At 38.9% G+C, this 144,179-nt stretch overlaps 2 protein-coding genes across 5 annotated transcripts; one reads left to right on the top strand and one right to left on the bottom strand.

The window, feature by feature from the left end:
• The first annotated feature begins 37,545 nt into the window (after positions 1-37,545).
• Positions 37,546-64,949, top strand: PLEKHG7 (pleckstrin homology and RhoGEF domain containing G7). The gene is made up of 16 exons (XM_056482053.1): positions 37,546-38,217; positions 39,388-39,410; positions 43,993-44,117; positions 45,063-45,103; positions 46,941-47,036; positions 47,679-47,816; positions 49,764-49,859; positions 52,026-52,121; positions 53,397-53,510; positions 54,911-55,085; positions 56,461-56,576; positions 57,348-57,441; positions 57,910-57,989; positions 59,259-59,418; positions 63,235-63,332; positions 64,842-64,949. Exons 1-16 carry the CDS (start codon positions 37,546-37,548, stop codon positions 64,947-64,949), a joined length of 2,232 nt encoding a protein of 743 aa, XP_056338028.1.
• A 666-nt stretch (positions 64,950-65,615) lies between these two features.
• On the bottom strand, positions 65,616-133,334 carry EEA1 (early endosome antigen 1). Of its 4 annotated transcripts, XM_056511245.1 has the most exons (30): positions 133,181-133,334; positions 125,791-125,883; positions 123,154-123,276; positions 112,770-112,897; positions 108,954-109,008; positions 108,762-108,827; positions 107,887-107,926; positions 106,972-107,079; positions 106,764-106,885; positions 105,149-105,304; positions 102,657-102,773; positions 98,542-98,880; positions 95,033-95,182; positions 93,883-94,002; positions 93,451-93,654; positions 92,473-92,673; positions 92,155-92,268; positions 90,784-90,939; positions 88,893-89,032; positions 88,024-88,354; positions 86,459-86,560; positions 85,186-85,380; positions 83,789-83,971; positions 78,496-78,681; positions 77,934-78,065; positions 76,016-76,201; positions 75,459-75,697; positions 73,903-74,023; positions 73,454-73,552; positions 65,616-72,399 (listed from the first exon to the last, which is right to left on the bottom strand). In XM_056511245.1, the coding sequence occupies exons 1-30, from the start codon at positions 133,202-133,204 to the stop codon at positions 72,277-72,279; spliced, it is 4,353 nt and encodes a 1,450-aa protein (XP_056367220.1). In that variant the 5' UTR covers positions 133,205-133,334; the 3' UTR covers positions 65,616-72,276. The 4 variants fall into 4 exon arrangements, with proteins under 4 accessions (XP_056367220.1, XP_056367230.1, XP_056367240.1 ...); XM_056511255.1 differs by lacking the exon at positions 108,762-108,827; XM_056511265.1 differs by lacking the exon at positions 123,154-123,276.
• Between the last annotated feature and the right edge of the window lie 10,845 nt (positions 133,335-144,179).

The following is a 144,179-nucleotide window of genomic DNA, read 5'->3' as shown; positions in this document are numbered from 1 at the left end:
TTCCTTGCATGGGCTGGTGCTTGTATCCCCATGAAACTGTATTACAACAGTCATAACTGCTCCACTTTACATAAAGCTGTTTAGTGAACATGAAGTTCTAGAATGAGATGTGGTTTGGGTTTGTGGTGGGCTTTTTACAATTTTTTTGTGATCCATCTTTTGTTTAATAATGATGTAGGCTAGAGAATAGTGATTACCTCTAAACAAACAAAATGCTGGTTGAAGACACTGAAGCCCACAGGACCAGCAGCTTAAAAATACATTCCCTCCAACACCTATGTGAATCTTATTAAATTGTATTTTTCCCATTCCTCTACCAAAATAAAATAAAATAAAATAAAAATAAAAATCAAGTATTGTCATACTGCACTAATTCTGTTAGCTGAAAGAAACCACTGTATGTTGGGTGCCTGGTCTGAAAGATGCCTAACAGATTAATTGGTGACACCTATTACACATAATGAAAGTTTAACTCTTGCCTTGCTTTGCCATGTGTTTCTACCAACTAATCACAAAGTTGAAATTTACTTCTTTTGTTATTATCTTTTATTTTCCAGATAAGAGTATGACTTTTTCAGTCTAAATCTGATCCTCTCTAACCTAAGGACCTATATTAAGACGGAATGATGCAGAATATGGATAATTGTAGCTTCTCTTCACATTCTTCAGCTCATCACAAGTTGCCAAAAAGATGAGCCTTGTTTGGATTTCAGAAACCCAGCAAACTAGTTGCCAGATATTTATGATCTATATGGATACAAATCTTTATGAAATACAGTCTCAGATTGGAAGTTACGCCTTTCATGGTTGATTTACAGTGCATAGTTAATGCCTAATTATTTCTTTGTACCTTTTGCCAGGGTATGAATAATTCATGATCCTTTTTTAACAAAACAAAGAACAGGTTGATTCATGATCTTGATCCACAGCCAGAATTTAAAAAAGCACATGGATGTTGGAACAGTTCAGGATTTGGAAAGATGAGAGGAAGACCAGGCTTCACATTCTATCTAGATTATCCACTTTAGCAACCAGAGGTTGTATGGTAAGGACTGTGCTGAGTAAGGGATGGAAAGAATATAGAATTTATTACTTGCAAAAGGCTGCTGAAACCTGGCCATTTAGTCATTCCATCAGCCTCAGGCCATGGACTATCTTCAGGGTGCCATTGCTGGGGTGTTGACTGTGGACTCATTTTAGTCGGTGAGTCAGAAAGCTGACTGAGCAAAGGAGAGACAAGGTCTACAAGATAAATTTATTGCTCACATTGCACCCTCTACTGTCTAACTCCTGGAACAGCTCTGGGCCAAGTCTGGCTCCTTGTTGGTCTGTGTTACAGCAGACAGAGGACTATTTCAAGGGAAGAATGGCAAAGTAAAGGAAAAGACCACATAGGTAACAAGTAAATCTGCATGAGATCAGAAATGAATGACTATATTTTTCGTCAAATGGCTGACTGATGAATTGTTAAGGCCAAACCTTTAATCCTGATTGCACTACTAGTCTGAGTTCTATGGGAGATCCTCTTTAATGAGGTCAGAGGGACATTGTCAGTACAATGTGAGCCACAGGATTAGGAAGTGTATCTGCCTTCCTAGACCACTGGATATAATTGAGGTTCAGATGCTAAAAATCCATCAAGGTGTCTAAGCAGGTCTGTGGAGTACAAGGGCCTTTGTTAGACATCTCATCTCACTGACAATCACAGGCAGAACACATCAAGCTGCCAGATTAGGAGGATGGGAAAAAGCACTGGAATAGGCTGGACAGTGGGCAGTTTTTTATCTTAGGTTACACCCCAATCAGGAGCACCTTTCATTAGAGTATATCATTGCCCCACACTGCTTCATTAATCATCTTGTTCCACCACTGTATGCAAGAGAACACAGCATTCACCATTAAAAGCTCAGCCTGTTACTAAATTCCTACCCAAAATGAGTTACTGATGAAACAGGAACCAGAAGAGCTCCCACTTGCTCAGAGCTAGCTTACCTGGTAGATCCCAAATAGGGATCTAGAGAGTGATAGAATTTGGATCCTGGCCTCAAACATGCTATGCAACACAGAGAGAAATCCATCTCTAAAGAGTGAGTCTGCCCACCCTCACTGAGAAGTGTAGAACATGGCTCATCCATTCTGGCATATATCACTCTTCACTGTCTACAGAGGGAACCTAGATAGGGTTTGAAGTAGATGTTTAACTTGCCAGTTCACCTGTGAAGAATTCATCCTACCCAGAAAGCCCTACCCTGCAAGGCTCACAATCCAAAGGGACATGTTAGCACAAGCATGTCATAAGAAGAAAAGGCACCAGATAAAAAATGGAAGAAAATATCTGTATACTTACAGTTGATAGGGAGAAAAACAGGTAAAATATGGATATTCAGTCCATGGTAATCACTCATTATCACAAGAGAAAGAGTCATTTCAATCTTTACTTCTATTAAAATAATTAGAATTTTCCCAAAGGTTCTTCTGATCTCACTTTAGTTAGTGTAAATATGGCACTATTCTATACATGCCCATAGAGACAAACAGGTATTTACTAGTGTGGGAGAACATGGCTTCAAGTTCAGTCTCAGGACAGCATTACAGAGGACTCAGCACTTCCAGGGCAGTCTTTAGGAGATTATCAGAAGACAGTGGGTGGCAGCCCACACATGTTTGTGGCTGTGCCTTCAGATTCAGCTGTTCACAAGGTGGGGTTTAAAACAGGAGCTGATGCAGGCTTTCTTTCACTGCAGCCAGACTTTCAGAAGTGTATCTCAGGAGACCTGTTAGTTTTGCATCATGCTCTGCTGTTGCTCAGGGATACTGTGGTCATAGGAATCAGCAAAGCAAAAATTTCCTTCGGTTGCACTGTGAGGGAGGAGGCACAAAATTCCCTTAAATACCAGGTCTTCAATAAAGGTTGCAACAATGGTGCCTGTTACCCTATAAGAGGCAGTTTATCCCACTTTCTTCTTAAACCTCCAGTGTGATGTGCTTCCCTTTCAAGCATTTACAGCAAAAGAGGGGAAAGCATTATAACAGCTAAGCAAGGAGTCATACTTCAGGATGGCTGCCAGCTGAGGTTTTCAAAGCAAAGATTTGTCTCTCAAGAGACTTAGCAAAAGCCAGAGGCTTTAAAAAGCAGTCTGCACAAAGCACTGGACAGCATGGAGCAGAAGACAACTCTGCAGGATTTGGACTTGACAAGCAACCTTTTCCCTCCTAGACTTCTGTTATTTTAGGACAGTAATCTGCTGCTCTCAGACTGCTGTCCTTGGCAAAGCCTGAAGCTCAACCAACACATGGATATCCTCATTTATAACTGAAACACAGGGTTGGAAACTCAGAGCCTAGATTAAGAAGAGCTCACCACAAAAAACCTCCTCTCCCCTCATTATCATCTTTTCTTCATAGCATTTGACATCAGCCTCAGCCTTTCTTGATTGTTTGTTAGCACTGAATATGTTAAAGATAAGAGAGAGCTCTCAGCCAGCTGATGCTTGGAAAAAGGTTAAACTTTGAATTAGAAAGAGCTATGCACAGTTCTTATCTTGTAACAGCTCCTAAAGGTGGCTACAAATGGATCTTCTTTAGGTGTTTCATGCCAGTAGATAGGTAGTGAAAATTAGCCTTTTACAGGAAAATCATGGCCTGCAACTGTTGGAGGAATTAAATACAAGTGTGTTAATTAATTAATTAATTACAAGTAATCAGTTCACTTGGTTACTATGTTTAATGCAAACTAGCATTGAATAAAAAGGGAAGCATTGTCCCCATATGTATGGTAACTTTTAGAAGTTGCTTCATGATAGGCACAAAATCAATTGTGCCAGCTGTTCCACAAGGAATGGATTTGATACAAGGCATGGGGAATCTGCACATATTGCAATGATATCTCCTGTCTGAGCTTGTGCAGATTATATTTTCCAGGAGTCTAATACCCACTACCCAAATCCCACAGGATCAAAAAGGATTTGTACATAGCTCGAATCCATAAGGAAACAAAGATATTTGGGGCTGGTTTCAGGAACACATTTTCCATACAAGGCACAGCAGACCCAGGTGCCAAGATACAGGACAGACAATACCAAAAACCAGAGCTTAAACCCTGGCCATGTTACTGCATGCAAAGGACATGCTGGTTTGAGAAAGGTTGGGGATATAACTGTGTTAGGAAGGGTTCTGTATCAGGACATCAAGCTGTTGTTTTTTTTTTTTGTGAAAATTCAACAATATAAGTAAGCAAAAAAAAAGCACAAAAATGACAAAGCAAAAAAATAAACTATTTTCCTCAAGCTACATCTAGTAAATCAGAACAGATCCCAGAAACAAAATGAGTGTTGTTTCAGTAGAGCAGAGTGACAGGGCCAACAGCAGATGCACTTCTTGGCACTGAGTCCTGCAAATTTTGTAAGCAGCAGGGATGAACCTGTTCCACCAAAGATTAAGTCTACACAAAAGCATCACATTCAGCATTGGGAAAGAGGCTCCTCTATTGTACTCACAAGCAGCACCAAAGATAGAGCACCCTGGAGACAAAATGTGAGGCTACTTAGGAACACACTTGCCAACCTGAAAAGAGGCAGCACAATGGTAACTAGTGAAGAAACAGCTGGGCATGGTGGCACCAGGCTGTGTCTTTCAGCCCATGCTATCGACACTTGTTCATGCAGCCTGCTTGTCCCTTCCCATTTGGTCTCAGAGACATGAATAGGGTCCAGTGTCAAAGGAGGCAGGTTAGGGGCTTGGGTTTGTTTTCCTTTGACACTCAACAATATTGGCAAGGCTATAGCTATGATAAGACTGGCCATGTGCAAATTTATATGACAGTTGTGACTTATTGTTGACATTAAAAAAAATGCCAGGAAGACTCGAGGAGGTTCTGGAAAAATACAGGCCATTATAAAAACAGCTTGTACCAAACATGCTCCCAGCACATCACAATCAGGCCAAATTCAACAGCAGAAACTGTGACTGCTGGCCAGTTCTAATGTATGCATCCATAACATGGGTAGTGGACAATCCCATTCAATATTTTAACTTCTGGAAAAGCATCTATTCCATTACCCACTTCAATCTCCTTCTCAGTTTTTATGCAAGAAGCTCACTTCTGCAACTCTATTGAAAAAAACAAATCAGCTGTAAAAAGCTCCATTGTATGAATTATGTGCAGGTTTCAAGTAAAAGAAAACTGAATATTTTTGTGAAAAATGTATGTGCCTCTGCTCCAAGTTATTTGATAAAAAAATGCTCATAATTTTTCTTTGTTATTTGAATTCCCCTCAAAAACAATAAAGAAAGTCATTTTAAAGAAAAGCCATTACAACAGCCAGTGGCTTTTTAAAAAACTTGTATTCTCTTGGTGTATAAAGTTTTCCAAAGCCACATACTACTTAATGACCACAGAAAATTATAAGCTTTTTAAAATGCTTCCTTGGACCTTTTCCTAGAAAGAAATCAGGCACTGCTGCAAGTGATCTGATGATCATAATTCATTAGAGCAGAGGCTGGTTGCTGGAGACATGAGTAGCTGGATATCTGGATTTTTGTTTCCCAAAGCTGAATAAATGGTCACATCAGCACTCTTGGATCAGCATCCTCAAACAGCAAATTCATGAGGTGGAATTTCTGACCAGCAGTGATTTTGGGTCATCATTTCAGATGCAGTGTATTCAAGAGCCACCAAAGATTTAACCCCACTTAAAAATTCCTGATCATCCTGAAGATATATCTATGCCTAAACTTCAGATACTTTTCTTGTCTAGTCTAAAAGAAATTTTTTTCAGTGCCTGTTCAGGGTAGTATTAGCAACTAGTTCTATTAAAATGAAGGTCAGCTAATGTTTCCAATATGGTCATTTTTCAGTGGTTTCAAGTCAACTTTCATACACAGACATAAATGCCTTTAAAACTTTTTTCTTTTTGCAGTAAGCCCATGAAGTCATTGCTAGAAAGAGGGAACAAAGTATTTTTTTATAATAAGAATAGAAAAGAAAATTGAGCGAAGCTCTAAATTATGAGTTTTTTAATGAAAACTTCAAATAAAAGAAAAGTTTCTTATAACATTTCTTCTGAATATAATGAAACTTGGTCAATAGTTTCAGAAATAAGATTTCACATATATATTTTTTCTCTTTAAACATCAAAAATACCTATGACAAGTAGACAGGGTAGCCTATAACCTCTGTATCCTCACATACTGTGTAAGTTTCCTAACTATCCAAGCTGACTACAAAATTTGAGGGCTGTAAGAACCACAGCCCCTTCCAGCTCACTTTTTCCTGAATCAGGATGCAGTCTAGCCCCTGATTTCTGAGTGCCAAGCCCTGACCAGCTAGAGCCCATCCCTGGTGGTGCTGTGAGAAGTGCTGGGAGCTGTGCCTTTGGCAGGGCATGTGCAGGACCTCTGTGAGCTGCTGGCTTGCACAAGAGCAAGTGGCTCATGGACCTGGTCCAGCCTGAAGCAGCAGGCCCTGGCTCTCACATCTGCTCATTTTATTTCTGCTGTACTCTGCAGACAGACCTGAGCAGTGCTACACACCCACAAGTCTGCTGAAATCTCAGTGGTTGGGAGACAGTGTGTAAATGAGCTGGATCTTAGCTCATGGTCACTTGCCTGCCTTGTATGAGATGTCAGCACTCTGCAGCCCAATGGACACACTGCAACACCTCACTGCAGGGTCAGCTTTTCCTGCCCACTCCTTGTTCCAAGTGTTTTCTGAAAGTTTAAATAGCCTGAACAGCTGATCAATAGATGGCCACTTCACACAGCTGCCAAACAGGCTGCTCAGAGTTGCATCCACAGCTTCATGCTACCTGTGTGCTATCAATATGTATTTGCCCCAGGTAGTCTAAAAATTGTCCCATCTCCCAGCCCAGTGCCTGACAGGAGCCCAGCTCATGGACAATGCAATCCAAATCTCATTCATCTAAGGTATATTCACTGAACTAACTGCAGCAAGGTTGGTTAAAGGCACTTTCTTTGTGTCTCAGTGTCTGCAGCACACACCAGAGAGCAGAAAAGGAGCCAGTTCATTCCCAAATGCATTGACATGTCATCCTCATTCCAGAAAAACTCCCAGAGTCCTGTGGATGAGCTATCTACAGACTTAAATAAATAAAAACACTTCAAGAAATTTATTCTGTTGGCCTTTTATGGCAAAATGCAAGAATTATTGTTTTGCTAGTTTATAATATACTTTTAGGTTAGATTAATTTCTAAGCACACATAGTGCTGGTGCAAGACTAAGAGTAGGATATTAGACACACAAGATTAGCTACTCCCACCCTCAGACATTTTTATTTAGTCTCAGCAGCCCTCCCATACATCCTCCCCCACCCAGGGTGTCATAGGTTTCACCTTTACCTTTCACTTCTCTGACAGATACTAATCAGACTCCAGAACACACATTAAAGGGAGTGTATTTTTAGTTTGCAATAAAGATTTCAACTTGGATATTTTCATTATGTTGAGACAGAAATCTTTCAGCCTAACTCACCGACCAAAAGCTTCCTGTATTAAAGGCTCTCTGAGCTAATCTTGCTATAGGTGAAATACACCCATGTATCAGGAGATGCACAGGGATTTAAGAGGGAATAGGAAGAGATTGTATTTTATTGTTTCTTTACAAAAATTGGTTTCATTCATACCTCTCTAATGCTGTTATTTCAAAGAACATTCTTTTCAGTGTCACATTCATTTGAGGTGACTTCATTTGAAGTGAATCTAATTGGAAAATTTTCTCACAGTTATTACTTTAAATTTTCTACTTCCTCTTGAAGTATTGGCTATTTCTTTCATTTACTAAGATTGTTTCACACTGATAAATATCAGGGAAGTTCATCAGGAAAAAGAAACACCTTACTATCTTAAGGCAAAGATGGAAATATTTTACCTCTTAATATCTTACAACAAATCAGAAAAATTGTAAAATTTTACTTAGTGTTATAAGTATTTCAGTCACACTTAAGGAAATAGTATATAAAGTTTCATCAAGTAAAAATATTATCATTCATCCTCTTAATATTTTGTTTTTCTTGTTGAGGTTAGCAAACATGCATTAATACCAGCACTTGCTACTAATCAGCCTGTTTTCACTCAGTGATCTATATCCAATATTAAAAGTTATGTATTTTCAGGCAAAGTGCTCAAAGCATTCCATAAAAGCAATAAAACTCTTTGTCCTTGTTTTGCACACAGTGCTGCAGTGGTGATCTGATGAGGCAAAATCATTCCATGAAGCTGTTATAGAGTTAAGAGCAAACCCACATCTCCCTAATCTCTTTTCCCTCTCCCAGCATCGTGTAACAGGAGGAACAAAGATGATGTGCAAAGCTTCACTAAACAAACCCAAGATCACCTCACCCACATTCTATGCATAACAGATCTTGTCTGACCAAGAATGACAAAATCAAAATGAGTTAGCTTTATTGAAGAGGAGAAAAGATGCCTCTGAACATCACAGTGCTGAGGTTTCATACAGTTGCATTTTCAAGGGCTGATCTTGGAGGTTGTTGCCCAAGGCTGATTAGAATTGGAGGCCTTGAAAATTATAGCATTCTCTAATTATAGAAAGGATAACACTTCTATTTTATGAAAAAATTAATGGATAATTGTTCAGTGACAAAGGGAAGAAAAATAAAGTGCTGTGATTATTTAAAGAGGTTTATGAAAATATATTACATATTTAAAAGCATCTTTAAGTGCAAATAAGGCTTCCTAAATTGTCACTCTTTCCTGCACTTTTCACTCTAGGGAAATGTATGGCCTTGGGCAGAGGGCTGGCCATGCTGGTGGTGGGCTTATCTCTGCCCAGAGGGAGGCAGGTGATGGGAAGTGATAAACTGATGTCTTTTGGAAAGGCTCAATGCCTATGGGGGTATCCTAAGATCTAAGCCAGGCAGGCATGAACAAGAGGTGTGCCTGCAATTGTAGTTCTGAGTACCAGCAGAATTTTCTTTCTCCTACATTTCTGTAATGTTAAGTGGCTCTCCCTTGAGGAGGTGACCAGCACAAGATGCCCAATGCCCTGGGGACATGAGGCAGCCATTCCTGAGAGCTGCTGGCCCTTGCAGCAAATGAAGCACTGTGCTTCAGGAGGCTGGGTCATGGCAGCAGGGAATCTGCTCATCACAAACACACCACCATACACTTGGCCTTAGTGCTCCTCCACCAGCCAGCACCTCCCTGGGTTGCCTTCTTTTTCACAACCTGACATCAACTGAGGGCTCAGCTGTCTACCTGCACTCACAGGCTGCCATCAAAGCTGTAATCCTGCTGTCATTCAGAGCAGCTGAGCATTAGTCCCCAGGTATTCTTTTTTCTAGACACAATTAATTGATTTTGCTGGTACCCACTGCCAAAAGCACGCTTTGAAACCCCAGCAGCCCTTACGGGACAGAGACTGGATCAAGATCTGAGGCTGACAGAGAGGTGGAGAGGAGCCAGCTACCAGGAGCTTAAGCAGCACAGCTCCCAAGGGACAATAGCATCAGAAAGGCAGAGCTCTGCTGAGCCACTCTTAGCTGTGGGGCTGGGACCCAGCTGCTCTCTTAACAGCTCACTCTGCTAAACCAGACCTCAGCAACCCTAGCACAGCCCTCCCACCTCCCCCTTGTGCTTCAGAAATGCAGAATTGCTGAAAGCTTGTTTCCTTAAGTCTTTTCCTCTGGCAGGATATCAGCGAATTGGCATCTCATCTAGACATTTACACCCTGAGTGGGCAGTGATAAGGAAAGAGAGAGCCAAGATGTTGCCATTAAGGAACAATTTTTCCATGTAACACACATAGACCAGGAAGGTTCTGTGACAGTGAGTATTATCAGAACTGATCTCTAATCATCCTTCCCTAGAAAATCCTTTCCAGCTATATCTGAACTTGCAGAGATATGAGACTTTGGGCCCAACCTCCCCTTATTAAAACCATTTGTTGAAAAAATGTACATGCAAGGAATATCTACCAACACCTTAGGATGGAAAATATAGAAATATAACCAACTAGTTTACATTTTTTCAGATTGAGTTAATGGAAAAAGTTATCACTTGACTGTTTACATTCATCAGGATAAATGCTGACAGGTTTTATATAGGCTATAATATCCATCTGGAAGATGTTTGGATATTTCCAAATTTCAGGAACAGTCATTTTATTTGCAAGACAAAGGAAAAGGCTAAGGTTTGAACTGACTGCCCCATTCCACATGGAAAATAATTTTCTTAAAAATGCCACAACCATGTTAAGCTGCTATGTAGAAAAGATTCATATGCTAGCATTAGACTTAGTTCTCAAGAGGGATTTTTAAAAGTAGCCTTGAACCTATGGTTTGATATGCTTTATTTAAAAGAATTTCTTTAAAAGATCCATTCAGGTACTAAATTCCTTCAGGCATCTGAAATGCTGATCATGATTTGACTGCTTGGGAAAAGGCACTTGTTTGGAGGCAAATCTGATGTCTGACTCTTGTGAAATGAGGGCATTAAGATAATCTTGCACAGGATAAACTACAAGGCATTTTTAAAACAAACAGCTGGTTCCTCCCAACCTGGGCAGGAGGCAGTCAGAATTTCCTTTGTCTTCAGAAGAATTTAAACTAAGTCTATTGTTTAGGGAAGGACTGTGAGCTACCAAATGCCTCAGCAATATTGCATCTTGTCTGTGCTACACCATCTGTCTTTGCAAAGCTACTGCAATATCAGATGCCTTCCTGTTTGGCATTTCATGTTTTATGTATGCTGTGATATCTTTTCATAGTACCAACTTAAATATTTCAAGACTCTCTACAGGTTGAGAGAAAAATTTTCCTTCTCCCTCCCCTTCCCATCAACAGATAATGTTATTTTCACTGGAATTCAGTAATTCTAGTGGGGGGTGGGGGATTCCTGTAGTCCATTTGTAGGGCTTTCTCTTCATAGTGTATATAGGATGTAACTTTACATTTCAGACAGAACAATGGACATTATTAATTTCTGACAGTGCCTTGCTGGCTGACAGGTGGCAGGACAGACATTATCCTGCATGAGGCATCTCCCATGCAACTCATGGGGTGCTGGAGAAATGGGAAGGAATAAATATTTTCATGGGAAAAATAGATCCTTGTAAATCAACAAAAAAGAACAGAGCTTTGAAGGGACATAAAACTACACAAGTGTGACAAAGCTAGAGTACCTAGAAAAAGTCCCCAAAATGTTCCAGTTCACTGGATTTTACTGACTTAAAAATACAGGGACTGGAATTCTAAATGTATCCATCATGAAATACAGTCCTAGGTACAGCTTGCCTCTACCAAAGCCCAGACTACACATCTAGGTCAACAGAAACATGTTCTGAGTGAGAGGGAAAATCACTTTCATGTTTAAATACCTAAGAGCCAGGTTACAGGACAAGCTAGTGCCTTCATTTCCAAATTAAACTGGCATTCCTGAGTAGTTTCTCTATTTGCTCATCAAGACAGTCCTAAAAACTTCTATTAGAGTGAAGAGGTGCCTTGACTAGAAGGAGACTGCCCCCCACAGATAAGCATCATCCAAATACCCTCTTTGAGAGGGTTTCTCTGAATATGCAGAAACCTTGGAAACATCAGGGTTAGTGATAGATTCTCCCTTATACTTGCTACCAAGGACTTCATCAAGTTTCTGAAACACCTCCCTCAGGAAAATAAAAAGAGACTGAATACTTTCTCTTTGGCTTTTCATCCTTATGTATTATACAGGTGGCTGACAGGCTTGGCAAGAGGAATGATGTTAGGGCCTGATGGACACAGAATGACAAACCTAAGAAACCACAGAACAAGATAAATCAATGTCATCTCAATATGACATCAAATTCAATGTTTAACATGCAGTAAAAATCAGACTCCTCAGAAATTTGTGGGACTACTTAGAGTGATGCATTAAGTAACTTGCTGACAAATCATATATTTCATTTTTTATTACCTGGCATAACCATTTTAAATGAATAAAATTGCCTGTCTTGGTGAAGGTAGAATATAAGTCATTGACTTCAGTGATTGTTACAGTATTTAACCCAATACTGAGACCAACAGAAAAAAATATTTTAAGCAAATAAAACGAAAATGTATATTTTTATAGCTTGCAATTGAACACTTTAACACCATTTGTTTTACTCTTAGTATTAGCCTGGCATTCCAGAGGCAAATATTAGGGTTTGGGTTTTTTTTTTTTTTCATTTCTTAAGGCAGTAATCCAATTCCAAATAAGATGTCATTACCTACACCAAAGGGATGTAGATTATTACACATGAGCACTCAGTGTAAGTATGGCTTGTCCAGCAGGATTTTTTTTTTTTTTATTTGAGAAGTTATAGAGGCCATGGCACTGCAATCAGATACAGGTCCTCTTTCTTTTGTAGGTTTGCCTTCACATTCACCTTTTGAACATAAAACAGGCTATTTTTCTCCCATGGAGAGGAAAGGTGGGTGTTCTGCACACTTTCCCAATAATAGGGAGCTGCTCTGTATGAGCAATTAAACCAAAAATAAATAAAGCCTATTTCTATCTGGGAGCACAGTCAAGTCAAACACCAAACACATAGTCAAAACAATGGTCTTTTTCTGGCATAACTCCAGAAAAATTACAAAAGAAAGGATAGTCTGTTTTGAAATATGTGGAACAAAGTAGAAAATAAAAGCCTCTTGAATTCACATAATAGATATTTATTTTGATCTAAACTTTTTTCAATCTCAACTCAAAAGTCAAGTTTTGTTGAAAATGGAGTGATGGCACAAGGGAGTTACAAAGGAGCAGCTGAGAGGTGTCACTCACATTGTTCAGGAAAAAAAAAAAATCAATCCAGTTATCAGGAATAACCAGGGTGGAAAAAATAAATATGATCATCTGAAATCACTCAAGCTTCCATATTTGTCATTCATTATAAAGCTTAGAAAACTTTTTTCTACTACTGCACAGTAACCAATATAAAACCTAGAAACTTAGAAAAAATAGGAAAATAGGAAAAACTGATTTTTCTAACAAAGAAAGTGTGCAAAAACACTTATTCATTCATTTAAATCCAAGAATCACGAAATTCAGGAAAAATGGGTTCCTGTATATCTATCTGAAAAGCAGCTTCAGAATTTGTCCTACACTGCTGATTGAACTCCTCTCCCAGTAAATCTCCCAAGATTTATGTGGATGCCAGCTGCTCATGAACAGCCAAGTGGCCAGCCATGGCTGGCTTTATATGCTCTCTTTGGTTCCTTCTCCATCAAGGTGGAAACAGGAAGGAAATTCTGGGACACAGCAAAGGCTGTGGGCACTATACAGCTCAACACATGCCAAGTTAGAGTTTAACAGTGTTACCCCAATACACAGGTTGAGTTTTTCTCTTTTTTTTTTTTTTTTTTTTTAATTTGAGTTATCTTTAAGGATAATTACAGGTCTTTGTAAGAAGAATTTAACTTCTGAGATGGCCAAGGTAATTCCTAGCCTGAAGAATTCACCACTGACAGCCTCTCAGGTCACCAACATTTCAGTGTTAATGTTATAAAGGTCTCTGTTGAGATATCACACACAACACAATGTTAATGTCCAAATGTTGACTGACATATGAGTGATCTGTGACTGAGTTTCAGTCACATTAGTAACACCACCCAATTTTATTTGAATTCTGACAAAGTTTGAAAAACACTGTCACTCTGGAATATTACTATCTGCTAATACTGCAATGTACTGTAATGAAATAAAAAAGTTCCTGGTTGTCAATTTTAATAGTTGCCCTAATAGACACTGGAAAGGTGAGGACTGAAATTTATTACAAATAAATAACTTTTATGCAAATTCCTGAGACATTTGAAAATACTTTATAACTCTTTTTGTGATCATGTGTGCCTGAAAACCTAAAAAATGATACTTGTATTTAAGTATATTTTAAAAAGCCCAAACAGATACCAGGGTGAGAAGCTGAAAAGCTATAATAATTTTGGAAATAGAACTGTATATTCAGTTTAGATTTCTAAATACTCAACTGTTTGCTCCCTTATTTAAGCTTCCCCTGATCAATTTGTCTTTCCTCCAGTTACCAATATCACCATATTTTTCACATCCTTGCAAACTTCTTCAGCAGCATTGCATGAGCACATAAATAGGACTCAAGAGGATCTGAATAATTAACAGATACAAATTATATTGAGAGAGCTACCTTGCTTGTAGAGGGGGCACTGGCACTGTGCTTGGCCACTGCCCACCTCACCCTGCATTGTAAGTCACATTTTTCCCCCACAAGCTCAGTTGTTTCCTCTGGAAGTTTTCTGAATATGCTGAGGATTTGAAGTAAAATCTCTATCAGCCAAAAATTAACTACCAGCTGCCTCAAGTGCCCAAGACTTACACATTGACCTGGTCTCATTTTAACTGTTTTAGCTTCTGTATAAAATCATATTCTCTGCTCTTTTAGACTGTAAACTACTCAAAGCAAGGAATTTCTCTTGGTGAAAATAGAATGGGGTATAAGATAAGGGCTTTGGTTTCAATCAGAATGTCTCAGGATTAAAGCCACAAGGGCTGTGTGAGTTTCAGTCACCAACTACATGAGCTCACACTTGATCATGAAGCTTGTGTAAGTGTGCATAAAGACATTTGTCTGTGGACAGACACAGATTTGTCAACAAACATATAATGCATATTTTTATATGCAATATGTACAGAATTAAAAAAATTACTTAGATTTAGACATCTAAATCTATACTTATCATCTCTGACTCCCTTCATGAGCAAAGAGGAGAAACAAGAAATACTCCAGAGCACAACCCCATCCAGCAGCATGACACTGTGGAGTGATTTTGGTAAAACCATTTTTCAAAAACTGAGGCAGTCTGGAGAGAGAAAAGTCAGACTGCAATGAATCATGTACAATTGTAACAAAAACTGAAACAGCCCCAAGACCTTCAGGATGGTGTTACACCTTTACTGAATCTTCTCAATTTCAAAATTCATCACAGGAGACTGTCACTAACACTATATGAGGCTGTTAGTTCAGTATTCCCTTAAGAGGTAATAATTTTCCACATGCTGGAGATATTAATGTAAAAAAAATACCTTCTACATAAAAAAGTCCTGTGTGCATTTGGCTTCAGAGAGTAAAAGGAGTCAGATAATCAGTTCTTGTCTTAGGTTCCTTATCAGTATCTATGGCTCATTAATGGAGCTTTCCTTAGCTGCAACAAGGGATGTTTCTAAGAAGTCTTGAACTAGAGGTTTTCACTACAAGGAGTTCAGAGCTTGGTGAAGTATCTTCAGATGTAAAGGAGCTCTGAGGAAATTCAATTTGCAAGTGAGGATGGGGAAGAGGATGGGAGGGAGATAAGAGACAGAATAACTTTGTGGATTAGGGAAAGGTTGTTTTAGCTAATATGACTGCCAATACTGTTCCACTTGCTAACATTCCCTGTAATGAAAAGAACCCTGGCACTTTTCCTTAAAATCTACAGCCAAGCAAAGTTCACACCAGCAAGACTTATACATACAAAAAATGTAAATTTTATTTCCTGGAACAAGTAAGAATGTGACCATTCCCTTTAAAGTGCTTTCTTTGGTTATTAATTCCTTTCAAACCAATATAAACTACCCTGAAGAACAGAAAGTGCTCTTGCTCTGAAGGATCTAGATGCAATGGTTTACAATATTATCAGTCTCCAGCTCTCTGCTCGAGATAAACGGTGAGACAAAAAGCAGGGCCAGGTTTGCACCAGTTCACAGCACAGCAGTTTTGTGGCAATGAATTAAGACACCAGCTCATGAAAAAAAAAGACAGGACCAAGGCTGGAACAGGAGAGGCAACACCCAAAGCACTGCACTGTTTGTGTGTGAGCACAGGCTCCTGGCTCAGCAGCAGGTACACACTGCAGCATCCCAGCTTGTCTGTGTGGTTCTGCTTCAGACCTGCCATGTGTCCTGGATGCACTGCTGGCCTGGATGCTCTCAGACATCCCTCTGCTCCTTGGAACTGAGTGTGCACACAGGGAAGTGTCTCCTATGGCCACCTAGGAAAGAGATCTGCAAGTGCCTCAAAGAGCAGGAATAGCCTTGAATCAGGGGAAAACTTCCACATCCTGGTGGGTCAGCCTCATGGTGTAGCTCTCTTTTTTCTGGAAGCAGAGATTATGGAACACAGGTGCCACAGACAGCAAGAAGCGGTAATTTATATGATCAGAAAAAATGGTGTAGGCTGAGACATTCTGCATCAAAATGCAACCACGTTGCAAACACAGAGAGCTTTTTGAATCCTCAGGGCTAATAGTGAAATGTCCATCACCTTGCTATAGGAAATGATCCAAAGTAGATCAGATTTGACAGACACAGAGCTTCGAAACCCACTACAAACTGAATTCCAGACTGTAAATTCTGCTTGAAAATCCTTACCATCTAAAATTAAGGATTAGGGTGAAAAGGAGTTATTTAGCTGCTTCCATCTTTCTGGACAGAATGAAGAGGCAATGACCACCTGGAGCCCAGGGCCTCAAGGACAGGTTGCAATGTCAGTAATGCTGTAGAGGGCTGAGGTGGAGCAAAATCCACAGCCTGCTCACTGCTGAGAATAACAGGGGCAGTGTTACAGATCAGCTGGATTTTTGGTCAGGTCAGAGTCCTAAGAAAGTTACAGCAAGGGCATAAATTAAATAAATACTTATAATATTTATAAATAATACCAAAGGTGAAGGGAGCAAAGTGAAAAGCAGAGACTATATATTCCAATATACAGGAACCTAAGTTTGAGACAGAAGACTGTTCAGCCCTGGTGATCATACATTTCATCATCAACCAAAATGTCAAGTACTTTAGTCAGAAAGACATAATATTTCCTTTGGGAAAGCAATTCTAAATGAGTTTTGAATTATCTCATGACAACCAGAATCAACAGAGAAATTTAGGACTCTAATCCTTTCTAGATTCTTTCACCATGCATCCCTTCTTGAAATGAATTTTAGTATTGATACAGCTGGTTACTGCTTTACAAGTATCTCATTACAGCTTTGGCATCTGGAACCACAACACCTAATACAGAGACCAGTTCATTCCTTGATTTTGCCCTTCCTATTCTCCTCACATGCCCCCAAATCAATGAGTAGGATTTTCCAAGTTAGTTTATAAAATATACCCAACAAACTTTGAAATGTTTTCTCATCCAGCTGTTCTGTGTTCGTGGCAATTAGTTTCTAAGCATTGGGCAATGCTGTTATAAAATACTGAACCCAATGATTAATGTTGAAGAAACCACTGTCAAGAATGTGGGTGTTTCCTGACTCAAGAAAACCTTCCACAGAGCCCAGTAAATCTTAGTTAACAGATTTCTAGTACAAGTAAGAAAACCAAGTACTTCCCATTTGCTGTTACTGTGAGTGAAGCTAAGGTAGCAGTGTTCTGGTTCACTCACTGGGAAGGTAAAGAAAGCAGCAAGCAAAATTTGAATCCTCTTTCTTCCACTCCCATTCTTCCCCTCAAGCCAGTTTCTTCAGCACAGGTAAGCATGAGGGCAGAGTAAAACAGGCACAGGTATGTTTGCTGTGGCTGAAGTTGCAAAAGGGCTTGGAAATGCACTTTGCTAGGCTGCTATGGGCCCCTTGCCAGTGAGTCAAGGCTGAGAGCAGGAGGGTATGGAATGTTCACTGCCCTGAGGTTCAGCTAGCCCCTACAAAGGACTGCTGTATCCAGAGACACTTCCACAGCTGCCTTCACTCACACAGAGGAGCCTGCCTGAGCTGGCATCACAGTGCTTTGACTCCATACTGCTCTCACACAGATGTAGTTCCATCCTGGGCTCCTTATTCTAAGCTACATCTCTAAAAGAAGCAATAGGGAACCTCATCTCAAAAGGACAGGGAAGAAAAGGAAATGTTACTGAAATCTGAGTTCAATACACTTGTGACATCTATCACTCAGTTTATACTGCCAGTTTCAGTATATAATGGCATAGATTCCACATTCATGAAAAGAGTAAGAAAACCAGCCTGTTTTTCTAGGTAGAATTAGCCTTGAGCTTAAATTGCACAATAGAAGAATTTGAAACTAAGGCTATGGTTGTGAAGCAAAAAATAGATATGCTGGAGAAGTTTGCAAAACCTCACATCACCAGATTCACCCACCTCTAATTTAAACCTTCTCCCTTGCTCCAAGAGGGAAAAATTATGTGTCCTAGAAGTGCCTTCCCTCTCACTGCTTGGTAAGTGGATTGCCTTCCTGCCTCAGGCAGTTTTTGGATCACATCCACAGTCAAACAAAGATGCAGTCTGGCACTCGAGCTAGGCCATTTGTATTCTTCAAGTGGTCTAAAGATTTTCTCATCTGGAGTTTTTCCATTCTGCTCTGTAACATCTGAAGATATCTTTTCTTTCCCTCCCCAGCATATGTCACACTGGAATCAAGATGCCAATGTAACAAAGATATTTTGACCGATGTTACATAAATGCCAACATGGGGAATTTCTAGTTTAGCTGCACCAGACAGATCATGATGGGCAGATTGATTTCACTGAATTTAACAGATGAAGTCAGGAACAAAATCCTCTCCCTTCATGGTAAGGACAGAGCTTCCTTTAACTAAAAATATCACTTTCAATTCCTTAAACAATTCCAGGCTTAGACAAAAACTCATTAAATTAACCAAAGTCACTCCTACACTGGAAACGTAATACATGAACTTTAAAAAATAAACTAACTGAAAGGTTCTCTCAGGGAAAGAAAACATCCTAATTTTTCTGGTTACAAGACCAGCTATATTTATTTAAAATTTTTAATTAAACACACTTACTGAATACATTCAATATGGTTTAATTTTCCTGTTCTATTCAAGGCTTAGTACAACTTATACACTCTGCTCATAACAATTTCTGCAAACGTTACCACAAGAGAATTAATGCCACAAATAAAACTACAATTTGTAGTTCTTATCCATAGTTTTCAATTCAGATGAAAGATATTTTGTGAAAATGAACAAAGATAGGAAGAAAGCAGGAAATTATGAGAGAAGGCAAATGAAAAAGGTTCAGCATGCTCTTCACAATAGGATCCTGCAGCTGTGGCAGTAAGGAGGGACAGAGGAACCAAGGTTTGAGGACAGGAAGGCCTGTAAAAAACCTCAAAGCAGCAGGTTTGGATTTTCATGTCCAATGTTCCACAACTTTAGGAGCATGTCTGTAAATATGCTAAGAGAAAGCCTTCTTATAGTTTATTATGAACATCCTTTCTTGTTACTGCCTGTCAGTCCCAAAGCAGCAGTTGGGTCATTTTATGTTATTTTATGGTTTTGTTTCTGAAACTTCATCCATTTCTGCTTTCAGCTTTACTGAGCCTACTTCTGTCACCTTCACCTTGACATGCATGCTTTCACTGCCATCAGCTCCAAATAATGCACAGACAGAAATCGAGACCCCCACCAGGTGAGGCAGGAGGAAATGCAGCTCCTGCAGCCCCCATCAGAGATCCTGCAAGAGCTGAGCCTGCTCCTGGCCAGTATGCAGTGGTGACTCTCAGCTGGTGATTAACACCTGCCTCAGCCTCTGATCTGCAATGCAGCCCCTGCAGTGCTGTCCAGGAGGATCCAGATGCACATGTGGGATCTCCAGGTGTTATTGCATGCACAGAGCTGGGTGTGCATCCTGCTCTTTCCCTGGCCGCAGCCCAAAAAGGAGGAATCTGTCTCCAGGGTGGAGCTGAGCTCCTGGGAGAGTGCTGGAAGCAGACTTCCCAGAGAAGCAAGGTGCTCCAGACATTATTCCTTCAGCCAGCCAGGCAGAGCAGCAAGAATGATCTTGCCTCACCCATGAGGCATAATCCAAGAACACTGGAGTCCCATGGGCAGAGAGACAGCCAGCAATGTGCATGGCCACCATCAGTAGCTGGGTACTAGTCACCTGGCAGTGGAAAAACACTGAAAGGCTTAGCAGTGAAAAGATGTGAAAACTGGAAGTGAGTGAGGTAAATGTGCTTTTGCTGCTAATGGAGCAGCAGGGGATCTCCACTGAGGTGTTTTTTACCTCTGCTTTGCCTCTGATGAAATCACAGCTGGGGAAGCAATATTCTCACTGATTCATGAGCTGCAGACACTGTAGAAATGCATATTTACTCTTGTCACTCAAGTATTTATTAAGTTAATAAGTTTTTGAAGAAGGCAATATAATAACAATGAGAGTTTACCTTTCTGAGTTTACCTCTCTTCCTTTTAATTTCCAGCAAAGCAGTGCCTTTTCTGTTTATCTCCATTCCAGCTCCAAGCACTCTCCTTAGTGTAAAAGAAAAATTTCCTTACTAAGCCTGCAGGAACCCAGGAAGGTCTGCACAAGTATTTGTAATGGACTCTGATTTTGGATATCAGTAAGTTGGGTGCTGATCAGTATAAGCTCATTTGCCCAAACTCAAATGATGCCAGAGCAGTCTGGACTGCTGAAAAGTATATGAGGAAGGAACAAAGTAACATTTTCTGTTCACTTTTGGAAAATGTGATCTTCAAGTTTTTATTTTATTTATCCAGAGACGGGGGCTTATGTATAGTTAAAACCTAAATTCAATGATTTCACTTAGATACATTAGATTTCCTATGCATACTGAACTAATGTTATAAAATGTTCTTGATCTTTTTATAAGTTTACTTTCTTTCATTTGGTCTTTGATTTGGACAAGAATTTATTCCATTGCTGAACTAAAAATCTGCTTCTTAGGAGCTGTAATTCCCAATTCAATAATATAATATATAATACCCAATAATATAATATAATACCCAATTTCAATTCACAGTCCATACAATTTTTCTCTTTTTTCAGTGTTTCCTGCTACTGTGCTGCACAATCTGTAATCCAATTTAAAGTCTTCTTTTCTCATGAATGTAGTGGGTTTCAAACTACTGTTTCAATACATCCCTCTATCACTAGAATGCATTGCTGGGTTTGTCCTATTTTCATTTTCTCATTCTACCAGTAAAATAACTGATAATTTATAATGAACACATGTTCAAATTACATAATTAATAATAATTATTAATTAATTACCAGCGTTATCTGGATATTTGTTACAGCTCAAAGAATTATTCAAATACACCACTAAAAACGGGAAAAGAAGGAAAAAGTGCCATCAAAATCAAAAAAGAGGATGTAAATTTCATTTATAGATGCAGTTGTCTGTTCCAATACTTACCTCCATTATTGTTTTTCAAGATAAAACAATGAAATACTACAGTTAAGGGGAAGATTACCAGTATTTCAGGATTTACCTTGAAATCTGATGCTTAAAAATGCTGCATAGAGCTCTGGAAATGTAGGTAGTAACAGGAGCAGAGGACTGGATAGTGTTCTACATTCCCTCCTGTGAGGGTATTGTATGGACTCATGCAAGGAGTGGGAGATAGTCATTGCCCATTGTCACCATATTTATAAACCTCCCCAAACAGTCCAGGGTTTGTGAGGGACTACAGGTGAACATGGCAAGTCAGATCCTGAGGTCATAAACATATAGTTTAAGATCACAGCCATGACTTTTACTTTATTAACACATTTCTTAGATCTGCTTAAGAGTGCTAATTGTGAGATTTATGAGGGCTGTTTGATTACAGCCTCTGGACCCTGCCATGCTGAGCTTGATTTTATCAAGCAGAAAATCAATCAGGTACATTAAGGAAATCAGATGACAGAAAATGGTTTCTGACTAATACTGTTATTTCCCATTTGTGAGAGTTTTCCTGGAAAAAAGATAAGCTGTGAGGGAATTTTCAGTAGTCTGGGATACATAAAGGCACTATAAACTTCAAGCAGCCTTTCCCAAATTTTCTGAAAGAGTGCCCACCCTCTCCCAGATTTCTGGTTCTTCCTTTTCTGACTCAGATGCCTTCCTGTGAACCTCCTTTTGTCCCTGTGCTCTCCCTGTGCTCCTCCTGTGCTGGCAGAAGCTCAGTTCCCTCAGGTCAGGAAAGGAAGAACAGTCTGTCATTACTGGATGCAAGCATAAGCATTCATTTCCTCACCCAGCAAAGTACCACACTGCTGCCAGCTAACTCTACATCTCCCAGTATTTTGTGATCTCCTCTCAACCTTTCCTTGGCTTCCTTCAAATATTTTCATGACTCCTTAACAATTGCAAGCAGAGCTGGAAAAAGGCAGCTGTGATGTGAGTGTGAGAAGAAAGGTGCAGAGATAAAATTGTGAAGGATGTTTGTGCCTTGGCAGCAGAGACCAAGTTCAAGGGCACAGGTGGCAGCACAAGAGAGAGCTCACAGGTGCCAGCAGCTCCCCACGAGGAGTATCCGGGCACACACAGCTCTGCCAGGCAGTGCCACAGCCTGAGTCTTGGAACTCCAAGAAATAGAGACACTCTCTGCAGAGAGAGACTGCACTTCTACAGAGCAATCAGGAGGTCTAGAGCAAGTTGGTAAAAAGATCAGATCCATCAAGATACTAACACTTGGGAAAATGCATTAAAACAGCTCCTCAGTACACTGGAAAATTGAACATCTGATTCAATTATTCTGTTTCCTTCTTCGGTCTTCTGCCTCTTAGACAATACTTACCATGGGATCTCATTACCAATAACTAAAATACAATATTAAATATATATATATACATAAATAAATACATACAATATTAAAAATATATTGCCTTTCTCATGTGGTAACACTTCTACAAGGTTGTATTAACATACTATGGCCAGGCAGTTTTCACAAGACCTATTAAACAGGTCAGTCTATGAGCTGAAAACAAGCTATTTATTTTAGGTTTTCTGTTTGCACTGCTTGCCTTTTCACCTCATTATATGGCTGTGTTTCTGACCCTGGTTTGGAGTTTTATAGGGAACAGCATGGGCTCAAAGGCAAATAAAACAATGACTGCTTTGGTACACTCCCATGTAAAGAGCTCTTTTGTTAGGAGGCAGCTACTAAAACTTGACAATCTTTATCAAATGAAAGTAAGCATCTGGAAGCATAGGAAAATGTATAAGCTAAGGAAAAGTGACTCTTGTGCCCAATGTTTTTCCTAACTCACAAATTTTTACTAGAGAAAAAGAAGGAAGGGGCAGTCTCAGTCAACTTGAACAGGCTTTTGAACAGATGTGTTTCATAAACTGAAAGAAATGGTGCAACATTTTCCTAGTGTTGGACCAAGGGCTCTGATCCAACAGACACAGGGCTTTTTCCATTCAGCAGGTAGGGAGGGAGGGAGTGCTTATTATGCATGCAATCTTTTTACCATGAAAAATATGTACTCTGAATTAGAAGGTAAGAGAGAACTTTCAGAGTATCTTTGAAGAGACATACCTGAAGTTTGACTTGACAAGACACTTCATGGACACTGTATGGACCTGAAGCTTTGGACATAGCAAAGATAGTCTTTTAAATCAGCTTTTTTTCTGCTTATTTTCTCTGCTTTGCAACTGAAGTACTTTCTTCTTACAGGGGTGCTGTGACATCACTCCTGCTTCTGACATGTTCTTGAATTTTGAACCTAGTCAGAGTACCTGGTTGCTGGATCCATGTTTTGGTTTTGGTTGCTGTTTTTAATGCTGGGAGGACTGTTACAGGAAAAATAACTCTCTAGGAGAGTTTTCATCTGGTGAAAGAAGATTTCCAAAACTATGTATTAAGAGAAGAGAGAACTTCCCCAAAAGTCAGCAACTGCAGTAATAGGTCACACCTTGTACAAGTGTTGTACTTCAAGGTTTTAGATTGAGCCATTAGAAATTGCAGCTTTTAATGATGATTGTGCTGTAATGTGAAGAATGCTTTGTAATCCTTGAGAGGAAAAGCAATATAATGTCATTTCATATATTTTTCATCCTTTAATCATCACCCTATTTACACAAGTCTCCACTTATCAGATGAAGACAGTCTGGTTGCCTCACTGAAGGGCACAGAGCAGTGAGAAGGTCACAGCTACTGACCACTGGGTACTTGTGATGTACTTCCTATGGCACATATTTGCTGCCACTGATCAGCTTTTGTTCTTCACCAGAGATTCTGTATTTGAGGAGGCATCCTCTACAGAAGAATATTTGGCAGCATGAAGCACTGCTCATTTTTCTTTGCATGATGAATAAAAACGTGTGTGTGATATGAGCGAGAAGAGATATGCCAATACATAGACTAAAATTAAAAGTGTAATCATAAATTTGGTTTCTGTAAGTTCATCCTCTTTTGTGAAATTGATGTAAAGTGCCAGAGCCAAAATCATTATTTACTTTTTGTTTATTTTGAATTCTTACAGATAGCCTAGAAAAGGGACCTTTGCCCCTGAAGCTTCACCCCAGTGAGCTGACTGCCAGATCACTGCAGCTTTTGTGTCAAAACAGCTGACCCAGAGGAAGTCAAAGTGCTGATACTTTTAATAGCAAAACATTCCCCTGGGGAGGAGACAGGGCACACCTGTGATTATTCTGTGGCCATGACACAGGACACTGCACAAACACAAGGATTTTGAATGGTGAGTTTCACATAACCACAACTACTGAATTCCACATCTATCAGGAGCAAGAGGTCTTTAGCAATCAGGAGCTCTAAAGTGGTGCAGAACAGCAACAGTCAGGAAAGGTTATTCAGGCCACTGTAGATCACAGCACAGAAATATCTTTAAGTTACTGGAAAAATTGTAATGTTGTAGATGCTTCCTGGCCTGAAGTCTCAAAGAAACTGTTAGGAAGGCAGTATTGCATTTAATAGATATTTCTTTAGTAAATCTCACAATTCTAAAAGTCTGAATCAGTTTGTTGATGCTGCCATTGCTGCAAATTAGAGATGCCTAAAGAAAATTCAGTCAGATTCTGAGATTGTACTTAATCCTTTCAATCAGATCATCCTTGAGAACAATGTTATTTAACAGAAGAAAGTTGTTCAGTAGAAAGTGCTATTATTAAATTATATGTGGATACATCCCTCATATGCTGTTAGTACAAGGTTCTCTTTAGGTACTGACCTCACAAGCATTTTAATCTCATCCTCCAAGCATTAACCAGTTTTTGCAAATACAGTCCAATGCTTCTGTGCTGGAGTTGACACACACAAGTATATTCCAGCTGCTATTAGATCACAACAAGTTCTGGTGTGAGGATTCACACACCCAAATAAAAACCACAAAATCAGAATTAAATGTATTCTTAACTGCTCTGTACTTTAGATATTGTTAAGATGTTGAATCCAAAAGAGGATTACAAAAAGAGCCTGGTCTTAAGAAAAAGTCTTCTTTCACAGAGACTGGTAAGCAAAATACATTGAAATTCTTCAAAGGAGAAATTAGGGGCAATCCTGCCATCATGCATGAGTGACCCTATGGGGAAGAGATTTCCAATAGTCAGTCCTTTGTGCCTGCAGCTGCAGAGCAAGATCCAATGCCTGGAAGGTAACCTAGAGAATGGCTGTCCCTCCCTCTTGCTGCCACAGCACCCCATGTGCAATGTGTTTGCAAGAGTACCATACCCAGAGTACCAGAGGGTGGGGATAGATTTGGGAGCAGAAACTCCTTTTCCTACTCTGTCAATCCAGGTGTATGAGCTAGAGACTACAACAGTTACATTTTCTAAAACTTGGTGGGTCTCCTCTGTGGATCTGGAACCCACAGTTTACTGCTCACACCACCAGTATAAGGTCAAGGGAATATTGCTTGTTACAGATGCAGAAGACCCCATTTCTGCATAGTGAAAGATGTAGTTAGGCAACTGGGGATCTCATACCCCTGAAATCACATTGTTACTCCTTTGTAACTTGCACTTTAAATCTGGCATACATACACTTCTTGGTTTTTTCCTTAATGTATCAAATATGATAAATAAGTATTTTTAACTCAATGTCTAGTAGTACTATTCCCTAGGGAATGCTTTTGACATTCCTTCTAGCCATGAAAGAGGTGAACTTTTGAACCAGGACGCCAAATTATTCAGAGAATTGTCAACAAAATACTCATTCATGTTGCCTGATGAAGCCCATGACAGGCAAGTTTTGTTGCAATGACCCATTATGAGTAATCACAAGGACTCATATGGTGTTTCTGTGGTCTCTCTAGTGCCAATAATAACTGCAAAATTCCATGTGCTACCGGTACTCTCAATAATATAAAAAGACCTTTGAAGCTTTAGGAAACTTAAAACCTCTGCTTTGGCCAGCTTTTTAGTGTCTTTTTTTAATCACTGTAAACGAGCCACACTTGAATGTAGAGTTTTGGAACACCAGTGGCAGGGGAGACAAGGACCCATGTGCTTTGTTCTCCAGTATGGATGTACAATCCACGTGTACCTGGAAAATTACCAGTTTGAGTGGGTGTGGTTTTTTAGGATGCCTTAATCCTTTCCCTCTGTCTTCTTGGTTTGTTTAAAACCACAACTTTCAACTTATGGGTATGACCTTTATGTAAAGCCAACAAAAACTCTCTAACAACACTGCATTACAAAAGAGCAAACTTCATGGCTTCTGCCTAGTAAAAAAAGAGAACCAAAAATTGTATGGGACCACTAGCACATAGAAAATAAATCTGTGGCAGTCAATAATTTCTGGGGAAGGACAAAAATATGGAAAAATTCCTGAACAAGCAATGAGCTGCTTAATGAAGTAGATCATAGACTGATTTGTTTGGTAGAACAGAAATTTTAGCCCCAGATATTTGAGCATCTCATATAAAATGTAGGTCCCCATATAAAATATTAGTTGTGATCTCTGTCCAGTCTAGTATTAATTATTCTCCCTGCCACAAATAAATTGTTCTTCTCATACACCTGTTTTTCTACCAAAGAATCAAAAGCAGGAAAAGCTGAGGAAATATAATCTTGTTAGCCTGGCCCCAAACCAAATTTCTTCTGCCCTCTGTGTCATGCCAACTTTTCGTGCAACTCTTGATCATTACATGAAATCGAATGCAAAGTTTCACTTACTTTGTCTCAGACAAACCACATATCAAAGAGCTGGGCATACCTGAATCTCCACTTTTGTGTATAGCAATTGCTGATTTCTAGAGCTGTTGGTGCCAGTCCAGGGGCCAAACAAGGGATAGAGAGGATGGAAGTGCCACCATTTCACATTCCACACTTGTGAATCTCTGAGAATCTGTTCTGTGGTTCTGAACTCAATATTTGCTAGACAATACTACCAACACACCTGTACAAGAATAATTTAGGAATAAAAACAAAGATTTCACAGGATAACATACAATCTAACCTTCAAATAGTTTGTTTTTAAAATCAAGGAAACAGGAGTCTAATTCCCATAATTTAGGCCCAGAGTTAAGGTGATTCTCAATGACAAGTCACAAATGGCACTCAATGCTGCTCTAAGATTTTTCTGCCATGAAATCAGAAAGAATTTATTTAATTTCCTTTGCTGCTCACAACATACTTAGGATAAAGACCACAGAGAAAATTAGTCCAGCCTTCAGGGATGAGTAATGAGTTTATGAACAACTGATGATATAAGAGGAGCATGCAGCTCATATTAAGTTAAATTTTTACAATTCACTTATAAAGTCTTTTTGTAATCCTGGATTGATTAAATACCAGTACCTGCACTGCTCCAAAATCTGTGTCTTTCTCCACTTGCTGGGCTATATTTGGCTACTATTCTTGACCCACTGTAAAAAGAAAAACTAATCACAATCTCTTCAATTTTAATTTAGGATACACTTAAAAATTTTGTTCTTTTCTCTGCATAAAGGCTTGGAGAAACTCTGCCTAAAGCTTGAATTTGTAACACCTGGATCCTTTTTGTAATACAGAATTATAAATCAGAGCAGTAACTATTTCCCAAAAAGCACCATCATCAACTATTCAGCTGCTTGTTGTCCAAAATTCTGCCTTCTGAAAGAGAAGTCTTGCCTCTGTGCACAAGAAGTGAATGTCAGTAAATATAACAGGCATACTCTAGTGCAGACTTTGTACCACGTAAGCTATTTAATTGGATACTCAGAAAAGAAAGAGGTATAATTTGTATATAGTCCCAGAAATTGCTAGTATTTAAGACACAAAGCTTTTCAGACTGGTTTGCCTTAAAGCTGCACAGCAAATCTGGATGACAGATGCTCGAGTCCTAACCCAGCTGAAACCATTGGTTGGTGCATCAGTTTTAATAGGATGGGGAAAAGAGCTGGAAATCACTTGTTGGGTGAAAAAGATGGGACTGCATGTATTAATTAGAAGCAGAAGGTGAAAAACACTTCACTGACAGAATGCCCTTGTTTATGCAGACAACCTTACTTGCTTTCAAATTCCTCAAAGTGTCTTTAGCCCTGAAGTTATTCTGCTTCTCAGCAGAGACCATGCTGTTCCTCGTGTGCATGCAAAGCATGGCTCATGCCAGAGAGCTGTCCAGTGTGTGGAGAAGCCCAAAGGCAGAAACCTGGCTGCTGTCTATGGGATCATGGCCAGCAAGCCTACAAACAGCACAGCAAGTCCATTCAGTCTGCCCCAGCATCCTATCCACGTCCCCTGCACAAAAAGCCTTCAAGGAAAGGTCACTGCTCTGTGCTGTCCACACCCACAAACAGATGTAGAAAAGGAAAGCTAATAGAGCAGCTGGCCATGATAAACTCTCAAGAGAGATTTTGTAACCCACAACTAGCCAGGATAATCCCAGCCACGTAGTTTGCCTCCCATGAAAACTGTTTGACCTCAGATTTCTTTCTTGGAACATCCTACTGAATTTTTTTTTTCCCATGTCCCTCCCTTGGGCATTCAGTGTAATAGCTCTGTTTACTAGAGTTTCAGCCATTCCAATGTAATTTGAGGATGTCAAATGCACTGTTATTTCAGACTTACCAACTTAAATCAATGGCATGGTTGGTGGCACATGATTAAAATAACAATAATATAAAAATTTCAAAAGAATGTTACCAGATACTAAAACTCTCTTAGAAAGACCTCACGAGTAGCCAGAGATTTTCAGAGAAGATTCCTTTACAGTGGAGTCTCTGTTTTGTGTTTAGAGGAGTCACATTTTGAGCAGTATCAGATTTGTTGGAATTCCATCCAAGGAAACCACAGGTACATATTGAAGCAGAAGCCCCTATTCTCTGCAAATAATTATTACTTAGCAGAAAAGTATTGCAGCATTTTTTTATCTTTAGTCCTAAAAGATGACACCCAACTATCAGCGCAGCACATAATAATAACAATATTTCAACACTTTTTTGATTTTTTTATCATGCAGAATCATGAAAACTCACACAAAATATTTACCTAAGTGTCTTGGACAATATCTGAATCCTAAGAAGACTCCCAGAAGGGTTTCTGTGACCCTCAATTTTATTATTATCTCAAGCAGTCATATATAGCCCAAGAAGATGATAAGTTTTACAGCATATCATTTTATTACACCAAACCCTGTGGTCATGCATAAATCACACATTGAGAATAGTCCAAACACCACTTTAAAGGTGCTTTGTAGGGGCTATTCTTCATTATGAAAGCCATTAGCATAAAATCAAGACTGTATAGTTGGGAATTTTCTTCCTGAAACTACATTATTTTGTGTAGTCTCAAAGTCCATAATTCATCTCCAGACGGCAAGAATTCAAGGGCAAAACTGTAAAGAGTAAGCAGGAGAAGAAATAGGTCTACATTGCTACTTAACAGCATTTATGTTAGTATTTATGATAGTATTTATTATTTTATAAAATCAGAAATACAGTAGATTTTTGATAGATACTAAAAGATGCATATTCCAAGTTGTGTGTGAGTGATTCACGTGCACAGGAGTTCACAGTATCAACAGTGGGATTGGCTTTCAGAAGCTGCAAGTGAATCATTCTGATGGAAAACAAAATACTGTGATCTCTGCCAGCCAGTTCTTGGAAAATAAACCACACGTGCAGAACTTGTGAAACCAGGAGGCAGAGTTTCCATTCAATCAGCTTGTCTGTAACATCTCTAATTTCTGTTTTGTTCTCAACAATTATGCCAGCGTGTACAGAGGCTACAGACAAACCAAGTGGCTGCTGGAAGGTTGGGGTCAGAACTCCATTTCAGGCAAACAGCTAGTCAAAAACATCATGCACAAATGCTTCACAGTATTCTGAGAAGCTGGGGACAGTATGGACCTAAAACACCACATCTAGTCCCTCAAGCATGAATTTTAATCCTATTAGCAAATCCAGTATCCCAGCCATGCTTTGAATCTGCTTGGGGCCTGCTGGAATATGAGTGCCAATAATAAAAGAAACAGCAGCTACATTTGCAACTTGCTGGTCTGCACTCAGGATTGTCAGCATATGACCTATACCCAACCAAAGCAAGGAAAGAGCCTCTCCTAATATTGCCAGTGGGATACTCTGGCACATTGCTCTTTATTTCTCCCTCTTGCTTCATTTTGAAAAGGAGTTTATTGCTGTAGCTACTACTGAATGCAATGACACCAGAGTGTTTTCCAGACAACCAAGAACTAAGGTAGAAAGCTTTGTCCCTTCCAACATGTAGAGTCTCAAACAATATTGGGCTATTTTTAAATTACAACTTGAAAAACAGGCAATAGCAGCCTTTATTTAATGTGCAAATTCTAAGAAAACAATAACATCAGAGGGGAAAAAAGACAGCAATATAGCATTTTGTGAAACTGCCCACAGTATGATAAAATATAGCTTACTATAATTCAATTGGGATCTTATCTGGTGCATTTGCTTTATCTGTGCACCTTTTAAATTGTTGTTATTACAACCCCTTTTGCTTTCAATGTTCATTCATCAGGAGGGCTTTTGTTATCTGAAGGCTAAGTAAACAGGAGGGAAAACAAGAAACCCAAGCTATTGTATGTCACTGGACAATGTCTTACTGCCACCTTGTGTTGAGCAAAAAGCACCAATAGCTCATATCTTACAGCTATTTAAACAATAACAAAAAAAACCACAAAACACTGTACAGAAAATAAGCAAGGACAAAAACTTTCAGGAAGTTGTGTGTGAATACGTGAATACATATGAAATATTTTACAAATTGTTTGAGAGAGGAAAATTATTTTTTTCATTTCAAATTTTTCCTTGCCAGCAAGCAGCAAATTTTACAGTTACACCATGAAAAATGGGATTGCATGACAAGCCAGAGAGACTTTTTATCCTACTCTTGGGCTGCTAATCAAACACTGCAAATGCCTTTCACACACATTCAAGAGACAAAATAGTCCTACAGTGCTGTAGCTTCTTAGAGTTTGGAATAAATCCACCTACTGCAGAGAACTTACCCACCCACTGAATAAATCATATACAATGCCAGGACTGGTCCTTGCACTTGAACAATGTACAAAATCAATGTTTAAAGAAAATCTGTCCTCTGGTAGTTCCACAGACATTAACTTTCCCTGTGAAGCAATCACTGAGCAGCAGGATACACATAATATACATAAGAGATGGCAAACTCTTCTGCAGCAAACATTTGACCTTGCAGAATGATGTTAAAAGAAAGTAGTTAATTAGTTATATATTAGAGATGCTACTGTTACAAAATTTTGCTTTCTATTCATCATTACTAGATCATGTTGCTCCTAACATGATGGCTCACTGAACAACATTCTTTATGTTTTAAACCTGTAGCTTTGAATTTTCAGCCTCTGATTTGCAGATCTCTCAAAGTCCTATAGTCCTGAACTATTTCCAAGGTGCCCACAAAACCAGATTTCTTAAAGAGCACATTTTTAAGAAAGCATATCTCTTTTGTAATTAATTGTATATGCAAAGTTTTCAGTAGGATTTGTTTTTCCATGGGACAAAATTTAAAAGTCCATAAGCTGAAGGAGGTAGGAAAGCACTGAATTAAGGCTCAGACTTAACTCAAAACTTTGGGTACCACTAAAATACCAAAATTTTTTTAGGACACCACATACTTTTACCTTCAGACCTGCTGAAATAAGTAAAATGTTACTATCAACCTAACTGCTTAGTATGGTGCCACACAAGTTATAAACTTCTTGAGGATTTTCAAGGTTGCCATACTACCATGGCCATGGATTTCTTCAATATAGTACATAACATGACAAGTCTTCAGTAAATTAGGAAGTATTCTGGAGTCTGGTGAGAAGTGGTTCCACCAATTCCATCATCATCAAACAGTTCATATGAGGATTACAAAAGAGCTCTATAGCTTTTTCCATAGTTTGGAAAAGCTCAAGTTGTTTTAACTTGCCAGTGAAAAAGGAAACACAAGAGAAAACATATGGTCACAGAGCATCCCATTGTGCCAATGTAGATTCACCCATCTATCATGGACAATGGCTGCTCAGCTGCCAGTATTTAACAATAAACAAACATCAACAAACAAATGTTTGACAATATATTTAACTACTATTGGGGCAGCAGTTTCTTGTCTTACATAACACTGAGAAAAACTTGTTCAGGAAGGGCAGTCAGTATTTCAAGAACAGGGGCTGTGCAAGTACATCATTCGTGAAATGAGTCCTGCATCTGGGACAAAAGATGAAAGGGAGCTAAAGAGCCAGCAGGATGCAAAATGACAGCTGTTCAAACCCCATTTCTGACTGCTGTGGTCAAGGTTTGATATCTCTGGGGAACAAGCAGGCAATCATAGAAGGGTGGGACACAGAAAAACAGAAAAGATCAGCATATTATTATTTCTATTGTGATCAGACTGTTCCTGTCCTATAACAGCTAATTACTGACTGCCAGACTTTACCCTGTTTACCCAGTCCAAACATCTGGTTATCCAGACCCTGTGTTTCTCTCTAAAGCTTTAATGAGTTTTAACATATTTGAAAGAGCATTTCCCTCTGGCTTACCAAGATAAACCAAGGTATAAACACTACCCTTGGGCCTGGTACATCCTCTGCTGAGCAGTGTGCCAAATTCCCCTATCCTCCTAGGCAACTTACTTGCCCCCAGACCTCCTAACACCTGATATGCTTAAAAAAGTATCTGGTGAAATAAATGTCCTTTGTCTAGTGAGAGGGAGCACTCTCTATTCTGTCCAGGAGGAATAAAGCTGCTGGAGAGATCTTACCACCAAATATTGTGGGGAGGATTTGCAGCAATGCAGGATGGTACCTCTGGCTCTGGTACTCCTCTGCATGCTGCCTCCACCCATGACAGAGCAAATCTCTCACCAGCACCCTCCCATCTGTGAATGCTCCCAGCCCTTGACTGTATTTTTATACTGCTTGCATCAGCCAGACCTCCACAATTCTCCATAGTGAGAGTAACTATGACCCACTCTCTCTAAATCTGTCTCTCTGACTGGAAGAAGTTGGAAATACAGCTGGAAAACCAAGCAATTGAGATCAAAATCAGTCTTCTAGGAAAATGTAGAGTCCTATGTGGCAGTGGGAAAGGATGACAAGAAGGGAGGTAGGGCACGCTGACCCAACTCCAAATTCCTATGATTACTCCCAAATATGCTTTACAAGTTCCCTATTGAACCAAAAACTTGTCTTCACATGAAACATTGATTATTTTCTCATCCAACTTTTTATCCTGAGCACACAGAATATCTCACAGGCAGGCAAACTCTTTAATCTAGCACTTTGTACTGTCAGCAGCTGGAAGGCAAGAAGAATTGGCCAATGAAAGTTTTCATCCAAATTTTAGTAAGGTCCTCCTACACTGCTTCAGAAAATTTCATTCAGCTGTTTATTCCTATTCCCCTTACAGAGTTCTTTGTGGCTCTGGAGATGATGGAGATGTGGCTTTTCTTTTACCAGAGTTCTCTTAGTCATCATTTGAATGCATTCTTTTATCCACTTGAGAACCACAGATTTGTCACTGGCTACAGACACATTGGTGAGAAATACTGAGCACACACACAGGTTTATGTCTGTGTGAGGTTATTATATATTATATCCTGTTTGGGGGACCTCAGGCATCCATGTAATCAGATAATGCACAGGAAAAAGCAGCAGCACAATGACACAGCCAGGCTGAACTGTGGCATTTCCTGGTGTTTAGTTGTTAATGTCAGCCTTTGTATTTGATTTCCCTTGGATTTGTTGTTTGTTTGTGATTTTCTGTTGAGGATAACCTCTCAAAAGCCTAATCCCTTCTACTTTGAAGCTGTGCTGCTTAAACAATAATTACACAGACCCCATGAAAAGTTGTTGGTGTTTGACTCTACATTAGTCCAATTCTATCAGGTTATTCTACTTCCCTGTAACCAAGCTGCCTTTAAAGTTATATATAAGTGAATTGTGAATAGCACCTTTCATTACTCCCTGGACTGGCACGTTTTTTCAATTATATCCTATGTAGTTTGTAATTGGTTTTGAGTTCAAGGAATTTGGTTTATACTATGCAAGTATAGACTATTTCTTTCAAAATAGCTTTTCATTTTTTAAAAATTACGTGCTTTCCAAATGCTCATGGTTTAATCAATTAAAATCGGTTTGCAAAAAATATGGTGCCCTGCAGTCCAGAGAGGGCTTTTTCTATATCAGTTCCAATCTTTAGCTTTTTCTTGAAAATGAGGCACCTTTTCCAGTGAAGATTTTAGTGGGCTTTAATGTATCCAGTATCATTAGCTGAGCAAATGTTCCTAAATTCTTTCAAAGCAATAGTTTTTCCATTGAAAACTTCATAGCATTTTAGAAAGATTTTCTATTAGTAGCAATTGATGGGGAGTGGTTTTGGCTCTGTTTTGTGTTTCTTCTATAGATGATATTTTTGGGAAATATCTCTTGGGAAAGGGTATGGCTTTGCTTGCTGCCTATCTGAGCCCTTTCCCCTGAGAGCACACTTCTCCTTGGAGATCCTCACCTCCTCAGTGTGTCCTGAGGAAAGGACAGCTTTGAACACTGTAACATCTGCAGACATTTGCATATTAAGAAGTCAAAACGAAACAAAAACCAAAGAATAATAACAAAAAAGATACCACACACACAACATCCCCCCCCCCCAAAAAAAAAAAAAAAAAAAAAAAAAGAAAGAGAGAGAAAAAATTCTTGCATTCCTAAAAGGGCTTCTTAAAGCAAATACATTTGTACTATCAACTATTAGAAAGGGTGAGCACATATCTTATTCCTAGAAATCAAACTGGACAAATACTAATAAAATGATGTAACACTGCCATGGTTTTGCAATAAAGTCTTTGAGTTTGTTTTCTCACTTCTTTCTCTCAGAATAATCCTCCCTCAATTCACAGTCACATCCAATGCTATGCAAAATCAAAGGCACACCAGTTTAGGGCTATCTTGACTTGGTTTGTGGATGAGTTTTGATAAAAAATCCTTTACAGAAAATGAAAGCATTGTACTGCAAACATTGCCTGCATTTTCAAGCAAGCATTTTTAAGTTCACTAAACCCTCTGGAAATGTGCCTTAATTACACAACAGAGTTGAATATTTTTAGATGTCAGTGCTTCCTCACAAGTTATCAAATAAACCATCTTTTCCCAGGTTTCACTTTCAATTAATCTAACCAAAGAATGCTTTAATCAATTCTAGTATTTTCCAATCAGTTCTACAACAAAACAAAACAATGAATTCTCAAATATTCTAGTACTGTGTTCAAAATTACTGAACTAGTTAGCATACTTGTTAAAATTAAAAACTAGTCATAAATAACATAAGCAAGGGATATACCACTATTATACTTCCATGAAAGATAAACAGTGCAAAGTTAGATCCAGCTGAATGAATTGAGACAAGAGGGGAGAAAAAAAATATTGGAGGAGTGGAAGCATTTAATCTGCTCTTGAAAATTATTATACACTTGAATGAGATCTGTATTCCCAAATTTTCTCAGTGTGAAAAGTCCAGAAATATACAAGACATTAAATTTAATCCAATGTATGGATCATGTTACCTTTTATTTAGGGGCATTAATCCTGAAGCCACTTCCACCTGACCTGAAAAACAAATCCCCTAGAAACAAATCTACAAGAAAAATCTTGTTCCCTATGCCAGCATTCAGTAAGGAGGTTTTAAGAGAAAAAATGCCATTGTTAAGACTGGCATCAGTTAATCGAGGATTTGTTGAAAATTTGATTTAAAAGGATGTGACATATTCAATCGGCTATGTTGGTAAGTTTGATCATATAATGTTTCTGCATGTGTGTGATAGATTTCTGCACTTTTTTTAACAGTGTATTTTCTGTACAAATATTTTGCTGCTGAGAGATTCTACTCGTGAAAGTAACATAGAAATACCCAAAAAGAAATATGTAAATTTTTCACTTCTTTTAAAAAAAACCTTGCTAAACTGAAAAGCAAAATATGGTCCTATTTTTAATATAAGACTTCCACAAAAAAAAAAGTCTTTAAACTTTTCTACTTCTAGAACAGATCACTATTCACATAAATATCTGGCAACTGCATGCCAAGTTGCTAAATTCTGCCAGGAGAAGAGAAGATTACAAAAAAAATTAAAATAATTTTAAAAAAGATAAAAAACAATGAGAATGCCTGGCCAAAGAGCAATCAGTAAGACATGATTTCACATCAAAAAATAAAAGTCTTGAAATATTAAAGAATAATAACAACAAGTCTCAGAGCAATGGTATGCAATAGCTTCATTCAAAAGTAGTAATTTCTCTTTATCATTCTGCAATATATTAAATGAGATTTTTAACAAGCATATGTGTTAATTAGTTCTTGCTCATTAAAGAGAAATTAATAGATGCTAATATATTTGTGGCTATTCACTGCAGTTGTGAAATAAGCCATTTCTATCATAAAAAGATCTTTTAGCTCTGTAAGAATCTGCATGATCATCTTCTGATGGTTTTGGGAAAAGCAGTACTTTGAAATGGCAAACTTGATAAATTAACTATTCTAATCACTTTGTAAATCAATCTGATGGAACTATATAATTAGTTTTTTAAAAAGATATTAAATGCATGATATTCAATAATTCAAGAAAGAAGTCCATATAGATTTGAACAAACAATTCTAATAAATGAGAGTTCCCTAAATAAGCTAGCAATCATGAACAGATTTAAGATTCCTCTTAGCAAAGAAGCTAAAGAGGTTGGATTCAGAACCTTCATTATTACTTGAAATGTCAGTCTAGTTTTAGAGAATATGTTAAAACAAAGCTTCATGAATTAAAGACCATATGACTATTTACTGATTAATCAACAGATAAATTAATTTCTTCATTATTTGATTACAACACGTACGTAACGTTTTAGGCTGAAAAGAAAGCAAGAGTGATGAGACATACCTTACCTAAGTGTTAAACTTGTATTTGCATAAGAATTCAGCAAGAAATTAGTATTTGTACACAAAGAATTTTGCAACAAGTCCTGAAAGCAAGCAGCTTCACTTTTATCCCACGTACAGCAGTGCTACAATCTCATTTATTGATGGGGGAGTGGCAACAGGAAATCAGGTGGCTGCAGTACCAGATGAGCAGAGATTCTAAACAGTTACTCCTTACCATGTAATTAGCTCTGCTGACTGATGCTGATACTGCTGGCACACTCAAAGTTAGCAGCTGTTTAAACAGCTTGCCAGAATTGATCCTGGACCGTGCATTTAAGCAGGATTCAACGCAAAGGTAATTTTTTCTTTACTAGTGCACATACCTACCTTGTTTTGTTTGGATGTTTTTTCCATTTGCATGTTTCTCCACTTAAAAATTCATATGACAAGTTTGTGAGAACTCTTTCTGATCATGCTTCCTAGGTATGCATAGATATAAATCCTCATGCTGCAAATTAAGAATGCAACAACCAAGCTCTGATTATTCTCCAGATCTGGTCAAAGAAACCAGCGTGGAACCTCTAGACAGGGAAGCTGACCTCCCTAAGGAAAATGTTGAAGATGCCTTCAGTTCCTCTGAAATGCAGACAGTGCCAGTGTGCATGGACACCCCGGTGCCTCCAGGGGACTGCATCCTCGGAGGAGGTTACACAGAGCCGCTGCTGAGGCTCCCTGCAGAGGAGTGCGCTGGGATCCACCACGCGCCTTTGCTCTTCGACCGCCGTGCCCGCGCCAGAATTGCCACTTCCCCAACGTTAAGGCGTCTGAGGATGGCCTCTGCCTCACAAGCACTGCCACTTCCAGGCTGCTCTGCCACAGCCCAGCTGGGGAATCGAAAGGAATACGCTGGCTCTCTCCACCACATTTGTAAGAGTCCACCTCGCTGCGTTACGGTCTCTTCATTGTCGCTGCCTTCTTGTGTCCATGCAAAATTACTGGAGTCCAAAGCCAAGTCTGAGAGAACTACAGCAGTTCCAGAGTCTGACCCACCCAGGTCGAAGCTTCCAAGCCAAGAGGACCCTCTCAGCAATGGCAGTCCCAAGGAGCCACCCAGAAACTCCTGGAGAGCCAACTCTGCTACTCTTCCCACGAGACTCCCCCGCCCCAGCCCTACACTTTGGGCAGGTGTCCAGGTAAGAGGAACAGGAGGATGCAACCTCTTTTTCAGCCTTTCATGTTCAGTGTTGGTCCCTCATGGGCCAGTGCACAAGTAAAACCCCAGTTCTTAAACTGAACTGCAAGTTGGGCCATGATCCTTTAATACAGCAGACTGGCTTATACACTTAACAGGAAAGGACACTTTTCTTTCCAGATCAGCAAGAGGCAGAGCTCCAGCCTTGTCCCTTGGTGACCAGGTTAGCTTAGTCCACTCCTGTACAAGGCCACTCTGTCCACTCACCCTGGTGAGCCAGTACAACTGTTGGTGGGATATGGAAGAACAAGACTAAGTAATTAATCCTGTTCAGGACTGGGTTTTAGAAGGCTATTTTCTTTCAACCTACTCTTTAACCCTTCAGCAGGATTATTCCTTAGACAGGGAAGTTTTCTATTCTGTTTTACTGAATGACATTACTAACCCTAATAAAAACAAGAATTTAGTTGGTCAAGTCAAACTTAAGGTCTGCTACTACCAAAGGAAGAGGTACCATTCCCTTTATTTATTTCCACTTATTCTGCCACTCACTGGAACCCCTCTCTTTTTATGTCCAGCTCCATAAACAAAGAAACAATTGTGTAATCTCTTCTGAAAAAAAAAAATTAAAAAAATAAAAAAATAAGAGAGAAACCCTGGTGTCAGCAAGAGTAATAAACAAGGAAGGAGCAAATCCTGCATCTTTCACGGGCAGGAAACTACAATTCAGCTCTCCACAAGGACAAAAGGAGAGGCTTTTTGTAGAAGCCAGGTTTGCTACCAGATCTGCTCTCAAAGACCTTCCACTGTTCAGAGGCAGTGAAATTCACACACTTGCTTGACTCTGTCCTTATGCAAACCACCTGCACACATTTTCTAAGGGTGGATGGTGTCAAGTAGGTGTAGAGCTCTTCACTAACTGGTTAGCTTTACACTACAAACCAAAAGATATTTTTCTGCTCCCCCCAGCCCCTTCAAATATAGAAAACATTCTGGATATCAAATGAGTTCTCCTTGTTCCTCCACAGTGAAATTAGTTAGCCTATGCCCAAGCCTATTACACTGTTATTAGTAAATTTCCCTTTACAAATTAGTTCTTTTTTCACAAAAAAAATCAGATTTCTTGCTTGCTTTCTGACCAAGTAACTAAGAATATCTCACTTGCTTTCAGGAGAGTGGACTGCCCATGCAAAGGTATGCACATATTTATTTTATCTGATTCTAACAGAATATCTGACTCTCCTACATTTTTAATAAACTTCTTTCACTCTAAGACAAATCTGAACACTGAGTCATGTATATATAACTCAACCTTAATTTGTAGATTTGCTATGTGAAATGCCTGTCACCAGCTCACTAAACTTTTTAATGAGATTTTTGCTCAAAAGTAGCCCTCTCCCTAGCATGTTTAGCTACATTTCACACAATACTTCATCCAGATCATCAGGGAGCTTTGCACTAGGGACTCACTGCCAAAAGGTCTGGTTGTTTAGCTTAGCAGTGTCAAATTTCAGCTTCAAGAATGTGAAATATCTCAATCTTGAGTGGCATTCTTCAAAAGTTTGTGGAAGGGAAAAGGGAGCAAAGGAGTCAGCAGAATAGCTCAATATTGTTCTTATACATGAGCAAAGATCTAGGACTGCTACTGGAGAGGGGTTTGTTAATTCTACAAACTAAGATGGGTACATAGAATACATGGATTTTATAAGTTAGTGCAGACAAGATAGAGTGCTGCACACCATAGACCTGTGCAGTGAATTGTGTCAAGGTCTTCAAAACAATTACCAGAAAGCAAAAGTTCCATTAGAATTTTTTTGACCAAGATATGTTTCTTTCTTTAAGATGCTAAAATGTTTACAGAAGGGTAGGAAAGTTTTATTTTCTCCCCACACAACAAGGAAGCAGGAGATAGTACCTCCATTAGCAGCCACCCCTCTCCCACTGATGGAGTAGTGCTCCCTGTACTGCAGGGTCCCCTCAAGGATGTTTGGGACTGGGTGGCTTGGAGCAGACTGGTATAGTTTAGGATGTGTGTCCTTACACAATGCAGTTTCCTAGACAAGAGAGATTCAAGAGATGTGTGAATGCATTTGAAATTACATGTTCACTGTAGAAGAGGCCTCCTAGATGTTCTTAACTGTTGCAATTTCCAACCCACTCTTTTAGCATTTTAAATTTACAGTGGAGATAGAGAGAGAAGGGGAGGGAAAGATCTTTTCATCTGGATGTGAAAACAAGAGATTTGTGGGAAGAGTCTGCTCTGATCCAAGTCATAATTAGAATACATAAAATAAACATATCTCACTGTCAGCATGAAGGTTTGCATGATGTGTAACAAACTTCAGGGGAGAAACTGAAGATACTGAACACAGATGGTTTAACAGGACAGCACTGAATATTTAGTGTACACACCTTCTCTTGGTGCTGCTTGCCCATGGTGGCTTCAAGAGGGAAGTAACTATATGCCAGCTAGGGTATTGGCCTTGGACTTCTATCCAGACACCACTTAAAATCAAGAAACCACAACCCAAGGAAACAAACCAAGATTTTTCCATAGGCACCAGCAGAAAAGATTGTCAAAAGGTGGTTGGGAGGATGTATTATAAATTCTATCTAGATAAATATTAGAATGTGTAAAAAAATATTTTAAAATGCACCAGTCTCTGCTTTAAACATTTTTTGTCAAATTTCATTTGGTCCAAGGTCTGGGTTAAGTCTGCATTCAGCTCCTCCTTCATTAAGATCATTAGCCTAACTCCTTAACAGCTAATCCCTTCTTATCACAACCAGCAAAAACTGCTGGCATATCAGATTTTTCTCTCCATCTTGAAGAACTTTAGGACAGTTTTCAACCCTTCTCCAAGACTTACTTACATAATGTCCTGGGTAAAATTATACCTCTGTCCTTCAGTTTTAATGAACATCTCTTCTCCCTGTTCCCAAGCTGTACTTTCAAAAATTTCAATAGCGCACTCATACTCATTTTAAACAGCCTTCTCCCACACAGTCCTCAGACAAGAATCCCAGCACATCCCTGTCAGCATGGCAACTTGCTGAACTGATGCTGCTTATCAAGAACTATCCAAAATAAATAAACAACAAGGGCAAGAGGGGCAGCACAGACAGAGGTGTATATGGTGGAGAGAAGGCAGAAGATGCTAAATCAACCCTGGCAAAGAAAACATTGATAAAATTATATATCTTTGATAAAAGTAATATATCTGCTATTTAAGTAAGGTGATCTATATAGATATCTGTTCCCTGGGATAGTTAGTTAGGTTAAGATTAGGGCTATATGAAGATACTTTCTGTGCCTTAGAAATAACTATATGCACAGGATATTTATTTTGCCAGACCATGACCCACTTGGATGTTTTTAGTCATTTTCCATAACTTTGCCATGTAAATCTATGACATTATCATGTTTAAAAAACAAGTGGATTTTAAGAACAAATTATTACAGATTATATCTTCTCAGATGCCTGAGTTTGTCCCCAAAGCACAAGCCCTTCTTTCCTTCCATCACTGCAGTCCACTGCCCCCAGTAAGTGAAACAAATAAAAAACAAAGGAAAAGGCAAAGCTACAGAGTCTGAAGGCATGAGAAGATGTTGAAATATTGCAGACTTAAAACCTAGTAAATTTTACTACATAGCACTTCAGTAATTTAACTTCTCCAGAAGAAAAACAACAAGCAACTGATGTATCTAGAATGTCTACAGGCATCAGACCAGGACCCACAGAAACCTGTGCTTCCATCTCTGAAGCATGAGTATATAATTTAGACATGGAAGCCATTAACCAGCCCAGGCTCATCAGAATGCAAAGGTATATTGTACCCAAGTGGTCTTGCCATGCCCCCACATTTCACAGGCTTGTGCACCTATGTGAGGAGATTGTTTAGCCATGTGCATGCCTGATGATCAAGGCCTTTTGATCTGGGTAAATAATGTCATTTAACTCAGTTACAGTGACTCTGTGCTTCCATTATTAGTCTTCATAAGCCACTAGCCTGCAGCTTCAAATATATTGTGAAAATAGTAGTAGGCTAGATGCTTTAAAAATCAATAATATACTGGCAAAATTTCACTGTGAAGCCAACCTGAAATAAACCTCCTGAATTTCCTAGTACAGAATAACACCTTTGAGGATTATCCTGGTACTATATTGCAGTACCTGACTTGTATAATAGCCCAGCTGTCCAAGAGATTGCACCATGGAATCACTAGAGGTTTCAGTGGCATCTTAATACAATCATTACCAACACTGAAAATTTGCATTGGGTAGCACTCAGTGCACATCTCAGGAAGGTACTCCTGAGAGGAACACTCCTCTCCCTTGCACTGGTATGGGCTTGCAGACAGCCAAGAAACAGACCCCCCCACCCAATAAACCACATACTGAGAGTTCCATTTCATGAGAAACCACAGAGTTTCATTGTAAACCCTAAAGCCAAATAAATAAATCCTATGTTCTCCATTCAATAGGACAGAAAAATTTTCAAAGAACTCCTATAGTGCAAATTTTAACCTCCTCAAGATGTAGTTTTTAAGCCCTGATATGTCCATGGTTCAAGTGCTCAAGTCCCTCCTGGCAGCCTACAGACCTCTCTTATTAGGAGCAGCTTCCATCTAGACCATCCAATAGTTTAGCTAAGGCAACTGCAAGCAGTGTCACTGCCAGGTCATAAAAAAGGCAAAGGCAATCTCCATGCCTTACTCCACGTATCAAATCCCAGCTCTTTACCTCAGAGCTCATCTGGAAGTTGATAAGATGTCAAGTAATTTTTCATGAACTTAAAGGAAAAAAATATACCTGCCAGGTTTCATATTCACATATTCATAGCAAGATAACTGCTTAGACAAAAAGAGATCTCAGTAAGAATCATGCTTAACTGATCAAAATCACCATGCACAATGAGTGTTGGCTGAAAAACAGAATTTTTATATATGTACATGTACTTTGTGCCTTCTCCCTCAGCTATGAATTACTGACCCTTTGAGCCCTACTGCAGCAATTGACTTATTAGCAAAATAGAAAAAGGTTTTTTAAATGCACCAACAGTTTCTGTGTGAATGCAAGCAGCCTCTGGCACAAACATGCTGGTGGATACCAAATGCCTGTGTCACTTCTCCTAATGGATCTAGATCCTGGACAATGTTCCCCATTAGGAACAACAATAGTTGGAAAGAGACATTTGTTTTCGATCAGTAGGGCCACTGAGTCATATTACAATCAAAATATTTGAAATAACAGAAAAAAATGCCAAAAGTTAGAAAGAAAACAGACAAACTAGCCAAAAGGTTAAACAATTTTTAAAAACCCAACATTTTAACTGTTTCACTAGCTGTCTTTTCTTGAAATCAGCTGAGTTACAGGAAGGTTAAAAGTAACAAGACACACGTCAGCGAAAAACAGTATTTAATTGATTCTTTAAACTCCACTGCCAAAACATAGATTCTAAAATCCCCACTCACTTTTTGTCTAACCTCAGAAGAAACCAGGAATTTTCAGTATTTAGATGCGTAATTACTTATTATCTGAGGCAAGCCACGACCATAGGAACCTTGATCTCAGCAATAAGGCGGAGTTGGAAAGACAATCAGGTACTTGCTGTCAATCACTGAAATTCTCTGCTCGCTGTTCTTTCAAGACACGATGTCATAGCCCTGTGATTTGGATTTCCAGCTGGCTCCCCCTGTGTGAGCAAGGAGCCCTTCAGCAGCTGCAGTGATCCCAGGCAGGCAGGTGATGGGGTGTGTTGTTGGGTCTCGCAGATCCGCCCAGCGCAGGCGAAGCTCCCTGGTGGTGAGTCTGCCGGGACTCGAGGTGTTCCCTGGAGACCTGCTGGTGTCAGACAGTGCCATGGACTACCTGCCCTGCTCCTTCCTGCTCACTGCAGGTCAGACACTGGGGGCTCTGCTCCCTGAGCCCAGCAGAAGCTGGGCTGGAACATGGATGTGGCCTGGGAGGGAGGGAGGATGTGCACAACGAGAGCGTGAGGTGCTGTAGCCCCTCTGGGGACCCTGCTACCCTACCAAAGTGACTGCATGGCCAATTTTAAAACTACTATTTCCCCCCACTATTGTGGAATACAGTATAGTGTGTGGTGTGATTTGGCCAGAGGCCAAAAAGCTTCTCAAGAAGCAAGTCAGCCAAGGTCACAACCAGAATTTTCATGACAGCAAATAAGCCAGCCATTCCCAGAATGGCCAAGATATTCAAAATCCAGAAACACAAAATTTTGACTATGATTCCCTGTCACACACCTGAAGATGGGTGCCACATAAAGAAAGCCCTTTCAGATTTCTTGTTGAACACAGTCATTCCTCCCAAGTCATCAGTGCATTCCTAAATCTAGATCCCCAGCTTTCCCTGTGCCTCACCAAGGACCCCAAATTACAGTCTGCCTCACTGTGTGATGACACATCTGAGGTTTAGGGCTCATAGGATTGTTTATTCACTGGAGATTTAAATACCTGCATAATTCCAAGTTATCATAATGAAAAGACATAGATTAATTCTTGCTTTAAAACATCGTAAAAAATTGGCTTGAGGTGTGATGGTTTTCCCAGGTAAAAAATTGGCAACTACATAGTGATCAGCTGCAACAAATAGGAGTGTTTAGCATCATCCAAGATCCCACCACAGACTGCCATAATTCTTGCTGGGAGGAATCCAACAAGCTAAATGGGTTTTAAGTCTGGTGCACAAACTGCCTAAACTAAAGTATTAAATATGAGCCAAATAGAGTATATATAGTCTATCAAGCTAAATATGTAAATAATATAAATAGCTGTTTTCTTTTTTATCTGTTTCCTTACTGATAATTTGTTTTACCCATTAGAGTCCAAAAAATCAAGGTGGCCATTTGCCAAAAGAGGAGTTGTGAGTATTTTTACCATTTTATTTTTCCTTGCACTGACCTTGCCTTTTCCCACAACTAACCCGGGTAAAGAAAGCTTCTTTACTTTCTTGTCCTTGGAGAAAGGCAGCCAGCAGGTGAGCTGAACTCAGAGGTCTCAGCCCTCCCTGGGACTGCTTGCACATTCATCTGCAATGGAGACTGGGTGGCCCCAGTGCAGCCACTGCAGGGGATGCACATGGAAGCACAGCCAGTGACCCTGCTCCCCATCCCTGTGGTGGTGGGAGCAGTGTCCTTGGCACCAGGAGGGCAGGGTGGGATGGGCAGGGGGAGCAGCCCAGTGCATCTCCCCAGGGTAAGGTAGCAAAGGTGGCATGGTCACTTTGACCATGGTGCATCCTGTATTTTCTGTGTGCCATGGGGATTGCAGAGTGTGATGAACTCCCCCTCACATGGAAGGGATGTTTAGCTTTTATACTTTTATAGCTTTTCCTATAGGAGTAGTGTTCCAGGACACTTTCTTAGGCCTTTCCTGTCCTCATGGGTGCCCCCACATTCACCAGTGAAAGCACAACTTAGTGAAATTCCTTGTCTAACACAATTCCTTGTCTTTCCCATTTATGAAAACTTTCACTTACTAACATACCTGAATTTCCTTTCTGTGTACTGTTCAGCATTACAAAAATTATTTACAAGTGTCTTGATAACTTTTTATCCCTAAGCATGTAATTAAGAACAGTCCCTTCCCTGTATTTTTTGCATTTTATCAAAGAATAGTTTGTGCATACAGAACAAATGCATGTACTCAGGCTGATATGTACAAGAATTCCCTCTTTATTTGATAGCAGTTTCATAGCATTTGAAGGAGCATGATCTAAAACTGAGAATTTTTAAATTCAGCAAAATATTTTACATCTGCAATAAAAAGCATTTGATATTTAGACAAAAGTGATTTCTAAGACTATTAAATGCCATAAAATTTAATTCATGAAGATTCATTTGCTGGTACACTAGTTCATTATGCATATATATTAACTGTATTATTTTTTCTGCTTCATTTCAATCTATTTTTCAAAAATAGGAGCTGAACTTAAACCCTAAGTTTCAAATATGATAATCAAACACATATTTCAAAATTGGCTTGAGTTCAGTGCCTAAAGTTCAGACAATAGAAATCCGTGAAGTGGAAATATATTGTTCCAGAGAACAGATAAAACTTAATCAAACACCTTATAAGTCTGTGCCCACAGCACCAAATTAGAGTTCATAAATAATGTTTAAATTTTTTACAAGGCCTGAATAAACAAAGCCAAAACAAAAGCAACTGTTTTTATTTCATGGTCCCTCACACAAACTCCTGCTGCTCTTTCAGCTCTCTGAAAGCTCATTTTACAGACACTACTCTGCCAATCACCAAGGGAGCTTCTTACATACGTAGCTCAAAAAATTAAAAATAAATAAATAAATAAATCTCTATAACTATGTCAGGATTTAAACTATTAACCTGTTGTCCCTTATCTCTGACAGTGCTAAGGGAAGCAAAACATTTCATTTGTTCTGCTTTCCAAGGGTAGCCCATTGCCTGTTGCCATGCCAGTGATTTTCCCTGTCAGAGACCAGTATATTACATAAATAAGATCTTACACATCCAAACCTGAGGCATTTACACACCCCACCCACAGCTACAAAGAAAGCTGCCATCACTGCCTTGTCTCCATGTAGAAGAGCCCAGACAAAAATAAATAACTCATTTAAGGGCAAACTCCTTACAGATTAGGGCAAGGTTACAGAGCTGGGTAAACTTCTTAACAGACATTAAAATTCTGCATGAATCAGGGATGTTTTTTTGTTATTCAACAGGGTAAAGACAAACAGAAGCAAGCATCTGATCTGGAAAATTGTCTTTCAACTGTTAAGGTCATAGACTGCTACACAGATGAATTTTTCTGCTTTAAGGTATCAAAATACTCAGTATACTGTATCAAGGATACTTAAGGATGGAAGGAGGAGTTTTGTGTTCTTTATAAGCTAACATTTTTCAGTTCATGAATCAGGATATGAGACCCTTCTGTTAAATTAATGCATAAGTATATGGTATATTTTTGTCATTTGAAATGGAGGGGAAAGTGGGAAACTGAGGATTGCTGAGGGCTCCTGCCAGTGCCTAACTTATATATGGACATCTGACTTTGGAGCAGGTCCATGAGGTGGTAGTGGCCAGCTCAGGACTAAACAAAACAATTTCCAAGTTACTATAAAGACCCAGTCCTTTGGTATCTTGATTTTATCATCCTCCCAAGAGCAGCACAACAGATCAAATTCCTTAGCATTAGCAAGCTGCCCACGAATTTCTGATATAGCATACCTAAGCATAGACTATCATTTGTGTTGCTTTCAAATTCAGTGTTTGCATTGTAAGTATTGTAGAGAAGAACAGCAGGTTTTAAAATATTTTAAAGGAACTGTTAAGCTTTCAGAAGAAAAATCACTAATACTGGTAGATGAGATTTACACAGTAAATAGGACATGGATTCTTTTCATAAGGTCTGAAGCAGCTGATGCTACAACTGATGGTTTTCTTTCTCCTTTGATCAACAGAGTAAATCTTGGCATGAATTTATAAACGAGCAGAAAGGTGTCAACAGTGGGTTAGAAGTGGAAAAAGAAGCAGCAGTGTGGGAACTTTTCACAAGTGAATGCACTTACTTTCTGGATCATTTGCTGGTTCTTAAGAAGGTAACATCATATTTCACTTCACAAAAATAATGAAACATTTTTTCTGCTGTGATGAACACAAAACCACCTAAACCTCTCATTAGAGGTCTGTGGGGGAATGACTTAAGCATCTGTTTTTTCCTCCCATCTTGTCTGCTCATCTTTTTCCACAGCTCCCTTTTCTGGCTTTATGATGGTATCTCTTCTTCTAAACATCACTTTGAGTGATGCAATCTAGTGCTTTGCAATTACCATCTGACTGCAGAGCCTTCCAGTATATTTCCATTATTCCTCTCACAAACACTGCACTGCAGCCATGTTCCAACCAGCTATTTCTGTTCTGGACTATTCCAATTGCTCATGTTGCTAGTGTGTAGCATTCTATTTTGCATTAACTTCATACAGAGCTGTGATTAGATTATCCTGACTGGAGCATGAAAGCCTCAGAATTCAGAAGACCTGTAGTTTTAATGTTACATGACAAGTATACTAAAAAAATTCCTCTCCCAAAAATTTTATATTTTCTCCAATACAGTGAGTTTTAAGAGCTTGAAATGTGGACAGGAATATTACACACTGTTACAAGAAAAGCTGTGCTATTTATATTCACCACACATCAAAAGTTAATGCATCCATTTAGAAGGATGGAAGCTTCCATACACATTTTCTTATCATTTTTCTCTTACTTGGCACAGACAACTTCTGATTTTTTATTAAGTCAATGAAAAGAGATTTTGGAAATATTTTACATATTGCTGTAAATATGTAGAATGAAAGAACTACTGCAAAGTAAAGGAAATAAATAGAGGAATGGGCTGAATTCCTCCTCAGTGGGGCAGATCAGGAAGGGAGAGAAAACAGGATAACAGGATCAGCTATTGGTTCAAGGCAGGAGAAGAGCATCCTTCTTCCTATACACTTTGTTTAGAAATCTGAGAAGTTTAAAGAGTGGTGAATACTGGGAAGAATGATGATATCAGCAGGTATGCAGGCTCCTTGTGGGTCTGATGTAGGAATCCCAGACAAGCCTTACCCAGCCCTGCACGATGATTCAGCCCCTGCCAGCTCCCCAAACCCTCCTGCTAAAGAAAGAACCCATTGCATTCAGTAACCAGTTTTAAAGATACCTGATTACTCCCAAGTATAGAAATATTCCACTGATTTTTATCAATCTCCACAGGGAGATTTAAGACCACCATAAATCCCCTTTAAGCTCTAAGGACAATCTGGACATGGTAACTAAAAAATTACATAAGGCTAAGCAAACACTCTCACTAGCTACTCAGTCTTGGCACTTGGGTGACAGGTTTTTTCGTGATGCTTTATACACATAAGCAAAAAAATCTTCTCACTAACCTATAAATTTTAAGCCTTTTTTAGATTTAGGTCAGATTCAGTACAGCTCAGTCAGCTTAAAAAAAATATAAAATCTTAAGCAGCCAATAAATACACACACAGTTTTCCCTCAACACAGGTTAATAAAACAATTCAAAGAGATGAAAAACCTCCACAGGACCACTACCTATCTTAATCCCAGAATATCTTTTTTTTCCTCAGAGTAACTCTAAACAATTTAGATAGCAGCAGATGCATGGGGTAGGAAGGAAAGCATTTGGAAAGGTCATGGAAATCTGTAACTGTGGCTCTGATGTTACTAAGTCCTTCACACAAGGATCTGCAGGGGGCTCCTTCACCCTTCTTCTGCCCAAGGCAGAGCAGAGACACAGCTGCCTCCATGGTAACCACAGAGAAACCCCAGAGACATCACTCATACCCTCTTCTGCACAAAAACCAATATTTAACCTCCAGGCAGATCAGGAGACTTTTCTCACAATGCCATCCTCTGCCCTCCCTAAGCCAAATAATCCTTTCATATGAATTTCAGTAAAAAAATGTTATTTTCAGGGGGGCAAAAAATATTGAATTGACACAAACAGCAAATAACATTTATTTGTTTTGATTTTAAAGATATTTATGAACACTCTAAAATACCTCCAGAATAATGAATTCCTCTTGGATGTGGATTTGTGGAGACTTTTTGCAAACTTAGAGGAGTTAAACAAGGTGAGTAGAAAAAGAGAAGTGTTACTCAGATCAGAAATCAATCAGCCCAGTAAAAGAAGACAACAAACCAAAAGCTTTTATTTAGTTTCCATGCCCACATTTGGAACTTAGTTCAAATAATCTCCCTTTTCTTCCTGTCTCTGTGGTATATCAGTGAGAGTCTAATACCACCAGTGCAAATCATTCTCTTGTATTTCCAGTCAAAGATACATGGCATTTTAAACATGGGGAAGAGCTCATTTAGCAGTTGTTTCTGAAGTAAGCACAAGTTTCAGACTAATTCTCATAAGCAGTGACCTTTTAAAAGGGATAAAGAGAAGCTACTGTCCAATCCTTACACCAAAACAGCAAGCATGGCAAAATAACCACATCACAAGTCCCCTTTTGCAAACAGATGGGCACAGACACTTCACTACCTATTCTGCCACTCCAAAAGAGCAAGTTAGAACAAAATGCTGTCCCCCTCTCTCCAGCACGTGTGTCAGGATCTCTCCCACAGAGACTGCATGCTCTCTGTTCACCTGCTACTTACTCTGCACTGTCCAGGAGGAGGGATCCCACAAGCCTTGGCTGTGATGTGCTCCAGCTCTTTGCTGCTTTTGGCCAGCTCCTGGGAAACCATTTCCAGCTCCTAAAAGTTAAAAACCCCGAAATCAAAAATAGCCTTCACATTACTTTAGAAGCAAAACAATTTTTCTTTGCTTGGGGGCCCTTTCACAGGACACCTTACCCTTCATTGCAAAGTGAATTCTTGAAAGAACTCTGCAGCTGCCTTAATTGAATAACTACTCACAATCACATCACATTCCCTAAAGCAGCTGCTGAGTCCCATTTATTTCCCTTACTGTAATTCCCTTGCCTTAATACTGAATCTCTCCCTTTTTAGCCAAAATAGGAAAACTGGGAAAGTCTTCAAAGTAGAGACAATTAGCCAGAACTCATGAGCAAGGCACTGCTGCTCAGTCAGAGACCTCACACCTGCTGAGCTGCTGAATGACCAACCAGTAGTTTGGAAATACAAGGAAAAAAATTGTTTAGCTGACAAAGGTTTCACCTTTGTGGACTAGGACTGTACATGCAGGCAACTATTAGATTTCAGCAGATGTGTGGTTATTGATTCCCTTGTTCAAAGAAGGGAGTGGGATATATTGCTGTGTTTCACTTAGCTTTGAGCTTGGTCATGTCTTGAGAGAATTATCTTTAAAAAATACCTTGCTTTACTTTCCAATTTTGTTGTCCTTATTGATGAGGATGATAAATGATTGTTTGTTATGCATAATTTAAATACTGATTAAATGTTGAAGAAAGAAGCTGCTCTCAATGCCTTTGGTGCCTTTTTTCATACATTTTACAGTATCCATATCTTCTTGACAGCAGGCTGAATGCATGAAAAAATGCATGCTATAAAACTGTAAAGGTCAAAATTAAAGAATGGGCATTATCCTATAAGCATCCTTACCCAAATAAATACACCAAACAAAGCAGTCTGCAGCTAATACAGTCTCTAGCAGTATCACAGTGGATTGATGTGCCCTTCTGGCCTAACATTTGGCCAACAACTTAGCTCAGCCATGGATCTGTGTGAAAATAGTGTGTTCAGGATGAAAGTGTGGGTTTATGATCAGGCTTGCAGCCCCATCTGACTGATAAGACAGCCACTTTGGAATCCAATATAAACATGAAAAGTCAACTCATGGGGAATGTGAGGTTTATATAGATACTTCCTTCACCTTCAGTTTGTACAATTTGTACAAAACAAACCATGGAAGAAGGTGTCTTCCTCAAATGACCACAAAGGCTTCCTTAACTGTCAGATACCTTCCTTAACAGCAGATACCATTCACCCATTGTCATTTTTAATGTCAATCCATGTTAAATACAGCTGCTACCCCAGGACAAGTTTAATAGACTAACTAATCTTGTTTCAAAGCTTTTGTCATCAGGCATTATCACAACATAAGTGGGTATTTGTATAGATTTGTCTTAGCTTCTGACTAATTAAAGCATTCTGAGCATAATTCTGAAGAAATTCTGGCAATGTTAGAGATAAGTATAGGAACCCACTACACTTGAAGCCTTTAGAGGGGCCAGGGAGGGGAAAAAAAGTTGCTTTAATCTTAGCTTTGGATCACTGATGTTAATTTATCCTTTTTTTCCCTTACTTAGATAAGTCTCCATTTTCTGAAAACATTTTTTGAAACTGTGAAGAAGCATATCAGCAAGTCAGACTCTCCTATGGATTTCAGCTCTGTACTCAGAATGGTAACACAATTACAAGTATTCTTGCTTTTAATACAAGCAGCAGACCATTTATCATGGCATACAGGTGCTCCAGAGCAATCAGCTCAGTCAAGTCCATGCCATCTGCCATGGGCAGTCTGGCCTCAGCCTCAGGTTGCTCCTATCAGAAGGATTTTATTCATTGGCATGTTTGAAGCAGTCATAGAAAGGTGCCCTGTATGTGAAAAGATTTTTCCCTTCCTGGGGAACAGCAGCCCAGATTCTGAGGACACTTTTCCACTGGCAGAGGAAAGCTTCCCACTCTGTGGAAGATGTTTTCCTGAGACCAGACCCCAGCCCCATCACTGCCTCCTTCCACTCCTTCACACTGATCCTCCTTTACTGCATGGACCAGATCCATTAATGTTTATAATTGCTTAATTAAGAGCTCATTGGGACTGGGATTACACTTTGGTCTGTGTTTGTTAAGCAAGAGAGAGACACAGCCAGAGCTGTCCTGCCACTGCCAAGCCCTGCCTGCCCTGCAACCCTTTTGGTCAGACTGTGTGCTAAACAAGGCTGTCTGAACAGCAGTCTACAGCAGCTCTAATTCCTGCTCAGCCCCCCACAATGCTTGCAAAGTTGGAAATATTAATGAAGACAGAAAATCAGTTGATTGACTGGAACCTTCCCTAGTAGTAGAGGCCATTGGAAAACTTCTGGGAAATACTAAAAACCCTGCCTCAGCATTAATACTTTTAACAGAGAAATTATGGCTAGAGCTTGGTTTCTTGCCCCTGTGACCTCTGACTTCAGGTGTTCTTATTGATAATGTTTGTGTGAACAGACAAAATCCCAGACAAAGCAGTATTTTACCATGCATGGCATTCAACACCTCCAACATAAATGAGGCTCTCCTGTTATCCTGTTATTTCTAAGAGCATACTCAGATATAAAATGCCAAGCTACATGAAGTCATTAAAGCTGTTTCAGAAATAGTGGGTTTCATCTTCAACTTCCATATGAATTTCACATAGTTTATTTCTAATGAGAACAAAGTCTAAGAATGTGTCACACCTCTGCAGGGCTGTTAAAACTATATTCCCATGCATTACTGGAGCATTGTTGTGGTATTTTTACTACTTTACAGTTTTATTGCTGCTTAAACTGCCCTTTAACTTTTTAAATTCCCTCTTTCCCCATTTTCCTAGGTACAAGGAAATCTCAGATAAAATGCACATTACAAACCCAAAACTCCTGTTTCTCCCTTTGTCATGATTTTTTCTTTCTTGATAAATTTCCAAATCTTTCCTGCAGTTTTTCCAGGGTGACCTCTGCCAGACACACCAGATTTATTGCCTTAATTATACCTCTGCTGTCTTCTACTTGGAAAAACTGAGACAGAGAGAAGATTTCGGCATCTATCTGAAGGTAAAGTGATGGTTTTGTTGTTGTTATTGCTGTTCTTGTTGCTGCTGCTGCTGTTGTCTTCAACATGACAGGATTTCAACAGCAAACTAGGAATGTTCATTAGAAGCAAAGCTGTGTAGATGGCATTTCATAGGGATTTTTTTTACTGCAGAGCCTATTACCAATTGGAAGTCACCCTTCTGAGTGTGTGTTCACCTGCATGTGTGAAAGTTCTTACTTGTAATTTAGAATAGATAAGAGGGGGAGAGCTGGGCTGTGTTTTTGCAGGCAGAAAATGCAAAGTATTAGCCTCTTTCATACATTTTGCACATAATTCCTTGACTCAGTGACCTCCATCTTGACAAAGTGAAATGGTTACAGGGAAAAAAGATACAAAAAATCGATTTCAAATGTTTTATTTTGGCATCAAAACAATACCAGTAGGGGAGAATTCACCTCTCTCTAAGGCTGGAAAGAGCTTTCAGATAACTCTTTATCAAGTTGCATCACTACAGAGGTTCTGTCCTTGCTGACACTGCATCTGCCTGAAGCAACTCCATCTAGTGATGGGGATCTCAGGCTCTGCTCTTTTCTGACATCATTATCAGACCAGTGTGTCCTGTAAATACTTCAGATTAATCTTCAGCATTACAGGCTTGGAAAGAAAAGCCTGAAGTTGTGGGCTTTTTTCACAGGCAGCCCAAAACTAGAAAAACACCTTTTTGTGACAGGCAAGTCCTGCAGGTTGAGCCTTGGAGTTTCACCTTGCTTGCTCCCTGATGAGGATTTCATACATTCACACCTAGGAAAAATGTTCCCCAGTGGCAAGTAGCAGTAACCCCAAAATATAGGGTGGTTTTCAAACCTAACTCAAGCTAATTTTCTCAGGTCTTCCTGAGAAAATTCAAACAGCAGCTAGATAAGAGCCCTTGATGTGATAGCATGGCCACAGCACCTGGAATGGTAAGCAGCAATGCAGAAAGTGCATCTGGAGGGACAATGCAATTTCCCCCATAGAGAGGTGTTCTTGGCAAAATGGGATAGTCTTAATTTTGCTCCTAGTAGCTGTTGAGCATTGGGCACCGTTTGTTTTGTATATTCTGGGGTTTTCCCCCTTCTGTTTCTCTTCTGTTAAACCTCCTTTATCTCAAACTACAAACTTTAACTTTTTATTTCCCATTTCTCTTCCCCATCCCACAGGAGGGAGTGTGAAGAGTGAATGAGTGGCTGTGTGGTTTAGATACTTGCTGGGTTAAACTACGACAAGACCCTTTATACTGCCCTTGCTCTCACTGAGTGAGAAACTCATCTTTCATTACTGCTTGTCTTGTTACAATCAGCTGACAATGCAGAAAGCTGTTTGCTACCTCCTAGCCAGAAGGAACCTGAAGCCTAAGGCAGATTTTCTTTGTCTTCAGCAGTGGTGTGAACAAAATGAACAGTGCAAGAGGTTGCATCTGCCAGAGCTGCTGGTTGCTCCTCTGCATCGATTGACACGGTATCCCCTCCTCCTCAACAACATCTGGAAGAGGAGCACAGATGAAACAGAGAAATGTTCTATCCAGTCACTTAAAGAGAAGGTGGAAAAGTCTATAAGTAAGTAACAAAGGCTAAAAGTCAAGTATGCAATTACAAATTGGAAGGTTACATGGCTTTTTTGTGCATGTCCTTTGAAGTGTGAATTGGTCAAGTGTCTTCACAGAAAAGGAACAAGGGTGTGTGTACCTTTCTACAATCCTGACCCTCATGCTGTAGGGAATGACTTGGGCCATCTTGTGCTGCCAAAGCCTCTCTGAGCAATGTCACAGGACTCCCAAATCAGTGAGTCACTTGTATTTTCTCAGAATCATCTGCAGTGACAAGCAAACAATTAAAAGCAGATCTCAAATTGGAACATATCAAGAAAAATCTCAAACAAAGAAGTCTTTCAGTTGGATTTATGTCTAAGGAGGAATTTTTAAGGCTGATACTTAATAGGATAAATTTGCACTCACAAGGGGAGTATTATGTCTGTGACCTTTCACTAATGAGAGGGTCCTACTATGTAAAGTTGTCTCAGCTACAGATTTTCTCTAGCTAGTGTGGAAAATAAGTGGCTGGTCCAGACATTATTTTTTTTCCCTGCATTTTGTTTCAAATATATAATATTTATATATTTAACATATATAAGGACAGCAGTTTAAGGTGTAGCCCAAAAGACCATGGGATGCCTGGAGAGTATTACTGGCATAATAAATAAATCCTTCCAAACATTAGACACCTCTGGATCAAGGAAACTAAAGATAGAAGAGTGACCCCTCTTTACTCACAGGCACCTGACAAAGATCTGCCTTCATTTTTTTTGATCAGTGAACCAGTAACATAAAGAGCAGTTGTAGTCCAAGCATTTCCCTTCTCGTGGGGAGGCGTGTGTGTGAAACCATTATCTGCAACATCACTCCAGCCAAAGACTTGAAATTTAAGTTGCAGGTCCATTAAAGCTTTTCCCATAAAGGCCTTGAATCAGCAAAGACACAGTCCCAATTTTTCACATTTTGAGGGACCCCCTTCTCAGTCACTTCTGGCAACACTCCCTCTGAAATTATTTCTCATTAATTTCAACAGTCTTTTTATCAGGCTACATAAAAAGAAAATTATTTTTATCACACTATACTAGACAGTTTAGAATGATAGGACTTTTTTTGAAGACATTTTTAAGATTTATGTGATTTCCTGTTCCCCAGACAGATTAGTAAACACAACCTTTTCATTTAGCAGTGAGTTTAAGCATCTTTGAATGCATGAATTGAAATTCTGTCCCTGCTGATCTAAGTAGAGTTTAGGCATTTTTTTCAATGAGATCAAGATTTCATCTGGGGCCTCACATGTGAGGTACTTCAGCTTTCACTGGAGAAAATCAGCATTCAGCATCTTCTAGAAACAGGATTGCTTTTGCCAGCCCTGGCAGTAACTGGTGTTTCACACATTTCAGGGGATCTGGAAGGTAAAGTCAAGTGGCTGGACAACTTTCAGAAGTTCAGGCAGCTGCAAGAGGTTATAATTTGGCCTCAGGTCTGGGATCGTGACAAAAGGTTCTTTGTCCCAGAGGTAAGCAGATTTTAAAGACCTTTTTATTTTTTATCCTAGAGGAGGGTTTAGTTTCCTATCTGTCTTCATAGAGTGGTCTAAAGCTGGCTGGTGGTCTGTATTCCAGTTTGTGGGGATAACTGTGCTCTAACAGAAGCAGCTGTAGCCTGGGCACTGCAAGTGCTGTAGCTGAACACACACAGTGCCTTGGATGGCAGCATGGGTTGCTCCCAGTTCAACCAAGAGAGGGCAATGATGCAGTCCAGGAGGACTTTACCATATTGGCTTTTAGGGGACAGAATAAAATGGGATAGATATAGGTATTACCAACATTCAATAAAGTAGAAATTATTTGCCTCTTTCACTTCTCAAGCTGAGCCAATGAACTTTCCATTTTCACTTAAATTGCATTACAAAAAAATTACACAGCATACCTGGGTGTGCACATTTCTGCTGTAGCTACCCCATTACCCACACAGACTTTAACCAGCCCTATGGTAACACCATCAAGTGGGTCTCATTTCAAGGATTATGTCTGTTCACATACAGGGCTGCAAACACTACTAAACTCAATTTGAAAAAATAAAACACAACATTTCAAAAGCATAAACAGATTTAAGCAATAGCACTGCTAAAGAAACACAGGCATGCTCAGTTATCAGCTGTGTGATGCACTTAGCCTGAGGTAAGAACACACATATGCTCATCTTGTTTAGCTGCTGGTAGCCCCCAGTTCATCATCCATTATGCATGATTCCCCATTCTCTCTCTCTCTCTCTCTTTTGGGTCAAGTGTTTGAAGCAAAACTTAAGAGAAAACAGCAGTGAAAACATTTTGTCTTCAGTGAACAGACTTCTCCTTCATGAAGGAAGGCTGATGCTGGCAGGTAACATCCCTGAATCTCCTGGTGTCCAGAGGTAGCTTAACAGAATTACACATTGTTATGGCAGGTCCAGAATGAACCTCTGCAACAGCATTTGGGCAGGTGCAGGAAAGAAAAGTAACTGTAGAATTTATCAGAGAGAGACTGAGATACAGCCAAGCTGCCAATAGGATGAGTAGTCTGTATGATTGTTTATTGTCCTTTTCCCTGGCAAGCAAATGGTTGTTTAATCAGACTGAGGTAGCTGCTACAAGGTACAAATTTAGCAGCCAAAATGACTGAGACATATGATTTAGTGCATTTGAGAATGCAGACTGGAGGATGAAGGGTTGTGAACTATACTGGAAACAAGACTTCTTTGTTAAAAGCATTCTGTAAGGTGCAGTGATTCATAGATGTACCTCATCTTAGAAGAGGCAATACCTTAAAATAATCACAGCATAGAGCTGATTTTTTTGTTTTCCTTCTCAGAAAGCACAAGACTCCTTGACGTCTACCTCTTTCTATTTGATGATTTCCTACTAATTACCAAAATTAAACGTAACAAAAAGGTAATGATGTCTAGAGATATACACGGTTGCAGTTGTCATATTTCTTACCTTTTGGATGGATTTTGAATGTACTTTGGGAGATTGATCTAATGATAAAAATACAAGATGACTAATCAGCATGAAGAACAGCTGATACTTCCTTATGCAACGAGCAATAACACTGATTCAAAAGCCTGCTTCTAGGCTCAGTATGATACAAGAACACAGGCAGAATTTACATTACAAGACCTTAATATCTTACTGATGTCATTCTGATGGGCTGGATTCCTAAAGCTCAGGAAAGTTTCAGGAATGTAAAACTTTTTCTAATGGTCCCTGCTATCTGAGAATTTTTTTTATCCCAGAGATATCAGAACTGTTGGAAAGAAGAAAAAAATTAAAAGGAAAATAAACAGGGAAAGGCTACATTGATGGAAGATTGGCTAAACTGCTTGTTGTCCTCTCTTTGCCTTTGATTTCCCCAAGTTTAAAATTGAGATATAAGGACCCCTTTAAAGAAAATGTTTCTTCATGAATGATTCTATAGAGTTCTCTAGATGATAAGTATCTGTATTTAGACACCAACAGAAGAACTGGATGACCTGAAATTCCTAAAGCTTCAGTGTAGGAGTGCATTTAGCTAATTAAGTTTATGAAACTGATGTAAAGTGAGTCTAAATGAACCTGTGATAAATCTCCTAGGTTATTGTTTTTTTCAAGAAGCAGGTGCTCTGCTTTAGAGAGAAATGAGATAGAGAAAGCATGCAGAGAGAGGTTTTAGATTAGCAGCACCATCCCTTAGCAACAGGGCTGGTGAAGGGAGCAGAAATTCAAGGGACCTGGTACCATTAAGACAAATTTCTTTGAGTGTTGTCCCATGTACATGTGTTGGTGAATCTTCTGTGAAGGCCTGCAACTCATCTGGAGCTCCAGGAATTCTGTCTTGTGCACATACATAAGGGGAGAAAACTGAGAAAACTGACCCCCAAGGAATGGAGAAACAAAACTGCTATTAAAATAAGAAGGGAAAGTGGGAAAATACTTTTGGAATGTCTATGACTGTCTTCTGCTCGTGGACTTGTATTATGTTTCTTTTGTAGCTTTTTAATGTAAAGTGTGACCTTGCAGGAGAGCTCCAGGTACCAGTCAGTCTTTTGAAGATTCCTCAGGCAAATAAGCCGTCTGTGTATCTCTGATAAGAGAAAGCACATAATTTAGAGTTGTTTAGTGCCTATACTCCATGAGCAGATGACAGACAACCTACTAACCAGCTCCATTTTCTCTTCCCAGAAATATGGAGGCTCAGACACCAGCTTAATCCCTATCTGTCCTTCCCTCACTCCTGAGCTGCAGTCCTTCATAAGAGAGGGGGGATTTTGCACAGTCCTAGACCAGCCCATCCCACTTGACAGACTCATACTGAAAAATGTTGAGCCCATCCAAGTTACAGGTATGTGCCTGCATGCTCTTGAACACCTTCATATACACCATGTCAATGCAGTGTGTGTGTGGTAGCATAAGGACAAGCTGCTGTTTGCCCACAAACCACACCCAGATGCCTGGGGTGCAAACACTGGTGCCTCTGCACTGCCTGGCTTCACAGCCCTGCTCCTGCTGTGAGGCATGAGCTGCTCACAGCCTCAGACTCCACAGCCCACAGCCCCTGCTGCCAGCAGTGACTCACACACACACCAGGGACTGTCACATATTACCCACTCACCCCAAAGGAGGTACCAAGATTCCAACGACTTCTTTCTTACAAGCCAAGTACTCCCTTGCCCTAACTATCCCAATATGCTCTATCAAGCATCTTTCCCAAGAACATTTTCAGTTCTGTACTAGTTATGCAGCATTTTTTCAGCTGTACCATACATCGTTCTCCTGGGTGTCCTCCCACATAGAGAGCAGCCATTCTCAGGGAGGCTGGAGAGGAGATTTACCTCCTGCTACTGCTCCTACTCACATCTCCACCAGTTCCTGAGAGGATGAAAATCACCCAGCATACATCAGTTCTTCCTTGTTCTCAGACGTCCAAATGCATCACTGGGGAATACGCCTCCTATCCCTGCTGCTGTGCAGGGAGGGCTGCCTGCCACAGAGAGCCTTACCCTGCCAAAACAAGGTCCCTGAAGTCACCAAATCAGATTTTTGGGTGGGGATCAGGCATGAAACCTCAGGCCTGCCCTTGATCTGAGGCACAGACGCTGCAGGGTCTCACACATCTCACCTTGGTGGTGAATGGTGCCACATCCAGCTGCTGGCCAGTCACTGGCAATGTTCCCTAAGGCTCAGTATTGCTGCTGGTCCTGTTTAGCACCTTTATAAAAGACCTGGGTGAGGCAATTGAGGTATCCCTTAGTTCACAGATGGCATTCATTTGGGGGGAGTGTTGATCCACTGGGAGATAGGAAGGCTCTGCAGAAGGATCTAGACAGGCTGCATCAATGGGCTGAGGCCAGCTGCATGAGATCCAATAGGGTGAAATGCTGTGTACTGCACTTCAGTCACAACACCACCCTGCAGCATTATGAGCTTGGGGAAGAGTGGCTGAAAGCAGCTCAGAGGAAAAGGACCTGGAAGTGCTGGTTGGCAGCCAGCTGAACACAAACCAGCATGTGCCCAGGTGGCCAAGCAGCCCAATGGCATGTATGAGCAATAATGAGGCCAGCAGGACTAGGGAAGAGATCTGTACTTGCCACTGGTGAGGCCAAGTACAGAGTGTCCAGTTCTGGGCCACTCACTACAACAAGGACATTGAGAATCCAGAGTGTGTCCAGAGAAGAGCAATGAATCTAGGGAAGGGATTCAAGAGTAATTCTGAAAGGAGTGGCTGAGGAATCTGGGGGTGTTTAGCCTGGGGAAAAGAGGTGCCCCCTGAAAAGAGGCAGTAGCCAGGTGGGGGATGGCCTCTATTCCCAGGCAACCAGAGATGGGACAAAAGGAAATGGCCTTAACCTGCACCAGGAGAGGTTCAGGTTGGACACCAGAATTCTTTCACAGAAAGGATGGTTAAGGATTGGTACAGGCTACCCAGGGAAGTGGTGTAGTCAGTACCCCTGGAAGTGTTCAATAAATGACTGGAGGTGGCACTTAATGCTGTGGTCTAGCTGACACGGTGCAGCTCAGTCAAAGGTTGGATTTTGGAAGCCTTTTCCAGTCTTAATGATTCATTGATTCAGTCAAACACTGCCAAGATTACAGGAGCCTCCTACATCAAAGAGAATGAAAAGAAATCTAAATCTCTGAGCTCCAGGGTCATCCTAATCCTAAAGACCAAGAGGAAAAGCTTAGGGAGCTACAGTGCTTTGTAAGAAAGCAATAGATATGGAAAATAAACCTAGAGTCTGTAAAACTTAAGATAACTTTGAAATACATTCAACCCATTCAGCATCAATGCTGAGAGGATACAAAGGTAGGCAATAAAAGGCAAATTACTAAAGATGAGATAAGGGGATGAACACAAAATAATAATAGCCTTTTTAAAAAACATTTAATAAAACCAGTAATTCCCCTCTACCAAACCAGCAAAATGGAGCAAATGTATCTCTTGCCTGCAGGGTGGAGGGGAGGGCAGTCCCACATCCTGCATAAGCTCAGGCTGAATGCAAGGCCAACTGTTCCCGGGTGCTGGAGAAGGCAGTGCAGCCACCCTTCAGTTTGCACCTAATAGATTTACCATAAAAACCATAATGGAGATGGAAATAATATTTTTGGATTTTTTTTTTTCCCAAGGCAGAATTTCCCGTAGTGATTCCTAACCAGGGTCTGTGATCCAGCTGCAATCATCAGAATAAAAACACCTTCTTTCTGCATTCCAGCCTAGGCTCTGTCCACTGGTTATGACCCTTCCCTGCACCCTCAGCCTCATTGCTTGACCTCTCTCCCACGTGTTCTTACCAGCTTTATTACAGCTGTAGCCATGGCAGTCTCTCTTACCCACTTGTAGTCTTACAGCAGCACCTTGGAAGTCCTATTCTAATGCAGGACCCCTTGGGGTGAGGTACAATAAAAACTGAGAAAAATTACCCTAGGGAGACTGCAGTTCAGATTCCCACCATTCTGTGCAAAACAACAAGCAAACATTCCAATGTCAACAGAAAAATGTCCCTTTGCAGGAGGAAAAAAAATATTTAATATTGCCTGGAATGTGTGACCTTGGGGAATGTTGCCCATATATCTGCAGTGTCAAAGAGACTTATTACTGGAGGCACTAAAAGATTAGTTAGCATGTTCTCAGAAAGTTCATGTGATCCATCACATTAATCAAAAATGAAATCCTGATTTTTGATCTAGCAAGCACTTTTGCATCCATTTGTTTGCTGAGGGTTGACATCACTTTGAAAATAAACAAAGCTCAATGCAAGTACTAGAAAAAAAAATATATGTTGCAATATCCAAAAAACACCCTTTTGGTAGCAGGCAGGAGGCTGATAATTATGTAGGATAACTCCTGTCCAAAGCCTTCTATGCATTAGTGAAGGTATAGAAGATAAAATGGTGTGTTCATAACACCAGGAATTACCCTAAAAGCAGAACTATCTGCAAACACCATGACTTTGTACAAGAGATGTAACTTTACATGTCAATATAATAGCAGGAATCCAGATCTGTAGGTTGTAAGCAGCAACATACCTTCTGATTAGAAAATCACTAGGTCATTTCAGCTCCTCTTTTCTCCAGATGTGTCACACTGGTATCACTTTGTCCCCTTGCAGAGAAACGCCCTACATGATGCTCACAGTCATCTTCAAGACAAGCCTGGCAGGAAACAGAGGCAGCATGCCTGGCTGCCAGCAGCTAACCAGGGCACCCCAGGAGCACCAGCTCAGGTGCATGCCCAGGGAGATGCAAAGCCAGCACTAGCCTGAGTGCAGCCACTTCCACATGTGCCAGCCATCATATAGACTTAGTGAAATAAAACTAAAATTGGACCTCTCTTTTTAATTTTTGCTATTTTTTTCTCTAACTTCAGTTATGATTTAGGCCACTTTGAAGGGAAATATTTCTTAATGATCCTCAGGTAGACTCAAAAGCACCTTAGCTGCACCATGATAAAACAATTAAAAATGAAACAAATGCAAATGTTTTGAAATAAGAAAGCTTCCTACACAATAAAATTAACTCACCCTATGAGGGTGCAATTGCCCTTTCAGAAATCAGAAAAGATGCTTACAGATATAATTTCTTCAGTCATAATCAATGTGATATAAAGTTGGACTGACAGTTGTATGAGGTGCATTTATATCACTTCTTTACATGTTTCCAGTCTTCAGCCTGAGGAACGCTTTTCTAATTCAGCATGAGAACAGGTATGGGCAGTGCATAGCAGTCTTCTTGCTACAAGCTCAGACAGAGACTGCCAAGGTAGGTAACATCTTTTTCTTCTTCTCTAATTACACAACTATGCTTTCCCTAAAGGAGGGTGGCAGCATAAAAGTGGTCATGCTGTGATAAGAATCTCTTACAGTTGTGACACTTGACCAAAACTAAAAGAAAACAAAATAACACCCCAGTGCTCTGGTTCACATATTTGTTATACAATTTTTGCTGCTGAACATGTTCCAGTTTTCTATCAGGGTTGATAGCAGGTCATAGACTTGTTGAAAAACATTATCAATTCTGATTGCTAAAAAAAAAAAAAAAAAAAAAAAAAAGATCCATTTCTTGTGTCACAGAAGATGGTCATCCCCTCCAGAGAAGTCAACACCAAAACAACCCCCCCTACATGGAGTAGTACTCAGATCAGAAAACTGTTTCATGCTCATCTATTCACAACATGCATTTTGCAATTTCAGTCTGAACAGATGGTGTGATTAATTCCACTGTTATACAAATTTACCCCTCATTTTCACACCATGTCACATTTCTAGTAACAGCACTGTGTATAACATCTGAAAGTGTGTCAAGCACTTTGCAGTATTTTGCTTTCTCATGTAAATTGAATTTCCCTCCCTAAAATCTAATGAACAGAAACTTGACCACCACTAATACTAATTCTTGCAAGTAAATGGTGGCAGACTTTTTCTAAGAGAAGCAGTGAGTGAATTTTTTCAATTTTCAAGTTACTGGCTGGTATTTGGAATAGCTATCCACCCAAGAAGTCATTACTTTCTCCTTTTACTGAAATATGACCTTCCCCTTCCAAAACTGCCTTCATACCAGGGCTACCATCTTCTCAATGTCATAGAATCATAGAATAGTTTGGGTTGAAAGGGCCCTTTAAAGGTTTTAGTCCAAAGGATAAATCCTTTTAGGGTTAATCCAATGTCTAATTGTAGAAATTCAGAGACAACTTCTGTGACCAGACCATCTGGACTAGCAAAGGGAAGGAAGTTACATATTCGAAATTATCTCTCCATCACCCCATGTCCTCATATCTGGAAGACAGCAAATATACACCTGAATGCTGAATGCTGTCAGCATGATAACAGAAACTGAAATTCAGTTGGCAGCACAGAGCAAATCTTGGAGGGGAACAGAACTTGTGAGGCTGATAGGACTGGAGCTGTCCTAATCAGAAAAATTAGAAACCCAAACTGCAGGGACAGCATTAATCTAATGAATAAACATTGCACAGAAAGGGGTGAAATAGCCTGAAACAAACTTCACCATTACAAGCAGAGCATTAAAATCCTACCTGCCAACCAAAAATGGAAATATTCACTGGAAATGCCTGACCCCAGACACAAATTTCCAGCAGCCAGAACAACTGGGAGGGTCTCAGTTGTGGGATAATTCATGTTTCCTTCAGCAATTATGAGCACAAGCTTGAAGAGATGCTAAACAAAACTAAAGGCTCTGGATGTTCATGCACCTAACTTACCGGAAATTTTTTAAGTTGTCTTGGTTTACAAATATTTTTTCTTGTTACAGAAAGCATGGATGTCACAGATAGAAACAGCAATCTCTAATTACACCACACAACATGAAACCAAGAAAAGCACTGCTTTCTGCTTCCCTGTTGAATCCTCTGAAATTTGATAATGTCAGCACTGCCCTGACAGAGCCAGACTATTGTGGTGATAATATAGTTATTTCTTTCAGAATGCCTTAGGTCTCTTGAATTTCTGGCTTGACAGAAGAATGGTGCATAGACCACACCATGTGGGAATAAACTGGAGGAGGGGAATGAACCATGCAACAAATATATTGCTCCTAGACACTCTGTTTCTCCTAGGGAAGGCTCTTGTCACCCAGGGAAGTTTTAATACTGCTTGTCTTTTCCTAGAAAGTATGACAGGGAAAAAAACCCCTGTGTTGGTAAGGACAACTCATCCACCAGAGAAGTTTAGAAGGGTTATTGCATGATTCAAAGTATATTAATAAATTTCATTAAATTAGAATTGTATAGCCATAGCTCCTGATATTTGTGTGTCTCTACCCACTTACCTGTAATATCACAAGATGTTTTTTGCATTAATACTGAGCATGTGTATATATGTATATGCATGTATGCACTTACCTGTCCTCAGGAATGTGAAAGCCTTTGTTGCAGCTCCCTGCAACTCTTAAGAAAATGGAACATTTAGCTTGTTCTTACATGTGTGACTTCCCTACAGTTCATTTGTAAAACTATATATCTACCATTTCAAAGTAGCTTTGCTGTCTGAAATGGGGCGAGGTAGTTTTGAATGACATAACCTGGTCTATTAGAAAGGTCTAATTTTTTTATTATTATTAATAATAACCATTCCTTTAACAGATTAGAAAACAAAAATGACATTTCAGCAACAATTCATCATAATTTATACAGAACTCATTGATGCATGGTGTCACCTTCCCATTCAAATCCACAGCCACCTTCCAGATCACAGAGTTTAAGAATTACAGTGGACACTGGACTAAATTCTTTCACAATGTAAGGCACAACTACATGATCACAAGTAGTAAACACAAACACTGAAAATAGAACTTAAGAGACTAAAACTTCAATCAAGAAGAAATAAAAACAAAACAGACTCATGCAAAAAATCTATCTACACCTACCAAGATGGTATGATCCAGTTTAGAAATACAGTACTCTGTAAGTAAAACTGCAACATAAGTCTTTTATAATACATTACTTCTAAATACCAAGTAAAAACTTATATTTTCTTCCATTTATATTTTATACAATTATACAGAAATTAAGCTGTATGAACAATATTCACATCTGCAATAATAAACTGATCATTAAAAGTCAGAAAAGAGGCAAATGAGACCATGTAATTTGTGGCACACATCCATTACAGAACACCATTCATCAAGTTCACATCTCGAGCACTGAAGAAAAAAACCACGACCAAATGAATGGTATATTTGGTGACTGAGACTATCTGAAACCAAACAACAAAGCTCCATACAAAATTGGTTTTACCCAGCAGACCATAATTATGAAAGCTTGTGGTTATAATTTATTTCCTGGCCAGCAGCTAGTGTTTGCAAGGTTGACACTACAGAAGTTAAAAGAATTTATAATAACTTGAAACTGTTGGATATTTTCAAATACACATAAAAAAAATACTTAACTCTTTTCCTTTTTGGTGATAAACTTTTGCAATTTTGGCATTCACTATAATTTTTACATAACAGTGAGAAAACCTTATTAGACTTACCTAATCTTTGAATTTCACATTGAGAGGTAGCTTAAATTAAATCTTATGTAATGGCATCAAACGGGGGAGCGGGGGGTGTGACTTTATTTTTGTGACTTTTTTTCTTTTCTTACAAAAGTGAGTACTTCTATACAAGCAGCATTTTGGACATAATACTATAAAAAGTTGTGGTGTTTGCTAACCTAGTGAGACATCCTTTCAAACATCCCTTTTGTGCCAGGAATCAAACTCCAGCGTGACACAATGGAGGACTTTGCCATAAAGCCAACAGCAGTAGCCTGGACCTGCCAGCACTGACCTGTTGATATATAACAATGAACATCCTTTCCCAGCTCTCCTTACAAAAAAAAAAAAAAAGCAGGAAATACAGACAAATTTGGGTTTAGTGTTAAGTTTCAGTCACAGAGAGAGAGAAAATATGCTTTCCAGGTTCCTGCTTTCATTCAACATTGATCCAAAGGGGTAGTAGGGCTTCATCAATCTCTAAATTCTCTATCCACTGCAGAGTGAGTGGTAGTATGTGGAGAGCTACAGACAATAGGCAGAATTTATACATTACCTAGTACTTACACTCTTCATTACTGTGAACTTAAGTGGTATCTAATATTCTCTCTAAAGACACAAACTTTTTTATTCAGTGTCCCTTTAAAAAGAAACAGAAGAAATACATCAGAAACCACATTTCTGTGGCAGGACTTACATGCAATTATAGCTGGTTTTAAAAAGTACATCAATTAGTGCTTTTGGAGATGCTGTGTTTGGACAACAATTTTAAACTTATTCTAAAAGGGATGCTGAGGTAAAGACTTCAAAACTAAAGAAATGGACAACTGGTAAGATCCTTGCAAATACATAAAATTATTTTTTTCCTCATTTTATAATCATAAAATTAAGTTCTACAAAGACATGTGTGTGATGAACATGGTTTTGTTATACATGCTCTCAGATGGCAATTGTGTTTTTTGGTCAAAGGAACTGTGAGTGCAATTCTCCTTAGGGCCAAATGTATACAGTGAAAAATCCAGCTGATTATAAATCTGCTGTCCAATGACTACAGCTAACACATGCAATGCACATGATGCCATTTCACTTACTCTGGATTCTCTTAGACAGCAAAAAGTGCACAGTGCAAATGACAGTGTTGTTTCGTAGTTCTCTGAGAATAGGAGAGCAGAAGGGGTGGTAACTGGAAGAGTAATTTATCAGTTTCAACATGCTCAAATCATTAAATCATTCTTCTTGGCATAGTTTAGATTCTATTTGAACTTCAGCTCCAGCATTTTCCTGTCCATCACTGAGTACTGGCCATAACTTTTTTAAGTTTTGCAAGCATTTGCTCCCACTCCATGGTTAACTGACACTTAACAATCCAGAAAAGCAGCTGAGTTTTCCAGGTACCTTTATGAATGTAATTTCTCTTACATCTAGCATGAGAAGCTCAATTGTTCTGGCTCATGTAATACAAACATAGAGAGGTTACTTCATGCTTCTGCTCCCAAATCCCTTCTTTCTTCATTAATAAGAATGCTTTTCCAGTGAGGATTCACAAACAATCCTAATGGTCCCAAAGCCAACAAAAGTAGTTACTCATCGTTCTTGTGTGCTTTGTGCTCCACACTCCATGGCAACTTGGTTACTTGACACCTTCCAAAAACAGAGGCAAGAACCCACATTTCCACCTCATTTCATTTGGACTCTTGTGCCAGACAGTGAAGCCAGCTGAAAAAATGAGATCCTACTAAACCTCTTGCCTCTGTTGGAAGCTGAAGCAGAAAATTCCTTTTGTCTCTTCATCTCCAGACAGCAACTTTTCCTACTGTGACTCATTACTTTTATCCTCTTCATTCAACTTTTGCAGAAGGGGGAAGATTACATTAGGGAGTACATGGGGAGAAGAAATAAACAACAGTGAAGGAGAGCCAGCTAAGATCGACAGCCTGCAATGCTACCTGTCTCCAGTATGATGTACTGCTCACATGAGGCCAGAGTGGAACAGCTGGATTTGGCATTTATGGGGCAAAAATGCAAGGGACTGTGGGTCTTTGATTGGGAAGAGAGGTGTTGTCTCCAGGAAGTTAAAAGAACCTCTCCCCACCCTTAGTAAGACTGTCCTTTACACATTTACAAAAGCTTCCACAGTCTCTGCCCATGAAGCAGCTGGTCTCTCACATTCTGCTCTCACAGCAACTCTGAATGCAGATAGAGTATCCTGCAGATGGGACAGTTTCAAGAACAAAGCCCACACTTCACTGTACCATTCCTGATGCCATAGTAATATCTAGTACCCAAAGGCTGCCTGAGGATCTCACAAACCTACTGGTTTGAGTGCTGGTTTTGTCATTATTTTCACCTCTTCCACTATAATGGCTGCTCCTCAGTGAATCAGAGCAATCTGCCTATTGCTAGGGGCTGTGAAAACTCATCACTGTACATCCTCCAGTTCCAAGACTCAGTCTCTTCTGCCATTTAACTAGTTTTCCCCTCTGTTCCTGTGTCTGCAGTCTGAAAAATCATTGAATTAAACTGTTTTGCCTGGAATCATTCATTTTACTGTGGTAAAAGCCACCAGGTTTTTCACTTGGTTTTCCTGCTAGATTTTAAGGCAGTGGAACAAAAAGCCCACATTCCTACTGAAACATGCTGATCAAAACAGTCAGACTCTGCAAGCATATTTGTAAATACACAGCATTGCACCTTCCAGTTTCCCTTATTATGGCATATCTTCTTGAGCTTGAATACAGCTTCCAACCTGGCAGTGAAGCCAATTATTTATAGTCAGTATACCATCAACTTGTCCACAAATACAGACCAGAACTAAGAATTACAAGTACAAAAGAAGGAGCCTAAGACTCAGCAATGGAGTCATAAATTCACTCCAGTGGAAAGCTGTAGAAATCATGACCTATTGCTGCAGAATCAAAGCTCAAGCATGAAAGTTTCTACCACACTGTTCATCAAGATTTTAACAATCCTTCTTTCTATAAATGCTTTCTTCAAAAAGCATTTCCATTCCCTTCAAAAAGCTGGTTATATAAACGGGCCAGCAAAAAGCAACTTTCAAAAATCAAGCTGGTTTTACCCCTGAAGCTGAAGAGCTGCACACCAAGGTGTGATGTGCAGTCAACTGCTGAGAAAGGTGACTCTGTTTGTCTTTACACAATGGCATCCCAAAAGGCTGAATTAAGAACAACCCTTCCAGAGCTTCTACCACTCCAGAAGTCTCTCCTGAGCTTTCACACATTCCCAATCAAAAGCAAAACACCTAAACACAATTAAATCCTCTAACCACTTTCCTAGCTCCCCTGAAAGATCTCCATCAAATTCCCAATCAAAAGCAAAACACCTAAACACAACTGAATCCTCTAACCACTTTCCCAGCTCCCCTGAAAGATCTCCATCTTTCCCTGTCTCGTGTTTTGATCTTCGGCAGCTGTGGGAAGTTTCTCCCTTCTCTCTAAAAATCCCTCCTTTTCCATGTGACTGTCCTTCACCCTAAGAACTGCACAAGGCTCTTGTGTGTTACACAAAAGGGCAGAATGCATCTAGGCTGGAGCATGACTGTCCCATCTCTACCTTTCCCACATTTCTAAATTCAGACAGACTCTAAAAAAATTTTTCTGGTTTCTCTCAGTAAATAAATAAATAGAAAAAAAAAATTCCCAGAGGCAGAGATTCTGTTCATATCTTCTATTCAAAAGATTCTTGTGCCAAACAGTTACACTGATGAGGAGAAAACAGGAGTCCAGAGGCTCTGTTCATATGGAATTGCTGTAGCACGTTTTTTTTTGACCAAGCAACTCCCAAGCTCAAACCAGAAAAACAGGTCAGTGTTTTGTATGAACCACAGTTGTAACCCAAACCCTTTTACAGTGATAAGAACAAGTTACATAAGTTGGCTTTTGGGAAATAAGAACTGAATTTTAAGAAAACTCCTTGACAGTGCAAATGCAGAACTTGCTGGGTAAGTTAAAGGGTAAATGAAACATAGATCACTTCTTCTGGAGTAGAGGGATGAAGTTTCTTCACTTGACAGTCAATCAAGACAAAACTTTTTTTATAAAGGAGACACTTCTTCATTCACATATAAAGCTGCAACTAGATAAAAGCAAACAAATCTTCCTAATGATGATTAAGCTACCGTCATTGTGACAGAATTTGATTCCTTGCCTCAGGAAAGAAGTAGAGGAGTTCAGGACAAAACCTTTTTCCCTCAACAGCTGGCAAAATTTGGTAAGATACTGAAGCACTTGAGGGGTGGACAATTTATTAGGGTATTTAAGACAAAAAATTCCTAAATATTGGAAGGCACAACCCCTGCTTAGAAGAAATAATCTTAATGGTTTTGAAATACCAGATACAAAGGAAAGAAAAGTTAGAGACAGGTAAGCCTAAATGAAGACATTCAAACAAAACCACAAGAAAAAAGAAGTCTGGAGCCTACATGAACTCTACAAGAAACTTCTGTTCCCAGTACAGAAAACATGAATAAATATTTCTAGTCATATATATTGGCCTCTTAGTTGGAGCTGTTTGGCTTATAACAAAGCCAGTTTTCCATTCAGAGCAGACTAAATCACATAATTAACATAACACTTCAGAGCCCCTGGTAATGGGGGTCAGATGGAGTAATGGAAAAGTGAGGTTTGTTAGGTGTAGCAGGAGTTCAGTTTCTTCCCCCAAAAGAGTGGGGAATGGATAGAAGGCCAGAAAAAACTAAAGTTGTCTCAAAAAATAGTTTTTCTTAGTTGGATACCTGGCTTGGAAGGTCTGGATGTCCCTTAGAACTGCAGTGATCTCTCAGTGCTTTCAGAGTATGGGCAGGGACAGAGATGTACTACAGGCTTCTACCAGCATTGTTGGTTTGCTTTTTAAAACCCACATGTAAGGATTTCTTGAATATTAAAATGTGTCAACCAAATTTGTAAAAGTGAATGAAATATTATAATATATCACATAATATTGCTACAATGCCAGATAAATTTTGTCTCATCATTCACACATACTCTCTCACAGAGACAGATGCACTCACACACCAGCTCTGCAATGTAGTATGTAGAAAGATGTTCTAGCACCCAAGTGCTGTATTGGATAAGGATTTGGGTGATGATATTTCTGATTTACAAGTGGGCAAATAAAACTGAGTTGAAGTTGAATCCAGCCATTACCCTCACTGTGGAGTTCAAACTTTAGAGAGAAAAATGCAAGAACCAGAGAGATAGGAAAAAACCAAAATCACAGGCGGTTAAAAGACCATCAGATATGCAATCAAATGCAACAATTAGTTGTTTTTACAGCAACATTTGATACATAAAATCCTCACAAGTTTTAGCATCTTCCTTTTTCTTTGAAGGAAACAAGAATAAACTTCAATATCACATAAATGCTGTTTCTCTTGAACAAAAAAATAAAAGATAAAAAAATACATTGTTACTCCTCTGTTTAAACTTTATTTACAAATAACTGGATATTTCTAATCTAGACATAGAAGCTCTTTCCATGATTAATGTCAGTAAGCTATGGATGATCTGAGCCCATGTCTCACAAAAAATACAATAGTTTCGCTTGGTATCAATAAACATTTTAAAATATACTAGATTTTTGCCAAGTGTTACAATCATTGTCCAAACTGAATAGTAGTCTGAGTGCAGAATGAAGTGCATCAACAGAAATAGTAAATTTTAGTGTAACATTTCTTTGTCACTCACGATAGCCAGTTATCCTTGCAAGTCATTAAAGCAAGTATCACAGACTCGGACAGGCTTCTTGGAAGAAGGAGTTAAGGCATTCTTTGCTGAGCATTCAGCACAAAAGATATTTCCACACTGTCTACAGTGATGCTGCAAAAGAGAAGAAACATACATACTGAACATCAGTGGCAGAGCAGTGATCACTAATAGAGATCACTATCATGTCAACTCACAGCCAAATCAACTCTCATGTTTCAAAAATTAGTCTTAATTTTTAATTGGCAATTACATAGCATAGAGAAGGTAATTTGAGTAAATCCCTTCTAAAGTGTATATGAGTAAAAGATTCAGAAGTGCTTCACTGAGTCAAGAGAATATACCAGTTTCAGAAAATAGATGGTTAAGTTCATCCTCCTCTTGAATTTGTTCCCTTGGACTTTTTCCGATCACATGAAATACATTCTTCTTATATGTAATTACCTGCTTTCACATTGAGAAGCATCCTTGAATCAAAGGATCCAGCAGCCTTTCTTCAAAGACTACCCAAAGAACATCACCAGAACAGTGCAGGCCAGGGGGAATCACCTAAGACTATATCAGGAAGCTCTGCAAAAATGAACCTCACAAATATCCCTCATCTACTTCATTCCTAAGTCACTTGTTGGAGGGGTGCTCATCTCTGGATGAAGGGCAGACCCTACCAATTGATGCTACCATCTTAGCTGACCACAGCAGTTTTCCAAGCAAGGTCTCACTACAGACCTAAAACACATCCAGTTGTTTCTTCTGTTCCATGTTTACAAATGCACAGTCACAAAGCACCAGGTCATAGTGGTGCCTCATATTTTCACACATACCTGATCTCAACCAATTTACATTCCTTTTATATCCATAAATCTATTTCAGATTGGTTATAAATACATTTTCTGTAAATATGGTTACAACAGTGTAATTTTGCCTGCTCGATTAGGGGATTGAAGCATTTTAATACTGTTTATAAACTGGTGCTGTTAAAATGGAAAAAGAATAATGAATAAACTCCACAGCCCTTATTTTTAATAAGTTAAGGCACTTCAAACAATAACTGTCTGAGATGTCTTGAGAATCACAGCACTATTCAGGTCATTTTCTGAAGTCTGTATCCCATCTAAGAGTTTGAAAACAATAAAAACAGAAAATCCCCATAGACAGAGTAGATACCTACCCTTCTTACTGTCACCGAAAAGCCTTTTCCACAGGCCATACAATTCTGTACCTCATTGTCTTCTGCCCACTTCCTGTTGAGAGCTTGTGTGTGTTTGATCTATACAGAAGACATAAAAAAAAAGCATCAGGCTTTTCAGAAAATGCATGTCTAATTGCTTCTAACATTCTCTATTTCCACAGCATGTACTACCCATTGCAAAATAAAAGCACCGATTTTGCCATGATACATAGGGCTTATGTTTGTTCAGAGGGAAAACCTTCCAAGCTTCAAAACTATAAGCAGATTTAATAACACACAGACAGAAGTATGGCCCTCACACACCACAAATATAACAGCTTAATTCACTTTAGAAAGGCAACCCACCATCAATCTGACACAAATTTGAAATTCTCCTAAGGTCCCAAACAGAGAATCAACAGGTTTAATAGCTTCAAATCAAATTATACCTGCAATGACTGGTTTTCTCGGCCAAGTTCCTGCATTGCAGCAGTTGTATTGTCCAGCTTTTTCTTCATTTCTACAAGTTTGGCTTGAAGCTTTTCAATTTCTCCCTCACTTTTTATACACCTGAGGTAAAATAATAAACAGTCAGCTCAAAGCATTTAAGAAAATGTACACTGTGTCCTTTGGGCCGGTTGTCAGACTGAGAAGTTACCCACATAAAATCTAGCCAAAAAAATCTTTGCTCTGAAAAGTTCTTGGATGCCTTAACTAGGAAAACATTCTGCTGTAACAATCAGTTAAAGATTATACTGGCATTGCTCCTAGGTATCTGCAGCTTATCAATACCTGTAAGTTTACCCCAAAACAGGGACAGTGCTGAATAGAGTCCCTCAACAGCAAGCCCTGATAAACAGCCCTGTGCAACAGGACACACTTGCAAACCAGTTGCTGCAGATCAGGTCAGACAGAAAGGAAACCTTTTTCTTCTATCAAGGCCACCTCCCATCAGCTGAAATTCAGTCAGCTGCTCAAAGGCAAATTTCAAAGGGTTTTTTTCTGCCAAGCTAACTGGATATAATCAACACAGTACAGCAAGGGATTGCCAAAGAAAGAGGATCTCGCTTGAATTGATCCCATCCTTTTCCAAGATCTACTGCTCAAAAGTCAAATCACCAAGCCTGAGAGTACCAACAAAATTTTTCCCCTCTGCCTTGACCAAACACTTCAGGAAATAAGGACAAAGAAAGCTTCCTGTCTTACAGATGTTTCTTCTGCCCTGGAAATCACTGCATTCAGGTAGTTCCTGCTGCCTTGCAAGGACTCCTACTGCCTGAAGGAAAAGCATTATGCTTACCTAAGACTTAAATATATCATAGAGACAACAGCAGGACTGGAAAAAATAAGACTGCGGGTTTTCAGGAGGAATAAAATGCCTCCTTTGTGAACTTTAGTCTATCTAATCCAATTACACACTCAGTCTCCTAACACAGAGTAGTGGGCACACCTAGGAGTTCCCATGCAAATTCTATGTTACTTAAGGGGTCTCTTCCAGGCTTCTGGATGACTAGGGCATGTACTTGAACTGAATGAAGGCATGGGAGCCTCAGAGTGATGGAGGACAGTTAGCTCATGTAAGAAACGTTCTCTCTGCCAGGCCTCACAAGTTGACACAACAGAGGAGAAGCCACAGCCTATATATCTGAAATCTCAGAGAATTTAAATCTGAATCAGTGGATTTAGAAGGCTCTTACAGATAGACATTAGTCTTTGAGAGCAAGCACAGAGCTGTGGATTGGTGATAAGTAAAGATCCTGATAAGCCTGCCTTATTTTCTACAGAATGATCACAATTGGTTCCCAAACCCTCTTGCTGTGCAGATGTGCAGGGATGACAGAAGGCTGCACTCTTGAAACTTCACCCACAGCCCAGGCACTAAGAACAAATGCAAACTTAAATAAAGCATGAATATGGAGTTCCAAATCAACTCAAATAAATTTTCATTCTCAAGTTCACTTATTTTCTCAAACTACACTTCCACATCATCATCACCACAGCTTACCTTTCCAACAATGCTCTCCTTTCATCCTGATTATTCTGGACTGTTGCTTCCAAGACAGCATTGTCCCCACGTAAATCATCTGTCTGTTTCTCCAGCTCACTCACTCGTCTTTGACTGCTTTGCCACTCTTTTTTCATGGTAGCCAGGTTTTCATTCAGGGCTGTGACCTGCATGGTGAGCTTGGTCTCCTTTTCCTCATGTTTCCGTTTTTCTTCTTCTTTGTCTTTTTTCTCTGTGTGCTATAAAAACAATGGAAAAATAAAAAACAATGGAAAAATAAAAAACAAGCTTTCAAGCATTCTTTCCCTATTCCCTAAATTTAACAGAGGCAAAGAATTTTACTGTAATAGAATCACTACTTTTAATCAACATACTCTACACTAGACAAGCCTGTAACCCCTCTGAATTACATTAAATGCCTCAAAGATTTTTGATCTTGTCATTTAAAAACTCATGTAAAGTGAAACTAAAGTCAACCCATTGCTTCTTTTCTGTCCCTGGAAGAATACAAAGGCATGTTCACAAAACAGCAATCTCATTCTCTCTAACATACTAACCAGTCTGGCTTCAATTTCAGCACATTCTTTCTTCAGCTCCTCTTCTCTCTTTTTCAACTGATCTTTGACAGCTTGATGTTTTTGTTTCTCCTGTTCCAGAGTTGAATTAGCATTATCTACTTTGCCCTGCAGTTCTAATTTCTGTTGAATCAATAGCTGATTTGCATCCTTGAGATTTGTCACCTCCTGTTAGGATACAGGGTTCAAAGTTAAAATAGCAACACTGAAAGAGTAAATGGATTTAAATTTAAAAAATACTGTAATCCTTTCCTAGGAGAGGACAGCAATAATTTTTAGCTTTATCACTAGAGCAAAGTATCTGTAATTTTCATGATCAAAGTTTTTAAACTTATATTATAACCAACATTCAATTTTAAACATAGTTTTAATGCATGTTTCTGCTAAAGTAGAGAGGAAGATCTGTTGAAATGTTTTCTACCATTCCTTGAAAAGATGCATCATTGTCATTTTCTACGTACTGTTCTAAAATCTACTTCACATTGTTCTCTGGTTGCAATAATGAGGTTAAAAACTTTGTAATGACAATGTAGAACTGCTGATAGAAGAAACTTGGTTTCTATTAGTCTTCAAAGTATAAAAACTTACTCTGTTTTAAGCAAGTGGGATGATATAAATAATGGCTTTACTTGTTCTTTTTTAACTGAACTCAAGTAGAATAGTTAGTTTAATTTCTAGAAATCATCTTCCTTAAAATTACATAGCCAAGCACATAGGTACTAACAGACAAATAGGGATGGACCATATTCCATCAAATAAATCAAAATTCACAATACAAATTAAAACCCAACCAAGGACAGTGAAAAGAACATATATACACATCCATTCCTTGCTAGGAGATGGGAAACAGAATTTAAGTCTTTAGCAGACTTTCAGTCTGATTGGCTGTAGGGAGATGAAGAAATTATTATTAAGCTGATAATGGTGCACACACCTTTTACATCTTTATAAATTTTATTCTTTAGAGTACAGATTTTAGGAACAACAAGAATTAGAATACTTTTCCCCAAGCACAGAGTGCTTGAGAGAAAAAAAGTAAAGACTTATACCTAAAAATTACAGACCATTTGCCAAATAATGGAGAACAAAAGAACATCTGAAGATCATAAGTTATCATGTTATTTTCTTTTTATTAGTGTATAGGAAATTGTACCTGTATTTATACTTGTGCAGCAATTTAAACCAAGTGTGCTTAACAGATGCAAATATAACTGTTAATAGTACATTATGGAAAATACAAACTGCAGCCTTTTAGGAATGTTAGTTTTTATAGAGACCAAAAAACAGAATATGTAGACTGAAGACAAGAAACAGTTTTACTGAAGACTTAAATTATTTCATTAAAGCCTCCCAATTTTTACCCTTTAGAGAGCTCAACTGATTGTTATGATTTTGAAGACAGTTTGTCGTTTATGAGGCTCCTGACATTTGCCTTTTATGAGGCTTCCCCAACAGTGACTTTTTAAGACATTTTAAGAAACAACACTATGGGAGTTTCAACTCTACCATGCATCCTTGAGAAGTCCCAGATGTGCTTAGAATATCTGGAAAATTTCACCATTGTGACTTTTTTGGACAGCTTTTCATTTCAGAATAGTCAAGCAGGGGTATGAAGAGTGAAGTTAGAGCAGAACTGAAGAAAAGCCAGGACATACAACCCACCCTGAAGCTAAAACTAGTTATGCAGCCCACCTGGCTCTCAAGGATCATCACCAACCAAGACATCATTGCTGAGGAAGCTCAATAAGATCTGGGCTTTGGTTCCCTTACCTAATAATACTAATATTTACAGTAACCATCTTTGCAAAGCCATTCCAGATAACATCTACTGAGTAGGCACATATTTCTCATCAGATAAGCAAACACAAAAAGAAAAAAAAATTAGTTTGTCTTACTGTACCTTCTCAAATTCTTGCTTGCAGGCTCTAAGATCTTCACCCAGCTTGGCACTTTCCTTTTCAAGTCTACTCCTTATTTCCTGGAGTTCTGCTGTTTTACATTTTTCATTGGCCAAATATTTTTCTTTCAAAATCTTGAAGAGAAATAGAAGTGCTAGAAAAGATACCTCTTCCAAGTTCACAAAATAAAAAACCCAACCAATCAAAAAACATCCAGGGCCCAAAAACTACTTGGTGGCTTTTTAGTTATGGGGAAACAACTGCCATATATCTATCCACAGTTTGTAATGCAACTAGCAGCATAATTGCAGTTTTAGATTTAAAACTAATAATATTTTCCCACCTATCTAGCCACAAACCTGTTGAGAACAAATTAACAGCATACTCTGAACCAAACTCACTACAAGTGTCTCTTTTTTAAGTCTTTTCAGCAGAGGTTCAGTAAAACTGTCACTGTTACGCACTACAACAGTGTAATGACATAATAGAAAATAATAAAGGGTGCCTGCATGGGGTGGATGTGAAATCTCCTGTTTGGAGATTTCAAAAGGCAGAGGCATTTACCCTGTCATTCTGAAGATCTTGTAGCATTTTGGTCTTCTCACCCAGCTGCTGTTCTTTCTTTGATGCATCCTGCTCCAGTGTAGACTTAGCTTTCTTCAGTTCCTGAATCTGTTGATTATTGCTAGCAATTCGATTCCTGCTGGAAACTAATTCTTCTTGAGCAAGAGCAAGTTTTTCTTCTGTGGACTAATTACAAAAAGAGTTCTGCAAGTTATCTGTCAGTATAAAAGTTTCAGACACTAAAAACCCACTTAAACATTTTCCAAGTAGCAAAATTGCTACCTAGAATGCAACATTTAGCTTCAAATGTTGACAGAGCACAATTAAATAAACTTCTCGTTTACAAGGTTACCCTAAGTAAAAAGAAACTATGCCAGCCTCATTTCCAGGAACAAAACATTACTGTATCTATTCCAGCTTACATCCTCACACAGACAAAGGGTGAAAACATGCAGAAGGGCAGTGAACAAAAGATTACCAAGAAAAAGAATACACTTGAATTTGCTCTCACAAATTAATCTTATCATCTAGGCAAAACTATTCTATAACTCTAGACAGCTGTTACTTAAGTAGCAGTAAAGTTATACTTTGAAGATTTCAAAAATCATTAAATGCTATTTTTTATCAATGACTTAATAAAGTTAGTGCTAGGACAGCTGTAAATTTTTTTAAAATTCTGAAGTGAAATGTATAAGATAAAAAGCTAATATCAGGATAAAATGCTTCACAGTTTCTGCTACATTAGCATTGTAAACATTAAGTTTAAACTTTCATTCAAAATCCACAGATGATACTTTATTTGCTTCTAATTCTCACCACTAGCTAGAAAAAGAACTTTGATTTATCTCTCTGAAACAATTCACAAAATCCCAAGAAACAATCTAAAACTTGCACCCAAAGCCAAAGCTCATTCTGTTGGCTCACAGCAAAGTCAAACTTTGGAGGTCTTTTTGAGTTAATATTCTAAAGGTTTTTTAAACCTTCTAGCCTAGAAAAAGACTAGCTCCACTTGAAACCAACAAGGAAAAAACCAAACAAACTCATCCTCCACTTCTCCAAAATACTGGTATTTTATGGAAATTTTTGATGCTATGATGCAAAGGGTGAGCTGAGATTTATTATTAGTAATGACTTTACAGCCTTCAGTGCAGCAGTAAGAATTTAAATTCTTTTAAGACAAACTCAATTCTTTTTGAAGTTCTTGCTTAAATATTAATCAAACCTCTTGTTGAAGGTTAGTGGTTTTAAAAGAAACTATAAGCAGAATTTTCACTTCATTCAATTATGCATATGCTTTAGTCACTCCCATGTTGATTTAAAAACTAATTCATTTCTGATTCCTCATGAACCTCCTTTGTAATATGTAAAGTATTTTGCTTGTAGAGTCAGACTTAATTTGAAACAGCAGTGATGGAACGCTGCTGATTCAACAGCAGTTTCAACAATCCCCATGGCTCTTAAAAAGGCTCACACTAGCTTTTAAAATTAATTTTCAGACAAATTACTTTACTTGCTTTCTGAGATACTAGAGTTTACTACTTAATACTTTGAAAGGTGTTGACTCAGAATTTTTTGTTAAAAAAAATAGGAGACACTTTTGTAGTTTGATCTTTCAATAGGATGGGTATTTCAGAAACCAAAATTATCTCCCTCTGTTCCACTGTGTGCAGTAGAATACCAAATTTTCCTAACACTGAGGAACAATAGGAAGCCTAGCATCATCATATAACATCTTCACAGGAAAACCCAACAGTCTCTGAAGTTTGAGAAAGAAACATGGTAAAGCCACAGCTTATATTCAAATTTGTTTCCAGTAGAGGAAATGTGGTTACATCAAATTTGGTAGCACCAGATGATGAAATTTGATGAAGTGGATAGTGACACCCACACACAGTGGATACTTTTCTCTCAACCCACACCTCAAAGTGCCCGCACTGTACAGGTTCTCTCACTGTGTCTGTACCAAGGCTGACACAAGGAAAACGGACAGAAAAAAAGAGGTCAGTCAGTACTTACTTGTGTAAATAAGAGAATGCTAGGTTGACTGGTACAGAGTTTAAATAAATAAAAATATTGAAAAATTACAGGTTTTTTTTTACTACAGCTTGGGCTGTGCCAGTGCAAGTCATAGCAGCAGCATCACAACTGGTCCTAGCAGTGGTAGGACCTAGCTTCATTCTACCTACATGAAGTGCACAAGCAAGCACTTGAGTCTGTGTGCTCCCTGATCCCAGTCCACAAGGATCAACATTAAATTATTCACAGATGCTAACCTGATCTCTCTTAACTCCCTAAGAAAAAGAGTTTGACTGACTGTATGCAACTTAGGCTCCTGACTTACTGAGGTCTGGCAAGTATGACTTTTGTTCCAAAACATTTACTGAATATATGCTGACAGCAATGCCAACATTGGAGACAAAGAAACATTCTTTTGAAAACACGGAAGAAAGCAGGACTGACTACAAAAAGCACAAATGCCAAAACTCAAGAATACTTGGCAGAGTTCAGGAGATCAGATTCACAGAAAGTATTCTCACACTAAGTCAAAATCAAGGCAAAAATAACAGTTTGTACATTTTATTAACCCTTCTATATAAAAAATGCCTTTTTCACACACAAAAAGAAGTGTGAATATACACACACACAGAGACAGATATATGAGTATGTATATACAAAAATTATTTAGTGATATTCTTTTTTAATTATATATATCCCTTTTTTATAAAAAATCACAGCTTTAACAAGCATTCAAGTCCTATCCTATCTCTTTTTCCAGTCACAAAGACAAAAACGCGTATAAAAGTATAAGAGTCAGAGACATTTTTAAACCCAAGTAAATTTGCAACAAATAGTATCCATAAAATTATAACTACATTCCCACTTTTTTTTTCTTTTTTTTTTTTTTTACGACACTTCTCCAGTTTCCTCTGCAGGACTCGGGTTGCAGTGGCCACAGCTGCAGGGTGCCCTGCTGCGGAGCCGGGGCCGATGGCACTGCGGGAGCAGCGCCCTGCCCGGCAGCCCTGGCTCCGCAGCGCCGCATCCCCAGCGCTGCATGCGCAGCTGCCGCGCTGCCCGAAGCGCTGGCTCCCTTTCCAGGCTCACTCCGCCTCCCAGCAGAGCTGAGCCATGGCTCCCAGCAGCGATGTTCCCGAGAGATGCCAGCAGATGGTGCTCTGCGCACGGCCCGACTCTGCCGTGCCCTCCCAGGATCAGCCCATCCCAGGCACCACCCAGCAGCCTTCCGCGATCCATCCCCATCCTGGAACCTCGGCCCGCCAGCAGCACGGTGCCACACCACCTGAGGATGTGTTCGAGTTTTCCCTTTGAAATCTAGCACGGCTAGCATGTCACGATAGGGTCTGGCCATGCCTGTTCTGGGCAACGCTGGGTTCCTGACACTGCTGACTCAACACAGCTCTGCGGGGAGTTCGTATCTCTGCTAAAAATCCTGCACTGAAACACAGCCAAGCTGACTCTACATACAGACAAGTTTTAAAAACTTCTACCACTGCCTGCTAAAAAGATTAAGGCCAATCTAAAGCTCAGCCTGCCCATCAGCTTTGGTTCCAAACTTCAGTCAAAACACACAGCTCTGGCTCAAATGAGCTACTTTTAAAAAGTAACTTGCCCAAGGCAAAACATCATGCAGACAACTGATTTTGAATAGACTGTGATATTCTATTACAAAGTTCTTCTGCCTTCAGTGGCAGTTTGATATTCATCTCTGAAGACTAGCTCTGAGGCTATCTGAACGTGTTTTTTTTTCTTTTCTGGTATTCTAAGACAAGTTATCACTGCTTTAGTTTAATGTACTAAGGTAGCACAGCCGTGATTAAAGTTAAGCCTTTTCCCTATTCCAGAAAAAAAATAAAAAATAAAAAATAAAAAAGTGGCATTAATCAGACCTCACTAATCCTAATTAATATGTTTTTTACAAAATTTTTAAATCAAGCAAACAGCCTCCAAATTGGTACACCACTTCAGTACTTAGGACCCCAATTTCTTCAGGCTCTCTAGGCTCAACAGAAACTTATATCATAAATCAAGTTACCTGACTGCTCACCTTAAAAATCTTGTTACCCCATTGCCATCACCTTATTACCTTTGTGCATAGAGCTCTCCCTCTCTCTTGCTACCATCCCCATCAGGTCTAAACACATGTGAGACACTTACTGTCCTAGTTCATACTTGCCAGAACTAGAGGTCATCAAACTGCTTTAATAACAATACTTACAGCTATTTTGCAACAAGTGATACTTCAATGAAAACTATACCAAAAAAAAACAAAACCCCAATTTAATGAACACATCCAATGTTTCTACAGGCCACTCCATTACCAAATGGTGATTTAAATGCATTGCAGGAAATAAACTCACAGATGTATATGTGCAATAGTAACAAACTGAAAGAAAGAATATGCTTAAACCACCACTGCTTGTTAATCATGTGGAAGCTCTCCACAATTTAAGGTAGCAATTCAACCATGGTGCACTGAAAGTAAAGCTTCAGTAACCTGCAGGGAAACATGGCAGGTAATTTAACACTACAGAGGAGTAGGTCTAATAAAACTGCAGTGGCCTATATGTAAAGGAGGTGTTCGTCTGTTTCTTAAAATAACCTGAACCCAGAATTCAATCTCAGTGGCACAGTATGTCCTGGAACTAACTGAAGTATTGGCTTAGTACTGTCACAAAATGACCAAAAAACACCTTTGCTAACTGGCTCAACTTCCAGCAACATCTCTTTGAAGGCACTACACACTAATACAAAATCAGATAACTTCAGTTTAGGAATAGCAAAAACTTCAAGGACTAAATTCTGGCACTTGTATTTCAGGTAAGCCTACTGTTTCTATTTATTTGACATCTCTCAACATCTACCATCAGCCAGGAATATCCTAATTAAATCATCTGGAAGATGATTAAGTTACTCACATGCTGGCAGACCTTGCCCTAATTAGCTATGCTATTTAAATTAGTTGAAAGCTACAGTATGTAACAAGAAAAAGCAACATTAAAAAATAATTATTTAATGAATATAAAACCAAATCACCTTTTACTTTGCTGCTGCAGAAATGCAAGGGTATTTCAGGTAATCTGGCAAATATATTTGCTTTTAAATTAGTTTCAGAATATCTTTTGTCTTGGGGGAAGGGATTAAACAGCACTAAATTCTATATATACCAGAAGAAATCTTTTTCACTTGTACAGTTCTAGCATTGTTTCTTGGTCTTCAAAATGAATATTAACATCTACTAAGTCACATACAACATTAAAATGACTGCAAGTACCTTAAGGTCTTGCCTGGTTGCCAGCAGCTCAGACTCTTTCCCATAAAGATCCAGCTGCAGCTTCTCCATGTTTTCTTTATGTTTATCATGGGCCTTCTGTAAGTCTGTTAGCTTGCCTTTCTCTGCTTTAAGCTCCTGAGCTGACAAAATAGACTGTTGTTGTAGTTTATTCTCCAGCTCTGCCTGAAACACAAGCATAGGAAGTTTTAGTTGAAGTTACAGACAGTAAAGTTAGCTTAAGCATTTCAATAAAATGCATTTCTACTGCAAGAAAAGAATTTTGTTCTTCTTATGGAATAACAGTTCAGTAACTTGATATATGTGATTTTATGGTAACATTTTATAATTTAACACAAAATTCAATTAATGACAAAAGACTAAGTGAAACACATCATAACCACACATTAAAAACTGGAATAATGTTTCCAAGTATGCTGGTTTTGGCTGAGGTAGAATTTTCTTCATAGTAATTAGTACGGGGGCTATGTTTTGGATTTGTGGTGGGAACAGTGTTGATGTTACAGGGATGCTTTAGCTGCTGCTCAGCAGCACTCACACAGAGCCAAGGCCTTTCCTGCTTCTCACACCACCCCACCAGCAAGAAATCTGGAGGTGCAAAAGATTTTGGAGAGGGCACAGCCAGGACAGCTGATCCCACTGACCAAAGGGATATTCCATACCATATGACATCATCATATGGAGCTGGCAGAAGAAGAAAGGGGAGGGAGTTTGGAGTGATGGTGTTTGTCTTCCCAAGTCACTGAGCAGCTCTTTGGTGCTGAGTTGACGGCTGGGTTAAACCACAACACCAAGACCTAATGTTTCCACAGGCTGTCTAAAGCACAAATATGAACATGTAGCATTGGCAGCCAAAGCTGGAGCCACATTTAACAGTGCATGGCACACAGCACGACATTCCCTAATTTTGTAAGACATTTGAACTCTTTCCATTATGGTTTTTGAGTTTCATACTGTCACTCAGATAAATTCTTTTGGTATAATATGAGAAGACTTGGTTTAAAACTGCCATGGACATTTTAAAACACTTCAGAGTTTGTCTAATAATACTTTCACAAAATTCTACTGCTTTACAAGAAAATGGCAGCTCTTACTTTGCTCTTGAAGCAAAAAACACACATTCAATCCAGCTTATTTTATCCCTTTATTAAAATTCAATTCCTATAGAATTCCTATTTCAGCACTGGTTCTTTTCATTATTGCTGTTGATGTTGTTTCTACAGCATCTGAAGATCTCACTTCCATATCCTGACCTTATCATTTCCAACAAGACTACAGCAAACAGAGTTCATCCCAAAGTTATTGACATAAAAGCTTCAGTATTTATCAGAGAAATTTACATTCATTTTCTTATAAGGAGTAAGAAAGGACAGTCTTACCTTTTCTAAAAGGGCAGTTTTTAATTCAGCTTGCAGTGTCTCACTGTGCTTTTTCTTCTGTTCAAAAGATTCCTTTAACTCTGTCAGCTTTCCCTGGAGATGTTGCTCACTTTTTTCTTTTTCCTTCAGAAGACCCTGGATTTCCAATACTTGTGCTCTTGCTGCATCAAGGTCTATAGACAACTGCTTAGAAATCTATATTCAAAAATAATAAGTAACTATATATAATTTAAATTCAAATCACTATTTGTACATGCTATTCACATAACCAGACCATCCCACAGTGCCACTGCTGTTTCAGAGCTATATGGTTGAACACTGGTAAGCAGACTTTAAGAACTACCATAATACATTAAAATAATCTCTTATTCCAATTTTACTACCCAGAGATCAGCAGCAGTCTTTTTTATCCATTCTAAATTAAGATCAGGCAACTTTTCTCACACCAGCAGTGATACAGACTCTCCTGCTGCCAACTGCAGCATACACCAAGCCCATCCTCCTTCACTTTCCACTGAGCACCACAGTACTTCAGCTGAACGAGTGAGGAGCCAGGGAAGTAGCAGCAACAGTCCCAGAGCAATTACCATCACACCTGCACACCCCCAAACCTCTTTCAGACAGAAAGTGCCCATCACAGTCTATCAAACTATGTCCACTGATCAAAACTCTTCTGATTCCTTTAGGGAACAGAAGATGCCTTGGGTAAAGAAATTCATGAAAGCAGACATGTCCTTCAGGCTGCCAGCTGCACTGCATGGTCTGAATGCTCATCCTTGAAAAAGAAGTACATTTGGTCCTTATGTAGTCACAAGCAAGTGACTTGTACAAGTTTAAAAAAGCAAAGCAATCCTTGAAGGATATCTGAAAATGTCCTGTCAACTACACTGAGAACACACTGAATAAGCCTCAGAATAAAATAGATCTAAGGGTATGAAATAACAACTTTTATTGTATGGAAATACAAAAGAAAAGGGGGACACAGTAATACCAAGTAACCGTTTCACTAATGAAAAAATCTGAAGGGCTAAAATCCTCTGCTACACTATGTGGAGCACAGAAAATTATGACTAAAACCTATATTTTTAAAGCTTCACATCACCCTCTAGGAAAGTTTTAGTATCACCTCATTTCAACCCCAAAGATAGTTTACAATTTGAGAATTGAAACATCTTTATCTCTCATCAGTCCCAGAAAGTGAGACTGAAAATCAATCTTTTAAACATTTATTATTATTGGTTTTTAGATTTTTGAAATTAAGCAGACAACTCACCCCCTCCTTTTTCTCCAGTGAGTTTTTCAATTCATTCCTCTCTTTAGCTACAGACTCTGTTTGTATCTGAAGCTGGTGTTTTAATTCTTGGCAAGACTTTTCCTAAAAAACATAAGACACCATTTATGTTAGCTTCTAAGACCATGTACAGAGTATTTTTGCACAAGTTACAAATCCTTAAAAAATACCACTTTGATTTGCAATGAAAAAATCTTACCTTCTCAACTGCAGACATTTTCAGCTCAAAACTCCTCAAAACTTTAAGTGGCAAATCTAAGCCACACTTTAGATGCCCTGTGCAAATAAACTCAGCCAGGTGCCAGAGTTTTTTCTGACTAGGGATAGTCTCGCTGTTTGAAGCTGTGGTTGGGACCCCTTCTCCTCCTTAATGAAGTAGTAGGCTCAATGGTCTCTGCAGGATCTAAAATTCCCTTGTCTTCTAAAACTCACAAGCAAGTATATTTGCAGACTTCCATGCATATGCAACCATATGTTAAGCCCAAATACTACACATTTAAGACAGTGGAGAGCCTCCAAAAGGCTACAGCACCAGAAGCAGACTACTGGTTCTGGACTACTATCTTTAAGTCTAAACTGGGGAGAAAATCCTTCAAGCTTTTAGGAGAAACAAATCTTTAAACAGCAGTAACTAAGAAAAGCAAACAAAAGAGCTTTTCTACACCAGGTGAATGAGTAAGAGAAAATGTTCTTTTTAACTAGAAGCAGATTTTTTTCAGATCAGAATAAAAGCAGCTCTGAATGGGTTCTGGAAAATGGTGACATGTAAGATGAGAAGAGTATGAGAGACACCCCTTGCCACATCTGAGACAAGGGTGTCAGAACAACTGTATTCATATAGTGCCTATTCGTATCACCAAGGCAGAAGAGGTAAGAAAAAGGTGTATTTTAACCCTAGTAACAGTTTACTTTCTTTACCATAATAGATTGCTCTGGTGGTCAAGCACTTGTTATACTGTCACTTGTAAGACCTTTCTGAAATTCAAATAGTTCTAGTACTCCAATAATACTTTAAGCTAGGCATTCACCAAATGACAGATGATGTTCCTCCCTCTACCTGCAGTATACAGATTTCCAGTATGTCCAGAGAAGTGCACAGGAAGTTCTATACACAGAGACTTTGGAAAAGAAATTAAAATGGCCTCAGAAAAATAACTTCTTCAATGAAACAGCATCTTAGCAAAGGTTCTAAAACTTAGTATTGTTACAACACGGTTGATTTATTTTTTAAAAGGGGGACATTTGCCATCATTTCACCACTTTGTCATCTCTATTTAGTTTCTTCACTAAGGCATGGTTAAAGGCATGCAGGAAGAAGAAAGGATCCTGTTATGTGATATGACTGATGTTTACTACTGTAAATATCCAGGCAAAAATGTAAGGTGGGAAACATGTATGAACTACTAAAATCACAGTTTGGTTTTCCTTACAGTACTAAATTTTTACGCATTGTCATCATATGTACACTGTTTTCAAAAAGAAAGCAAAGTCATTTTATCAGAATGCATATACACCAAACTTAATGCCTAATTAAAGAATCTACTAACCATTTCTGCAATAACTGCTTTTCCTTTTTTAATTTCTTTTTCTAATTCCTCCTTTCTTTTTTTGAAGGATTCAGAGCTTTTTGAGAGCTTATCTTTGGTATCTGTAAGGTCCTTTAATAGAGTGTCCTTCTCTAATTTCACTTGTTGCAGCTCTGATGTGGCTGCTTGCATTTTACAATCAAGTTCCTTGAGCTGTTTACTTGTATCTTGATTTGATTTCTCAAGGTTTTGTTTGAGACTGGCCTTTTCTGCCTCCTGCTTTGAAATTTGTTGGTTTGCTTGGTCAAGGGCCTCAGATTTCTTCTGCAAATCCAACTGAGCATTAGACATCCTGCAAATACAAAATGATAAAACATACTTTTTAAAATTTCTTTTTCACAGGTTCTTTTTCATCCTTAAATGTCTCTATTCATGGGCATTACACTTCTCCAGTTAAGATGAAACAGCAGCTTCAGAAACTAGGTTTAAGATGGTCCCTTCTTCCTTAACCATAATGAAGAGAAACTACCCCTTTGCTGCTTATGCATAAATTGAGATTTGTATCTGAAAATGGTTACAGAGCTATGGATATTTAAAGATGGACCTCACTACATCAAACTGTTCAGATATTTAGCTGACAACAAGCACAGTGAATAAAATGAAGAAGTGTAGTGAATCACAGCAGTCAGTGATTCCTGTGAGAAAACATGGCACGAAGGAGTGAAAGATAACAGGTGGGATACAACACAATTCTTGTAGCAGAGGCGACACAACACTTATTTATGACTTTATGAAATCACAGGAGAGAAGCAGAAAATTTCAGCTCTAGTCCAAACTGCCCCAGTGTTATGTCTGACTTTGAAAAGTACTGTAACACAGGAAATGCATACGCTTCTCTTGCTGCTTCAAGTTGTTTACTCAGTTCTGCTGTCCGGAGGTCTAATTCTTGAGACTGATGCCGCTGCTGCTGTAACTCCTGAAGAGCTTGATCTTTACTTGCTCTAGCATCAAGAATGTCACCTTCAAGTTTCTGAGAGAGAAAAATAAAAAGAACCATCAGAACACAACCAACAAAATAAAAATAGCAATAAAAAGCAAAGTCATCTAGTCTATGAGTAGCATTAACTGTAGAAAGCAGTCACAACTCTCACACATCATCTACCTGGTTCCATTACTTTGTGATTTATCTTCCACTGTTTAGTTCCTGCTAATCACTTGCTCCTCCAGAACTGAACTATTTTGGTAAAACATTCTGAAAGCATCTTTAAATTAAAGGCCAAGAAGGCTTTTTACTGCAAAGTAATAGATAAAAAGCTTTACAGCAAAAGCAAAGACACAAACTACAGTGGTGAAAAACTTCTGTGTTTGCCTGGAAGAGGATTTTCTTCTGTTTCTTTTTCCAAAGCTACTGTTTCTCTCACATGGAGTATAAAGAACACAGGAGCCTTCAGCAAATGGGCACTGTTTACACTTTTCAACATACTGGCTGTTTTACAGGCACTTCTGCTTTCACACAGAGACCATAAAACAAAGCAGCCAAGTCTCTCCAAAAAATTTCCTGAGGGCTTTTTGTTTTCTAATTTTTTTAAATGCCACACATTCAACTGGAATAACCTCAAATAATGATGATGATGCCAAGATTTTACATAGAATTGCATTCCTGTTGACAGCATCAACAACCCAGCTCAGTTTCACACTTCAGCTACCAGGAACCTCATAAAATCATACACAAGTAGGCTCTGTATTTCTCCCAAGCATTTGTGTCTATTGGCTACTTGCGAAACTCCAGCAAAAGAATGAAAACTAAACACACAAATCAAAGTAGGCAAGGAAAATACCCAGTGTCCAAAATATGAGATGGAAGAACAGAATAATGATGCTGATAATGAAATGCATGACAGCTTTAATTTTTAATAGCATTGGATTTAAAATTTCATACACAGAAAACAATCTTTGTTTTCTTCTATAGAATACAAAAGCCAGGAAAAACTCTTAACTGAGTCTGGAGCATAAAGACTACTAATCTCCCTTAGAACAGTCAACACTGCAAAACCAGTTCTGCATTGCTTCCATAATCCCTGTATCTTATGCTTTTGTGTGTCATGAATTCTGACTACTAAGTATTTTTAAAAATAGTGAACAAAGGTCAAAGCCCAAATTTTAAAGCTTTCAAGCATTAGAACTAAGCCATGTCCTTAACTGAAAATATCAGCATATCAAAAGACCAAAAAGGTCTGAAAACCTCCTGCCAGCATCATGTGGACTTTAAAATAAAATCTGATTTCAGAACTGGAATGCAACACTCCAGACCAAGTTAAGAGATGAAATAGTGATAAATGAATCTTTCTAAAAAGCCTAGTGAAAGGCTTCAGAAACAAATTAAACCAGACAGGTGGTGTTAAGCAGGTCTAGCCAACATAACACATATTCCCTGCTACTATTTGTAAAGTGCTTAAGCTCAAACTTGAAAACTCTGATTTTGGGACATATTCATGTTCCCTCACATAATTATTTCCAGGTAGCAGAAAGATTGGAGAAGCACACACAGGAAAACCACAGTATAGTGGCAGTGTCATAGGCCTTTCTTCTTAATGTGATATACTGGTATGGAAGAAGATAACAGGATTAAATGGTTAATCAGGAAACATTAGTGAGAAAGAAAACCCACAAAAGTGATACTGATATAATGCTTCCCCCCTAATTTGAGCACAGCTTTTACCACATGCTGCCTAACAGCAGAGATCAGTTTCTGTAAGTACAGGTACTGTGTTCAATACAAACCTTAAGCTGTGCCTCTAGTTCTTCAGTTTTCTGCTCTAAAGAAAGGCATTTTTCTTTGTACTCTTTAAGACTGGCTTCCAGCTGAGTACAGTATTCCTGCTTGTCATTCAGCTTAGCTGTAACCTGATCCAACTGAGTGCTGACCTTATTTAACTCCTGGGTAAAAGAAAAATACAAAGGTTGTTACTTTTTAAATAATTTCAAAAATTATTAATGTTATACATGCTTCAAATGATCTAATGTGTTCAAATTAAAAAGGAAAATAATGTTTATTTTTTATTCTGAGGGGCAGGAAGTTTAAATGGAAACACAAACTCATGCTCAAATTTCCTCTGTTTCACTGAAAAAACATATTTTAAAGCCTCAATATTCTCTCAAACCTTACAGGCTCTGGGCTAAATGTTAACAAAGATGTTTCAAGTTGTAAATGAAAGGGGAACTGTAGGTAATAAAGGCACTAGATCCTCAAATTTCTACAGCAGTAACTAGAAAATAACATTAAAAAACCTAGGTAGAATTTTTGATGTCTTTGTCATGAAATCAATCATCAAAGAGGAAAGCCAATAACGTGGAAATGCTCAGTTCTCCACATACCAGAGATGATTTCAAAACATTTTGTTCAACACAAAACAAATAAATTCTGCAAGAGACATGAACACATCCATTTAGTGACCACTATGATGGCAGCTACATCAAAGTTCACTGCCCTCCAACCAAGCTGATGTATTTAGTTATTAATTAATTATTTAATGGCTGCAAAAAATCATCTCCTGTTTAGAGCAAATAATTACATTCCCATTGTACAAAATGGTTCCATATTAACATCAGCTGGATGTTTCCATGAAGACCACAGCAACACTGATTTTAACTATGCAAATATTTGATTCAGCAGACGGTAAAATGCTTTCACTAGGATTAAAAGACATTAAAAACCATGTAATTTTATCACCAGCCTTTTGAGTTTTTATGCCAGCTGGCACACAGAGAATTATTTACCAGCATACCATACGATATTTATCTGAATCAGCAATAACAGTTAAGAGTCTTTGCTTCTACTGAGTGTGTTCTACAATCTTTTCTACATAGCATAGACACAAGAATTGAATAACACTTCCAGAATACCTAAGGAAAGCTTAGATTCTGAACAATAACCCTACAGCAAGGAGTGGATTCCAAAGTAAATTCCTTGCACTGAAAAATACATCTGCTCCAAAGCAGCAAAAATAAATGTGTGCACACTACATGGTTAAAATATCCTAAACGATCATTTCCCAATGCTTATGCACATGTTTATTGGGTTTGAAAACAGACACTTATTAGACTTTTAAGCAGTTTTTACGTAACATAGGAACTTTATGTGTTGCTTAATACCTGTTGTTTATCTTGCAGTGCATTCTGGGCAGTGTCCAGATGGTTCTGTAGATCTGCTCTCTGAGCTGCTTTTGATGCTTCTGCTGAAAGTAGCAATTCAGTCTTTGCTTTTACCTGAAAGACAAATTGTATTTCACTAAAACATCTGTTTTACCACAGCTCATTCTAATTTTTTTATAGCTATCAGTAAGTTTAATAGTAAAATCAGCAGTATTCATGTGTTAGTGTATGTATCTTCTTGTAGAAAAATGCACCTTTTCCCAAATGGGGAATCACAACCAGAATTTTTAATCACCATAAAATACAGAGATCCATTACCTGCACATCAAGTTGTGACACTTTCTCTTTACTTTCATTTAACTGACTGGTTAGTTCAGTGATGTTTGTTTCCAGGGAAAGCACACGATCTTGAGCAGCTCTTAGGTGAGCCTTTTGTTCCTGCACTTGTTCATGTAAATTCTCCTGGGCTTGTTTATGACTTTCTGATTGATTCTTCAGCTTCTCTGTCAGCTGAGTTACCTGCAGTGGAAAAAAAAAAAAAAAAAAAAAAAAAGAGAATGTGAGAAGGCTGGAACAGATGTCCAAGGAAATAAAAATTTTATTTTAGTGTGTCTTATTATGTCTCTGAAGACTCAATGCTATCACATTTCTTTTCCTGAGCTATTACATTAAAGCTACATTGTACACAACACCAGACTTTAAATAGGTTACCAGCTAAAATAGAAGCAAAAGTGAATTGTCAATTTGGCCTTAATGTAACAGAAACAAAATAGTAAGGAGACAACAGTTGCAGGCTAAACTGAATTTTGGTGCTGAAAGCAGGAATCACACCTCTTTTGAAAATGAGTGAAACAAATATCTATATATTATATTTATTTTTATATAGTTATAACTATATAACTATATAACTATATAAATTTATATATATTTATATAGTTATATTTTTATATATAAACTATATATAAATATAGTTATATTTATATATAACTATATAAAATAGTTTTTTAAAAGTATACACATATACAAATAGATATATAATATAACTATTTGTAAGTACATATTACTAGCAGATGTACAAATTAAATATTTAGGAATTCTTTTCCCTATGCTGACAGCCTTGAAGTCACAGAAACACAAGTCATGTGAAATTTACAGTGAGATCTTTAAAGTAAGTTTTAAAGAAATAGAACAGTAAAGAAAATATTAGCTTCATATCTGATGAGATAGAAAAAAAAAAAAGGAAACAAGATTCAATAATGAGAATGAATGGAAAGAAACAGATCCCAAAGTTCTTACCTGTATTTGTAATGCATGGTTTTTCTCTTGTAGCTGGTTAAGAACCGCAGTTTCTCCTTCACCAGCTTGAATTTTTGCATATAAGTCCTCTCTTTCCTTTTCTAACAGAGAGATGTTGTCCTTACTTTTTTGAAGCAAAGCCTCAAGATTTTGAATTTTTTGGTCCTTATCTCCAATTTGTCGTAGTACTTGCTCCAGATCATTCTAGACAAGAACATAATAGCGTTTAATTATAAGGACATTAAAAGTTGAGCCTAATGCATAACATATTGGATAAATTTATCAAACACCTTCTGTATATTCTCTTCCAGATTTATAAGTTAATTTATTGAAACTAATATAATTCCTGCAAGTCACTTTTAGTATGAAAAAGTATTTAGCATAATGAAACCCTGGAACCCACTTTCACATGAGGGCACATAACTACATTACCTGGGCTTCTCGTAGTTTTGCTGTTGTATTTTGTTGAAGCGTCTGCTGCTCCTGATGCTGCTGCTTTGCCTTTTCTAATTGATGTTGCAATTCTGTGGAATTTGCTGCTTTTTCCTTTAGCTGAAAGAAAACCCAAAACGAAATACCAAACAAACCAACTAATGAGGGGAAAAAAAACACAGCTCAGTATGCCGGTTGTACTCAGTGTTCACTCTAACTAGAAAAGATTTTAATGTAAACATGGATATTTTAAAACTTGTATAGAAACAAAAATCTGTAATGCTAGATCAAAATCTAATCAAAGCATTCATTACAATTAATTGGTGAGATTCTATATCACAAGTGAGAACTATAAAACAATTATCAGACACATGTAATTTAGCTCTCAAATAATCTAAAACATAAAATTTTTAGTATGTTTTTTGCAATAGTTGTTAAGATGTAATACAACTGATAATACAGATACTTGTAAAACAACATTATTATTACTTTTTTTGGTAATTTCAGTAGCAACTGTCAGTCATTATTTTAGTAGCAACTTCAGTTTAGCAGTCTCTCCACTTCTATACTAGTCAAGGCTTTGCAAATTAGCTACAGAGGAGTTTAAAGCTTTGACAACATACCACTCAGATATTTGGCCAATCCCCCTACAGCCAGCAGAAAATCAGCAACATACACAAGATATTCATTAAAACAAATAAAAATTAATAAAACAAGTGTTTTCTGACCATCCACCCCAAACTGATTATTAACTATCAATGATCTGCCATCTTCACTTTTTCTTCATGTAGAGCTTTATCTTAAAAAAATATCTACACACAAAACTACCCATACGGGCCTATGTGCACCTAAGTCATTTTTTCATATGGCCCTTAGACAAAGCTCATAAGTGCAAAATGCACAACTTTTATTCATCTGTTCATTTGTTATTTTGTTCATTTGTAATGAACTTTTGTTCATTACAAACACACATCTGTAAAGAAAAGCATCATGTAAGCAGATCTTGATAATTTTACTGTAAGTTCTTGACAGTATTAGTCAAAAGAAATTCCCATGAGAACAAACTTTATAAAATGCAGCATCACCACAAAAGTAACAAACATATCACCAGAGCCAGAACAAACTATAGAATCTGTATAAAAACCCCTACCTGCTCTTCAGCACGAGAAAGTTTTAATTGTAGGTCAGCCACCTGCTGCTCTTTGTCCATCAGTTTCTCACTGGACAGCTGCCTCTGTTCCTTGAGCCGCCCATGTGCTTCCCCCAACTGGCGCTCTGTTTCTAGGAGTTTACTGTGCAACTGCAAAAAAAGAGTCATCCACCTTCTCAGTCATTCCTTAGCCAACAGTGATATAGACTCATTTTGTGCCATGTTTATAGGAAGTTTTCATAACCCAGAACAAAAAAGTTCATGACCTCCTGAAGTCATGTATGTACCTCATACACCTCAGAAACACAAACCATACTAAAATGCAGCATCAACTTCACATTTAAGAACAGATATTCAAAAAAGTGGGTTGGAAGGACCCAGAAACACCCTCATTTATCTACAGGAGCCCTTCAAAACAAGTGACAAGAGATTTAAGAGAAAGAGTATGATCCTTCAAAGCATAAGGACTATCATGTAAAATAGTGATGCTTTGAGCCATCTTGGCTTATCCAGCTCACCAGCTGACTCCTGTAGATCCAGTGGCTGAAGCACCCTGCCTTTACCTGCTCCACTGCCTCCCACAACATACTGTCCTGCTAGAATATTAAGTGCACAATTTTAGCCTGAGCTGGCTACATCAATGGCATTCATTCTCTGCAGAGAAGAGATACATGAACAGTCAGTGTAGGGTACATAGCAACTTTGGTGGCTCACAGTCCAGTACCTTTCAGCAGCAAAGAGTAAGTAGGTAGATGTGCTCTTTCAGCAGGACACAAACCTGCTTCAGGATTTTATCAGTCATCAAAAGCAGTACTGCACCATCTTCAAAGTGCAAGGATGGCCTTTTACAATTCACTGTTCTGAAAATCTCTTTTCATAAAATAAACTTACTCTATGTGAAGCTGCCACTGTAGGTCCTGGGTTGCCTCCTGCCTACTTCTGTATGAACACATTCAAGGACACAATAGTCTTTTAACTCAGTGCAAAACCAGAAAATGGATCAGACCTTGCAGCAGAGCAAGAACTTTACATAGGTTGTGAGAAAGCTATGAATGAAGCTTGCTCCCCCATGCATTTATGTCCAAGGCCCTTGAACCATTCACCTTTTAACTCCAGGCCCTCCCTTCAATACTCCTAAACTTTCCTCATGCTTTCCTTAAATTCTTCACTAATACCTATGCAAAAGGCAGCCCAATTTTATTGTTCACTGCAAGCAATCACTGTTTGACCAACTGGCTGCCTAGCAGAGCAGAAAAAGGAACAGTGATTATGATACCATTATACTTTCCATGCAGGCATTAAGGGGGGTGAAGACTCTCTCCTGCTGTCTGTATCCCAAAAAATTTAATACTGAAGAACTGACACTGAGTCCTTTGGGCCATCTGTCAAAATTAACTCAAGTTATCAAACAATACAGAAGTTTAAAGGGTTTGGAAACAGGGAAATAAATGTATCCATGACTTACCTTCTTAAAAAATCAAGCTAAATTATCTGTTCACAACCACAAAAACCATAAGTGAAAAGCTGTTTGGCTTGTGGCCAAGATGTTGATTGCTAATGGTGACTGTACAGTTAAGAAAGGAGAAAGAGAAAAGGAAGGACAGGGTGAGGAAAGAGACCAAAATCTCTCCTCCAGTAATGAAGAACATTTGTCTTTTCTTGAAGGATCACCAAATTATAAATATTTCCTCCTCACTAAAAATACAAACAAGAACTGTAGAACGCTGATATCAGGAGAAAATATTTGGAAAGAGGGAAATCAGTAAACAGTATTTTACACTAGTTACTTTTATTACAGGCATGGTTAAGTATTTTTGAGGAACTGTAAAACGACATTTAAGTAAACAGGACCATAAAATCCAGGATTGACCAATGCTACAGAATGTAAAAAAAATAATAATGAAAAAATATCTAGACTTTAAAAGATACAATCAAGTAGATTCAAGTTTTCTGAACAGAATTTATTAGTAATTAACATTTCTTCAAAACTGAAAGAGCCCATACTCTCTCATCCATACCCTCCTCCTACTGTCACGTTGGAACCAACATTAATTTCATTAAGATCAGTTCTTCCACATCACCCAAATTCTAAAATGTACAAACTTAACCAGATATGTACCCATTCAAATGAATTTTGAGAAGATGACAAGGATTCTTAACAAATGTGATTTGAATAAACAACTATACATATACCCCTATGAACAGAATTCATATTTGAAATGTAAGCTAATGGACTATATGCATAAAAAGGTAATTCCAGTGAAGTACCAAGTGAATAAATATGAGAAATTTAGTCTTTTTATTACAATAGTAACTGAACGCTTCTTTGCAGGAAGTGAAAGGAAAAGATGTTTATGCTTGGCTTTTCTTTTATACCAGGTACAAGGAGGTTTTTTCCTGCACTATTCTTTTACTATACAATTCTAAAACACATCTTGAAGTCTGATGGCTTGTTGAAGATTTCTTGCTTAGGTTGTCTTCTTTTCCAATGGTACCACCAGAGAATGTGTCATACCTCCATTTCCTTTCATAGGAATTAATTCAGCAATGCTTTACTCACCATCCCCCTCCTTCATTTTCCCATCCCAAAAATCCTTCTTGAAAGTGCCCTCTCAGGCTAAAGACAGATTTCAGCTCAGCCTCTTGGCTACGCTTCCATTGCCCAGGCAGACTGAGGCAGTTTCACTAAATGCAAATTCCTATGGAGATAACTAAAATAATTATCTCTTCTCACCCTGACAGAAGATGAGAGAAGGAAAGACATTCTGGGGATGTAATACACACATAAACATGGTTTAGCCAAGTCACAGTTTTTCCAAGGTAAACTATACACAGAGAGCTTGCAACTTGATCTGATTCAGATTTTACAAAGGATTGAGACATTCACTTTAAAATAAATAAGCTTTAGCAAGACTAAAATGAAGTATGTCATACTAACAAATAAAGATTATTTTTTTTTACATCTTAAGACTGGACATGATTACTGATGCACAAATATTTCTCCAGTCTAACACATTACTCTCAAAAAAAAAGATAAACTGAATTCAATGAGCCTCAAGTTTCAAAATGCTTAATGTTATATGAAAGTCCTACTTCTCTAAGTCATTTGACTCAGCAGAATAATAGGTTCTGATGGGGGGATGTATGCTCTGGGTGCTCTCCCAGCTATCAGCAACATAAAGTGAAGCTGTTTGGGGAGAAGTAATAAGGAAGCAATACCAAGATTTCACATTACTCTAGTTTTTCACAGTAGGTATTTCCCTACTATATTAACTATTCAGACTTAAAGCAAGTCAAACACTCTTCAGTCCTAATGTAAAACCAAGACTCACTTTTCTCAAATGTCCTATAGGGTAGTAAAATACAAGTGGTGGTTAACTACTCTCCTTCAAATAAGGAAATGTAAATGCATGTTCATAAGAAATAAGAATGTGCAGTTTTTTAAACTTATGAGATGATTTTAAGGAACCATTCAAATAGGATGGTGTAGGAGGTTTAAGGAAACTTACCTGACTGAGCTCACTTTGGAGTTGCAGTCCATGCTGCTCTTTTTCTTCCCTCTGCTGCTGGAGCTGTTTACATTCCGCCTTGAGATGCTGGTACTTTGTCTCTATTTCAGACAACTCCTCTTTAAGTTTCTGACTTGCTTCTGCCTTCTCACCTAGCTCTGTCTGTAATCTCTGTACTGAGGCTTCAGATGCAGACAGCTTTGCCTGAAGCTGTTGGCAGTCCAGGTCCTTCTGGTGGAAACTTGCCTGCACATTCTTCTTACTCACAGATACTTCATTGTGTTTTTCTTCCAGCTGGGTGTACTCCTGTTCTTTCTTCAGCAGCTTCTCAGTCAGACTCTGAAGAGAGTGACATAGCAATTCAAGTACAATTCTGTTTGTAGCTGTTCAACATATTATTCAAATTTCTTTCTAAGTGTTGATGCTGAACAGTGAAGAACTTGTTCAAAAACATTATTAAAGAAAATATTAACCTGTATCTTATATTATACACGTTGGTTCTGGAGCCCATACACCACACAATTTCAACTGGAAATACTGTTTTTCATATTCTCACATAAATCCACTTCCTCTTACTGAGAACAACACACAAACTCTGTGTCCATATCCTAAAAACTAATTTGTTTTCCCTGAATGTTCAAATTAACTTTAGTATAACTGCAATTGCTTGGGGAAAAGTTGAAAAGTTTTCCATCCTAGCTATCTTCTAGGCTACAGGCCCTTACGGGCCTCGGCAAGGCAAACCAAGCCCCATAATTCCTATGCTTTAAAAATGATGAAAAGAGAGTTCCTGCTGCTTTCAGAGAACTGATCCTATATACTTATATATACCTCTGTTCTTCTCAGTATAGCTCCTGAAAATATAATAAACAGCTTTCTTGCTTGAGGGTATACACAAGCTTGAAAAACTCCACATCAATACACAGAAATGTCTTCCCACATTGCAACTGAATTATAAATCAATATTCACATCAAATATATTATATTCTATATATTCTACATATAATGTATTCTGTTATTAATTAATGGGTACTCCCTGATAGATTTTTCAAGAATGACCAACTGTTCTACAAATTTCTCTTATTGGAAGCTAGTCTTACCTTTTCCAATTCTAGGTTCAACACCTCCAGGGCCAAAACTCCTTAGCTAAATTTTAATTAATTTAGCATAAAATTTTTATGGATACCATCTTTCAAAAAACTGTATAAAGAGATGGCTGTAAACTGCTTTAAGTCACTAAAACTGAAAGAGGAAAAGTAGCTCACTGCCACTTCTCCTCTTCCTATTCCTCAGTGTTTGGCATTAACCTGACATAGCAGAGGATTCTCCCTTAATGTGTGATTATCTTATCACAGAACCACAAGGTTGGAAGAGACCTTCAAGATCATCTAGTCCAACCCATGCCCTAACACACCTCAACTAAACCATGGCACCAAGTGCCACATCCAGCCTTTTTTTAAAAACACATCCAGGGATGGTGACTTCACCACCTCCCCAGCAGACATTCCAGTGCTTTATCACTCTTGCTGTAAAAAACTTTTTCCTAATATCCAACATGTATTTCCCTTGGTGCAGCTTAAGACTCTTGTTCTGTCAGCTGCTGTCTGGTGAAAGGGACCAACCCCCACCTAACTACAGCCACCTTTCAGGGAGCTGTACAGAGTGATAAAGTCACTCCTGAATCTCCATTTCTCCAGGCTAAACACCCCTAGCTCCCTCAGCTGTTTCTCACAGGGTTTGTGCTCCAAGCCCCTCACCAGACAGGCTCAAGCATTTTAATGTCCTTCCTAAACTGAGGGGCCAGAACTGGACACAGCACTCAAAGTGTGGCCTCACCAGTGCTGAGTACAGGGGAATGACCTCCCTGGTCCCCCTGGCTACACTATTCCTGATACAGGCCAGGATGCCATTGGCCTTCTTGGCCACCTGGGCACACTGCTGGCTCATGTTCAGTCTGCTGTCAATCAGCACCCCCAGGTCCCCTTCTGCCTGGGCACTGTCCCACCACACCGTCCCCAGCCTGTAACACTGCAGGGGGTTATTGTGGCCAAAATGCAGGACTCGGCACTTGGATTTACTAAACTTCATCATAATGAACTCTGTCCATCCATCCAACCACTCCAAGTCTCTGCAGAACCCTTCTACCCTCCAATAGACCAACATATGCTCCCAGCTGCCTGCAAATTTACTAAAGACAGACTCAATACCCTCATCCATGCCATCAATAAAACTATTGAACAGGACTGGCCCCAGCACAGACCCCTGAGGGACACCACTGGTGACTGATCCCCAGCTGGATGCAGCACTGTTCACCATTCTCTGGGCCTGGCCATCCACCCACTTCTTAACCCAGCACAGAGTGCTCCTGTCCAAGCTGGGGACTGCCAGCTTGTCCAGGAGCATGCTATGGGAGACAGTGTCAAAGGCCTTGCTGAAATCTAGATACACAACATCCACAGCCTTTCCTGCATCCACCAGGCAGGTCACCTGATCCTAAAAGAATCCAGGTTGGTCAAACACAACCTACCCCTCCTACATCCATGCTGGGTGGGTCTGATCCCCTGGCCATCCTGTAAGGGTTGTGTGATGACACTCAGTATAAACTGTTCCATTACCTTGCCAGGTACTGAGGTCAGGCTAACTGGCCTGTAATTACCAGGATCTTCCTTCCCCCCCTTTTAGTGAATGAGTGTCACATTGGCCAGCTTCCAGTCATCTGGAACCTCACCAGTGACCCAGGACTGCTGGTAAATGATGGAGAGCAGCTTCAGAGATCATCTGCCAGCTCCCTCATCACGCTGGGGTGGATCCCACCTGGTCCCATGGATTTATGAATATCCAAGCAGCTCAGCAGTTCTCTGACTGCCTCCTCTTGGATAACAGAGGGACCATTCTGCTCCCTGACACCATCTACCAACCCAGGAGGACAGCTGTCCTGAGGACAAGCATCTTCCCACTAAAGAGGCAAAGAAGATGTTTAGCACTCCTGCCTTCTCCTTATCTGCAGTTACTAAGCTCCCTCCCACATTCAATAGAGAAGAAAGGCCAGTTTTACCCTTCCTTTTGCCATTAATATATTTGTAAAAACAAATTTTACTATCCTTTACAAAAGTTGCCAACTTAAGTTTGAACTGAGCTTTGGCCTCTCTTAAATACTTCCTTATGCATCAATTGTTTCACTCCATATTGTTAATGACACACCAACAGATTCAGGAAAGGGCTCTATACTGTATAGAACACTTCTGCCAAAAGCTTGATTCTTTGTTGCTGGTCTGTGGGAAATTACAGCATGACAATTCTTATCTTCTCAGTTCCACACCTGATTTAATGAGCCAGAGTCATCCTGCTAAAGGTAGTTTCATTTACCATATTTTTGACAAATGCTTTAATATTAGATTACATTAAATACACTCTGTTTGGTCCCTGTCCTTTCCTATTTTCCAAGGCTGACGAGGCTTCTGGTAAATGCATGTATGTAATGTCCAGTCCGTTTACAGTGTTACATGCAACATAATGCAGTACACATTTTTGTCCTTGTTTCCTGTCATCCTTTATTTCCATTTTTACACCCTCAATACATGATTTCTAAACACAAATACAAAATGCAGCAAGCTCAAAGAGCACTAATAACAGCTCTCAAAGAATATAAGTTGAGAAGTTTCTGAAATTAATTTCCATTTTCTACCATTCATGATATATATAGTATATGGCCAGAAAAATACGATAAAAGTACAATCTAAAAGCTAAGAAATTGGAAAACCAATAAAGAGAGCTCAGAATAACTTTCAAATTATGATTTTTAGGCAAATGTATTATTTCCAGGGGTAGTACTTTTAATGTGTGAGACGGCAGTTCTGCTTAATAATAGGTAAGCATAAACTGCAACAATTAAAAATTTGCAGTCATAACAACCTAAAGAATTTCAGTTGTAGGATATGATGATAATTAAAATATGGTACTTGTTTGCACATTATAATAGTCCAGTTGTTAAACAAAATGGCAAAGGAATTCTCAGCTTCTGAAAGAAGTTAGTCTTCAGTGCTTCCAAAGGCAATATGTCATGTGTTTCCATTTTAATGTGAGCTGACAAGCATAGAAAATAATAGCAGTCTCACCTGATTCATCTGTTCTAGCTCTTTGACTGAACTTTGAAGTTTTTGCAGCTCCTGAACGTACACAGCTACCTCCTGAGGTCCTTTGGCAAGTTCAGCTTTTAATTGGTTAATGGTAGCCTGAAAAGACAAACAGAAAAATCCACATTTAAAACAAAAGCAAGATGTCCAGTAGCAAACTAAAAATACATTTTTTATATCAATAAAAAGCCTAAGGGAAAAAAATCACCAGTAAACTAAGCTCAGAGCCCCATCAGAAGTATCACTGAGTGCAATTTCCCAGATGAGATTAATATATGTCCTATTTTGAAAGAACAAAAATCTGACCCAATCCAATAGCAAATGCCAGGTTGAATCCAAAACTGATGAAAATCATAACAGATTATCCATTGATAATTATCACAGTTCTAGCCAAAGGTGAAATCTTTCCAAGTCATTGCAGTTGCACAAAAATCTTGGCCGTGCTAGAAAGGGAAATGTGCTGGAAAAGGCTCTAGATGCAAGTCTGGCATTTGATGCAAACTTGATGTGTGATGTTTGGACACATCAAACTGCAGGTCAGCATAATCAGAAGAACAATACTACCCCATCAAACAGAATCAGTGAAGAACAGAACATATCAATGACCACACAGTATTTGAATACAGTAATGAAAGAAAACAAGAAAAGTACTTTAGGGCATGGCTGCCCTAAAACATGTTGTGTTAATGCACATTAATGCACTCATTTCAAATACACTGTATAGTAGTGACCTTTATAAAGAAGTTTTCTTTCCTATTGTTCTTATAAGCAGAGATTTCAGCACAAATGCAAAAATACTGAATTCAAAAGTGAACTAAAGCAGAAGAGAATAGACAATAACCATCCAATTTACAACCTTCCTACAGAAAAAGGAACAGCAAAGAGAACATCAGTATATGACTGCATATAGTTAATATGCATATAGTTAATGCTGTGCTGTACAACACTGTTCATAACCGAGCTGTTAGCTAAAACACATCCTAGGATCGGTCTTTTTTGGCAAAACATTCCAGGATGTTATCAGAAAACAGTATGGTTATTTCATATTGAGAGAATATAATGCAGAAAATGTGCAGAAGCTCACAAAGGACACCACTGCAGCCTTTCCAACTAGAGTAATAATTTAAATGCATAATGATCCATTTCTTGTTCACAATTCAGTAATACCATCCCGCAATTCTTTCTTAATAGGGAAATACATCCTGGGTAAATATTCAGTCCTGATACTTTCTTGCTGATGTGTCTGTATGAATAATGAACCATTAAAAAATAGGAATGCTTCTGTTTAATAACATCTTGAAATTGTCTTGATATGACAGAAATTTGCTATAAAAATTAAATGTTTTCCAAAAAATTTACCTCAAATTTAAGTGTTTCTATTAGAAAGCAGAAAAATTAAATGGATTGATAAAAGATGGAAAGAAGCAGTCACAACAGCTGTAGTAGGCAGACTTCCTCACATTTGTTTTATAAATATTCCAGTGTTTCTAATGCCTTTGCTTAGTGGGAGGGGAAAAAAACCCAAACAAAAAAACACTAGTCCTGGCTTTATTAAATTTACCCTCAATTTAGGCTACTAATTTTGTTTATTTCTTTGGGCACTCAAGTTAACAATCAAGCCTAAGTGCTTCATTTAATGAAGATTTATAAGTCAATGAAACAAATCCCAATAAGCAGAGATTCATAGCAATGCTTAGCTCCAAAGCAGTGCAGCTGCTTTTGTAACATATTTACTATGCAGGAGCCACTACAGTGAAAAACTAAAGATGAAAGGAATGGCTCAATATGAATATTCATGTGAAAGATGCCAGTTTCACACACAGCTCTGGGAAAAAAGATATAAACACCCAACAGAGTTAGGTGAATATTGTAGACTGTACTAGTCTTCACATCCCTCTCCTGCAGTATTTGAAGATGCTTATATAGGGCTTAAGTAATGCTTATATGATTTTTGTTATTTCCACCCATACTAAGCATTTACCTTATTTTAAAGATATTCACTTTGAAAACCATTATTAATATATATATCCTCACCCAGCCTGTAAAAACAGCCAAGTATGTTATAAAAAACACTTTAAACTTTCGGTCCTTGATGTGGTCTTAAGAGCAAAGCTGAGATGAAACATGGCCAAACACTTATGTCAAGCACTGCAGTCAATGTGTCAATTAAGTACTTCCAGTTCTTATGTTCTTATAAGCTGCACTTAGCAAAATTGTGTTTTAGCCAGGAGCTGTTTGAGACAATTTGAGGAGTAAAGTTCCTCTTAAAGATCCAAATCTGAGATGCTGCATCCCTTTTTCTCTGCTTGTATGGAAGCCGTAACTGATAAAAGAGTGGAATAACCACAACTTTTAGAGAAGTGAGAAGACTCAAATAAGAAAGATGCTTCTTCATTATGATTAATTATTATTTTCTATTTTCATATGATAATCATGGCAAAGCTAGAGCACACATCTTTATGTATGGTTATTACCTCAGAGTTAGCCTGCTTTGCCTGCAAGTGCTTGCACTCATCTTTCAGCTTTTCAGATTCTCTTTCACGTTCCAGGGTCATTTTATCCATTAGTGTTTGAACTTGGACCAGCTCCTTTTTCAGGACAGCCACATCTTCCACACCAGGCCTTTGCAGCTGAAAACAGTGAGCAACATCACATTGGTAGATATGGTTCCAGAGCCAATATAATTTCTAAACATCTATCAAATCATCTATTTACAGACAAGGTGACATATAAAGTATTACAGCTAAGCTTAAAAAAAAAAAAAAAAAAAAAAAAAAAAAAAAGATAAAAAAACCTTCCACCAAAAAAACCCAAAACCACCGAGGAGTGCTTATAATTCCCAAAGAAAAGAGGATTTAAGGGCTAGATTTTAGGGTTTTCCTGCTAAATTTTGAACTTGCTGATTGATTTCAACCAAATCTGACAAAAGGAAAATTGTCTTAAAAGATTTAATTTTTGTAACTTTTATGTGGGTAGATGGCTAGATATAGGATACTGCCCCTGTCTTCAAGAATTATTTCAGAAAATCACCGATACAAAACAAAAGGGCAGTTGAAGGCAGCATCTTGAAGATACTATCAGATATGGCTCATAGCAAACCCACAAGTAAAATCTGTTGGTAATTGCATTTTCAAGCACCATAACATCCCTCAGCATGAAACAGCATGGAGAGAAAGGAGAGGGATGGCAACTAGGAGCACTAGAGAAAGCAGAAAAAAGGTGTGTTGGCATCCTCAGAAGAGAAAAAGAACAGAAAAAAAAAGAAAAATATAAGGAAAAGAGAAGACAAGAAACAACTGAACAGGGAGGAATGGATAGGTCCAGAATATGAACAAGGCCAATAGGCTCTTGAGGGCAGTCAGCTACAGAGAAGAAGGGGGATAAACAAGTCCTACTTTCCTCCAGAGTCCAAACAGTAGTGAGTGGGAGAAACTAGGGAATTCCTTGCACTACTGCATTAGAAGTGGCCCAGCTTGCTGAGTCACTGGGATTGCTCCCTGGAGCCATGGCTGAATATAAAAGTCATTAGGAGACAAAATCCTGAAATCACACACATTGGTATTATCAGCCAAACACAAAAGGCACAAGATTAATATAGGCATGATGATGACAACAGCTGCCAGTTTTTCAGCCACCATGTCACAAAATACCTCTCTGACCACTTATTAAAAATCCAGCTGCCCAAGGACAATCAGAGCATAACACCTCATGGAAAAAGAGTGACCTAAAGATAGCTGTGGATGCCAGCAATGGCATGCTCCATGGTCTGTGCAGCACATCTATATGCATAATACACTGCAGAAATGCTGAAGGGTAGAGCATCAAACAAGAAGACTATAACATAATGCAGGGTGAATTTTAATATATGACAGAAGCAACATATAATTTCTCTCTGGAAAAACACTGAAAATGCAGCATGGTACAATGCAGTATGAAACAACAGTACTGTGAATTTTTTCAGCCCACAGGCAGACATCGTCAAGTTCAACAGAGTGTGACTGCTTTAAAACTGTGTTTGCCACTGTGTTTGTTTAAATAAAACTCTCCCTTGACCTGAAAACAACAAAAACATTAATGTGATGTGAATACCAGCTCTGTCTTTAAGTCTTCTACCGTACTTCTCTCTTTCTGCAGTTCTTGTCTCAGGTTTGTCACTTTCTGTTCTGCACCTTCCCGAAGGCTGATTTCTTCATCATACTTGGATTTAAGATCTAATAAGAAGGAAGTGGAATAAATGATCCCTTTCACATATTGCACAAGTAAAGAAGAGAATCAGATCTCATGCTAATACACTTACCCACTATTTCAGTGGCCAGTTGTGCTGCTTTTTGCTCAAATAAGTCTTTCATTTGCTTAATGTTAAAATTTTCTACTTGGATCTCTTCTAGTTGCCGTTCTAATGATTCTATTTCCATAAAAAGAACAGTATTATTTTCTAGAAGAACTAGGACAATACAGTTCCTCAAGCCCACAATTAACCACAAGAGGTGAATATGTAATCGAAAATCCCTTAATATCCAATCATCTTAGCAAAGTGAACAATTTTACTGAAGTTAAATATATACAAGTAGGTAAGTACAAGTAGACAAGTATGATGCCACTGTCACTAGCTGAGTATTCTGCAGTATTAAATACATATTGGTTTTCACTGGTCACAAATAGCCCTTCAGATCACTGCATGATGTAGAATTCCAACCCCTGAACTGTAATTAAAAGTTTTAATCAGTATCAGTCAGATAGGTTATGTACAAAGAGAGAAAAGTTTATTCTATGACTGCCTCATGAAGAAAAACAGAGCAAAAATTATGGGTCTTCAAAACAAAAAAATTGCACCGCTTTCTTTGCTAGCAATGAGCACAGAAAAACACTACATAAAACCATCAATAAAGAATGCTATAGTATTTATCTGACTGCTTGAATATATGAAATTATTTTAAAAGTGTTCAAAATGTCTCATGGGAACTGCTTTCAGATTCAGGAGAACTCCTGTTTTACTTCTAAAAATTTCAAACCCTGAGCCCCTGGAACATTCTCCCAGACCATTGCTTAATATAAATTGCTCTTAATAGGTCTTACAATGAAGTTTTTTTGCCAGTAATTGTAACATCAGCTTTCTAACTCTTTAATTTACCAAAAGTGCTAATTTATCTAAAAGCAAAACCAAAAAAATTCCAAAGCAGTGCAGAAATTAATATAATAAAATGTTAGCCACCTGTAGACGTAGCTGTTGTCAATCCATCAGATTTAGAATCCTTAAGAAAACAGAATAAATGCACCATTAGATAGTAGGAATAAAAACTACTACTTTCAAAGTTCATCCATTTTTTGAAAAAGACAGCTAAATAAAGACTTCCATACTCAAATACTGCACAGCAGTATAAAAATAACTGATTTCAAACAGTTACGTTTGGAAGACTGGAAAAGGCCAAGATGACTTTTCATTTCATATATTGTTACACTATTAAAGTTTCCACTCATAAGGTTGCAGTAAGAATCCCCTCCTCCTCGCTTTTCTCAATATAGAAATCTGTCCTTAAAACAGAGGTTACAGACATCAAGTACATTCTGAGAGGGAGTTTTGTCAGAAAGCAATTTCTGAGGTTTGTAACTATCCTGCATTTAAGCAGCTCATAGTAATAAAAAAAGCAAGAGCTTCCTTTAGGGCACAACACACCACAGTTTGCCTTGCATTATTCTTTGAGCTCAGCTGGATACCTATGAAACGCCACTGCTGTTTTCCAAAAGTTCTTACAAGAAAGACTTCATAGCCTTTTCTCATAAAAGATGAAACACCATATTCAATTTACTTTCTTTAATAAACTGAGTTCTGAATAAGCTCAACAGAAGGAAAAGTCTGAACTGAACTTGTAGTGAGTAGTATGGAAGAACTGTTATCAATTCTGACTTTGTTCTTTACGTTATATATCTAGTTACATTGTGCAGAGATAACTAGCTTTGTTTTCAAGAACACGTCAATATTTAAATTACAGAACTAACTAAATCAGGCCACGTGCCTTACAAAAAAGGTTTTAATCTTCAATGTCAATGCTGACGATAAACCTGCTTCAAGTATTTTAAAGCAATTACTTGCTGCTGCTGCCCCTGCAATTTCTCTAGTTCTTTCTTCAGCTCTTCTGAATACCATCTCTCCTCCTGAGGGGGAAAATGATAACAAAGAAAAAAGAGATGGGGAGAGAGACTATAAATCTGGTTGCTTTAGACAGTGGAACACTTCAATTTGAAACAAAGAACCAAGTGCAAGTAAAATACATTTCCAACCTTCAGTGAAGCTTGCAAGTCTTGGACTTCTTGTCGGAGCAGTGATACTTCATCTCTGAATAAACATATCCACAGAGTGGAGAAAATGAATACACAGTGTTTATACTTTGTCAATTACATACAAGTTGTAATATGTATTAAGTAATTGGACTGATAGCCATGTACTACATAAATATAACTTACATAATTACAAATATTTATTTTTAGATTTTTTTTTTTTAAATCTGGTTTGGAACAAACTAGATTATTATCACTTTGCACATCACTTGAAAAATGCTGAACATATTAAATGGATAAGTAAAGAAATAGATATGAAAAAAAGTCTCATGAAAACAGAATGTAAATCTAAATCAGTGCACCAGCTCAACAACATGACTTCAGAATAACAAAGCTATGCATTGGAACATTTAACTGGTTTGCATGTCTTTGTACAAAAAGGACAGGTTTCTTCTCCTTCACTTCCCATATCATATAAAGGAACACTGCTAAGTGACAGCATGCTATCCTACTTCTGAAATATGCAGTTACATAATTGTTCATCCACACAGCAATTTGGTATGCCCCAAAGACATATTCACTTAATGGTCTGAATATTTAAAGCCTTAGAATTTCAAATTCTCAAATTTCATGCTCAAGCCTCCAGACACACAAGAACACAAGATCCAAGGCTATAACTGATAGTAATTAACTCACATAGCACCCTTCAAAATCACAGGTCTCCTCACAGAGTTGCACAACTATACACACAAGGATAATGTTGCATTACTGAGATACAGCCACTCCAAATCAAGAATACAAGGGTCGTTAAAATAATGCAAAAATACTCTTTCTTATTGCTTGTACAGTGGCAACACTAAGAGTTACACAGAATATATACATAAGGGTACCAGTGCCAACAAATCCTCTCAGTTTTATACCATATAATTGTATTGCTGCTGGTGTGCATTATCCCCTCCTCCACAGATGTTCTTTCAAATTATCTCATACTTTGGAAAAAAGAAACCACCAAAGCAACTTATTCATTAGCTAAATTAGTGAGGAATAGATTCAATCTATATTAGCATATTAGCATCAGGTCAGGGTCATCAAGTAGTAAGTGAAACATGCTTTTAAACCACTGGAGCAAGATCTCCAAGGTGGACCAATTTAAATGACAAAACAAACATGGGATATCATGAGATTTACTTTTTTCAGGGGAAAATTTTGTTATGTACACATTGTTCTGCCTATGTGATACATTTACTGGAGGCTTGCAAATACAACTTTACTGAGGCAGGTGTAGCTGCATTCCAAAACATGTACACTGGTTGTGAGTGGAGAAGAGGGAGCCACTTTCTCATCAGTAAGTAAATGAACTAAAATTCAGATTTAAGATTATAAATAAAAAAGAAGGTGGAACAGTTAACAGTATTGAAGTTGGGCTGAACATATACCAGACCTGCAATATGAAAGCTTTTAAGATGCTCTGGTCTTCACAACAGATTTAAGGGTTTGAGTTGTATAAAGCTAGTTTGTAGTAGAGAAGAAGGTGAAGGGGAGGAGAAAGGAATGAGTTTGCAATGTAAGGAGCCTTCAAAGTAGTTGCCTTGATATCCCCAACAAAATTTTATATGACCATTTTAAAATGAAACCTAAATTTAGTTTAACCAGAAGAAAATGCATGGGGGGGATTAGTGTAAGGTATCACTACAGGCACTTTGCTTTTCTTTCTGTCATCCAAATCCTCACCAAATCTCCTTTTCTGCTAGTTCTGTGACAATCCCTTCCTCTCTCAGCACATCTGAGCCTACCATCTGGAAAATCCTTAGTGCCTTTTCATTATGGTCCACTCTCTTTCCCATTTGTAATGCCAGTACCTCCACCCTAGTACTGAGTGCTGATGGCCTTGCTGAATCACACTGGCAGGGAATTACATTATTTACTCTTGGAACTTATTCATCATAGTTTACTGGGGAGTGGGAGGAAGAGGAAACTATGTCATTCCCAGTACTTAACTTTTCCTATTGACTACATATGGAATTTCACCTCCCAGTCTTGGTCCTGAGAACTGCACATAAGCTTCACACATGGAGAGCAAGTGGAGTGGCTCTCTGCTGCAGTCTGCAATATTTCTTTAGAATCCAAGGCTTGGGAAAACATTTATGTTGAACAAGAGTTTTCACAAGAAAGCGCGCAAATGAGTAGCACTAAAGAATGCCACAATAATATGAAAACATAGCTCATGTGTATACACAATGGCTCTCACCAGGCTCCTTTTATTCCATCAAAATTCACTGACCTTGTCCACTTTTTCAATTATGTGAGAGAAAACAAAACTACTTGTCCCTAAACTGTCAATTTCACCAGCCAGCATCTGTCTGACTTTGGAAATTTGCAAGCATAAAAATAAGTATTTCATAAACTGTACAAACAAAACAGTTATGACCAATAATTTCCCCATGTGAATGCTATTATCCTACAAAAGTATCACTTCAGGTCTAAGTTGAATCATTCCAAAAATACTTAAATGAGGCATAAAAAGAAGAAATATTCATTATTGAATAAATGTTCATATCAGAAGCCCAATATGACTTCAATAGTACCCTTTTGCTTTATCCTGTATAAAGCCCCAATTTTGATCTCTTTGATGCAGCATCTGAGAGAGAAGGCAGCTCTCCACAAGGAAGGAGTCATCCAAGACCTCTGCTAATGCTGGCTCCAACTGGCTTGCCAGTTTTGCTCAGTACTGAGAAGATGCAGATCTGTATTTGGATAACAACTGAAACATATTATCTTCCACACTCTTTTCTCACCAAAGCCACCCTCTCTTGAGTTAGTGACATAAATATATGTATTTATTTCAATGTAATTATTTGTCGTTTTGGGTCACATTTCTGTTTGTAACAAAACGCTTGAACTTTTATTTTCCAAGTATAGCAGAAGCCACAGGTCTTGTGCTATGTATCTGCTGCTCACTCTTACTCTCCTGTGTACAAACCAAGGGAGTCTGGGGGAGTGTGACATAACAGCACCATGGACTGCTATTTACAACAGCACAAAACAAGCACTGAACAGAAAAAGAATTAGCAGGAAGCAATGGGGAACCTATGTAAATTTTACCCCCAAGAAAAACCTTCCCAAAGCAACTCAGACTACTAAAACATTTCTAAAGGAAGTTTCACATTATCAGTTCCTGCTACAAACCAGTGCTCTCAAAAATAAAACAACCTGATATTCTTCCTAGGAATGTATTTAACAATATAGTTTTGACAAAAAAAATTAAATAAACTAGTTAAGATTTCTGAAGATCAGCACAGAGTTTCTGAAACACAGAAGGAGAATTACAGGCACACACAGAAACTTCTCAGATTTGCAAATAACTAGGTAATAAGGGAAGCTATTCAGGCAAATACTGATATTGTAATTAACCCAGTAAGTACCCTAATTAACTAGGGACAAAATTGGGTTTCTTCTCTATCTTTAGGGTTGTCCTCTCCACTCTCAAATGATGATATTTCAGGTCTATGTCAGAAATTAGGAGAAACCAGTATTTTTTCTGTCACGCTTGTAAAAATCATTTTGATCTGTAATGCTGCATTGTCTGCTGAATCAGAAACAGGTGGCTTAATATCATAAACACAGGTATCTGATTTTCACTTACTGTCAGATCAGTATCAGGCAACATAATTTACAAGCTGCCTTTTAATTCTAGTTGGAAATGGGACATGAACATTTAAATACTTGACTTCATAAGTTCAAATTAATAAAACCTTCAGTGCAACTAGAAGCAGCTCAACATCAGCACAAAAGCACATGCACAAGTGAGTACTGTTTCACCTTTCTGGTGACAGATGACTTTCCCCTCCATGAGTTGAATCAATGCCAGAATTATGAACTGCTTCATAGTGCTTGAACAGCTCCTCCGCTGATCCATGAGACTTCATACAGAGAGGACAAATAAAGCCCTGGTACAAAAAGGAAAAACAAACAAACAAAAAAAAATATCAGACATATTTCTTTTCCGTCTTATTTTTATACAGAACTGCAAATTTTCTTTGCACATTTAAGAAGGAGTAAATGCAATTGTGAAGACTCATACTAATTCGTTCATGCATTAATAACAGTTTTTGCAATGAAAAAGTTAGAAAATGCCTGCAAAAAGCATATTCCATTATTCAGTGAGTTTTTTTCTCCAATAGCATTACATATTAGCAACAAAATTTTATTCAGCAAAATAAAAAGGACTGTTCTGCAGTTTCTTCCTCCCTGCCCCCAACAAAACAATTTTCCTTACAACTTTTCATAATATCACATTCTTATTCCAAATAGAAGGCAGCATCTGGAGTTTGGTCTTTAAAAAGGAGATATAAAGACCCACTCTAAAGCACAGTCATTAACAAACTGATTATCTCCATAATTGAAACTACTGATTTTAATACGGGCCAGACAACGAAGAATCACTTTTTACCTTCCATTATGATTAATTGGTAAATGCCATTCGGATAAATACCACATCAAAAAAATCAGATCTCTACAGCCTTAAGAATCAGAAATCATCCATTTTCCTTCTAGCATATGTACTACAAGCTTACTAGAGCAGAAATTTAGCAGATCAATGCCCTTGTTCTACCCACTAGTCTACAAATGAAAACACTAAGGCTTATGTTCCTCTTTATGTGTCTCTAAACATTTGTGGAGTGTCCAAGCTGCCACTTAGCAGAAGTACCATCCACCTAATTTTCCACAGTTTATTACATCTGGTGTTGACTGCTGGACTTTACACTGGCTCCTCAATCCTGTGGTTATCATGGCAACTCTGAGCCCAACTCCCATCTACACTTCAGCCTATAATGCAACACAGCAGCAACACTGAGACAGTAAGAGGTAAAGACCTCATCTCACATTAAAGACTACCTGTAATTCCAAGCAGTGCAAAAGACCTTGGGTAAGTATGGTGCCTGTCTTTAATTTTTGTAAGGCTCCCTGTTCCTTTAATTCATTTCAAATATGCATTTTTACATTTATATTTTATCCTTAAGTTTATTATGCCACTATGAACTGTAGTGTACTCCAGTACTAAACCAAGGTTCTCCAGTATCCAAGATAAGAGCTCTCTTCTAAATGCCATTATCACACTTCCCCTAGCACAGGCTCACATATGACTTGTGAAGGACACATGAAGAGTTTTGACACTTTTCTGCTCTTAACTTTGCATTTAGATGCTAACAGACAAGCCATGACACTTTAAATATTAGCAAAAAGTGAACATATTGAATGCATATGTTGACAACCACAAAAAGCACTCATTAAGTTGGTGTTCATAGCATTTTGTTTCATGAGTCACTAAGAATTCAACATTTACATGGTTTTAACCCAGGAAAACTACCATGTTCAGCTACTCAAATGTACCAAAACTCTAAACAGAGCCTTCATAACTTCTATTATTTATTTAGTGTTTCAGAAAATCATTACTAAATACAGTCACTTGTCAACTCCACCACATATCACATGGAAAACTAGTTTTCACAACTGGACCAAAAAAACCAGTGTACTCTTCCCTAAGCAATAAACAGGCATTTAACCTTAACAACCATTTATTTATTTGAATTTATTTATTTGGCACACAACAAATGTTAATGAACCATAGGGGAGGTCACAAAATATGGGATTGGAGTTTTTCCTAGTAAGCTTTATACAGAAAGCAGTCAGTTTCATACAATGATAGTGCAACAGCTTCCTTTTGGGGTGAAACTCATAGTTCTCAGTGTTGTGTTTAGTTTCCAAGTGATGGGAAGGTCTGCTACTTATAGAGAAAAGTGTAGGTTCCTCAGAGTTCCAGTAATCACATCTAGAAAGAATGAGTGTAGAAAATTGCTATGGCCTCTCCTTCCTTTTTCCCTTTATCTCTTTTCATTTAAACAACAAAATCTGTTTCTTTGCTTGGGGTTTTGTTGGGGTTTTTTTGGGTTTTTTTTGTTTGTTTGTTTGTTTTTGTTGTTGTTTGGGTTTTTTTTTGGTTTTTTTTTTTGTGGTTTTATTGTGCTTAGGGTTTGTTCTGCGCAAATAGGAGCCCTAGAGAAGAGGAAAGAACAGATTACATGTGCAATTAGCCCAGGGGAACAGCAATCATTCATCTCAATTGTTGGGCAAAGCCAGCCAAGATTTCCCAGGCAGGCAGGGAGGCAGATTTGAAGGCAAGGTCCACAAGGACAAGGGTCCAGAGGTAGAGCAGAGCTGCTGAGCAAAGGGAATGTGCTGCAGTTGGGAGCCTGCAAGGGTGGATGGGAGCTCTGGGGAGGCAGGCATACTGTCATTGGCAGAGGGGAAACATGGACAAAACCTCTTCCTCTTCTTCTTTGAAACTGCCTTTCACAAAAGCAGGGATAAAGAGTGCATCACTCACCAGCCACAGGCTCTCCACCAGCACTGTCATGATCATGGCTGGCCTCAGTTTTGGGGGATCTGGCACTGTTGGAGTCAGCTCTCACATACACCCTTAATCTAATGCAGCTTTTGCTAGAGGTCTGACACACAGGCTCTAACAGTGTGAGCCATCACCCTTCAGCAACAAGGTGCCCTTACCATGGGAAATGTCATCTTCCCTGTGCAGAGGTGGACAAAAACACCAGTTCCTAAAGATGAAGGCAACTACCACTCATACATCAGAGCCTCAAAATGCACGAACCCAGGAAGCAGCTGCACCTCACAGACTGATAATATCCAATGTTGATTCTGATATCAGAAGCACTAATTCAGTTCTCTTTACAGTAGGAAAATCAGAACCATCAGGAACTTCCTGGCAGCAGGCAGTAACAGGCAGAAGCGAATGTTTCCTGGATCTGTTACTATCAGCCCTGGTGACAGTCTTGTTTGGGAAATTGAGTTGGTGGATCACTAATCTTATCTCTTAAAAAAAATTAAAATTAAATACAGCCAAATAAAAAATATCTCTCAGTATCATCTTGAGATGAACTTTGTAAATATGTTCAAAAGTGTATTTTACTATTCCAAAAACAAATATGTAAGAAGAGGAGAAGAAACCCGATGATCTGAGATACTTAAATTTAGTGAACATTTCTGTCAGTTTGCAGGTATTTATATCAGGTCCAACATATTCCTGCATCAGGACCACACCTGTCCTGGACAAAAAGGAGATTGTGTAGCTACAACCAAGAGATGTAATAGTGGTCATCACAGCTTCAGGGAGGAGCTGAGGCATCCTTCCCAGTAAGCCAGCACCTGGATACCTTAACTAACAGACTCCTTTACAGGAGAAGCAAGCATGAGAGTATTCTGAATTTTGCTCAGTTTCATTTTAACTTGTACTTAGGGATTACTGTGCATAAAGCACAGCCATGGTGAAGCAAAAGTTATTTCACATTCTTCGTTTAATAGAAGTGAAGACAGCACTTACAGCCCCTTCAGTGCTGCATTGTAACTCATGATTCCCTGGCTGATGTTTCTAGTTGGGTTTTATCTTTCACTTTACATAGGAAGAAAAGAACCTAAAAGAAGTCAAATAATTATTAATTAGGCTTGTTTTGATGCCTTCTCACCAAGAAATGGCAATTTATTGAATGCAAAGATTTCTGCAGATGCCTGTCAGTTTCACAGAAAACAGAAAATAAACCACAAGAACTACATGTTCTAATTTTTATCAGGAAAGAGTTCTCGAGATCACCACATAGTTTCTGAAGTAATGCACAGAAAGAACAGTAAAATAAAAAAAGGCATTCAAACCAAACCCCAATATACAGGCACAAACAACCAACAAGGAGACAGCACACACTGGGCCTTCCCCAGTGCAAAGACTCCAAAACACATGGGTTTCACTCACAACAGAACAGAAAATGCTACACAGAAGTTTTGTAGGAAAGCACCTTGCCTCAGCTTGAGTTATAATGCCAAATTTCACCACAGATCTCAGACTCCATGAAAGCACGAGAAGCTTTTTTACCTACCTTCTTCAAGACAGACTTACAAATAAGCCCAAAAAACAAAAAACTACTTTCCCCCTTTAACAGTTGAGATTTATTTTCAGGCTTGATAAAGTTAAGCTTCTCAGTGCTCTATATCTTTAAAGCCATTCAAGGTGAATTATTTCTTTCTGGTAACATTAATATTTGTATGAATCATTAAGACAGCATTCCTTGGGAGGTATGCCAGGATACTAAAAGCAACACTAAAAGGAAACTCACTACAAAAACTAGTGTGGGGTTTGGAGGGTTTTTGTACTAAAATAATTTACAGAGCTATCAATTATTGGAAGAACTTTGCCCTACAACATTGAAACACAGTGCCCAGCAAAAGCAGACCCACAGACAGACAAGTGCACAACCAGACCAGCTGCAGGCTACCACAGAGTCCTCCTAACCCTCACATGATTTTAAACTGGATGCAGAAACCGTTTCTACAATGGGAAAATGAATGTATAGGACTGAATAGTTTCTGGGTTTCTGTCTTCTCCTTATATTACTCTGTAGGACTAGGGGTAAGATGGCTGGCTGTGTAAAGAAGTATTTTGAAAATTTCAGCCTTTTCAGAATATTGTCTTACTTTTAATGATTTTTCCTCATCAGCTGAAGGCTCCCAAGTGAGGTTTAAAAAATACCCAACATTTACACATAGATGTTTACTCCCCAGTCAATACCAATGCAGAGCTATTCAACACAGTGAATGGAGCAAGAAACTAGTAATCTGACTGAACAAATGTGTATACCTTAGGTAGGGTCAGCATAACAACTCCCAGGACTCTATCATCAGTAACTGGAGCCTGAGACACCTACATATAAATGCATTCAATCTCTCTTCAAACAACTGCTCTCCTTCTGCCCTGAGCTTTAATGAAATGGTCTTTTACAGCTAATAAAAAATCTTGCCTTAATTAGTTAATGAGTGTGAGCACAGCTTACTTCACTCAAGGTTGCTTTTTCACAAATTAAAACTGGAGTTATCAGGCAGACAGATGATACCTCTTGCAGGACAGTCCCACAGAAAAAATAGTTTTTACAGGATGGAATCCAGATGTGCTCAGGTCCTTAGAATCCAAGAAATAAGGCACCTTATTTAAGTTTTAAAGTCACAGCCATAGCAATTCAGCTTCCTTAGCACCTTCCAGCAATATCTGATAGTGTAGTCAATCCCATTTTAACACTGCATAGAATTGAATAAGTGGTCCCATTTAGGGTGCTATGATTGCTGCTGATCTACAGCTTTGTGTGGTAGAAAGCCATATAGCACAAATAGCTTCATTTACTAATACAAACAAAGCTTCTGCAACACCTTTATATTTTTATTCCAGCACTTACATCATGAGTCAAGCTTAGAGAGTCATGTAACTTCACTGCTTCACTGTTTTCCATTCTTGGAAAATATTTAAGAACTGTGGTAAACAACAAACAAAATCTAACTAAAAAACCTCCATCCCACAGAATCATTTCAGGATAACTGACACTTTCACCATATGGAAAACATTCATGACTATTCTACCACATACATGCTATAGGACACCTTAGCCCAAACCAAAAACCAGAATGCACTTTAACATGCTTGGCATTCACATGACTAGGCTTTAAGTTTAAATAGATTTGAGTATCTAAGTTTCACCATTGACCTTGCAGAAATACCAGGCCAGCACCCCAACTACAGCCTGTTCACAGTGAGCTGCATGAACAAAAATCCAAGAGCAGTGATTGAAGCCCAGGGCTGTAACACCTTCTGGCCATGATGTATGTTTGCCCATCTCTCAGAATCCAGACTTACATTAGCAACTGTCACACAGCTGTTTTGGTACAATAAGCTGTATGCTGTGCATAAAGTCCAGCATGTTTAGAAAACTGAAAGTAAGCTTACCATTCATGTTTCTTCCACTGCAGGTGAACCTCCACAACTTTCCTTAATACAAGATACACATCTTCACCAGCACTCAAACAGTAAGTCCAAACTAAAACCCAGATATTCTCCAGTTACACAGCAATTTAGAGTCTGAAACATTTTACATGATGGAAGATCAAAAACTATATATTTAGGGCCAGCAGAGAAGAGCATAAGTGATATTTCAGAGCTGAAAGATATATCAAGTAGCTTCTAGATTGTATTTTCCAAATATATATCAAAGCAATTAACTGTATCCTCAGGAAGTTCTCAGAAGCAGATTAAACAGTCTGCCGAGACAGCAAGGGCAAGACTACATTTCATAATTTATTGCAGTAGGCTTACATACTGATTTTAAAAATCATGACACATTTTAAGTTAAAGAATAAATAAATTAGGTCACTCATTTTATATATTGCTAAAAGGAAAATGTCTTTCACCAGATAAAGCCCTTTCCTCTGTGTTTATGTAAAAAGTAAGATGACAGTGGCTTTCAGAAAACATCTCTATTTAATCATTAGAAAAGTAGGTAAAAAAGGTCATGTTGAGTATAATTAAGACCTGCAGTCCATTCCAATTTTACAAGTATTTAAATTTCTTGACAAAGAGAGCAAAGGTGTAGAATTTGTCCTAGAAAAGAAGCTGGATTCTTCCTGAGAAGAATAGAACAAACAATTTCTGGTTCTCTTATGTTTTTACTGCTATTGATGAGTAAGAGTAAAATAGTCACAACTTATAAAACCACAATTTTGTCAAGAATTAGAAACTCTAATCCCGTGTGATCTCTATTTCTTAAAGAAAAGTCATATTCCATGCCCAAGTCAAATCAAATCAGTATCTCTAATTCTTCATTCCCTTAATACTGTTCAGATGTTGAAGGAAGTTAATATACTAATGTAACTCCATCAATGATTTTTGCTCCTGTGCAAAACAGGCAAGTACTGTTGAGGTGAAAGCAGGCACTACAACCTAATTTGAGAAGCAACTGAAAGAGAATAAAAAAATCAGCTTTAAAGCATTGACATGATGTTCTGTGCAATAACAGTCTGCAACATTCCAAGGGCATGCATAAAAACAGAAGAATCACTCAACTGCATCTACAATAAGAGACCAGTAGGAAAAAAACCAAAGAATCTGGTCTCTTTAAAGACTGACTTAAAAACCACACATTTTTGCACAACTACTATGCCAATTTACATTCTCTGCAATTCTGCAATGAAAAGCCTATTCAGAAAACATCAAGGTCATCTTGCTTGTATTAGCCAAGAAACACATTCTTACTAAACGTCTGGAAATTTATGAAGACTACCCAAAAGAACTGTCTGAAAATTGTCTTAGATTTAGCCCACTTGGTAGATAAGACAATAGATATTAACAGCCACTATATTCTAAATGCTGCAGGGGTACAATTCAGTGGTTCCTTTGGATGCCTCAGATAAAAACAGGACAGGAAATCTCTAACTCTATACTGACTCACTGTTTAGATGTTCTGAATGTCCAACAGAGACTGTCAGGAAATGCAGAACACAATTTAGAAATGTATCATCCCTTCAATAAAAAGAAAACAAAACAGAAGCCATCACACAGCTTTTGTTAGTGACCCCACTGTATACATGAAAGTGGGGGAACAATATTTGGGAACTTGGAGATGTGTGACTTTCATACAGCATTTGTTTGGTTAAGTTGGCTATACACAGACAGATATTTGCCAACATTTTGTTGTTTTTTCCTCAAGCTGAATAAGCCATTGTATTTTAAAGCAGGGCTTCATTACAGCTTAGGGGGCAGGGCAAGTATTACACTGACATTTTCACCAATTATCCTATGTTTCAATCCCTCGTTTGAAAAAGAGGGCTGCAGGGAGCTGTTCAAGAAGATGGCCATAAATCAGGCGAGTGGCAAGGAACATTTCCCACAACAGGAGCTGTACACAACACTGCAGGTGTGAATGTTTGTGACTGAAAAACAAAGACCAACTCTCACTGCATGGAGGACAGAGAGGAAGAAAGAGCAAGGAGAATAGAGGGGCACTTGCTAAAATTTCAATTACCTGATAGGTGTATCAGTGGAAGAAGAGCTAGCAAAGAAACTACAGGTAAAATCTAAAGCAAGGTATTAAGGCTTCTGTTAACCAAGTAAGTTTTTCACCTCTCACAAAGTGTAACCAAACACTGGCCTTGCAACACATCCTATCTCCTTGTTTAAGTACAATTCACTAGCAAAAATCCTGAATACACAAACTTCTTCAGCGCTGTTTCCAACAAAAGGTATTTGAACTCTTCCCAATACTAGGTACTATCCACAGTACTATCCACAAGCAATACCACTAAACATGAAGGGTTTAAATGAGGCAAACTGAGCAATGTTTCATATGACTGCTACATAAGATGACATTAACAACATTTTATCATTGTTATAGCCGTCCCAGAAACGGCAGAGATTTAATGAGGTGGGACAGCCTGGCTATGTTGCTTTTTCAATGCATTTCCTACAAATGCAAACTATTCTTTTCCATCAGCAAACAATCAGCTTGCTTGTTGACTTCTCAGTAATCAAACATTTTAGTTTCATACTAGTATTGACTAGAGTTATTAACAGAATTCCCCACTTTTTCAATACTTCTAGGCATTCTCATATAATAAAAGATCAAACTGAAAAAAAAAACCCCAACATATTTGCTTTCTTTTTTTCTCACCTCTCACAGATATTTACTGAACCACAGTACAAAGAAACACAACTTTAGCAGGAAACAGCAACAGCTAGAAACAAGTGAATTTGTATTTCAAGTGCCACACTTAATAGCTTTATCAAGTTAAAAGCTGTAAACAGCTCTTGACCAGTGAAAAGAAGTGACGAGGAACTGACAAAAGGTCGGTGGAAAAACAAAAGGTCAAAGAGGTCAAGAACCCTGCAGTCAACTCCATAAATATGCTAAACACAACCAGCTTAAATAAAACAGTAATTTCTTCAGGTAATCAAACCACAATCTACTGACACCATCACATCAGGAATACCACATCTTATTCAAGAACAGCATGTGCATTATGATCAGATAATAACGAAAGTAAGAAGTTGACTTGACCACAACAGAGCACTGCTGACAGCCTCTGCTTCAACAAGAGGCAGTGAGGAGTCCATCAAAAGCCATACTCAAGTTGCCCTGGCTCTGAGGAAGTCCCACACCACTCCAAGAGGTCAGTCTTACCACAGATCCTTCTCACTTTAGCAGATAACACTTCACACTCGAAATGACACCTCAAGCTATCCCTAGAATAATCAATGTATTGATTCTTTCCATCATTTTTGAGAATCATGTCCAACAATTTGAAGTTTTCCCTTCAAAAATACAGTACAAATATGCATTAAGGAAAAAAGCACTACCTAGCAAATGTAACAATAAGCCCAATAAAATCACAACACACACACACATCCTAGAATAAACCCTTAGATTTCAAATCACAACAAAAGTAACATTGGCAGAAGCAATGCAAAACTACAGCTCTACACAAACCCATTTAGTGTGCACAGCAATCTGCCTGCTCCCAGAAGTCCAATCTGCTCTCTCAAGGTCTGCAGCAAAAAAAATCAGATTGCCTTGTGCAGCTGGAGGCTGTTGACTTCCAGAATCTAAATTCTTCTAGTTCTTGAACATAAAGCCATGCATTTTGTTTTAAGTGTGCAGTTTTAACACTGCACAACTGGAAGAATTTAGAAATGCACTACAATTTACATCTATTTACTGAAACAGCCTTTGCATTTTCTTGGGGGCATAAAAAATCCAGTCAGATTATCTATAAAAAAATATTTTTCTAATTATTCTTATAATGTTGCTGCAATACATATGCTCTTAAACATGCTCAAAAAAAGAAGTTTCTGAGATTTTTATATTACCACCCTCTGTTGTCTTTACGCAATGCATGATCTTGCACTAGAAATCCACTTTTAAAAAAAGTTAGCTAATAAGAGCTTAAAATATTTCTTTTCACAAAGAATGTGCCTTATCCGACACCATGTTTATCATGATACTGAGTCTGATGTGAAGAAAATTAAATAAGGAAACAGTCTTATTTATAAGAAAATCAAGAAAAAGCTATTGAAAAAGAAAAGTGTATATATCAGTGACTACAAGTCTTCCAATACTGCAAATGTCTCTTGTGACAGACAATTGCAAACCAGACATGAATTAATTCTTCTGCTGAATCTATGCTTTGTAATCAAGCATGAGATCAAATAGCGTTTAAGCAAGGATTTAAAAGTAACAATTTAAAAGGCTGACACCAGGAAAACATGTAGTTCATTTAAAGCAGCCCATCACCAAAGCTATGTAAACAAAATAAACAAGACCCACACTAACAGCTGCGAGGTCCCGAAGCTCCTGTCTTCCTTCTGTCCCAGTATGCTCACTCTGGTAATGTTCAGACAGATCAGTGGGAGTTACACACACTTTCATACACAATGGACAGATGAAGCCCTGTGAAATGCATATTTGTTTTTAAGAAACGAATAAAGACAAAAAAAATGCAGATCTGGAATCAAAAGTTTGAATTCTTACACTGAAAGCTCTCTAGAATCACCAAAAGCAAAGTCTGTTTTCCTTTTGGAGGGAGAACTTTTATAAACCATACCAATACTATAGAGAAGGGAGAGAAGGAAGAGTTATTAGGAACATGAAAATTAATAAATCTAAAACATGCCTTTAAAACTAGGCTGTGCTGTATACTACTATGTGTTTTCCTTACACTCTTGCTGCCCCCTTCACGTGACAGAGAAACAAGCTGCATAACAAATAGTGAATGGAGCACTACAAGGCATTACATCACATCCACCGAAAGATTTCCCATAAGGGTGTTCAGATGTTTCAGAGAAAAAGGGAGCAGTGGTGCAGTGAGATTGCAGAAATGTCTCTATAAATAAATAAGCAAGTTTGCAGGAGAGGCTGAGGCAAACCTGTCTGGTTAACACAGTTACACTACACTAAGTAGAGCATCATCTCACTGGTAGACTCACTGCAGCATCATCTCATTGGTAGACTCAAAGCAAGCATGGAATATTTAGCAACCTGTACTGCAAAGAGTTGCACTGGGACCTAAGCTGCAAAGGTAAGAGAGACTCAAATGTTTCCTTCTTGGGCAGACTGCAGAGTGGATAAAAGGATTCATTATGGCCTGTGACTTGAAGTGTCAGCATGGTCACAGACAGGACATGAGCAAATTTTTACCACTTCTTGAGCAGTCTGAATTCAGACTTTCCCACTCCTTCTGTTTCATACTACAATTCTCAAAAATCAGGATTTATTTTAACCAGGCTTGAGAAGAAAAGAAGCATACAAAGTTGCACAGATTTAATAATTATTCTCTATTTGAATCTTTCAACAATACAAATTAGAAAATGTAGTCAAGAAAACAGAGTGAAAACAAGTTAATGGACTTCTGACTGCATAACAATGGAGAACCTGGTAGGAATATCATGATAAAACAAACAGTAAACATTCTGCAGAGACCAACTATGGTGCTCCTGAAGAGAAGCTGCAGGAGAGAAGACCTCAGGCAAGCTGTAAGGGAAAAGGAAGGCTAACAGATTCAAGTAGTGTTATATGTGAATCTAAACACCTATCACCAGGTTCAAAGCTCAGTTTTAAACAGACTTTGAAATTCTATGCTAAGGATAACACCCAGTGCAAGAAATGATGGAATTATGGACATCTAAAAGATACTTTTTTGATGTAACACATGTATATCAAAAGTGACAAGACAGCCTTTGGTCTGATCCAGTTTTGACTCAGTAGAAAGAACAGCCAATGGGGCAATAGTGCAGGCACACCACCACACTGAAAGCCCATCCCATGCCAGGAAAATACTGCTCCTTTAGTATTGAGATACTTTATGGCACCCACAAGCTGTACAGCCAGCAATGGTGCTCTCATGTTAACAGAATTGTGAAATTTTAGTCAAACTTTAGAAAGAAGTAATCATCTCATTGAGTGTTTTTATGCCTTAATAACTACAAAAGTTGATTTTAATCTGCAATTTAAGATTATTTATTTGCGTCACGGTTTGTTAAATACGCACACAGAACAGATTTGGGCTCTAAAACGTGAGACGTAGAACATGAAGCAAAATATTAAGGAATGTCTGACTACATTGACTGCAATAAGGCTTCAAGAAAGAAGAAAAGCACAGGATTTTAAACAGCACAGTCAGTTTCTCTTATCTTTTATCATATCACATACAGGAATATTTGAATCATCATACACTTTACTCAGTGTAAGAAAGGGTACTTTGCTCCCTTCCATGTTGTAATAGGGGTAATTAACCTTGCACTGTATTTATATGTTAAGCTCAAAATATTTCTAAGGTAAGTAATCAGGCTACATTAGCACAAACAAGTTCAACAGCCAGTGAAATCAGTTTGTATTTTTCAGAGTTAATGTCATACAACACTGTAAATACAAAGACATTGCAATATGGAATTGCAGCAAGAATAACAACTTATTCTGCTAATTAAGTATGGCATTTAGCACATGAAACACTGACAGGATTTATATTCCAATACCAAATAAAATCCAATATATTTGATTTTTCACAAGAAGGAAGAAGTTTCCAGTATACATTATAGCTTAGCAGAAGCAAGGTGAAACTGGAGTACAAGCATGATAAAATGTCAATCCTTTGTTTTTGCAGCTCTCATAAAAGATTTATTAACAAGGAGTCTTAAGCTTACATCTCATTACTTTTGATTTTAATAATTCATCTCTAAAACTACAGGAAGAATTGCTTGTGACCATTTGGATAGATAAGCCTAATTAAGAGTTACATATAAACATGGCCTAGTCTTCCTTTTTTATTTAAAAAGCAAACAATTTTTAGAATATAACATTTGCAAGTATTTGTTTAATACAACTGATATTTAGGAAAGGCATCAAAAGTTATTCCAACAGCTCCACGGATCAGAGAAACAGCATCCAAGATTTCAGACAGCACAGTACCTCTGAGGAGCCTTCGTTGTTCACGTCCACGGCATTTCCAGGTGTGGCAGATGAATCTGAATCTGAACTCTGAGACCCACCTCTACCTGGAGTCTGAAATAGAAGGGGAAAACAAAAATGAGAGTCTATATTTTAATACTTAATAAATATTTAATAAAGCACAATACATATCCTATGCAAAGGCCTCTCTTCTACTTATTGGAATACAGAGTTATTTTCCCTCCACAAGAAGTTAACAGGCTGACAAGCAATTATGTAATTTTCAGCACAACACTTCAACAAATGCCTCTATCCAACACTCCATCCAGAAAAAACCAAGCAGATACCAAAAGCAAAGGCCAGGATTTTAAACGACTTCCTCTCATGAATGCTCTCCACAATACAAAAGCTAAACCCTTCCCTTGTATCACTCTTGGTGACATTAAATTAGGTCGCTATATCCTATAGGAAAACAGTAGAAATTACAATCTGGAAAGCTTCGTTAGTAGTAAACTGGCATCATGCTACTTTCTTGGTAACTTGTCCACATTCTGGACAAGCTCTTATACATATGAAAGATGGAAAATTAAAGTTTGAGAATCCTGTTGATTCAACAAACACACAAGCAGGTACACTGACTTGATTTGGAAAAGAATAAAAATAATAATCAAGCCTGTGGTAAAGTTAAAACATGCTAATCAGTAAGACAACATATAAAGATATACTCCTATGAATATGCTGAAAATCAAAACAACAGTAATAATTTGAAACTACAGACATATAAAATAAGCAAATAAACTTTAAATACTACATGATGCAAAATCTGGGTAGATGGATTGTATCTTACAGTCCTTATTTAACTATAACTTTGATTTAAATTTGATTTAATTTCTCTTACTCATCTCCAGAAAGTCACTGCTTAACTGATGGCAGAAGAGTAAGCATTCTCAAAGCAAACACCATTAAAAAATTATCTCAATATGTATATGCAATCCTAGTTTCAACAGAGAACAAAAAGCTCATTATCTAGTTCCAGTATGACAATCTCAAATGGGATAAAGTAATGCTACTGCTGTATTTTAGTCCATCTGGAAATACTTGTAACTCTATAAAGGATTTTATAATTTAATATAAGAGGATAAAGATAAAGAACTTAAATATATAGATTGAAATCTACAGAGAGAGGGACAGAGTTTTACTTTCTTGATTTTGGTGCCTCCAGAATCTTATTTGGAGAAGAATTTTCTTGCTCAAATAGATCTTTTTATTGAAAACAAATCAGTTATATAACCTCTTATAAGATATCTGCAGCACACATGATTCCCATTCTTTGAATATTAAGTATATTTTCCTGCTTTGTTTTAGGAAGAATGTTCTATTTTCAACTTTCATAGATAAAAAGATAACAAAAGATAGCAAAAATAACAGAGATAACAAAAATAAAGATAACAAAGATAACAGCCTTTTACTGTTTATCAAATCTAACAAATATGTCGTTAACAGGACAAGTTTGCTGATTAAAGACCCAGTGAAATACATTTTAGTTTTGGAAAGGCTCTGAAGACTGGCCAAAGGGAAATGAGAAGGAGTGAAGCACTAAGAGAGAAGACAACCATCTCTCCTCACTCCAGCCTTCTTGAGGTCACCAGTTAAGTGATCAACATACTCTGGTTTTCCTACTCCATGTCTTTTCCATGTTATCTGTATTTCTAAAGAAAATATGAATGCCATTTGCTTCTAGTACAGCATATAAAAACAACAGGCAAGACAATGCAAGCCCTGCAAGTCAATAATAGGAGAGGCAAAAAAGGGGATAAGCAGAGATACTGTACACGTGCAAAATATGTCAAAGGGAAGGCATCGGTACTCCTTCCCAGGGTGACTGACCAGACACTAAACAATGGACATCCCAGCATGGACCACAGGTGCACACTCTTCAGGTTTCCACATGACATCAAACTGGGAGGACCAGCTGATACACTCGAGGGCAGGGCTGCCACACAGAGGGACCTAGAAATGCCACGAGAAACTGGCCAAGGGGAATCCTGTGCAACTCAAAAGGGACAAATGCCGAGTCCTGTGCCAGGGAAGAAAAATTCCTGGCAGTAACAGAGGTCTCTCTGCTGAAAGGGACCAAGGCCTTGTGTCAGCCAGCAAGCTGAACAGGAGCCCACAGTGTGCCCTGTCTGCAGAGACGGCAGCCAGAAGCCTGGATTGTGTTAACAAGGAGCCCAGACAACTGATCAAGGGAAGCGATTGTTCCCCACTGGCCAGCACCCAGTGGGCCACGTCAAGATACTGCTCTTCCAGTCCAGGGAGAACACTGACAAACCAGTGCAAGCTTAGCCAAAGGCAACCAACACATCTGGGGATGAAGCACCTGACCTGTGGGAGTAGCTGAGGAAACAGGCTAGCAGCCTGGAAGTAGAGACAGCTTTGGCAGTGCCAAAAGCAGCCACACCACCACTCATGAAGAGGCCATCAGAGGAAGCCAAGTGGTCTAAGCAGCACACAGTGGGAAGACCAGACACAAAAACTGAAATGAGAGATTCCTACTGGATATAAAGAACAGCTTTCCTACTATGAGATAGGCCTGAGAAGCCTGCTCTTGACCTCCAAGTTGATCCTGTTCACTGCTCAGACTAGAGAACTCCTGAGCTCCCTTCCTGCCCCAATTGTTCTGTAGCCTAAGAAGTGCTGCCCACAGAAACAGACATCCCACAGGACAGCTTTGAAATACAAGTTAAGTAACTCCCTTAATGAATATGCGGATTGTGCTCAATTGACAGTCAGAAGAATAATATGTAAAACAAATTGTAAGTTGTAGCCAGGTTTCCCAGGAAGACATGTAAGTTAGAATACTGCATCTAATGTTCCAGTGGCACTAAGAGATGGTCCAACAGTTTCTTTAGACAGGCAGCATCTACCTTCACTTTTGCAATATCTTAGCATACACTTTCAGCACACCTAATGAATCATTTCATCCCAAACCCAAGAATCTACTGCAACAATTAACACAATATTTTCTTCACCTATGTCGTAATTCCCTATACAACACTACTGTACATTGTTATTTGCCCATTCTGTTCAGCCTAGAGTTGACTCCATTTCACAATGAGATTTGCATATTAAGTTCTGCTAGTTCTAGCACTACAAATTTGAGATTATTACAGCCTCCAGGATGCAAGCTCTTCTGTTATTACTCCACTGTACACTGCTATTACTCCATGGTTGCTCAAAGTACTTGCTTTATGAAACACATCAGACATGCCATAATCACACTAATAAGCCCTGGGTGGAATGTCTTACTGCACGCATTGTATGACAGAAATTATTACAGTACCTGGCAAAATCCTTCTAAACTTTCAAATATCAATGTGTGCTCTTGAAAAGAGAAAACATAATTCCAAGCTAGGTTTAGAAAGCTTAGTACAAATGGTGACATTTTCTGGTGAACGCCATGCACTGGAAAGAAGAGAGGGAAGGAATGAGGTAATTAAGTAACTTTCAAGTTATAGTCTATAGTATCAATTTGCAAAATATACAGAGTAGCAAGAAAAATCAAATAAAAAATTGGAAGAATGTTAAGGAGGCCAAGATCAAAAATGAAATTAACTATCTTTCAAGGTTGTAATGTAATTTAAATATCCTTCACCATCCAAATAAAGAATGGGGCATTGGGAATGTCTTTTTTCAATTGATCATTGCATCATCAAACTGGTTCACACACACAGTTATGCTGTGCTCATGCTGTGTTCACATACCATTGTGGTATCACATTCTGCTAAAAAAAGAATCACAACACATCGAACAATCTGGATTTTGTGATCTACAAAAGAACTCAGAATGATGTTCTTTGTTTTTAGATGGCTATACAGGGGAGCAAATAAACGACTTACTAACCCCAGAGAAAATTTCCACACAGGCTTCTGTGTATGTACAATTACAAAATTAACATTTGACATCTGAAGGCATATCCAGAGTTGAAAGACTAATGCAAAGTTAATCTTTGATAAAGCATAATTCTCTCCTAATTGCCAATTACATTTGTTTACTTTGCAGAGAAGACTATGTTTCTGCTGCTAGCCCTAGAATTGTAGAAGTAATATTCTAAACTTCATAATGCCATTCTCTGTGTTTTCTCAAGAGTGCAAGCTAATATAAAGAAACACCAGTAACAACAAAAAGGATGACAATGATTGCAGCTTGTTTTCTGAAAAGGAATTGAAAATTATATAATGAATGAGTTGAGTTAATGCTTTAAGATGAGGGAGTATAAATATGGACCACTACTGTGTCATTTTTGCATAGTCTTTTATCTGTCTATAGCTACATTCCTTTCAGTCATAATACTCTTTTCAGCAATTTTAAACTCAGAATAAATTAAAATCTCTGAAAAAAAATATGTAAAGCCTTGAGAAAATGTGAAAAAATATAGTAGATTTCGAAGTTTTTCCAGCACAGATTTAAATACTACTACTCAGGTTATTACTACAACCATAAAAAGGTCCTGAAGCAACAAACAAGACAAAAATAAGAAGGTAAGTGGGCCAAAGCCCTTGTTGCCAAAGAACTCTCTGCTAGGAACAGGGTATTTTGCCATACAGAACAGTAACACCATTTACTTCTAAAGGAGTGTGATGCTACTTTGTGACTCTGTAAAATGAAATGATTCCTGGCTTCAGAGGGCACAGAACTTTTCTTTCCCATCTTGCCATCAGTTTCACACAAGCCCACTCTGTGCCCAGGAAGAGGTGCACGTGCTCCCTTTGACTCCTGAGGAGAGGGCAGAGGCACCACTGCAGTTCAGCATCTATCCAAGTAAATATGCTATCTGGCAAGCCTAAATGTGAAAAGTCTAAGTCAGGCATGAGATGCAATGCATTCAGACAAGTAAATATCTCTGTGCCTGAGCCTGGAGTAAGAGAAAAGGTGACTGTACTACCTGAGCTACAGAAATGCCTGCAAAACCCTCTTCTCCTCCAGACACTAAGATCTCAAGACCAAAAACTCAAGCATCAGTTAGAAATAGAAAGCAATAGAAGAGCACAGAGAGCACCCAAACACAGCACAGTAACCACAGTTGTAGACATTCAGTTAAAGACAAAAATTAACGTAAATAGTAGTCACACTGGTCCAATAGATGAGTTGTCCACTAAAAAATCATGAGAAATGGAATAAGGCTCAGAAGGAAGTCAAAGTAACCAGTTTTCTACCAGCTGAAAATAAATGCCTGCTCCTTGAAAATACAAGAAATAAGCTCTGCTCTCACATGCCAGAGGTATCTGCCACTCTCCCACTAGAAGACTAATAATGGAGAGATGACACAACGGCCACAAAGGGCATCAAAGTTGAACACAATAAAGAAAAGACTGCTCTCCAAGGAATCCACTGACAAAAATTAAACTATTAGAGCAGGAAAGTTGTGTCTCGTTCATTCCACACAGAGATGCCTTTTGGGAAAAACTGCCTTTTTCTAGATCAGCATGATGAACAATGCATGAAACCAGGAAGCAGCAACAACGTACAAAAGGGGTTTTATGGTGCAAACACACAAAACAGGTGGATCCCTGAGATGTCATGTTGAAAACATACATAAAATTTAGAAACTTGTAAAAAAAATTTATAAGCTTGTAACTATGCTCTTTATTAAAATATCTGACATAAACCTAAGGTTCATTTTTAACATTAAAGGGCAGCAGAACTATTTTTCACAGTTTGCCAAGTGACTTTTCACACCTGCTGGAGTGCAAGTCAAAATGGTACACACGTGCAAAGTTGTACATGCAACCTTGTTTTTACAAAATGCCTGAAGCCCCATTTACTATGTCAATTTTTAAAAAGTTATTTTCAGCAGTTAAAAGGTTAACACCTTCAAAAATTTTGGCATTTCTTTATTTAATTTTTAGACAGGAAGAAGTCTGTTTCACCTTTCTTGACAATAGCTCTCCTGTAATCCTGTAATTTTCAGGAGCAACTGGAGAACAACTATTTGTTCAATCTTTTAGGAAAAGGCATCTGTTTCTCCCACAGAAACTTCTGACTTTAGATTTTTATAAGATGTGTTTAACTGAATTCCTACTTAGGGGCAAATATACTTTGGCACTGTATGAAGCTTTTTCCTCTCTCACAGAAGCCTTCCTTGATGGCCTAGTATTTCTCAGAATCAATAAACACCCAGTTAACTGCTGCCAACATTTAATTAGGTCTGAACTAAGTTCCCCTGCTTGTTAGCAGGGCTTCCCATTAAGCTTCAGGAAGGAAGTTCCTCCTTGTAAACACGAAGCTCCAAACAGACCAAGATTATTCACCTGCTCGGGGTCTATGACCGAAAAATAATCTGAGGTATGTTTTACAGTGAAAAAGTTGGTGCTATGCTTACTTTATTTCCCCTAACTCCCATTCTTGTAGCAACGCTTCTTTGCATGGCAGATAAGGAGAGCAAGCAATAAAACACTCTTTGGCAGAGGTGTTACACAGACAGCACGCTTTGGAAGCAACAGCAGACCAAACGGCGAGGGCAGCTGGTCTTCTCTCTATCCGTGAGCGCCTCCTGCGTGACAGCGGCACCGCTCTCTGGCGGTGCGGGATCTGGAGCTGCCTGCCCACCGCCGCCGTGACTCAACCCTTTTCGGCGATGCCCCGCCGCGCCGGCCGCTCGGAGCCGGGACCGCGCCGGCACCGGGACCGCGCCGGCGCCTCCTGCCAGCTGCACCCGAGCCGCAGGCCGCCCTGCACCGGCGCGGGGATCCGGGCAAGCGACAAGGGTTTCATCAACGGGTGTCACAACTTGGCTTCCCAAGCCCGGCAGAGCTGCCGGAAAAGCTGGTTCCTAAAACACGGGAGGCGGCCGGACGGTGGCGGCCGGGCTGGCTCGGCGCTGGGAGCCTGCCGCCTGCCAGCCCCCGAGGAAATCACCGCAGGTCCCGGCGGCGGCTCTCCCCAGGCCGGGCTTCCCTCTATCCTGCCCTATGCGCGGGCGCCCGCAGCCGCGGCGAGGGGCGCAGGCGGCGGGCGGAGACGCTGCCGCGCTACGGCAGGAGCCACGCCGGCCAGGGCCGCCCCTCGTCCCTCCGACAGGCCCGGCCGCGGAGCCGCCCGCCGCCAGCACCTCCGCCCAGCCCGGGGGACGACACCGCCCCCAGCCGGGACAGCGGGCTCGGCCCGGCCCGTCCCGTCGGGGTTCGGGCCGTCCCCCGCGAGAGGGCGGGGGCGGACAAACTCCCGGCCTCCGGGGCCGCGACGGCCCCAAGCCGTACCTTGCGCCGCCGGACGGGCCGGACGGGGCCGGTGGCTCCGGCAACGCGGCGGGGAGCGCAGCCCCGAGGCCGGCCGGCACCAGGAAGCGGCACCGGCACGGCGCCGGCACGGCACGCCGCCCTCGCCGCTGGGGCGGGTCTCGCTGCCTTACCCGCTGCAGAATCCGCCTGAACATGGTGGCAGAGCGCGGATGCCGCCGGGCGGCCGCGGCCAGGCCGAAGGGAAGCCGCGGGGGCCCGCGCAGCGCCGCCCCCGCCCCGCAGGAGCCCGGTGCGGCCCGCTCGCCCCGTGACAGCCGCCGCGGCCGGGGAGGCGGGGCAGGCCCGCGCTCCGCCCCGGGGAGGGCGGGTTCCGCGGGGAAGGGGCCGTGGCCACGGCCCGGCCGCGGGGAGCGGGGGAGGCGGGATGGGGCAGAGGTGCGAGCGCGCCGGGCCGGCGGGGGCTGCTCCCGCGGCGGGATGGACTCTGCGCGCCCATCGCCCCTCAGGAACCCGGGCCCGGCCCCTTGCCGCAGCTCTCGGGCTGTCCCTGCGCTGTGCCCGCGGGCTCCGCCGCCCGAGAAGCGTCCTGGCTGCTGAGGGCGGCGGTGTCCCTGCCCCTGACCCTTCTCCCCTCGGGTCTGCCACAGGCTCCCGACAGCTGCGGGCCCCGCTATTGGCAGCAGTCTGGCATCGGCCGAGAGAAGGAAAAGGAGCTTGCAGCTCCGGGCTCACTACAGGAGGCAAAGCGCAAGTGCAGCGCCTGTTACTTTGTTACTCGTGCGGCACTGAAAGTACTGAGAAATACGCGTACAGTGAGGATTGTTAAACCAAACTTCTTCGGATAATTAACCGGAAATTTAATTCCGATGAAGCAGCTCCTCGCTTCAAGCCCTCAGCTGAAAAGATGAGCTTGCGGCATGACCCATTAGATGTTTTTTAAAGATCAGAAAAAGAACATTTTACTCACAGAAACACATACCATAAGAAAAAATAAAAGCAACCCAAAAAACATCCGTTTGAAAGGAAGTGTCTTTACAAACAACCTGTGGGCCTGATGGTAGAAAAGGCCAGATACGGAGGGGTACAAGAAGCAATGGGGGGAATCACAAATTCCATAGGAACTCCACTAATTGACACACTGTTACTCACTCAAGACTGTGCAAAATCTCTGGATTTAGAGAAAAAGAACAGACATATAGGAAAAAGAAAAATGGGGGTGAGTGGTAAAAATTAGAAGGGGGTCTTAGTGTTTTGAGGAGTCTGTACCTCACAGGGAAAGATAGGGAAAACGTGGCCAGGAAATCAGGATTAAAAGAAGGGGTTGCGTCCCCTAAAAATTTTCAGAGACCCCATAGGGAATGCCCCATGACCTCTCCCTTTATTCAAATAAAGTCACAGGACTCTTCTGTCTCCTTTTTGTACATAAATCTCTGGTGTTTGTGGATTAATTTTCTTGACAAGTTTAACTGAGAAAGAATCATGGTATCTTCAGGTGCTGAGGCAAAACCCCACATCAGACATGGCAGGAGAGTTGCTGGAATACCTATACCCTCTAGAATATGTAATTCAACAAGTTACAGCTCCCCATTCTATCCAAAAGCTGCACTTTTCACATGTTGGATGCCAGACAAAGGGTCACGAGTACATAATAAACTTGGTCAACGACTAATTGTGTCGAGTAGAACAAATATCACAGCAGAGCACCAATTGTGCTGTAAAGATCAAAAACATTTTTCCACCCAGAATCTGACATTTCTAACTACTCTAAAATGCTCACACATTGCATGAGTTGTGAGCACATGACCAGAAGAATTTGGCTGCCACAGCTGGAGGCTTGAAGCATGGCAGTGTTATGTGACTGGACTCAGTTTGCTCCAGCTACAGGTTCCAGTGTGTTTCATGTTAATGGCATTGGATCCACAACTGAGGCACATTAAGAGCACACACACACACTTGGTAACAGCTTCCACGGATGAGTGATAACTTGGCAGTTGGGTTTTTTTCTGAATTTTGTACTAGAGATTAATAACGAGAATAAGATTGATTTTGTACAGCTGTACAGATCTTTAAATATTTAGGCAGATCAGAGATACTTACTCTGAATCTAAACAGAAATGACTGCAAGTTTTATAGATATTTCAACAGGAGTGACAGCCTAAACAACAAACTGCTGGAGTGCTTAATTTGCCAGACTCAAGCAACTTGGCCAACCCGTCTTTCTAGAATGGCTTTTACTCTCCTAGGTTAGAAATTCCTGTGTGCTGAGAGGAATTGAGGACACTAGTTAAAAGTCTTATATCAGAGGAGGCTTTTCTTAGCAGGACTTTAAATGAAATGCATGATCCTTTACTTGCATGAATGTTAGAACACATACACCTGTCTCCCCATCCAAGCATCATTCCCTCAGTAACTTGTTAATCTATGGACCAATTTCAAATACAACAGAGTCAGATAAGGCTCAAAGGCTAAGTTCCTACAAATTTAAATAGGTAGCCAGGGAGAGGCGAGTCTCTATTAAATCCTGGCTGTAAGGAAAGATTGCAGTGTGGCTGCTTTTACGTACCAGAAAATCCACATCAAAACTCACCCTTGGGGCAGAGATCTAGGAGAAAAAAAAAATCAAATCTGTCCCATTTCTAGTGGAAGTCCTTGGTTTTAATTATTGTGTGTATGGTAATGTCTATGAATTCATACCATGTGCCCTCCTAAAATTCAATAGAATTTTCAGCTGTTGGTAAATAAGCTGTGTCCTCAGCCATGGGAGCTGTAAACTTTCATTGCATCCAAGCTCATAAATTCTGTTAAGGGTTTGGTGACATGAGGGTTAGAAGGTTCCTTTCTGAAGAGTCGGTTGTTGGTAAAAAGTCTCTGAACACAATCACAGCAAAGATTTTTTCAAAACCAGCTGGGAACAGGCACCTTACCCTTTAAACACAAGCTGAAGCCTGAGAGTCTGAACTACAACAATCTCTTGCGGTCTGTCAAAGCCAGTATTTTTTTATTTCAGTACAGAACTGAAAATCAGTCTTTTGACTGTACAAGCAGTCTTCAGGATGGCCCAGTGTGCACTAGCACTTCTCAGATCTTCCAATAGATAACTTCAGGGTTTTGTTGGGAGTTTGGGGTGTTGTTTTTTATTTTTAATGGCTATGCATATAGTCAAATAAAAAGCAATGATGTCTAGACCAATTCTTTCACAAGAATTGGTGTTTTCACAATCTTCTACCCCAGCTGAGGGCTACAAGGAACCACTGTGATTTGGTAGAAAATGGCAAGGAACACATGTGGTATATGCACAGTACGAACACTTGCTGACACTAACGGCCTACAAGTTTCTGGGCTATTTATTGTCCTACTTGTTTTCAGTGTTTATACAGATGACTATTTTCAGTCATGTAAAATTCCTGACCTCAAAATCACTTGGTCACAAGCTCCTTTGGTTCATGATGTGCTGCACTGGAAAAGTATCCAATTTTTTCAAGATGTTGTTTCTAAGTATCCTATTTATAAAAGGTATCATCCTCTAGTTGGTTTTCTTTTTCCTAGCTCTTTAACTGTACACTTTTGACTGTCACTGTGTGTTGTTGCATATACTATTAGTAAGCAGCTTTCAAATCTACCCACATCTTTTCCTGAAGCTCTCCTTTCAAGTTGAGCTCTATGAAACTCAGTTGAACACAGATTATTTAAAAGACCTGGTTTAGCTTACATGGTGATATTTGGTCAAAGGTTGTACTTAATGATCTTGCAGGTCTTTACAAACCCTAATGATGCTATGAAAGGTGTATGACAAAATTTGGAAGATTTATAAAGTGCAGATCTGGACAAAAATGTATTTTCAGCTGAAGGCAGGGCTATTTACCAGCACATAGGGTAGTTTTAGTCTATGCTTGAACTAATCACCAATGGTTCCTGACCCATTTCACTACAGAGAAAAATAACAGCTCTCCAATTCTTCGCTCATGGTACTGGAGAGGTTGGCCAGAGAACTTCTCCCTGCATGTATTAGACTGTGTTTGCTCAGCTGCTTTAGAGCCTGGGTGACTCTGGTGATGTCTCTAACAAAGAGCTGGTGACTCCAGGCCGGTTCCTGTGTTACAGAGAGCCTCTTTCAAGTCAGTGCAATTACTTGCATGAGTAATGAGTGTGTGTACTAATAAAGGTTGCATGGCTAGCATAAATACCAAATCCAAGAGCTCCAAGTCATGACTTCATTCTAGTATTACAGAATCTGAACGTCATAAAACTTGTACAGCTCTCCCTAAGAAACCCCAATTAAGGACAGAATAACAGAATTATCTCTATTATCAACCAAAAAAATTGCTCCAGTCACTGATTCCTTTTCCATCCACCTCAGTACTGAACCCCTGTGTAGCATATGCCATGTAGCCAGACAGACAGGCACTGGAAGTAGAGAAAGCCCAGCAACATGCAAGGGAACTTATATCATAAATATGTATACGTTTGTGTAAAAAATATTAATATAACCAAAATCTGACATGGAGGAGATCTGCTGCTGAGTCATGCAGAGCACTCTTTGCCAAATGCCTCCTCTAAGAAATTGTTCTGTATAAAGTTGAATGCCTGACACAAAAGAAACATTTTAAAATTCCACCATAAAAAGCTGTGGTGATGCCATGTCCATTCTGATCCCATTAGTCCAGAGATGTTAAGATTTGTTGGCAATTTGCCTAGGTTCTTTCCAGTAAATGGAACAGAAAATGGGTCAAAAGAAACAAGAAAGGGGCTTTGTGGAATTTCACTGCAGAGTAAAATTAAAATATTCTGAATAACTGATTCGTTGGGGTTACTTATCTGTTCACCTTGGCATGTGCTAATATACATACGTAGTTTCTCTCTCCCTCCTCTTAGACACAAAGTTATTCATGTCCATCAGCCTAGGCATGTTTGAGACTATTTCAAAGATTTTTATCAAATGCTGATCATTTGCATGTCAGTATTAATGGTTATTAAAATGAACCTTCGTAGGACTTTCCTAGTTACAGCAGAAACAGATGAATTTTCAGTTTATGAAGATTAATGTTTGAATTTTTAATGATAATAGCTAGGGGCATCATTTTGGTCACCCTTCTGCATAACTGCAAAAAATGATGAAGGTCTGACATGGGTTGGTTTTATTCAAACACAGATCTAACCAAGTGAAATAACAAGCTTTTGCTTGGGTTATTTTGTTTGGTTGGTTGTTTTTTTTAAAAAATAGGAAGGTCCATACAGCACTGCTTCAAACACTGTCCTCTCTCTCTGAACATTAAGGAATTATTTGTTCATGGCCTTGTATATAAGTAGATGCAATAAATGTTAGCATTACTGAGAGTCACTCTGTGCACGTGTTGCATCAGCAATTCAGTTAAACATTTTTAAATTACCAGAATACAGGCTGCTAAATAAAGAGGCTGAATTTTAACTATAAAAGGAGGCTAACAGGCTTCCTTAAAACTGTAAACAAATAGACCCATAGCAGTACACTAATGACATAATTCTTAATGGTATCTATAATTATAAAGTTACCCTCTCAAAGTTATCCAGATTTGTATTTTAATGTCTGCTGCATCTAGGAATCAAAATGCTATTTTTAAGGTGTACAGCTAAATACACACTACTAAATGCTGGCTGGCCAGTCTTTGATTTTCTTGCAGTACTAGCCAAACCTGTCTGTGTAGCAATTGTAGAAATGATTTAGATTGTCCTCACTAAAAAATTAAAGAGTAGGATGTTTCACTCATCTTCTTCTGGTATAGAGCAGGTACAATCTGCAATTTCATAAAATACTAAAGCAAAAAAGACCCCAAACCACCTAATTTATTGATGGAAAATAAAATGCATATACCAAAGCCCAGTGCAAAGAGGCACAGAGTATCAGTGAAGGAAAAAGTAACAAATGCATTTCCTGTGGCATGATGAAATGCCACATAGTTACACAGTTATCAAGGATCAACCCTTCAACAGCTGAGGCTCCTTTCCATTAATGCCAGCTAGATGCATTACTGGGTCAACTAACAATACAGATTTATTCTGGAACAAATACACATGCATCACTGAATTTCTGTATCATCTGAGCTAAGAAGAGTGTGGGTTATAGTGTTAAAGCAGTTTTATTCTGTTGACTGCAAGTTAATTGCAGGCAAAAATCTTTCATATCAAATCTATTATAAAACTGGCCAGAAGAAAGTAACTGCTTTAAAACAATGTTAATGGATTTTGCTATGTAGAATAAATTTGCACAACACCTGGAATTTTACTATTTGTGCTGATAACTTTTCTGATCTACAGCTAAGTATTCTGAAGCCCGATTCACCAAGCCATGTAACCCTAGCCTGGGCTCTATACCTCTCTTTTCTTAGATGATTGTTAGCTGTAATGGTAAGAGCCATGCTATTAATGTATCTGCTCCAAAAATAAATATTCACTCCTTACTTCCAGCTTAGCAATGAAATGGTTCCCCCAAAACTGGATATATATTGTAGAAGGTTTTAATACAGACCATCTCTGCCTCAAAAAGTTTTTTAAACCAAAGGAGGAAGAAAAGCATCATATAAATATTTTTTAAGGTTTAAGATTACAAAACCAAATAAAATCATCCAACCTAAAAAATGTCTCAGTGGTGGTTTAACTTCCTGGCTAGAATACGTGTTTAGTGCACCAAAATCTCTTTAGGAATTTGCCAGGTGATTTGAATGATCAAGAAATGGAAAATCAAGTGTATTCTTTGAAGATAGGGCATTTTATTCATATTAGACATTTCTGATCAAATATAGAGGTTTCCCATAGGGAATAATAAAGCCCCTTCTTTGTAAGGAGTTGGGCAATACTGATTTGTATGAAAATCCTAAAGTTTTAAGCTCGTGTAGTTCATTCCCAGATTCTAGCAGTATAGTTGCAAAAATATAATGGTAAAAATGTCATTTGTCTTTAGGAAGGAGATGTGGGTCATCTACTGCTACAGCATTTTTCAGCTGCCCAGCAATATTATGTACACAGTAATTTGTAGAGGACATCTGTTTTGTTGTCTGACCCAAAGCAGAAAAAGAAATGAGGAGGTATTCAGTGTTTCAAGACATTCAAAGAAATCTCCCAATACTGAACATAGGACCTCATGGCTCTCTTGCACACAGTGGGACCTAACCTCAGTGAGGTTTTGAAATCAATATTCCAGTCTACACTAAGGAAAGAAAAAACCCACTATACATGGTTCATGACTGAGCAGGGCTTTTTTGGTCATCCTGACTTTTGACTCTCATTGAGGACTAGTGTTCCTGTTAGCTGGGGGCTCTGTTTACATGGAAAGGTGGATAACATGTGGATGTTCTTGTCAGAGTGGGATATGAGACCATAACCATAGACATGGTTGAGTGTGGGAACCAGTGGGAATCCTACAGATGCACAATGCAATGGCCTGCCTTTGCAATTCTCCTTTCTCAAGGAGACCTGAGACATAGAAATACATGGGAAAAGGAATGGAAAAAATTGTTTGAGGGTCACAGTCTTATACTTATACTTAGATATGGAGTTCTCTCAGTCTCACTGAGGCTTTGCAAGGAGGAGCCATAAAAGAGAAAGGGGTTTTATGAAGTGATGGGCAATTAGTAGCAATAAGCTATTTACTGAAGTGATCCAAGAAGCTTATTTTTTTAAAAGTTCCTTTGATGTTAAGTACTATTTTTATAAATGTAAGAAACAGCAGATAATAAAAGGTGCTCTCAGATCCAAGCAGAAATTGAATGAGGTTATTAAACTGAAATATATTTTAAGAGTATTAAAGAGAGTTCAAACTGAAGTCACATTCAGAAGTTCAAATTGCTGTTTCTTATTAAAGATATTGGTTTCCTGATGCCTGCTACTCCCAAAGAACAAGTGCTGGCTACTATATCTCTGTATTGCAAAAACTGTTACAGATGATTATAGCAGGTCTGTCCACTTTCAGCTGTGAAGACCCAGGCTATTTCCTACAAAGACAAAACTGTGTAAAAACTAGAATTTTAGAATTTTATACAGTTACTATTTGCTTCTCACAGATCTTTTAGGACCATTTAGACCCCATCCAGAGGATGTCTGGGATTTGAGCTCTACAAGTTACACTCCTCTGCATCTGTAGGGTCATCACACAAAAAGTGAACCCCTGTCCAAAGCCTGTGATGGCTGGGGAGGTCTCTGGAGCTATCATCCTGCAAGGCTCACTCTAAATCTCTGCCCTCACTGAATCCTCCCTTGAAGATGCCAAATGCAGTTTTGCTAGGGTCTTCAGCATGCCCTTCTTCTCAAATATCTTCTTATCTGTTCTTTCCTTGTGATTCCACTGAGAACACTTTCTTCCTCCACAATAGTTTCTGTCATTCTCTAAGAGCTGAGCTGACACCAGGACAAATCTCAAGGGCTGTTACCCCATGGCAGCATGCTTCCATCAAGTGACCACAGGCATCAAGCAATGCACCAGGGGGGCAAGTTTCTTTGCCAAAATGAATTCCATTTCCTTTCTATATATCAAAGAATATTTTTAAGACCTACAGCTGATGGCAATACTTTTCCCAACAATGACAGCCCAAGAAACAAAAAGCTACTTATCTGGTTCTAGGCAAAGATGCTGAAAGAAAACTATTGTCATTCATTATTTTATATGACATTTGCTCCCAGGTACAGTCAAACATGATGAAGTCTTGTAATGCATGTGGTTTTAGTATCATTACACAATCAATCACTAGTTGGGTGCCTTTTTACCCCTCTTACCCCTGCCTCCTAAGTGTCTGCAGAAGTTGGTTCCATTTTCCAGAAGGTAAGGAAGGCTGTGGTGGGAGAGCAGAGGACCTGCAGAGCAGCAATATTTGATGTAGTGCCATGGAGTGGGAAAGCTCTCTGTTAAGAATGAATGAGAAAGGTTATTTAGGGGAAATAACAAAAAAAAATTGGTAACAACACACATGCTTCAATCACTCATGACCAGAAGTGTCCCTACATCTCTTACTCCTCCTCATCCTCCATGGAGGCCCTGTAGCTTATTTTGCTTTTGTGGAGGAATGAACAAGTGACTGATTCAATTAAATAAGTTTGATGTAATAATAGAATACATATTATACTCATATAAGACATACAAACATAGAAAGACTTATTTAAGAGGGTATAGACTGGCTTAACTATGGAACCCTGCACCAGTTGAAAACTTTACAATTTGGCATTAATAATAATCTTTCACCCTAGTATTTTTTATGCAATTAATACACAAGTATGTCAATCAGTATATCTGTCTACATTTAAAATAGCTACAGATACTTTCTTACAATGTCACATTGAAAACATTTAACCTATTAACTTTTCTCTGCCCTTGTTTATTCCAGGTAAACAGGATAATTTATTTCTTACCTCAGACCCATTCATTCTCTTTCCAGGAAACTGTCAAGAGCCTTCAAATTTAATCTTACTACTTATTTTTTTCCTTATTTCACTGTTCTGTTGACATAGCCCTATGCCTATAAACAAGGGTGAACTGCTGTATGCATGGCATGTCCAACACCACTACAGAGCTAAAGGCAAAATGGGGGGTGGGCTTCCTCCAGCCCAGAAGCTGTTTTGCCCTATCCACTGCTTCAAGTCAGTTGCCTACCACAAATCCTTCTCTTCGTTGAATTTTGGTGTAAAGTTCAGGCCAAATCCATCTGCAAAACAGCGATTACAAGAATAATATAAAAGTATGAAATCTGCCATTTTTCCAAATTATAGCTATACTAGGAAGATGTGAAGCATAAGATGCAGAGGGCTCCTACAATTATCTAAAAATCTACTGAAGCCTTTCTGGGCTTGCCAGAGCACAAAGGCTGTGAGTCACAACTCCCAAGGCTTCCACTTAACAACTAAAAGGGAGAAATGATCAATAACATTTTTCTCAGTGAGTGATTAAGACTGCTTTTAACAATGCAGTCATGCATGCTATGTACTAAAAGGGATGATTCATTAGTTACTTGGAAGAGAAGCATCTTCTCAGTTCAGAAGCCAGGGGGATGAGCCAGTGCCCCATGAACAGGGCTGACTAGCATGTAGAAAAAGAGGAAATACTGGCTGCTTTTGTCCCTTTCTCCACATCTGCAGAGCTTTTCTCACTAAAGCAAGAAAGAAATAGGGGAATTTTGTATTCAGAAGTGGCATTGTTTTAGTCATGCTTTGCATAAGTCTGACACCAGAGCTGCTGGCAGCTACTGGCAACTCCCTCCTCTGCCCTGCAGTCACAGGTGCCTGCCCCAGCCCAAAGCATGATTTTCATGGCCCCACTGAGCAGCCCAAACAGCCATACCAACTGCTCTGAACACCACTTTCTGATGTTGCTTTGGCACATACATGAGAAATTTGTTCATCCTGATTTTTGTGGTGGTTGACTCTGCTGAAATAAAAAAGAACACTTACATGTAGAACTGGCAAAGAGGATGATGGCAATAAAGGATTTTTTTAAATTGAACTCTATTGTGCTGAAATGAATTTCAAACCAACTCCTCCCTTTCCATCATCTTAAGTTTGCTAAAGCTAATCTTCCTTTGAAGATGAGGTCATGCATACAGTAGCAAATACATTGGTCCCAAGCCTTGTTAGGTTTGGGTGGCTCCACACTGTAAGGCATTCTTTGCAACACCCTGGTGGTGCAATACAGTAGTGTGATGGCATAACCATCTGAAAGGTAATGCTGGGTTGTCTTATGGTCTTCTTGCTGTGAGGAGAAATGATGTTGACAAAGCCTATGTGCAAAAATTTCCAACAAGCAGAAATTGATATCTTTGTATTTTAAAAATAACAGGTGTTTAATTTATGGGAATGTACAAAATTTTGGGGTTTAGGTTTGTTTTTTTCTGATCAGACTGATCAAAATTGTCACATAAAAGACCTACATTTCTTTGCCCTTTTCTTGGAGTCTGAATATCAGACACAAGCATAACTTGCTTATTTCTTACTGCAGACTTGTAATAATCATCTGGACAAACTGTACTCAGAAAACTGGCAGCAGTTCCAAATTGGTGTGTGTGACAGACCTCTGGCACCAGCTTAGAGATGATCAGTATCTACAATGCTAGTATACATACAGTGCCCTTGCATCCAAACAACAATCACACTGCTCCTAAGTACACTTGTATCCTGGATTTTATCAATCCCATTGAAATTCTGCTTCACTCATCC

Source organism: Oenanthe melanoleuca, chromosome 1A (genome assembly GCF_029582105.1).
Source record: "Oenanthe melanoleuca isolate GR-GAL-2019-014 chromosome 1A, OMel1.0, whole genome shotgun sequence".
Taxonomy (NCBI): domain Eukaryota; kingdom Metazoa; phylum Chordata; class Aves; order Passeriformes; family Muscicapidae; genus Oenanthe; species Oenanthe melanoleuca.
The sequence above is the reverse complement of the archived record's forward strand: the minus strand, read 5'-3'. Positions and strand labels throughout refer to the sequence as shown.

What these genes read in the sequence shown, in the direction of transcription:
- PLEKHG7 (XM_056482053.1), top strand. Translation starts at nt 37,546, where the DNA reads ATGCAACAACCAAGCTCTGATTATTCTCCAGATCTGGTCAAAGAAACC. An exon ending in CTCCTTCCTGCTCACTGCAG is followed by an intron (nt 44,118 to 45,062) that starts GTCAGACACTGG and finishes TTTACCCATTAG; the next exon opens with AGTCCAAAAAATCAAGGTGG. An exon ending in AAAGGTTCTTTGTCCCAGAG is followed by an intron (nt 56,577 to 57,347) that starts GTAAGCAGATTT and finishes TTTTGGGTCAAG; the next exon opens with TGTTTGAAGCAAAACTTAAG.
- EEA1 (XM_056511245.1), bottom strand. Translation starts at nt 133,204, where the DNA reads ATGTTCAGGCGGATTCTGCAGCGG. An exon ending in TGTCACAACTTGATGTGCAG is followed by an intron (nt 92,269 to 92,472) that starts GTAATGGATCTC and finishes TTTGTCTTTCAG; the next exon opens with GTAAAAGCAAAGACTGAATT. An exon ending in TTTCGGTGACAGTAAGAAGG is followed by an intron (nt 72,400 to 73,453) that starts GTAGGTATCTAC and finishes TCTCTTTTGCAG; the next exon opens with CATCACTGTAGACAGTGTGG.